Raw genomic sequence first — 144,179 nt, 5'->3', positions numbered from 1 at the left:
TTTATCTTTCTTTCTTCAGCTTATCTTAAGTGTTTTTCCATTGTTTTACTCTTAGTTTTAGTATAACATTATAATACCATGCATATTTTTACTTTATTTATTTAAAGAAGAAACCAATCGAACGTATGGTTGACATTTGAGTCTTAATACTATAGAAAGCAATAAAAGTTTTTCAGTTAGAGTGTTTTCAGCTTGTTCATTTTCATATAAAAATATGGCATGCAGTTGCTTCAAACTGGTAAAAACATTCAATGTAAATTGTGATAATTGTAATAAATAATCGCAATTACAGTTTAATTATGATTTTTGTTATACTGTAATTGTGCAGCCCTAAGCACAACTGTTTTCATCTGTGATAGTAAAAAAAATGTTTCTTCAGTACTCATCATTTGAATGATTTCTGAAGGCTCATGTGACACTGAAGACTGGATAATGATAAAAATTCAGCTTTGCATCAAAGGAATAAGTTACATTTTGCAATACATAAAATCAGATTTTTTTTATTTTTTTTTACTTAAGCCTCTTATATATATATAAAAAAAAATATTTTATTTAACATCCATTTTATCAGTCAGTCAGTAATGTTGTTCTATGAGGAAATCATCTCTCCAACCTTCTCGTCTTCAGCTAAGACATAAATAAAATGCATTACGCCAAGGCCTGGATTACAGTATTGAGAGCTTTGGTTAAAATTAATAGGAGTTTGATTTGCCAATTCAGTCTTTGAGGGAATAATGGGAAATTAATGTTTAATCCTATTAAGATAAGGATGTGTTCTTGGACGTGTCTCTATCTGCATCTCCACAGTGACCATCCACCATAAATTGAATTCTTTCTATGACTGCAGAAGTGTCTGGCATCCCTCAAGTCATTACCAAACCCATGACCAGCTCAAAACATACAATATTGTTATGATAGGGTGCTTATCTGATTTCCAAATGGAAATCATGTGTGAACTAAATCACTTTGAATAACAGCTCAGATGGTATTAAAAGGATTCTGCCTGACAGCGATAAGTAAATGCAGAAATATGTTTAGATGACAAATCTGCCCTCTGTGATATCATCCACATTACATTAAAACAGCTTCTATGATGCTGAAAAGGGAATTTATCACAGATCAAGGCAGGACATGTTCACATAACTTTGTAAGTCCCATGTGGCTGAACTGAGAGAAGTTGTTTTGTCAGTCCCTCGGCTTCAGAAGGTGAAAAACTGTCAACAACAATGAACTAAACTCTAAAGAGTCGTAAACAGGTTCAATTTCATTCAAATGACCTGCTGTCATGTTCAGAGCTATGTGCAATGACAGCAATCAATGAACAGCAAACCATCATCATTCCATAGAGGCTTCTATCTCTTCTCACACCACTTCCCGCCTTCATTGTTCAACCTTCAGCCTAATCCATCAAGCTTGTGGCTTGTATACCCTCTCTCTATTGCAATACGGTCCATAAAACTCATCAACAGTTATTACCATCTCACAAAAGCCTGGATGAAGATCCAACACTGTAATTAAATAGTGAACTGGGAAATTTATTAGCCCCTTTAGACACAGTAGCTTTCATACATAATGAAGCATATCCCAAAACCTAAGTGAAGGACTCTCTGGAATGCTGAGAATGAAATAATGAAGGATAACAATGTGCTGCAACTGTGGAATAATAGTGTGATTAATTGAAGTAGATATAATGTGTTTTCATAGATGAATCTAGGCAAGTACTTGAAAGTTATCTTGTTTATATTGAAATTATTGCACATATGCATGTAATGTGTTTAGAAATGAATAAAGAAGTATGGTGGTAAGTCTTGATTATGGAATGGACAAGCACCTTTAAAACAGTCAGCACACATTGTCTGTGTTGTTTTCTGTCTTCTGTAGTGTAAATGAAGTCCCCTTATTTACATATTACACAACTCATGTTAGACAACTGCAGTGGATGAATGCAAAGCCTGAATAATGAACCCTTTTAGCACCTTGTCTAAAAACATCCAAAGATCTAAAAAAAAAAAAAAAGTTTCAGAAATGGCTTGTTCTAAGTTCTTTGCATTTGTGAGCCATCATTGAGTGGCTGTCAGATGAGAATGCTGAATTGCTGTTGTGCAGTCGGTGAAAGCGATCACTCTGATTGGTTGTTCACTAAAGTGAGCCGCTGCATGAGAAGAAAAACGAACATGCTGAAAACAAGCAAACAATGAAGTAAAAAAACATGTTCTAAAAATGTTTTGCTAATGTTTTCATTATGAAAACATTATTTCTGAATGTTCTCAGAATGTTCAAAATCTCAGAATGTTCAAAAAAAAAAAAACTAACTTCAAAGGAATGTTTCATTTTAAACTTTTTTTTTTATGCTAACATTTTCGATAACATGGCTATCTGGGATAAAGAAAGTGAAGACCAACTGATCATCGTGATTCATATTCAAAATGTTAAGCATGTGCTGTATTCCACAGAGTCCTTGTTTTGTTTCCCTTTTTGAATGACAAACATATACTACTTCAGTTATTTCCTCTCACGTAGGTGCAGAAAGTCCTGCTTTAGTCTTTGCGGTGTGTTAATGTCAGGGCCATCCTTGGGGGGGTGCAACTGGTACAGGGCCGCACCGTGACCCCCCCCCCAAACAGACTGAGAGGGCCATGCTCCATACCTTGCATCAGGCCCTGCATCAGCTGAGGAAGGCTCTGGTTAAAGTGCAACTAGATTTAGGCCATTTTTTTGATGTTGCTAGTTTTTTGACGTTGGTTTGGTGTGTCCTGGGTTTTAGCTCCATTGGAAGTCTACCAAACCTTGTATTGTTTCTGGATGTGGGTAGCACCTGCAACTCTGCATATTTCCTGAAGCATTGCAGCTTTACAAACCCTGCTGCTAAAGTTTATTTATTTTTATTTTTACGATGTGCCCTGATCATTTCCATCTGGCCCTGATATTTGGGCCAAATGTTGGACATTTTGCATTTTTTAAATGCAATCAGTGCGAAGTCTTATCCAATCTTGTAACTTGCGTCATGCGTTTAAACTTATTAACTTACATGGACTGTAAATCAACAGGAATTACATCAGTAATGCTAAACCACAAGTCCATCCACTTAGAAAAGTAGTCCCACGATAAAATGTGATTTAAACAACAATTTCAAATAATAATCATTTTACCACTTTATTTTAGTGCTTGAAACCCTTTGGAATGTTGACCTGGTGGTAAGTGCCTTACTGTACTTACAATGAGTCAAAATATTTTCTGTGGTATTTGACAGCATGTCACAGATACGGTCAAAAGGGCTTATCTTGTATTGAACCAGGAACATTCCTTGATCGTTTTCACACACTGCACTAGCTCTCCTCTTATTTCAACACTTCCTATGGCTCACAGTGAAGGTCAGACTTCTTGAACTATCTCACCTGTCACACTTTGTCACCAGCTGAATTTGAGCGAAGCAAGGGAAGGAACTAATCTCACTCTATGGAATACATTTACAACTAGAACAACTCCGCTAAATGCCACTGGGGCCAAAATCCACCGCGGCTTGGCGTGACTTATTGAAACGTAGTCCAGCATGAAATACCACCCACCATGCATTTCCCCTCTGTGCGGTCCATGTTCACAGCTTCTGTATTTCTGGCCTCCAATGGCTTTCTGAACTCATTTAGACCAAAACAAAATGGAGAAGAATGGGCACTTAAATAGGTGCCAAGATGTGTGTTTCATATGCATACTTGATTATCTTATTGCTTAGACTTCTCATCTCTGAGCTTTTCCACAGGATTTTACACACCCATTGCACAATGTGTATGATGCTCAACAATTTTTAAAAGTAAGAAATATCATAAAAATTCCCTTCTGAAAAAGAAGTGTGCTTAATTGTACTGAATGTGCATTTGTATTGTACCTCAAATCTTAAAAGTATATTTCACAAAAAAAAAAAAAAAAAAAAAACATGTACTTGCATACAATGTAATATTAATGAAATAAAAGGCCATGTAAGTAAAATTAAAGAAAACACTTTCATACACACTGTTTCTTAACACACACAAGTACACATTTTTTTAAAAAGTGCACTTTGTCAAATTAAAAGTTTTACTTTAAAGTGCATTTTTAATCATTGTTTTAAAAATCTTTTATAGTGCTTTTAAAGAAGTATGCTTATTTTGATGTGTTGACTAACATACTAAAGCACATGTACTTGATCATAACTGTAAAAAAGTGTTTTTCAAAATTACATTTAATTTAAAGTTAATATATTTTAACTACTAAATTGCATTTGACTACTTCATTTGCATCTTCAATTACAAATTTACTTTCACTGCATTTTCAATTACAAATGACAGTAGTGTACTGTATATTTTAGTTTACCATAAATGCTTGTCAATACATTTGTCAGTACAATTTAACCATATTTCAAACTCAATAGAATTACGAAATTACATATAAGGATACTTAAGTCCTACTTAAGTTGATCTAAAATGCACTTTATACTTCAGCTAATTTGAATTGAATATAAATTTTAACCATAATACATATTAGTTTACATGCAATCAACCTAATGCAATTAGATAACAAGTACTCTTTTAAAATATGCAAAATATTTATTTTTCCAAGATTTGCAGTTAGCAAACTTTTCATACTGTTCTGAGTGAACAAAAATCATCCTGTTCAAAAGTTTACTGACCATACCCATAGTATTGGAATCAGTGACTGTTAAAAAAACAAAACACTTTTTATGATCAAATTTTTTCAAATCAAACATGCAGATTCTGAAAGGGAAATGCAGTCGGTATCTGAAACAGGGGTGATGTATGGTGAGTTAATGTCAGGATGCAGACGGATCTCTGTGTCAGGTTGAAGAATCCATCAGAGCACATGCAGCTCCAGCTTTTCAGGCCTTGCTGTGTGGGAGAAAGTGGCAGAACACAGTTGACCTCCCCAGTGGTAGTCCCCTCTTTTGTTTACCTACAACATCCCACCCTCTATGTACCCACAAGCCTACAGTGCTGAGCTGACCCTCTACCACCACTTGACCAATTAAACCAATTTGTGTCAGAGAACCGGGGTGATCTGTCAACATCCAGAATCAAAGTGTTGTGTGAGAATGCCAGCAAGAAGAAAGTGCCCTGGAGCGTGTGAATGCCTTGGGATCATGCTGATGAATGTTTGAGAGTTTGGACCAACTAAAGTGGATACAGTGGCTTCAGAGCAACAGTCCATATGGAACATTCCCATATTCTACAACACACTGTGAGAATCGTGTGACTCAGGGCTGGATTGGTAATCGGGCATACTGGGCATTTTCCTGGTGGGCCAACGCACTTAAGGGGCTGACAGAAGGTTTTGTTATTTATTGATTTATTTTTTGCCAAGGACCATCTCGCAGGGACAGCGAGCAGCCAGTGGCCCATTGGTTTGCCTCCTGTATTGAAAGTGTAAACATCAAATCACAGTGTGCTATAGACAGAGCAATTAAGTATTTTGCTTTACCTTTATAAAGATCGCTTCACCCCCTACTTCTTCCTTGTCGGTTTTTCCCACATTTTCACAGCAGCTTTATCAAGAACAGAAAAATTACATTGACAACACTTAGCTAAGTTAGCCTTTTACCCTGCTTTCTACCTTTTATAGTTAAAAAATCTATAAATATTTAGGTTTATGCAAAATAAAAAGTATTTACAGACTGACAAATACAAAATTGGAATTATTTTATGCCATTTTTATGTATTTTCACATTTTAAAGTCAATAAATGTTATCGTGTCTTCCTTTTACACTACACTCAATTAACAATATTAAAATAATATTTGCTGTTAAAAACAGCATTTTATTATTCTGATTGCAGTTACGGTAATGTGATTTTTACTGTAAAATATTTACAGTATTTACAGTAAATTACTGTGATTAAACTTACAGTCAGCATACCGTGGAATATATTACAGCAACTTACTGCCAATTGCTGCCAGCAAGTTACTGTAAATTTCACAGTAATCATTTTACATTGTAGGCTACATACATACACTACCAGTCAAAATTTTTTGAACAGTAAGAAAGATCCAATAGAAACACCCAAAGATCAGCATTTATCTGAAATAAAAAGCTTTTGTAAAATTATACAATTATACCATTCAAAAGCTTGGAGTCAGTATACTCAGTCAGAGGGGGTTGTTGAAATGAATACGTTTATTTAGCAAGGATGCTTTAAATGGATCAAAAGTAATTATAAAGACATTTATTATGTTACAAAAAATTATATTTCAGATAAATGCTGTTCTTCTGAACCTTCTATTTATCAAAGACACCTGAAAAATTCTACTCTGTTTTCAACATAATAATAATAATAATAATAATAATAAAAAATGTTTTTTGAGCAGCAAATCAGAATTTTTGAATGATTTCTGAAGGATCTTGTGATCTTGTGATATATATATATATATATATATATATATATATATATATATATATATATATATATATATATATATATCTCGAAGTGGTGGTGAGCCGCCTGGACCAAAAAATGCCAGGGCTGATTTTTTTGTTCCAGTCCAGCCCTGGTGTGACTGATTTTGGAGTCATTTCACAGAACATATTTCTGACTTGCAATGAAATAATAACAAACTCTTCTTTAATTAACTCAAACAATTCCAGAAGAATGTCTGCTTTTCATTATTTCTTCTCCTTTCTTTTCAGAATGGACTTAATGAGTTAGTGTTTAGGGAGCGGAAGTATCCAAGCCAAAAAACACAATTACAGGATTGATCCCGTCATCTTCTTTGGGACGTTCCCTATTTGTTGTCATCACTTACATAAAATCTCTGCATTCTACCTTAAGCATTGACATATCAATCCCATCAGTCCCACTGTGAACTGCTGGCTTGATCCGTGAGGCCAATTTCGGAGGCCTTTATTGTGCAGCCAGTTGTTTGCCGAAAGCATCCATAAAAAGCGATGCGTAATCCCTAGTTGTTTTTATCTTAAGGGAAACAATCGTTTACAGGAGTACAGCAGTGGTTTGTCTTTGTGATGAATCACTCAGGCGCTGTGTAAATGCTGGGCTTTAAAATGTCCCCTGCTGACTGATGAGAGAGCCCACAACTGTATTTTAAAAGGCTGGGACTGATGCACAGCCACTAATGGAGGGAATACTTAGTCATCTCAGCGGAAGAGAAGAGCAAATGGAATTGTGTAGAAGTGTGGAGGTGTTGCTCAGGTTGGTGCCGTGTGAGGGGGGTATCAGTGCTGCCAGGTGATAAAGAGAGTGTAGCAAAGTCATTTTTCACTGAGAGCTGTGGCTTAAAATGAAGAAACAAACTAGATTACAGTGAAAAATGAATGGGCTGAGCTCAATCTTTATCGAAAGAGTGGAATTCAACTTTGACCTGAATCCTTCAGATGATTCCAAATTGAAAATAAGACTAAATGTTTTTGGATCGTGTTCTTTGAAATTAATGGATTCCAAAAATCTGGAATATTTTCCAAGTGGAGTTCAAGAGTTGTAACTTTACATTTCTTTTACAGATGCTGTTAAATGTTGTTTTTATATAAAAAAGGAAGTCCTGTCTATAAATTCTGTTTGAATGAGCAAAGTTAGAAACCTTAAAATACTGATAAACGCACACCTGTGATTGTACAGTCAGATGCTATGACTTATTCAAGAATTGCTTATATAAGAGAACACTTTCATGACTAGGTTTCTTAGTGCACTTTCTAATAATGTCAAATCAAAATATATCCATTACAGTTTTCTTCTAGTTATGTATTTGTTTTCCAATCATGAAGGGCTGCTGTAGATGTTTCTGAAATATAATTCAATCCTAAAAACTTTGACTTGAAACCTAATTGAGTCCTAATAGCAAACGTTTCCATCTTCAGAGCATTTTTTTTATTGTTTAAAAACTGAAACACAACTCAGTTAAGACACTAACACCCTCATGAATACTACAAATCTGATCACATCATGTCTTCAAAAGAACACAATGAAATAAAACACTAAATATATCATGTTTAAGGCACACAGACAGAAAGCTCCATTCAGAAAAAGGATGCAGCGAACTGCTGCTCTCGACAGTCCAGCAGTTCTGTTCCTGTTTAACTGGCTGAATTACACTGTATTGCTCTGTTCATATTGCTGTTCAACTAAATCCACTGATGTTGCTAGCTAAATGATGGTGGCTAATGCTGGTTGTCTTATGAGGAACAGATTGCAGGGCAGCTCTAATGTAAAACATACTCTTTTGATGTCAGTCCTCTCTCTATAGTCATTTGATTGTGCACAGGATTTGTCTGTTCATAAAAAGTGTTCATCCACAAACAAAGCCAGTCCATCTCAGTGTATCAGAAACACCTGTTCCATTTGATGCTGCTGAATGAAAGCTCTCTGCTCTCATGAGTTCAGGTGCAGCTCTGACTGACGTGAAGATCAACCCAACACAAAAACAGCTGGATAAGAGTTCACTTGCTGTTTTTTATGGAAGGAAGTATGATATCAATGTCATGTTGCATGCATTAGGGTGGACCAGCGAGTGTTGAAATACATATTGTCTGTAACTGTTTTTGCAATACAGAAACTTCTCATCATCACCCTTTACCACTCCTATTTAATTTTACAAATTCAAAATTGCAAACAAATTTATAAAACTTGAATTAAAAATGGCAAATAAAACTGAAAACAAATAATGAAAGACATAAAATATATGATTACCATGGGTTGATGGGTTTCATGTCCAAAAATATATTGCATATACTGTACATAAACATATATAATTATATGGGCAAGATTTAACTAAATTTCTCTAATATCTAATAGATTTCACATATGTTTTTACATCATATGGCAATATATATATAATATTTGGAAAATTATTACATGTACACATATTACATTTGCTTATGGGATGCCTTTAGTAGCTTGCTTACGGAAATATTTTATTTAAAAGAATATACTTTACAGCGCAAACTGAATACATGTTAATTGAGCCTTTGGCGAATGTACTGATAAGCATTTATGGTAAACAAGCAATTTTGGTAAACTGATATATTCTTTAATGTCATTTATAATACCACTTGCTATACTGTAATCTGCAACCCATTTGTAGTGAGAATTATAACCTTGTGAGAGCAGAATGTTTCTTTTCGCTTTCAGCGAGGCAGTCATGCCGCATACATATGTTACCCTTTGCTCGAGGCATTACGGTTACAGTCTGCTGTGATCCCCCAAGATTCAGTTCTCTACTTTATTCCATTAATTTATCTCTGATGGCGAGCCACCCACATGACAGATATTGTTTGCAGAAAGCCTTTCTCCTTCATTTCTGCAATCCTTCCATAGTCCTGTAGAATTGGGCTAATTATTGTCATTCCAGCTTATATGTGATTTTAATTCCAGAGCACATTTGCCCCCCAAAACAGCATAGATTTATCATTTCTTTTAAATTTATTGTGATGTCACTGACGTTTAACCTCCGTGGAATAAGTTAGCTGTTAAACGTTAGGTTTGCTAAATTCTCATTTTGGATATTAATGCTCTAAATTTAAGTGTGAGTAGCTGTTTGGTAGACGATTTCGAGGGTCGTCTGTTTTCAAACTTGGTTGGGAAACTAAATTTAGGCAGAGAGTTGGAACGGGTCTGTTACCTTTTAGGTGTGACCAAAGAAAACAGACCTCATCCTAATTTGTAGAAAATATTACCCCAGGTTACAAATAAGCCTCATGCATTATTTCAATGTCTTTGATTAATGATATGCAAGTACACGTCCAGAAGCCTTCTATGAGCCATTTAGAAACAAATGCACCAATGAAAGCCTTCACTGACTTGACCAGAGTTTCTTTTTCTAAGCAATGTGACTTACACACTGCAATCAGTCTTTCAGTTGAAAGTAAACTGCAAGTTCCGAAGGAAAAATAGTTGCTACATCAAAGTAAGCTCAGTCTAAATTAGAAAGGCATCTGCAGGCTGATGGCTTAAAAATGTTAGGAAAACATCTGCAAGGGGAACTGAACCAAACTTGCATTTTCATTTTTTAAATGAACTGGCGGTCCAACAATTTAGCTTTAAGCCCAGATCCGAAAGTGATTAGAGAATATAATGATGGTGATGGTTTTAAATTGATTATTTGAAAGTAGGCTGTGAGCCAAATTGTGACTCTTTAAGTGCAGTAATTCTTTGATGAAGCGCGCTGTTGTTTTGGCCAGGAGCATGTCAGCAGCACACATATCTTTTCTCATCTCTCATCTTACACTCTGAAATAAATTAGCGGTTCAGGCACGCAGGTGCATGAGATTGGCAATTGCAGTGTGAGTGTGGTGACATCCTGGCCTTCTGTCGCAGGTGTGATCCACATCGACTTTTACTGTAATCTACATCTGAGGGAGCAAACATCACAGAGCTCCAGTTGCATTGCCTTCACCTCAGGTAAGACTGCAAACCCCCATGTTGACACTAAATCACAATGGTTTTCTGTTGGGATGCTGGGTTTCCATCTTGAAGTTGGCAAAAAAAAAAAAAAAATTAATAATAATAATTATATATATATATATATATATATATATATATATATATATATATATATATATATATATATATACACATACACACATTTAAAATAAAAATTAAAAATTAAAATAAATAAGAAAAAAATTATTATAATAATTAACATTTATATTGACAAAACAAGTAGTTTTATCATTGCAACTCAGTGCTAATTGAAGGGAGTAAATTTAGCCGTGCATGTTATGGGTTAAGTATCTTGTAATTTCCTAAATGAATAATCATACCATACATGCTATATGATTATCCATAGATACCCTTGTGAAAAAGAAGTGCACTTAATTGTATTGAATGCACACTTAAAGTGTACTTAAACAACTGTACCTGCATTTAATATAATATTAAATAAAAGGACACTTCAATGTAAATACAGCACAATTTCATGACTATGTTTTTAAAAAAATTAATTTTTTTACATTTTTAATTTTTAAATTTTAATTTAAAAAATTGCAGTTTGTAGTAATGTAAATTTAAATCATTATGTTTTGATGTGTTGCCAAACAAGCTAAAACTCATGTAAAGTACTTGATTATAATTGTAAATGGTATGTTATTCAGTGCTACATTTAAATTACTTTAAGTGTGCTAAATTGCAACTTCATCATGAAATTACAAATATATTTAAATAATTCACATACACGTTTCAATAGAAATTACATTAAAATACATTTTAGTTTGCTAGTAATCACATTCGGCAATACACTTTGTTCCCTTTATAAACAGTAGTAATTCTACAAACAATAGAATTTCTACTTATATGGGTCAAAAAGCACTCTGAATTTCAGCTAATTGCATTTAATGCAAATTTACATTTTTTAATTTCATTTTCATAAAATTAAAGTGTATTATTTCCATAAGAAGTATAATAATAATTATATATATATATTTTTTTTTTTTTTAAAGCATGGTAGTTCTTTTTCAAAAGATTTTAATAAGTAGTAATTAAATATCTTTATAAGACTATTTCAAAGATATTGGAAACATATCTAAACATCACATCATGTTAAGCTGTCAGACGTAAACAGCATGCTTTTCAAAGCACTGTAAACAAAAGGATTCCATATGCAGAGTATTTACAGCCAGTTTTATGATTGGTTGCACTCTAAATGGAATTGACAAACCGAGGGTATGATTACAGTGTCAGTACCTGCTGTGCAGAGCATTTGACTTGTTTACATCTTGCAGGAGCGAGGCCTCAAAAATGTTGGCTGCGCTTCAGGAGCAGATTTCAATAAGGACTCAATGTTATCAGCGAGCTCAGTTGATTCAAACTTAATTCAAAGGGCCACACACTAGATTCAGAATGTTTTGCAAATCAAAGCCACTTCCAGATAAGACTGGATAATAACAACCTAGACGTTTTTTTTTTTTTTTTTTTTTTTCTAAATACAATGAGGGACATGTACGACCTTCGATTGCTAGGAGAATTATGTAAGATTAGTCTTCATACATCTTAACATGTTCAAGCTAGAGAGATGTGGAGATTGTGACAATGCTGTTTGAAGGCCTTTTTGTACATTTTTGGCCCAGTAGACTTTTGATAATTTGATCTCTATTAAAACACACATTTCATTAGTTTTACTAGTTTTATTTCATTTGTACACTAACAATGTCCAACAATTTATACAGATGCATCACAAGATAACTCTATTACCCCCCCCACCCCCTCTTAACCTTAATGAGCAAATTATAAATGCCAACTGCACCACATATCAAATCACTCTTCTTTTTGTGATGAAATTGACAGTGGACAGTGGAGGAAATCAGATTTTAACCAGTTTTGGAATAAAATGGCAGATTATTTTGTCTTGTTAATTGTGAACGTGACAGCTCCCACATCCCACATACAGTATGCACAAATAATATTTTCAAACCACATAATTTGACAATATTACAGCTTGACAAGTAATAGGACACAACAACACTACAATAATATGTCTTTCTTTTATATTTTATTCAGACATCACGTCTTATATTTCATATATCTCAAGCTCTTTACTGTTGTCTACCTAGTAAACAAATACACTAACTTAAAAAAAAAAAAAAAAAAAAAAACACTAGAAATGGTCACTTCTGTAAAAAAAATTGCAATTAATTTGTTTTCCAAAAATGATGAGTCTGCGACATGGTTAAAAAAATAAAATATATTGCATTTGAACGCATAAAAACATTTGAGGTCTTTACTTATTTATTTTTGCAATAACAATAACAAAACAAAACAAACAACAACAACAAAAAAAACTAAACACTATAAAAATATCTATATGAAAGTGTAAATAAGAAAAGAGGGTAAATTGGTGTGGATCGTATTAAATTACAAACCTAATTAGTTGTTTTGACTATGGGCTCAAACTAGATTAAAACATATATATATTTTATGTCCTCAGTTAATGTTTCAGAAGATTTCCAAAAGTGTTAGTGGACCATCACATAATTAAAACGGTAAGAGTCATACCTCCATTTTTTGAAAGAGCCTGCCACAAGAAATCCTATTCTTCTGAAGCGGAGATGGAAGAGAGAAGGACATCTCACTTCACATGAGATGGGCTAATCTAACTGCTGCAGTTCTGACACCAAAAACAAATCCCGTTTCCATTCACCACTCTCATTGTCCTCAACTCATCTTTCCCCTCCCTTGTTTGTGGTTGAGAGCCTCATAAAGTTACCTGTATTTACAAAGACTTCATCACTGTAACATCTAGATTTTGGTAAACTAATTAAGTAATAAATGCCTTGATCTGCTTATGACATTACTGGGAAATTGAGAAGGTTTGGAAACGAGTCACACTGTGCTTGTAAAGGCCTCTATATTGTCAACATAAAGCCCTGCCTGATCTAAGCGCTCCTAACAGTGTTTGACAATCCAGAGCACTAGTGAAAGAGTCACGGCCAGAACCCAAATGGTCAGTAATTGTAAATGTCAGGCATAATTTAAAGTGAATAAATAGCTGTACCTTTGTGCCGGGAATCAACAATGCAGAATCCATGGAAAACACGCTCCTTCTTCCCAACGGGAGGCTTTTGTCTGGCAGCGCAGTGCGACTGAACAAACCCTGTTGTGACAGCGCCTAATTGGAGAAACATGTTACACTTAATGAACAATAGCATAATAAGTGGTTTGTGATTCATGAAATAGTTTATCGCCACAACATCTGTTTCATCCAGGATGCAAACATGAAATATTATCTCTGTTTCCCGTGAGATAAATAAAGCAACCATGTCTCAACGCTTTTTTAAATTTCAAAAAGAGTATGTTCTTGCAATTTACAAAGTTAAGGGTGTTATGATTCCAAGAAATTGCACAGATGCAAAGTAATGGAGATAAAAAAAGAAAGAGCTTCAAATTTATCATGAACAATGTGAATACAATAGCTCTCTCTTATGAATGCAGAATAATTTTGGTGTCCAATTTTTATTTTTTCAAGCAATTTTTTTTTTTTTTTTTTTTTTTTTTACATAAGTTTGATAAACTGTTATCATAAAATTACACACACACACACACACACACACACACACACACACACACACACACACACACACACACACACACATAGTAGTATTTAAAAAAAAAAATATTATTTTAATTATAATGTTTTTCTTCCTTTTACAGGTTATACAGGTTTTATAAAAAAATATTATCATTTATTTTGTTTATTTAATTTTAATGATTTTATATGTTCTTCAAAATTACAAAATTACAACAATAATGGTTTTAAACTATATTATATAAACCAAGAAGAAGAAGAAGAAGAAGAAGAAGAAGAAGAAGAAGAAGAAGAAGAAGCAGCAGAAAAAGCATATTTTGTGATCACTGTCTTGACCAAATATGAAAACATGATTTGAAATCAGTCCAACAGTAAGATTAGGGTTTCAAAATTCCAGAGGAATTTCTATGTTTAAGGCTGGACCAGATTTCATGGTGGAAGGCGGAAAGGATTGGTCATGTCTGAAGAGCATGGAAACATTCTGCACATGCAGGGGGAGGCAAGACAAGCTAATGAGAGGAATTAAATTAAAACAAAAACAACTGCATTCCTTAAGATTTGTGGATTTGGAAGCCTCAGAGCAGACATTAGAGCAGCCTCTTCAGCGGATGGCAGCCTGTAGGGCCCTGTGAACCTAAATGTCGAGAACTCTTAAGTCAAAACAGTCACAGCTCTGTGTTTTTTTACAAGTGAGTTATGGCCTGCGTAAAGCTGATTCCCTCTGCTCTTCTCAGGCTGGTTAATAGTTCTGCTCTTGTGGGCTCTCCTCTCAACATGCAGCTTCCAGGCAGCTCTGTGGTGTCTTTGTCTGCTGTCCGCGGGGAGCCTTGTCCACCCCGTCCCCCTGGTGTCCAGATGTTGCCCGGTCAGCTGGCCCTCGGTGCAGCAGCCTGACCTACTCCAGCACAATTTACCTCACTGAAATCCCACTCAACATACTGGAGCATTTTCTGAAACAAACATCTGTTCCAATTCAAATTACTTTAAATAATAGTGCATTTCAAGATCATGTCAGAACTGTCTATACTGATTAAAATTGAAGCTTGCATTTTCATTATACAATATAATATAAAATACAATATGAAACAGCTATAAATTTTAGGACTCATTTAAACTGTGTGAGGAAAAATAATGTTAAAAATTATGAACAAAAATTGATAACATAAAAAAATAATAAATACATTAAAATTAAAACATTTGTATTTTATTGTTATTGTAATTAAATTAAATTCAAATTTAAATTTAAATTTATGCATTTAGCAGACGCTTTTATCCAAAGCGACTTACAGTGCATTTAGGCTATCAATTTTTACCTATTATGTAATAAATCCTAAATCAATAATTAAATTATTATCTGGAAAATATGATTGTTTATAATAAAATAATAATTACAAATTCTAATTTAATAATTATATTCTTTTTTTTTTTCATTTTTAGCTTTTAAATTACTTTTATAAATGTTGTTTAATGAAATTTGATGATTATTACACTTATAGAAAATTGAAAAAAAATGTCTTAAAACTAAAAACTATCTTGTTGGAAAACCCCTTGGTGTAAGCTAACAAAGTCAGTTTGTTTTAATCATAATAAAAATACTTTTTTTTTCATCCTCTAAATGTTTGTCCTTTGTAGGGTTGGGTGGACATAAAACCTGACAACTTAAATCTTACCACATGAAGCCACATGAATTTTTATAATTACAGTGTAAATGTTTAAGCATTTTGAACAGAGACTGGAGAAAGTAGTAAAAAAAAAAAAAGTGCAGGACAAGCATGCTGCAACAAAGATTAATCACCAACCAAAAAATTTATAAACTTAAACTATATAACTATATAAGTTAAGATAAGATAATTAATATCATGCTCATTAGATGGATAGATGGTAAAATGCATCAAACAGTCAAGAGCTACGGATCACTGCAGTCGCACCTCCAAGTGTCACATTCAGGGTCAGCGGGGAAGTTTTGAGAGATCAGACAGCAAAAGGGCACTCCATCACCAGCCTCTAGTCCATACCATAAAAGTCAAAGAGGAAAGATGATGATTGTTAGAGGCCTGTAAATCTTCTATAGGGTTCAGTTAACTGCTTTTGATCTGTGGCAGCACTGTATGAAATATATCTCCAATATGAGATCAGAGAGTGGGAGCTTTGGACAGGGGGGCCAATTGTAAAGACTGAACTGCAGAAGCATCGGTGGTGCCAACGAAATGTCATAATCAAGAGTATCTCGCCCGGAGACGAGATCGAGCTGCGGTAGCCGGGCTCGGTTATTGTGTGATGAGCAGCCTCTTCAAATCACTCATCCTTTATCTGAAATCAATTTTCATTGTGGAGATGGAGGCTGCACTCACGACAGACATCACAGACCCAGCTGTTGCTCTCTGTACTTATTAGCCTCACTCTGAAGACAACCGTAGTATTAATCTGCAAACTCAGGACAAATGTAATTATGCCTTCATTCAATAGCTGTTACGGTTAAAAACCCTTGCCATGATGTATTGTTGTGGGATGTACAGATTAGGGTTTCATAATTAGTTCATGTCGACATGCATATCGTAAAGCAGCAGTGATGTAATGGACCCAAGATAATTCTCCAAACCGTGGAAAAGGATGCCTGCTCTGGAGCATGGAAATGAAGACGTCTGTTCTTCATCTCTGTGGCAAATGTTTGGAAATGAGTAAGTGTGCTTGAGTGGTTTTCAGTTGTCCCACTTCAGACGCAATCAATCACAGAATCATATGGTAAATCTTTAAGACATGAAAAGGGGTGGGAATAAATAAATAAGAACAATAACATCTGCCTAAACCAAGGAGGTCTCAATACAGCTATTTGGAACCATTATCTCTTACATTGTCCTGCAGCAGATACACTACCTGTAAGATTTTTTTATGCTAAAATACATTCTCTTAATACAGTTAATTGTTCATTGACTGTAATACAAGTATGGTATTCATGAGTTTACTCACCCCAAATGTGTATTGTTCTTGCTCAACCAATAGTAAGAGTTTGGGGCGTGGCTACTAGCGAGCTGAGCCAGAGGGTGTTTAGAGTCTCCTAACGTGTTACATGGGAAAACAAATTCAGATTTGGTTACAAAAGTGCTAACCTTAACTGAAGACTTGTCAAAATACGCAGAGAAAGAAAATGGTATAAAACAAGGGTAAACATTGGCAGTGTTTTTACAAGACGGAGAAATTGATGGAACGTTTGGGTTTCAATCGAGATGCCAAACTTGCTGAGTTTTTTCTCGACAGATAAGTTAAACTGAAGTTTTTGCCACACATGTTAACTTTTGTAAGATATTGCAAGATAAGAACAAATCACAAGTGTGTGATGTGTGTAAAGATCACAAAGGTTGTTTAAAAATACGCTTTATTTTTGTAATTCAGCTAGATGACACCATATAGTTCTGCAGAAACTGCATACTTTATATTTAATAGAGACTTTATTGAACTCTTAACCCTAACGCACTTTTGCATTCCTGGGTCTGTTTGGAATTAACATTTTTCGAACTTAAACCATATTGTATCTGATCTATTACGTCTCATTGTGAAGTGAATACACAAAAACAGCTCATTTTATTATAACTGTATTATTATCAAGTTATTACTACATTTACCCATTTTGAATTCTTTGAAATGTAAAATTTTACATGAACTAAAGAATGCCAGGAAATCTATCTTAAAGCTTTTCAAAACATTTTTAAAAAATATATAACTAATTAATATATAACTTTTTTAATACATATATATATATATACTGTATTACCGCCTCTGAAATCAATGGATCTAAATAAATTCCTTTGAACTGAAATGAAATTACATCTATCAAAAACAAAACAAAACAAAACAAAAAAACAATACAATTGTGCAGTGTTTTAAAGAAAATACATTAATTTTACTCGTAAAAACTTTCACTTTCATATTAATCAATTTTTCATGCTGCAAATGATCATCAATAGGCATTTTTATGTTTATCAACAAAATTCAGTCACAAATGTGTGAGAAAGAGGCTAAATATATTGTACAAACATATTTTTTGAGACAAATCTCTCTCTCTCTCTATATTATGGCTTAAATTAAAGTTTTACACCTTACAAATGAATGAACAAATAATTAAATGATAATAAAAAACATATAAATCATGTATTTTTCAATTTATATACAGCTAAATATATATTTATATATTAGATTTAACTATTTAGTCCAAATGCAAGGCTTTTAAGCAGCCATCAATTGAGAGAGATGCTTTTTTGCATCCTGAATGATGTAGTTACTGCATCTACCAGCAGAGGCTAACTGGGACATGAAAACCAGCCAAACAAGACACACAATGCTGAGTTTGACACAAGTGATCATTTTATTTCATCTGGATTAAAAATTTTTGTGGTGCAAGAGAAAAAAAAACACGCCATCAGAGTGATTAATATGCTTCCCAAAGAGGCAATATTAATTGTGCAGAATGTCACGGGGTAATATTTAATACCTTGAGATTTGTATGAAATAGAGATGGAAAGAAAAGATTCTTTCCTTGGCTGTTAGTGGAAAAACCTCATTGTGGAGCATTTGTGATGATAATTTCCCCTGCGCAGCCGACAGATCATTTGTTAAGCAGACAAGAACAGAGAAGCATGTTTAATCCCCCGACCTGTTTCCTTCTTGGAGTGACATTGACTTTTCCCTGGGTTCCAGTGAGATTGACGAGCCAGTCCAGTCTCAGTACTACAGAGACCCCCTCCTCAATGCATGTCTCAGCCATCATCCATTCTGGCACACACAGCGCACATCTCCTCCAGCTCATGCCGTGTGCGTGATAAAACACTGTTAGGCCAGTGCTCCGGCCCTGAGGCCCTGCGGCCCTGCTTCCAGTCAATCACACCACCAACCGACACATTTGGGGGCTTTAATTTTTAAAAACAAAACAACAACTTTTTCTTAATCAGTATTTTGTCTTCTGTAACAATTAAAATATCTTATTTGTTTAAGAAACAATAGACATTCCAGCTAACAAAAAAACATGTTCATTTAGCTTTTTTTTTTTTTTGATTGGTTAGGTTAATGTTAGAGAAAACATTGCATTAAATATAATAATATAAAATATATTATATTGCTCATTAACTAATGTCAGAAAAAGGAACTCAAGATACAGTATCTTCAAGATATATTCTCTGAATAAGTAAGAACAAGTTATATCCTTGCATTTTACTAAAAATCAAACTCAAAAAATAAATGCTTTTTTCAGCACAAGACACAAGCATCTATTGTAACAGAAACAGAGGTTGTGGCTTTGATCCACTTTTATATTTTTCTTCTTGAATCCTACTGTCTTTGAGGACAGAAAAACAAGTAAATGGTAAACACATGACATGCCAACTTCATCACTGACCCAAGACCCTTTCCAGGATGTGACCTATGTGGACGACGTTCACTCAGCCCTGAGACTGCCAAAAGAAAGGCTGCTTATGGCTTTGCAAGGTGCTGTTCTGCTTTGTGCTACAGCTGCAAACAGCTGGAGGCTTTTTTTCAAGAAAACTCAGCTGCCTTGTTTGTCATTCTCGTCATCTGATCCGTTGCACATGAGAGGAAGTTTAGAGGTTGTTTGACTTCAAAGTCTTGCCACCTACTTTGTCTCAGAGGAGCTCCCCTAATCCTCTACTTGTAGCCACACTGTTGAGGACAGTGGACTCTTTTGCAATTTGTTTTTGAAATTTATGACAAAGGCTACACAAAACCTTCTAAAATTTCCCCACTTTGAACTGTAACTTACCATAGCATGAGATTATTATGACCTCCTCACACAACCCCGCTGGAATGAAGCCAGCCATGAAATCAGACTGTAATCATTAGAGTTGAACTCTACGACATATAGCGTGCAGTCCGAACCGCTCGGAGACCTTACTGGAAATCTGTTTCTTTTTCTTCCAAAGAAACATTTTTGAATGAATGTTGATGTAAAAATTAAAATGCATTATAATATTTGAAGGTTTGTTTGTTATATGTTTTGAAATGCACTATACTGTCTAAAGGTGTAACAATAAATAGATAGACATTATGATGTATTATAATTATAATTATTCAAGAGATCATACAGTGCATTAAGGTGAACTGCAAGGCATAAGCAGTAAAGCAGTCAGACGAGCATTTGTGGTTTAAAAAGTATAGAAATGTATATTTTATTTTATTTTTTAAGTAAATGACCCATCGTTTCACTAGATAAGACTCTTATTCCTCGGCTGGAGTCGTGTAGAGCTCTTAGAAGCTGCATCAAAACTGCAATTTGGACCTTCAACCGATTGGCCACCATTTAAGTCCATTATATGAAGAAAAATCCTTTGGTACTGAAGACAGAATGACAAGAACATCTTGGATGAGTAAATTATCAGAATATTTTTATTCTGGAAGTAAACTTATACTTTAAACTTTTTTTCCAGGAAAAAAAAAATAATTGGTGATTTTCGTTAACTATACTCAAAAATACCAAATATATTTTATTCAATTAAAAATACGCTGAATTGAACAAGTGATTATCATCATCATCATCATAGTAGATTATTTTGCAATGTCATTAACCCTCATAATAAATGCAATTACATTAATTTGAACTTTTCACTCATGGAAAAAACAAAAACAAAAAAAAACCCCATTTGAACTAAATAATAAAAAATGCCATTTCTACTAGAGATGTCCACTGGATCTCAAATCCGTGCTGTTTGGCTAACAGTCCTCATAAGGAATCCCAGCTCTGTATCTGAGGAGCACATAAAAGCGCCCATCTCACATGACTAATGTAGTTCATCTACCCCTTCAGACCATATTATCACACACAACACTCCTGTGGCCTTGTTATACTTATGTGGGAAAGATACAGTGAGTCAAAGGCATTGACTCTGTGCTTATACCTGCATGCCTGCTTTACATTTCATTTCATTGTCCTCAGCCCACACGAGTCCTTCTGGAGCAGAGCGGCAGTAGATCACCTGCTGAACAAATTGAGCAGCATCCCACATACTGAATTCATTGCCTCTGAACCAAGGAGCAAGTGCCTGCTCTCCCCCGCTCTTCCTGTGAACATCAGGCACATCTGCAGCAGCACATCTGCTCCTCCTGAAGCTCTCTGTAGAGCCGAGCCGGCGTCATTCATCCTGTTGGGAACAGACACGTTTGACTGCCTTGGAATTCTAAAGATAGGTCGCATTAAAATCGCACAATAAATTACATGCCTAACTATATCTGTAAGGGTATGAAATGTTTTAACGATAGAGGGCTGTAACTTGGCCTTCTCAGACGATCCATAATGTTCTGAGAACAGAAGCCTGAAAACTAGCGGAGCTGCTAACCATATGTGCAGTGCTAAAACTAAAACTTTCCTTAGGAAGCCTTCACTTTGCCAGAAAGCATTGTCACTTTTCCCAAACACTCCTCTTCATTGTTAGATTTACTGTGGGGATATTTTATTCGTATTTTGGAGAAATATGATCCTAAAATTTCACTTTCAGATACCATAGCCTATCCCAAACAATGCCTGCTTTGTTCGAGCAGGCCTCCGTTCCAACAAATACGCAAATGAGTGGAAGACTATGATGTTAACGGAAAAGAAAAGAAAAAGCTGAGCTTTTTTTTTTTTATTGCTCACTGAAACTACAGGAGTCTTAGACTTACCACTGACGGATGGCAAAAATTACATCGTCTAATTAAATCCTTTCTATGTGGCTGTCAATGGGTACAGTGTGTGCCAAATATCTTGGTGATTTGCAGGTTATTTTAGTTTGTTTGGAATGGAGCAGTTGTAAGACAGAAACCTTACAGAGCAGTTAAAACCCACTAATTAGATAGTGCCTGACTGTTAATAATCATTTGATGACCAGAAAAAGATTTATTAAAGAAATAAATAGAGAGAGAACGTATGAGGAAAAAATTAAAACTACTGTATGTAATGGATATGGATCAATGACAAATAAGGATGTGTAAAAATGAGGAAAGTAGAAACCTTACAAAATCTATTTTAAAATGCATGTGGCGAGTTATTAATTCAACCTTATAAATGTATTCATGTTGGTTTTATATATAACCATTCAAAAGTTTAGGGTCTGTAAGATTTTTTTTTTTTTTTTTCATGTTCAAGTCTCTTATGCTACGGCATTTATTTGATTAAAGGTTTTATTTAAATTACATTTTAAAATGCAGTTTATTCCTGCGATCAAAGCTGAATTTTCAGCATCATTACTCCAGTCTTCAGTGTCACATGATCCTTCAGAAATCATACTAATAGCCTATTTACTATTATCATCAATGCTGAAAAATTAAAAACAGTTGTGCTGCTTAATATTTTGGTTTTTCAGGATTCTTTGATGAATAAAAATTTCAAACAAAAAGCATTGATTTGAAATAGAGAATTATTTATTTATTTATTTTTTTGTGGTATAGTGTAAACATTTGTACTATAGATGTTTGTTTCAGCTGAAAGGAAGAAAGAAAGAAAAAGGTAATTGTGACATTTTATCTCATAATTCAGATTTTTTTTCCTTACAATTCTGAGTTTATATCTTGCAATTCATACTCACAATTCTGTTTATCTCACAGTTCTTAGTTTATATCTCAGATTTGCGAGAGATAAACAGAATTGTGAGATATAAATGCAGAATTGCAATATAATCTTGCTTTTTCAAAAAAAAAAAAAAAAAAAAAAAAAAACCCATTATCTTTTTATTTTTTATTCTGTAGCAAAAACGTGCTTCCAAATTACTGTCACTCTCAAATGGTAGTGTATATATTTTTTTTGTAACACCGGTTTACATTTTATAAACTTTTTTTTTTTTTTTTTTGTATGTGTGAAACCAACATCAATATAAAGATTACATTTTTAAGAACTTGACACATTTTAAATTAGACACCCCCCATTCATCATCTGAGGCATCCTTATTTATCATTGACCCTATAATAGTTGTTTGTCCAAGGTGGGTGGTGCATCAGCAGGTGTTCATTTACGGTCCATGCACCACAGAGATGACCTTAATAAATCTATTAGCCACCCTCTGTATAGTGCATGTGTCCAGAGCAGCGTCTAAAGAGCAGCCATGTGGGGCTCTCTGAGGCCTAAACATAATGGTGTCTTATCTGAGCCAAGCAGAATCTGTGACCCAGATCAGACGCCTCTGAGCGTTCTCCTTCACACCTGCTGAGAGCCCAAAACATAGTGCTGAAACTCACACTTTTAAGGTGTTGATGAAGAGCTCGCACAAATTAATGTATTTATTCTGATAACAATTACAAAAAGAAAAACGTTAGCATGTTTTTTGTTTTTATCTAGTAAGTCATTAAAATATTATTTAAAATTCATAATTCATACAGACAATGATTGAAAACACCTTTTAATGAAGTAAAAAAAAAAAAAAACATGAATTAAAAATAATTTGGAAATTTTATTTTACAGAGATTACATTTTAAAAGCCCAAATTAATTAAAAATAAATAAATGTACTCTATCTATCTATCTATCTATCTATCTATCTATCTATCTATCTATCTATCTATCTATCTATCTATCTATCTATCTATCTATCTATCTATCTATCTATCTATCTATTTCGCACTGTACCTTTAAACAATTGGTTTAAAAATAATTATAAATTTACACCACTTTGAAATTTTACGATCTTTTTTTATTACAATTTGTTTTTACTGTTTGTTCAGTTAATTAAATAACATATTTTTCAATAGGTTAATAGACAGTTTTTCTCACTTTATTGACTCTATAATGTATGTCTTTTCAGAAAGATTGTGTGCGTGTGTTTGTGTGTGTGCGCAAAAGAAACACCAAAGCCAGACACTTTCTTCTTATAGCATTCATTCTTTAGAAAATATTCTGAGAATGTTTATTATAAAAATATAAATGTTTCCACTACAAATCATTTTACATTAGTAGACACGGCCATCTACACACTCACACACATACACATACACATACACACAAACCCATCAATCTAAAGAAGGGGAACAGGACGCAAAACAGTATTGCTCTTCAAAACATCATCTTCAACAAAGAAAAATATAAAAACACTGATAGAGTCGAAACATGTCATAACTTACTGAATGCTATGAAAAAAAAAAAAAACTGCACTGTGTATGGTGGTTTGTTGTTAAAAAATAAATAATAAGTCATTATAATAGTTTTTATGTAAAACAAATATAATACAAAATATCATACAAATGAGTTCTGTAAAGTTTGCACAGATATTTTGTTCATTCTTTTATACATACGTACAGAGATCTGTACAAAGGGATGGCCGGGTAAATGATAATACCTCTAGAGTCACCACTGCTATCACCACAGGTCCGGTTCACATACTGTATGTACTAACAGCAGGGAGAAAGCAACATTTACAGGCAGAATCAAAGGGATGTAGAGGAAAAATAGACTGTTCCTTCATAAGGTAGTGCAGTACATGGTCAGACTGTCATGTGCACCATTAGAGCTCTTTTTGATTTCATGATCAGGATGAAAATATTTGGATATTGACTTAATAAAGCCCAGTATTCAGTCTGACAACCTTGCATTTTGAAGACTGAGGGCTGTGAATCCTGATGATTCTTGATCAGAACGCAGCTGTCCTTTCAGAATAACCCTCCACATGGAACTTCTGGAAGATTTTACAGTCCAAATCTCTGTGTGATCTACATTTCAGGAAATTACAGAGCACACTACCGTACTCTTACTATTCAGTAAATATACTGCGCACTGTATGCAAATGTGCTGTATGCATGGAATATCTAGAAGAGCTACTACCTCCAAAAAGTGCAGTATTCAACAGAACTGCACAGAATACTGTATCGCACAATGCAACCTGCTTGATTTGATCTACCATTTCCAGCACAGTTGATTACCAGAAGTAGTTGTGATATTTGAGTGTTTTTTTTCTCCTCTCACAAACCAGTTCAGCACAAACTCTCTTTCATTGGTCTTGTCAACAGCACTGATTGCATGAAAAATCAGAACTTTTCTTGACAGGGGACTGCCTGATTGAGTCGACCAATGAAATCGGCTGTGGGGCGGGATTTGTGCTTTCTTGACTGATTATTTGATTGGTTGCCAAATGTTAAACTCAATGTGAAAAGACATTCACAATGTATTTTCCTTCCAAAATCTGATTTCCAGGATATTCAACAAGAAAAAAAGAAAAAAAAAAAAGTTGCGTGGGACTTTAATCAATTGGGAACTGTTTTTGATTGTGAAATGTAGGTGTTGCCAGAATGTAATCAGGTGATTGGAGAGGATCTGTGGGGACAAACAAAAAAAGACAAGCCAGTTCTGAGGTGGAGCGAGTCATACCTCAAGATTTCAACATGATTTCAGGTTGATTTTTCACATAATTGGATTAAAAATGCAAAGGAACTGGATTTAATTTCAAGATGATAATTAGATGTTGCTGAATTAACCCAGATGAGGTCATGTGACAACAATTATTTGAATTGTTGCAAAATCTTTTGTTTCACATACTATACATCATATCTGAGACTTCTGAGATCAAAATCCTGCTGGTTTAGAGTGCTGCATGGATGACAGATATTTGCAGGCCAAAACCCAGAAACAAGTTCGCATTTTAGCACTCCCAGTTCCATCATGTTTAAATGGTCTTTTGGTTAAATGTCTGAAATAAGGCCTGGATAGAACACAAGCTTAATATATTTTCACATATTGTCGGAGACATTAAACATCATCATGCTAAGCAGATAAACTCCTCTAGAGACTAATCCGCTTTTACAGCCTTGTGTTTATAACGGCGCTCTCGCAAATTATTTTTACTCAAACTTTCATGGAAAATGTTTATTAAAGACTGAAAGAGTGACATTGAAGCAATGCGACTGTGGCTTTTTACTTCTGGCGATTGTAGACGAAAATCGCCTATTTTCTGCAGTAATCCAAGAACCAATGGGAAAGTTGGCTTTTTGTTGAGGGAACAAGGGTGATACTAACTTCTGGGTTGGCCTACAAAACACATCAGCATGCTATTCTGTCTGGTTTATGCATTATGATTTACTGACTGTTACTGATTCTAGTAAACATTTGTTTCCTTATAGTGTATTATTTTTTTTATTTTTTTTGATAATGAATTCATATATCATCCGAACATAGTGGTACAAACAAACATGTGTCTTGGGCTACATTAACAAATAAACCTTTAAAATGACATGTTTACCCAGTGTCTTCTCTACTCCATCCTTGATTCTCAAGAATGGCTCTCTGCACTCGCAGATTAATGGTTTATTACCAAACGTGTCAGATCCTAACAAGCATTACCAGATTGCTCTAAGAGTAACCAGCTGCATTTCTCCTGCAGTTCTTCAGAAGATTTAAAGGGGGATTTTCTTCAAGTTTCCAAAACCACCAAAACACTAGTTGCGCAAGCTATTGCCTCTCTGAAGTGCTACCTTCCAAAAGGAAGACGGATGCTTTTGCAAAGTTTTTCCTGAAGGCTTTTTAATGCTCCCCTGTGATTCCACATGTGAAGAGCTCTTCGTTAAATCCATTCGGATCGGACCGGCCTCTGTCCTCTCGAAGAAGCCATGCAGCGTGACAGCAGACTCCTGAACATGAGGCCCGCGCTTATCCGGCTCTCTCTAAGGCAACATGTCAATCGCTGGGAGACACGCTCATCGCCTTTGCACCTTGTGCCTGGGAAGATGTGATCTTTCTCCAGGAAGGTTGTTCTGCTTCGCACATGTGTTCAAGAATTGTAGTTCCACTTCATTTTTTCATTTCATAATGTATATATTTCCTGTCTGTTAAAGCCAAAGCAGCATCAATCTCGTATAAGTGTCTTTCATTTCCGTCACTTGTTTTTAATTTTACACAGGAACTGGACCGTTCTTTGAGTGTGTTTCAAGTGTTGTTAGGCTGCTCACGATCTTCTTTTGAGGTCCAACGATCGTCACACCGACTTTCTTGAAGTCCCTGCGTGTCAGAGAGGAGAGAGAGACAGTGAGGACGGGTAATACAGCGCTCATGGTTTGACATACAGTGACATTAATGACAAGCCCGCAGCGGACCGCTTGTGTCAGTCATGTAGGACGAAGTATTCCAGGAGGACACCATGCTGCCATGTGCATACAATAAGCTGAGGAGCTGGTCTCGTGACAGACGTTGTGTTATAACTTAAAAACTGGGATGATTTACAGCTTCCTGTGATGAGAAATTGGAGTAGCTGCTTCATTTTCTGAGCTGGTTATTTCTACTGTAATTTGAAAGGAACAGCACTGTCAGGGTTACCCCAAGGGGGAAAGAACGACATTTTTCATTTAATGAGATCCATGCAACAGCTGACAGAAGCTTGCATTATTTACAATCGTGAATAGACTCACCAGACTTACCATATGGATAAGTTCATCCCGTGTGCACATATCCGCCTTGGTCTCATAGGAAAAATGTGACTCTACATGCATTTTTGCACAGCGCAAAATGTGTCGCTGGTAATGTCGCTGTAGTTCACTGGTGAAATGAACAGCAGTGGTGCTAAAAAAAGCTGTTTACTTTCACTGCGACAAGGTTATGAGGGAGTAATGGGTAAAAATTTGTTCTGTTCAAATAGTTATTGCATGGCTTCAGAAGACTTAGAATATACATTATCGATCACATTCGGTGTTGGTTAATGCTTAATGCATGAGATTAATGCTCATCAAGCCTGCATTTATTTGATCAAAAATACAGTAAAATCAGTAATATTGTGAAATATTATTACCACTTAAAATTACTGTTTTCTATTTGAATATATTGTAAAATGTAATTTATTCCTGTGATTTATAATAATAATCTATTTTATTTGTCCAATTATCAGTTTATAGTATTTGTGCCAGGCCAGTGGAAATGTTAGCAGGACAGGCAAAAGTTAAAACAGATTTTTAATTTTGTACCAACTGTCCAGAAACAAATGTCTGTTGTATATCTATACTTAAGCTTGAGTTTATGGGTTTGACTCTTAGTTAATGGGCAAAAATGGACAGAATGGCCATTACTGGTTTAAATGCACTGGAAAATGTAGGCTACTGTAGTGGTCTTTTCTCAGGTTGAATTTTATGTCCACAATTACATTTAATTAGGCTTAAGAAAAAAATTATTCCTGTATGTGGTATTTAAGTCACTAAAATATTATTTGGTGACATGCTCGACTTGTTAACCTCATTAAAGCCTCATCTGTATGAAATATAATTCAACTCACATTTCAACTGGAGACTGCAGCAATTTGTACAGCGTATTTCAGGTTTTACAAAAACTTATATTAAGTCCCATTTATTCCTTGAGTTCAAGAGCTTTTGCAAAACAGCAACAACAAAAACATTTTTCTTAGTACTGTCGGATCAAGGGATGCAAAAGCTGTGCAGTAAAAATAATTACAGCGTATTAGTGCAAGCAAATTTAAGTTACAATCTAGGTTAGGCTATGCACACCTCAGGCACGAGTTCTGTTAGCAACACTTCTAGAAGGTCCAGCAGTGATTAAGTCCAGAAGTGGACATGAGTGCAATCAAGAGCTCGAGGGAGCAGCCAGCAATAGAAAAGCTACGATCAAAACCCACCATAAAGTCTATACGCTTTAAAGTGTTGTAATTCCCATGGACGGCTCCCACTCAGGGCACGTGGCTGCTGGTCTGACTTCAGTCAGACAGATTCTATGGGCAGAATACAGCTTTAGATCAACTGACAGGCTGTTTATGATCAACACACTAATGCACTGACTTCAGCTGAACAAATGCTCAAATGTCAATCAAGACAGGCCTGCGACATTTCTGTGTGACAAAAGTCATTCGATCTACTACACAGTCAAATTCAAGCTTCAATAAAGCGGGTAAACAAACTCAGAGGCATGTTTTCTGTAATGCTAATTAAAATGCTAGGATACATTGTGATTGCAAACAGCTGACATTAAGAAGTAACTGCTATACCATTATAACAGCCTTAAGACATCTTGTTGCAGGAAACAGACATGCAAACTAGTTTGGTCATATTTGGTCAAGTTCATTTTTGTAAACTTAAGAATACTTCCAGTGTTTTTCCAAAATATACTTTATGTTGTAAATATAATAAAATCAATGTACTAGTAGTATACTTGTAATTGTACTATTTCAATACATATTGGGCTAATTTGGATAAAATTTTTAGCTTATAGTTTATACCTATAAATCTAACAGTAGTAGACAATGAGTATACAACTAGTTTACTTCTAAGTTCTTCCTTTCTTTTGTAAGTATTCTGTAATCTATATTACAAGTAAACCTATAGGTATACTGTTAGTTTACTACCTACTGTATATACTGTATGTCTAGTTCACTTAAAAAGTCCACTTTGAAGTATTCACTCAGTAAACCAGTTTGATAGTTTTTATACTTAAAGTATACTTGTAAATTTTCTTTCAGTGGACTAAATATCATACTTATAGTTTAAAAATCATATCATAATTAATAGGCCACTCTATCAAAACACAACTACAAGCGAAGCAAACTTAAAATACTAAATTATAAAGATTAGTCACAAGTATAGGCCTAATATACTTTGACTCTTATGTTTACTTCTCAGTATAAACCAATTATACTTAAGTATAAATTTGTTAAGAATATTTGATAAGTACATAAAAGTAGACATAGCATACACTCTTTATTTAATTTTAGTTTATTTATTTCAAGTATTCTAGTAGCACACTTGAAAAAAAAAATCCTTTGTTGTAAGGAATCCCTCAGTGGAGCTTTGTTTTAAATGACGATTTACAACTATGTACTATGAAAAAAATGTCATTTCAGTTCTATTAACTTAGATTTTTCAAACAAAATATGTTGTTTTGCAGAAATAACTCAAAAAGACACAAGAAGGTATAACCACTGAACGCTGCCTGCTGTATCAATTCAGATTTGTCTACAATCTAATGCGACTCATGCTAAATAAGGTAAAGCCTTTGATGATAGATTAAAGAGCCTAATGTTCTGCACAGTTTACCATGAAATTGCATTAAGAGGCCAAATATCTGGTAAACTTACTATAGCCTCATCAACAACAAGAAACAGAGGCACACAACCAAGGTAAAGCGATAAGTGACTGAATAATCAATAATGACCTCTCTCTTGCGATTCTTCATCTTCCAGGTAGACCCATTAAACTGCAATAGCTTACATGGCTTATTTAAGTTTGAACAGTTTTATGAAGCAATTTTCAGGGTGCAGACTTCGATCTTTATGACTACAGATTTGTCTATGCCTCTCAAATTGGTGCAGTACTGCTGAAAAGACCAATACAAATGCCCATGCTGGTGTAAAGCTGGTCTGTGTCGACTTTTTGTGGTTTTTATGCTTGTTAGTGTTGGTAAGTACTGATTAGTGGTGGTTTATGTTGTTGACTGCAGGTTTGATGCTGATATACTTTATACTGTCTAGGACTGATTTGGTGCTGGTTTTAGCCCAGTTAGTAGTGGTTTATTGTGGTATGGTTTCGATTTGGCTGGTTAGTAATGGGTTGATGTTGGCTTATAGTTGATGGGAGCTGTTTACCATCAAAACTTATTGAAGCTGATTGATCTTGCATGCTATCACTGGTGAATCTGGCTGGTGAATTTGCTGGTTAAGCTAGTGAAGTAGCAGAGGGTTAGTACAGTTGTTAAGCAGCATCCAGAACCCAACATACAGTATAACGAGATCTTGGTCTTGTCAGCAGTTAGAGCTCAAAATCAACATATTTGTTCTTAAAAATCACAAATATTTTAATTTAATTCTGTGGTGAGTCAAAGAGTGGTGGTGTCCACTCACTACAGAAGGCCAAACACTGGGAGACGAATTGCATGTTAAATAACCCAATCTGGGTCATGGATGAGGGCCGCTATTTGCATGTGATTATTTACACTGACATCTGAACGAAATATAACCACAAGCAGCCTTAATTACAGACTGCTGAGTGTTTAGATGTTTAGTCCTGAGGGTAACATGCAGCACAGTACTGCCACTGTTCCCAGACTGGCCCTTTTGATCACTGAGGAGTTATGAATGTCAAATTATTTACATTGTCAAATACCTCGTAATTTGAATCAAAAAGCGGACTCAGGAGATGCTAACCAGGCAAGGCAAGGTTCCTAATCAGCATCTACAAAGCATTTCCCATAAATGCAAATCCACACTGAGGAGCAGAATAGGGTCTTTATTATTACATTTTGTTTGACTTTGGGGAATGTGCCCAACTCAACCCTTTAGATTGCTTCCAAGACTGAGGATTATGGGAGGACAGTACTTTTATTTTTGGCAAGAGTTTTTTTTTCCTCTTCCATTTATTGGATTACAGCAGAAGAAAACATTACTAAACCACTGTCACTGGAGATTAATAACAAATGTAATGGCCACCTTTAAAGGATTAACCAAAGCTGGGCTTCATTTACTGGAAACTGATCTGTAAATAAATTTGTCATCGTCTTCTGCATCAGTTTTAAACAGTTTTATGCCAACAATCTTAAATTATATTGCTTGTTTTGCCTTGAACTTAAAAGTACAGAATGCTACCCTTCAAGCACAGGGATCAACACCTATAATAGAAGAATGACCCAAAAAGGGGCAACCCCTTATTTTTAGACTCTCAAACCAAATAAAGTGCTTTTAACAATATCAAAACTGAAGAAAAAAAATATATATATTTTTTTATGTCTGACTGTTTTGGAAAACTGAAGATGTATTCAGTATAAACAAAAGTATATTTCACACACATACACTAAACACCAAGGCTGCACATATTGGATCAGCAATACAGCAAACATAATATTGTATACTATTTTAAAAATATAATATTGTGAAATATTATTACAATTTAAAAAAATTTCTTTCTAATATATTTGAAGGATGCATTAAATTGATCAAAGTGCCAGTACATTTTTTATAATATAACAAAAAAAAACGTTTTGTTTCAAATAAATGCCATTCTTTTGAATTTTATTTTATTCTTAATAATATGAAGAATAATTATTAATAACTGAGCTCCAAACCATCATATTAGAATGATTTCTGACACTACAAGACTGTAGTAATGACTTTTATATTTTATTTTAAAATATATATATATAAACTTATATAAATTATATTTTAAAATATATTAATATAGGAAACAGTTATTTTTAATTGTAATGATATATTCACAATGCTAGTATTTAACTGTATTCTTAATCAAATAAATGCAGCATTAGCCGGAGTAAGAAACTTTATTCAAGAAAAAAGAAAAAAAAAGAAAAAAAAGTAACAATTCCAAACCTTTGGAACGGTAGTGTAGATTTTAGATTTATAATACAAAAAAAGTGTAAGGCTCTTACTCTGCTGAAGTTTTGGCCAGTGTATCACAGGAGCTGTAGCTGACCCCACTGAATGCATCTTTACAGGGCAACGTCCTGGCGCTTTCCAGCCAATCACCCATTGTGTGAAAGGAAGTGATGTCAGTGCTGGTCCTGTCCAGAAGCAGATTCACCGGTCTGGGAAGAGATAAAAAACACATGTAGTGCTCTTAGATGTTTTGTGAATATTAAAGTATTTGTTTGTGCAGCCCAACATAAATGACAAACTTCACACTTATGAAGCACAAATAACTTTCATTTGCAGTATTCCATTGTTGAACCAATACACAACATCTTTTCATGAGAACACCCCGTAACTGTTCCTCTAGCTTGCTCACACTGAAAAAATACAACACTGAAGCTGAGGTCATCTGCAATTCCCATCACGTTTGACAAATGTAATTTATGGCAAAAACAAGCTTATAAAAGTGCAAGCAGAGGCTAAACACAAAGGCCTTCAAGCCTGATATGCAAGGTCTCCATACGGAAATACCTGCAGAGAAGTGGGACTGATTCTGTCCATCTGTGTTATGGCTAGCATTCCCCAGGAAGAAAGCAATAGATTTAGGAATGTTTATTCGAATAGAGAGACATCTCTGTTTCTGATGGCGTCCCATTGTTCACATTCCAATGCTGGTTTTTTATTGTTTAGTGGGTAAAAGGCTAGCTCATTAACCAAAGCCTTTATAAACCTACACAGAAATACAACCTATAAAAGTGAAGTGTAATTAGCTACTCTATTAAATGAACAAACTTTTAAAATGTTACTGGCAAATACAGTATGGAAATGTGTAATCCATTTATGGGCAGATATAGACATTTAATTACATAATCACATTTGTGACAACATTATGAAAGCAATTCCAGATCGCATTGTGAAGTGTTGAACGTTTTAATGAAGCATCTAAAATTAATTAAAAAAAATTAAATACCTAAATAAATTAAATTAATTAATTCAAAATAACTTAAATAATGCATTCCTTGCATACAAAATTTAATTCACACTTGTGAAAATATAGCCAATGTAAAATTCATCCGAATACTTCATAAATTATATAAAATTATATTGTGGCAAGATATTTTGTGAGATATTTATGAAGCTATTGATATTCAAAGGTCTTCATTTCAGGCTTCTGCAGTTTGTGACATACAATTTATGGGCATGCTAGATAAAATAATTATGTTATACATATAAGTGATCATGTCAAAGCATAAATCCTCAATTCAGGTCCAATAGCCGCTGATTAGAACCAGGGGAACGTACGGAAATGAGATTACAGTCCCTTTGGGGACTGCTATTTATATTCATGTAAATAAACAAATTAAGATAGCAGGAAGTCCACTCAGACCCACATGTTCCCAGTGTTCCGTTACTGTGTGATGAAAATAAAAGAATAATGTACGCTGAGTTGACTGGAAAAGAATGCTGAATGGATTCAAGTTACTTGGCAAAGAGGATCAGTAAGTGCTGACACAGCTCATTGAATAGAGCTGTCTGCAAGTACTGCACTGATGCACTCAGGATCTTTAGAAATCCTTTCACAATGTAAGATAGAGGGGTTGAAGTTTATTTTTAACAATGTCTCTGACCGTTTTAGTCTGACCTTCACAGTTTGAGCAGCACATTTATGTGCCTGTTGTTTTGTGTACCTTTCTAAATGTGATGCAGCTTTGTAAAAATACTTATTTAAGGATGGGACAGGGAAGACAACACTGGTCAAACCTGCAGCTTGTAACTATGTGCAGCAGTGCTATATGTAATTTTACATGCAAAGAGCCCGTTCACATTTAGCCTTAAAGGTACAGCAGCCACCAAACCAAACCAAACCTAAACTAAACTAAACTAAACTAAACTAAACTAAACTAAACTAAACTAAACTAAACTAAATTATTTTTTATTTATCTATATTTATCTCTCTCTCTCTCTCTCACACACACACACACTCACTCACACACACACACACACACACACACACACACACACACACACACACATATATATATAAAATCAGAATCTTCAGTGCTGACTGGAATTTATAGCCAATTATGTCCACAAAATGTGGGAAAAGTTGGTTTGGTGTTTTTTATTTTGCATTTATTTTTTTATCGCACATTTATGCTATAATCGTCACCCACACAAACCGCAGAACCTAATAATTATCTGTAGGTCTATTATTTAGTATTCTTTCATTAACAAGGAATTGACACGTTTTTGTTTAATGCTGAAACAAATATGACTCATAACTAAATACATTAACCGACTGACAGGACTACTGTGTGTGTAATGTACTAATATGATCAATAATTTGTATTTGTAATTATAATGGTCAGCATGGGGAAGAAAAGCAGAGAGGAAAACCGAGAGATGTCCAGTCCTCTTTTGTTTGTTGTGATTTGTAGCTCCATTGTTACTAAAGCTTACAAAGTGAAAAAGAAAGAGTTGATATGGAGAAAAATCTATGTTGCTGGGTATAGAAGTGTTAGCTTATACTCTGGTGTATACAGTACATGCAGCATTTGACTGCATCAGCTGCTGGCATCAGAGATCTGAGGCGTCAGTCGACAGGAGCACAACAGGCCAGAGGGAGAGGAAGAAGAGAGGTAAAGACTCTGCCTCTCTGCTGGTTCCCTCTCTTTTCTTTTGCTTTCCTCTCTCCCCTCTGGTGCAGTGACCTCTAAATAACCGAGGCTGCTTAGTATCATGTTTTTAAAGTTCTCTAGGGATGGGAAAGGAGGGAGGATGTTCCTCACGGAGAAACATCTGGGTAGCTTCGTCATGGACAAGAATGCATCTCTTGCTGTGAGGAGGCTTTGGGATCGCACACCTACTCTTGTCCTGAGAGTGCCGACATTTTACTTCCAAGCATCTGCACGCCATCTCTCTGGGTCTGGCCTTTAGGCCTAGGGTCCATCCATGAGAATGGCTGGAGTGCTGTGCCATTAGCATGCAGGGCATGTAGATAAATGAGGTGCAGGGGCTTGGATGCAGCCTGTGGCTGCAGACCAGCGGCAGCGGAACCTCAGAGAATGTCTCGCCTGGAGAGCCATAAATCACCTGGGACCAGTGCTGGTCCCCTGATCGGCCATGTTAAAAGCCAATCAGGAAAATTACATGCTAACTCCCTGGGACCCATTTTCACTTTCTTAAGAAACCATTAGTCACTGTTACATACTTCATAATATTAGAGCTACTTGTTATACCACTGCATTGTGCAACCCCTTACCGGTGAACCCTCTAGTGAATTGAGTCTTAAGGCTGGGACACACCAAGCCAAATTCAAAGAACTAGCAGTGACGAAAGCCGACGGTGTTGTCACCTCGTGTCGGCAGTGTCGGACCAAAAAGCTGTGCTCGAAAACACACCGCACTGACTACTGCCAACGGCAAACTAACATGTGCGTTCTGCGCATGCGTGAGAGGAACTAGCTGTCGATATCAGCAGCTATTAATAGTATATATTTGTCATTCAAAAGGAGAAACTGAAACAAAGATATACGAGATAAATGCAGATGTAGTAATGTAAACAAAGCTGCGCTTGCTTAACATTTTGAATATCAGTAATGTTGATAACTTTAATTATTTTAAGCGGCTCATGTTGTTATGAAAACATTCGCATATTAGAATGATTGGGAAAGATCATGTAACATTTAAACAGCCTTCTGTCTGTACCGCCTTCATTTACATGCTTCTTTTAATCACTTTCGATTTAATTATCGGCATTGACGCATTCGCTAAACTGAACATCCAATCAGAGTCCTCACCCTCGCCAATGGCCCCAACGTCCCCGACACCGATTCAACATGTTGAATCGGGCAAACTGCCGCTGACGAGAGCCAATGAGTGGACCACACCAAACAAACTAGCCCGACCGCCGATCGCCATCGGCTTGGTGTGTCCCGGCCTTTATTGCAACAGATGTAAATACAGTAGGATAAAGGATAAAATTATTTTGAGATTGCTAGACACCCTGAGGTACTACCACATACTTCCTGGGGATCGCAGACTCCCAGAAGAACACCCTGTTCTAAAATCTAAGTTGGAAAGATGAATGAGCAGTCTGGGAACATCAGGATGCATAAAAGCCTTATAATACAAATAAAAAATATGGTAAATGTATGGTGTATGGCCAAGTATGGTGACCCATACTCAGAATTTGTGCTCTGCATTTCATCCATCCAAGTGCACACACACACCATGAACACACTACCGGAGCAGTGGGCTGCCAATGCTGCAGCGCCTGCGGAGCATTTAGGGGTTCGGTGCCTTGCTCAAGGGTCTCACCCCAGTCATGGTATTGAGGGTGGAGAGAGCACTGGACATTCACTCACCCCACCTACAATCCCTGTCGGACCTGAGACTCCAACCCACAAACTATGGATTACAAGCCCGACTCTCTAACCATTAGGCCACAGTCACCAATCAAATTCATCACAAAGGTGTTCAGTGGGGTTCAAGTCTGGACCTTGTGCAGGATAGTCCAGTTCTTACACACCAGAAAGTGTTGAACCATTTCGAAATAGACCTCACACAAGGGTACTGCCATGCTGAAACAGGAAAAATGACCTTTCCCAAACTGTTACCACAAAGTACACACATCTAGAATGTAATGCGTAAGATTTCATTGGGATCAAGGGGTCTTGCCAAATTTGTTAACCAGAAGCGGTGTTAACTTTTGACCACGTTGTGTATAATACTTTGAATAACATTAGTGCTACATCCTGGATACTGAAGAAACAGGACATCAGCAAATGTTTTTCACAAACACCGCCTGTCTGAGGACTGTTTCTGCAACCTGGCTCCAAAAATAAACTGATCTTGTCTAGAAAAATAATCTGCAGAAAAATATTTTGGTCTCATGTACATAACTGTGTGTAAACAGCTGTAGGAGCGTGCAATGAATCTAGACCAGAGGGTAAGATACAAATTAGAGTTCAGAAGGAAGAGAGAGTATTTCCTCTCATTAGGGAGCATGAGAAGATGATCTGAACATGACATGAAGCAGAGTAAGAGCAGAAGGCAATTTGGGATCAGAACAGTATCTAGGGCTCATTCCAGAGCCAGTCCTCCTGGGTGACGTACCTGGAAGCAGTGCTTGCCGTGATTTTAAGACTGCTGGGGTTGCGGATGAGCTTGTCCAGGATGCTAACAATCTGCTCAAATTTTGGCCGGTTGTTTCTGTCCTTCTGCCAGCAGTCTAGCATCAGCTGATAAAGCGTGGCAGGGCATTCCATGGGTGGGGGAAGACGATAGCCCTCATCCACCGCTTTTATTACCTGAGGCACACAAGAAAATATGGTCAAGCTGAAGTTCTGTCTGAAGGTGCAGTCACATTAGCAAAGATTCATTGTCCTTTTTCAAATGCTGTAACGATGTATGAAGCACAACTCACACAGAGATCACTTTCGAACCAAGCAGTTTTCCTCATGAACTTGCTGCAAAATATGAAAATATTTCACCCTCACTTATTGATTCCTATTGAAATGACCAGATTTCGCCTGTGAAAACTGGCAAACAATGGTAAATGTGACCACACCTTAACATCTCATTTTGTGTTTCAGAAAATAAATTATATAATAAAAGATATGAGTGAGCAAATTCTGTCAAAATTTCAATTTTTGGGTGAACTATTCCTTTGAAGAAGAGGCACTGCAATTTGCCGGATTTTCTTCAATTTCCTGTCCTTTGAGCTCCTTAGGACATATTTCTTTCTCGTCTGCCAACTGTCACCATCCAGTAGGATAAAACAAAAATAAAGCACTTCCGTCCATGCAACAACACAAAATCAAGTGCCTCATAAGTGCTCCAGAACTATTACTCCCTTTTACTTTTCATCACTCAATAATCAGTGCTGCCATAAACCAATTCAAATAAACTCCCAGGGCCTTATTTGCTTAGGGTGAAGTTACTGAACTGCAGCAACGAGGACACTGCTCAGGGTCAGTGCTAAAGAACAACTAACAATATCAACAAAACAAGATTTCATAACAAACCACTACACATTTACCACAATTCCACACATGGCTCTTGTTCTTATCTTTATGTAAGACCTACTGAATAATAGTTTCTCTTGGCCTGTGAATTTTCACTGTTGTGTACTCATTGTGTTCAGTTTTGTGAAAAAAGGACAATTTACTCACTTACATGTTATTCCGTTCACACAGAATGTGTTTTTTGATTCCACAGTGCTACTTTTCTATTTTCTATATTGTTTTGTTTTTGTGTTTTTTTCTTGTGTCTTTTGAATTTTGTAGCGTATGGCATATGGTTTTTAGTTCTGATAGTTCTTATTTATTTTAAATATTTTTTTAAAACAACTTGTAAAAAACAAGACCTTCCATTTTTTTCCCCATTCCACTGCCCGGCCTCACATTTTTCAAAGCAAAAACGCATTCTGTGTGAACAGCCCCTTAAGGGTCGTTCACACAGAACATGTTTGTGCGTTCCACTGTGCTGTTTTCCCATTGTTTTATATTTAAAAATGCTTATAAAAGTTTCATAAACCGTGATTTTTTTTTTCATTCTACTGACTTGCATCTGGCATTTTTGAATGCAAAAATGTGTTCTGGGTCAGTGTATTTATTTTTTTTTCTGTGGAATACAAAAGGCACATTTTTAAAGAGTCTTCAAATCAAATCGCACATATGTAACACTGATCTATTTTGGCAGGGAAGACGCTGGATTGTTCTGACAGCCGCCCTACTCACATCCTGATTGGACATCTCCCAATAAGGCCTTTCTCCATAAGACATGACCTCCCATAACACAATCCCATAGCTCCATACGTCACTGGCCGAGGTGAACTTGCGATAGGCGATGGCCTCTGGAGCGGTCCATCGGATGGGAATCTTGCCACCCTGTAAACACACAAAATTCATCTGTCAAGGAGACATTTTGACATCTGTGACAATGTCCAAACACATATTTTTACTATTAGTTGAATAACAAACATGTACTCTAACATCCACATGCCAAATCATGTAATCTGCATGCATTGGCGTTTAAAACAGGCCATATGCACGGTGTCAGAGCAGATGAAGGTGGGATTTCTGAGAGCGCCATGCATCTAAAGAAATAAATTCAAAGTTGGAAACAAGCTCTGAGGTGCAAAGCAGCATTGAAACAAGCAGCATGTCAAGCAAGTCCAGCTGTGTTTTTGTTTACAATATTTGATGAGCTCTATACTCTTTAAAATAAAGCTTCTTTATTGGTATTGATGGTTCTATGAAGAACATTTCTTTCCATTACTCAAAAGGTTCTTTGTAGTGGAGAGAGGTATTTAAGATTTTTAAAATGTACTTCAAACTATAAAAAAAAAAAAAAAAATTAAAATGGTTCTCTTAAAAACTGACTTTGGGGAACCAAGAATGAAATCACTTCTGGTAGATCTTCTAGTGTACTGTATGTGAATAAACTGAAAATCTGTTCATCATATAAAGTGATGTGTCTGTTGGTTTAAACTGCTCTATTCATACAGTATGGATTACTTTTATGATGTCTTTACAATCGTTTTGAAGCATCAATATACTGGTTACATGTTCTTTCAACGGAGGAACAGAAATTTCTTAGGTTTCATTAAAAATATTAATTCAAAGAATCAGTTGGTTTTTTAACTATAAAGGCAGGAATTCCTAAAACCACCATATTGAGTGTTACAATTTTTTATTTTTTATTTTACTATGAGTTGTCCAGTTCCTCCTCTTATTCTGTCTTTGCTCTTGGTTTGTGGTACACCACCACCTTCATCGATCCTGTCCTCATTCCTAGGTCCTCTCTCTCTCTGAGGATCTGTGTTGTATTTACCCAGCTCGGCTGCTGGGGTAACTCTACCCTCAACCTTCATGAAGGAGGCAGACTGAGAGAGAACAAGGTTGAGCCAAAGCCAACCGCCAACCTAGCCAAGTCACACAATTCCTACCCCACATTCTCCAAACACAAGGCCTTTAAAAAATAAACCCACTTGTGCGCGGGCCTCCCCATTGAGCGCGTACAAATAGGCCCTGCAAGATCACTGCTAATGAATGTAAAATGTAACACAATGTATCCTTTAGGTTTAATAGAAGGGGAAGGCGACAGCTACCAGCATTCTTGTGGGTTCGAGGTTCTCGTAGCCGCACAATGATGCGGTGGGGGGTCTAGCTGTAATGGTGAAAACATACATTTACGTTGGCTGTCAGAGACAAGGAAAACCCAACAAATTTGGGTTTATCTTACTAATAACATGTTGGACTTCCCCTCCCCAGCATATGCCACAAATCAGTGTAACACTTATGTTAGGTGACACTTGTATTGGTAATTTAAGCAGCAATATCTCTTAAAGCCTCACATGCTGTGGATTTATGCCTGACTCTAAGTGTATTTACGCATTAGTTATCTCTTCTGATAATGGATGCTGCTCTTAAGAATGAGAGTGGAGAATATGGTTATTAATCCCAGGGAAGGAAGATCAGACATGCCGGCTGAGAGGAGACAGTGAGCTGCATTGGTCAACCATGGTCCATGTGGAATTTGTTCTGTAGGTTTCTGCAGAATTGGGAAGCTGATCATTCACAAGTTTTACACATAGCATGTCACTTCTGTGAAAAAGAGTCTAGTCCTCTCAGCTCTGTTTAATTAACACATTTTACCATGTTTAAAATCATTCAACAGAATCAGCACAGATTGTGTCTGGGTCTAATCATGGCTAAGAGGAAACCTTCGGTTTGAGGCTTGCGAATAAAGCACTAAAACATGTTCTAAGTGAAGACAGTTTCTCCATCCAAAAATGTAAACCTTGTAACAACTTTGTTTGCTATTTGAACACAGAAAATGTCTGTCTGTCTATCTATCCATCACTGTTCAAATGTTTGTGGCAAGCAGTGTTGGGTATAACGCGTTACTAAGTAACACGTTACTGTAATTAAATTACTTATCCACTGAAAAAAGTAAAGTAAGGGATGACTGTTCATTTTTAGGTAATCTAATTACAGTTACTTATAACGTATTTGCATTGCATACTGTAAATAATTTCAGCAGTTCTAAAATCATTATTGAATTTGAAATCTAAATTTATTGTCTGTCTGAATGCAGCGTCTTTAACCCTCTGCGTGGTGGTGCGTTCACCTGCAATTTTTCCTGATAAGAGAGAAAAGAACCTAAAATATTTAGATACAGATAAGACTTGAATCAATCGGATCTATAAAGGGTCTACTTTCATTTGTATACATTGACAATAAGAAAAAAATACACTGTGCTTTTGTAAAATAAACAAAACAAACAGGGTGCGCTTTCTGCTCTCCGTGGACTTCTTTCTGAAAAGCGTCACAAAAACGAATTGAAACTTAGCAAATAGTTGACATACAGATGTGAGAAATATGTCTACAGAAAACTTGAATTGTCTACTTTTAAATGAACGAATATTCTCTGATTATGCAATCCGTATGAAGTGGTACAGTCTTTTCCGTCATTATCTGCAGCCATACTTGCCCGCAATCACCATCACCCAGATTTAAAAAAATAAAAAATATATTTATCTAGTAGATTAGTAGATTTATCTACTTTTCATAGTTTTTGGAATAAGACTTGAGGAATAAGTGGGAATTTAACTCAGAAGAACAGTGTGATCTGACACTGCTTTATTCAGCGGAGGATATATCATTTCTGTAATTTATTCTTACTTGCATTAGTTAACGTGTTCTTTTTATACATAAACTTATATGCATTTTACTAGTTGGGCAAAATTAGTATTAGTGACTGCTAATGTTGTATACAGTACATCTACAGTATGTCAGTATATATGAAATATGGTACTCATTTTTTTTTTTTTTTAAAGTTTAATGCTTGCAGCTTGATACATGTACCCCTGGTTTCACAGACAAGACTAAAATACATTTCTGAGCTGTTTTAACTGAAAGAAGCTTGCACTGACATACCTTCAAATATGTCAGTTCCACAGTTTTACACCAGGAATGTTTTATTCTGGCACATTTATAAAAGTTACTTAACACTTTACATTTCTTAAAATTTTTTGTTATTCAGGTATTTTGCAGAGTAATTCCCTTTGTTAACCAAAGAAGGTTTTATTTATTTTTAATTTTTTATTATAACGCTTAAGTATTACAGTTGTTTTTACGCTAAAAGGCTAAACTATTACATGTTTAACTCAAACTGAAGGAATTGAGAGTTTCAATTCTATACATCAAGGTTTATGGGGATTTTATGAAGTAATTATCGATTTGAATAATTAAGTTACTTATTGAGTAATTAAATTACTTTTCAGACAGAGTAATTATAAAAGTAATTTAAATACAGTATTGATGTTGCAGTTAGTAATTAGCAATTAATTACTTTTTTAAAGTAACTTACCCAACACTGGTGGTCAGTATTATTTTATTTTATTTATTTATTTATTTTATAAATAAATACTTCATAATTTATAAATAATTTGTTGATGACAGTAAAGACACTTACAATGTTACAAAAGATTTCTGTCTAAAATAAATGCTGTTCTTTTATCAAATAATCCTGAAAAATTTCCAACAAAAATACGGTTCCACTTTATATATGAGTCTTTAACTACTATGCACTTATGTTAAGCAAATAAATAAAATAAATAATTATATAATGTGTAATAAAATACCTATTTGTCATACTGGTTTTTGTGTCTGGTTTAGTTTTTTTTTTTTTTTTTTTTTTTTTTGTCCTTTATTTTGTATTTTCTAGTCTTGGTTCCTGCCTTGTCATGTGACCCTGCCATGTGGTCCTTTTGTTCATGTTACTTGTTCTCATTAGGTGTGTTCGACTTGAAGCAGCGCTGCACAGACCGATCGCTGTATGACATCAAAGTACTGTAAGAGCAGATGCTCCTTATGCTTTCAATCACTCTCGCGATACTTTGATGTCACACACTGATCAGTCTGCGCAGTGCTGCTTCAAGTCAAACACACCTATTGGTTGCTGTTGTGTGTGTCACATTGTCATTGGTTGGATTGTATCTTGTGACCCCTCTGTTTGATAGATATAGCCCTTGTGTTTCACTGTCCTTTGTCTAGCTTTGTTCATGTAACCACTGTTGGTGAGTTTGTTTTTATGGTCACAGTCCCTTCATGTTTCTTGTCACATCAAGGCTGTTTGGATTACCAATTACCAAAGTTTTGAATGGCAGTGTATATGTATACATCCCTCTATCCTCTTAACTTCAAATCAGCTTGAAATCACTGAGACAAATAAATTCATTAGACATATCCTTTGAAATAGTTGACAAGGCAACTGAAACTTATTCAAACGAACAAATGTCAAGTTGAAGTATTATGGTATATGACATCAGATAAAGCATATAAATCCGTTTTATGTCAGCGGGTAATAATTGTTATTGTTTTTGCAATCTAATTTGACTGCTGAGCTGATAAAAAAAATATGTGATTAGTTTACAAATAATCTATGTTTTCAAATGAGGTATAATAATAATATGTAAAACTCTCTGCCGTATGACGAAGTCAGCATGGACTTTTAAAACTGTCACTTGTGTCGGTGTTGACTTACTCTTGTGGTGTAGGCGGCTTCCGGGTCATCCTCCAGCACTCTGGACAAGCCGAAGTCTGACACTTTGCACACCAGGTTGCTGTTGACCAGGATGTTCCGAGCAGCCAAATCTCTGTGCACGTAACCCATATCCGACAGATACTTCATACCAGATGCGATGCCACGTAGCATGCCCACCAGCTGAATCACTGTGAACTGGGCATCGTGTTTCTGACGGAGACGGGAAGAAGGGAAAAGTAAAATAGGGTGTTTTATATCTACTTTATAAACATAAATCATGCTATGGGTTATAAAACACAATGGAACATTGTTGCCTCATATCTCAAAACACTGCCTGACATTTCTGAACATTTCTGAACTCAAAACCACTCATAAAATTGTATTGTTGAGAGAAGCAGATCTTTAACTTAATAAATAGGAGGTTTGACTGGTTTGACTGTCTTTTCTGGTTCAATCAATGGTGTGCGGCAACTTGTTGAAGAATAAAAATAGGATGCACACAAGCTGACTGCATATCTGAACTGAAGTCCACCGGCAGGCTGGCACTGTTTACACTGGTGTGTGTGAATAGGCCTATTATATGAAGAATGATATGCTTAGGACTTGGAGATAAACACCAGAGGAGGAAGTGCTTCAGCAGGAGAGAGAGAGACTGGCCGGATGAGTGAGATAGCATTGATTCGTCAGAGAGCTCTGGAGAAATGCATTTCTATACCAAAAACAGTCAAACTGCAGTCTTATAGCAATAGTTCTCCCAAAAATGCTTTTCCTCATTTTCATGTACAGTCATTCCAAATTCGGTTTGATTTTATGTCTTCCGTAAAACATAAAAGGCAGAATTTTGAAGACTGTACTGATAATTTTTTACTAAGCAGATAAAATAAATGCAAACCATGTTTTATTTTATTATCACTGTTTTACTAATACAGATTTTTATATTTTTAATTAATATTTAGATTTTGTGAATATTTCAATTTTATTTTTATAATTTTAGTAAAACTTTTAGTAACTTTATTTAGTGTTTTTATTTTATTTATTTTGATAATAAGTCTACATAGTTTTTTTTATAAGTTTTAGTTTAGTCTTATTTTAGTAATTCAGCCTCAGCTATACATAAACGAGAAATGTTGCCTTGGCAACTGTGAAATAAAAGGTTTTTTTTTTTTTGTTTTTTTGTTTTTTTACGGCAGATCGCAGACTTATAAGTGCAATACCTCCACCTATCTCTCAAATGGACCATTGGTACTCCCAATTGAGATTGTAGATAGAATGTCAATGGTCCATTTGAGAGATAGGTGGCGGTAATGCACTTATAAGTCTGCGATCTGCTGTAAAGCAAGAAGATGAAGAAGATGCCTCACACGGTTGAAAAAGAAGAGGCTCAGGACAGTTCAGACATTGCGTTGAAAATCAGAGGTAAAAAACGCTATAAATACTGTTCAGTTTCTTGCACCGATTGTTTTGTGTCTTTACACATCAATGTATCGTCACGAGCCGCAGGGTTTAATTTGGTTTTGTTTGTGTATGTTTTATGACTTTCAAAGCCGTGATTCCCATCCACTTACATTACATGACTGACAGACTGGTTCGATTTAAAAATCGCCATTTGTTTTCTACTGAAGAAACAAAGCCACCTAGGTCTTGGATGCCCTGGGGGTAAGCAGATAAACATAACATTTTCATTTTTGGGTGAACTATCCCTTTAATGTTTATTTTATTTATAGTAAGGATTTTTTCAGTGGTTTTAGTTTTAGTTAAAGTTCATAACCTTGATATAACATGGTGCTTTCAAGCATCTGAAAGGAAGTCAAAGCATCATAAAATATCATAAATGTTGTCTATAGGGTTTATTTCAAAGCTTCTGAAGTTACTATGAACAATAAAACTATATAACTATAGATGAGAAACATAGATATATTAGAAAATTTAAGTTGCTATTAATTGCTTATATGCAAGTTGTGGACAAATAGTTGAAGTCTGATTTTTTTTTTTTTTTTTTTTTTTTAATGAATCATTTGATCCATCAATCATTTGATTGATTTGTTTCAGAAATGTGGTGTGAATGATTTATTCACATATTCTGTTCTCTCATAAACTTTCATGAACTCACCAAGAAAAGCTAAGGCAGACGTGAAAATGCTTCAGTGAATCACACCGTTCATACTTATTATTTCAAAAGACTTAAAATATACTGCATGGGTCATATGAACAACTTTCATGATCCTTGTTTATCCTCATACTTGACTGCTCCATTTCCCATTCAATCCAATTGCATGGAGAAAATTTATTGTATTGGTTGTATGATCAATTTTCATTTTACTTGTTTATCCTCATTTATCCTCATACTTGACTGCTCCATTTCCCATTCAATCCAATTGCATGGAGTTATTATTGTTTGAACTGTTCCTCTAGTTGTCCAGTATGAGTTTCGCTCTGTCTACCTCTCATTCCGTGTCTCTGTCCACCTTATTTTCCCTTTCTCTGTATGCAAGTGTTTATGTACTGCATACAAACAAAGTTGGGATGAAAATAAACCCTGGACCACCTGGAAGAGAAAGGAGCTCAGAGAGGTTCAAAGGCTTGCTAATAATAGTGACATGAGCAGTGGCGAGGAAATGCGTTGGAGGGAGGATGACAGATCTCTTTGATAGAGTGCAGGCCAGGCTGCAGTGCGCAGGAAATTGCTGCAGAACACTGCAACTTTTCTCTCATTTCTGGGAGTGGGATCCTGTGCAGACACACGTATAGGTTCCGCTAACTCCACGCCCTGTTTGCTCAGGTTGTTTTAATCATCTGCCTTTGCATACTCATTTCAGTAGAGCTGCTAGTGTACACTTTTTTGTCGGCCTTGATTCTTGAATATTTTTTTTTTTTTACATGTTCTGACAGGAATTACAACTATAAAACTTTGAATGGGCATAAAAGAATAATAATAATAATAATAATAATAATAATAATAATAAAATCAGGAAAGTATGTGTACTTAAATTATTGTCAATAAAAAGACTTTGTAAGTCAGTGATTAAAAATACACAATATGTATTTAAAGTTTATTATAAAATATTCTTAATATACACTACCAGTGAAAATTTTGGGGCCAGTAAGATTTTTTTTAAAGAAATTAATATTTAATTTTTTTTTTATAGCAATAATGCATTAAATTGATCAAGAATGACAGTAAAGACATTTATAATGTAACAAAGGACTTCTATTTCAAATAAATGGTGTTCTTTTGAAACCACAATATTATTAATTATCACAACTGTTTCAACACTGATAATTATCAGAAATGTTTCTGGAGTAGTAAATCAGCATTTTAGAATGATTTCGAAGGATCATGTGACACTGAAGACTGGAGTAATGATGCTGAAATTTCATCTTTGCCTCACAGGAATAAATTACATTTTACAATATACTAAAATAGAAAACAGTTATTTTAACTTGTAATAATATTTCACAATTTGAATGTTAATACTGTATTTGTGATCAAATAAATGCATCCTTGGTGAGCAGAAGAGAATTATGATAAATAATTGTTAATACTGTATTTGTGATCAAATAAATGCATCCTTGGTGAGCAGAAGAGAATTATGAATTGTATTTATTTTTTTTAAAGTAGTGCATACAAATACTGTATATAAGCTTCACAGAAAATGGGGGTGCATCCTTGGTGAGCAGAAGAGAATTATGATAAATAATATATCAGTCCTTAGTTTCCATGGTAACAGTTAGTTCTCCTTTACAAATTCCACTATTTTTTTATTTAGTTGAAAACACAACAAATTGTGGCTTCTATATCACGCCAAAGCTTATTGTAATTCTGTCTTAAAAGGTTTGCACATTCTGGCTAGAAATGAATTTCTCAATTGAGAAAAAAATGTGATTTTTACTCCCATAACCCAAATGTTGCACACTATAATAATACACTTTATATTTATCATTCATTGTAGTACCCAGGTCTAAACCACCCAACACTATGAAACTCTACACTGGACCCCTTTGTGCAACTCATTAATTCACTGCTGAACAAAACAAAAAATATTTTTATGAGTGCAAATGTCCATCCAGTGCATCAAAGTCTGGTGTGTTCATTTTGTTTTCCAAATAGCAGATTGTCTGGCAAGTGCTGCTGGTGGTAAACTGTTGAAAAATGACACAAGGCTGATAAATTCATATGTCAGGTGTATTAGAGCCAAGGCAGGACGGCCGCAGCCAAAGGTTAAGCTGACCCATTTAATGAGCTCATTAGCGCATTTATCAGCACTCTTCAGATGGGCCGTCCCACGGCCTGTTGTTTGCTTGTTTATTTTCGCAGTGCAAGCAATGGGCAAAGAGGAAATCATCTGAAGGACAGAGCATGCCCAGTCTGTTTAACTGGCACAGTCAGGCTGGCGGGCGGCGCGCCAGTCTCCCCAGTGCCGCTAGGGTCTGCACACGAGCGAATCCGCTCTCTCTATGAGCGTTTCTTCTGAAAACAAGCCTGGTCTGTTCTGCGTGAGAGAATGAGGCCATTGTGGATATAAGCTCAAGTGAAATTCTGACACTACAAAGCGTTTGAAACACAGGTAGTGTCAGTGTCTATTTAAAGAGGCCTCGGCTGCGAATACGAATGGGATGAATTTGGGCGACGTTGCGAACACAAAGGCACCGTCAAAAAAAAAAAAAAAAAAAAAAATCTAATCTCTCCACAGCAAATAGAGACATAGGTGAACCAGCAGAGAGCAATTTGTGTCTGTTTGTATAAATGAGAATGAAATGTTCGGAGAGCTTGGGAGAATGTCAGGCATGCTGTGATAAGCAGGTACTGTGAGAGGAAGCAGGAGAAGCTAAGATGCAGATGGGTTTTTAAATGATCTTAAGATGAGCCCTCTGTGCCTTTCCTCTGATCATACATAATGGAGTCTCATTAAATGCGCTCAGTGTGTCACACTCACTCGCAGGAAGCCGTCCAGAGAGCCGTTCTCCATGTACTCGGTCACTATCATCACAGGTTTACCTAAGGAGAGAGAAAATTCAGACGTCTCAGTCTAATCCAGAAAAGATGTGCCAAAATTGAGCTGTGCTTTGCTGCAATGGTGTCATTTCTGCTGGAAGGTTGTATTACCCAATTTGCAAACTAATGAGCTTATGTTGGACAAAAGAAAACATCTTCAAAGACAGAGTTTTCAAGAGAAAAATATAATACATTCAAAGGCATGGATAAGTTTGACCCTTGAGTTTAGATATATATGCTCAGCATGATGACTTCCAAAGTTATTTCAATGACAACATCAAATACGTCAAGAGGAGATTTATGAGTGAACGGGTCATGAAACCTGTCAAGGTTTTTTTTTTTGCATTATTTTCATGACAATTAAGCACATTTAAAAGTTTGGGGTGAGTAAGATTTTGAAATGTTTTTGAAAGATGAGTCTCTTATGCTCACGAAGACTGCATAAAAAGCACAATAATGTGAAATAGTATTATACTGTATATTATTTATATTAATAATTTAAAATAACTATTTTAATATATTTTAAAAACATAATTTATTCTGATTCAGTGTCACATGATCCTTTAGAAACATTTCTTGCAACAGAAATCTTTTAAAACATGATTAATGTCTTTGATGTCACTTTTTGATAAATTTAATTACCATTTTGCTGAAAAGTAAAATAAAATAAACTGACTGACCTCAATAAATCAAAAAATGGTAAATAAATAAATAAATAAAATACTGAAACAATATAAAATAATACAAATAATATTAAAATATACTAAAAAAATAAATTATAAATAATGAAATAATAAAATTATAAATAAAATGCTGGTAAAATATAATGACAATATATTGGTAAAATAATGACATTTAAATTACTTAAAGTGTAATAAATGGTAAATTAAGGTAAAATATGTGTATATTCTTTTAATTTTTTTGTCTTGCTTTACTTGCAACACAGTTGGTAATATTGATGTGCTGCCTTTAATTTGTGCTGATAATAAAATATATGTTGAGTTACAATTTTTTTTTTTACAAAAAAAAATAAATAAAAATACAGTAATGAAAATTGAACGAGAGTCATATTGTGAATTATGAGAATTGCTACACATTCACACACACACACACACACACACACACACACACACACACACACACACACACACACACACACACACACACATACATACATACATACATATATATGCTTAATTGCCATGAAAATGTCATGAGGCGTGTCTATTTCAAACCAAATATAATTTAAAACACAATTTGTTTCTGGGCTGAAATGTGACCTGAGTTCCTGACAGGTTTCATGAGATTCACTCTCACAGTGCTTGGTGGTGCCACATGTGGGTGTTTATAAAAGGCTCCGGGGTAAGCAGCTGAATTTTTTTTATAGAGCTTGAGAGGGTGAATAGATCAGGTTGATGGCTACACACCAGGTTTTCAACACATCACAGACATTCTCTGAAGCCCATAACAAGAGTAGGGCAATTGGAGCAGAGGTGCACCTCTTCACATGACACCTCTGACACAGCAATCATAACCATGACTTACTGTGACTTCACCTAAATAAGAGTTTCCTGCAGGATGAAAAGAGTCTCGGCCTGAACTTGGACGGACAACAAGGTCAACTGTCACTGTCTGACAGCTTTATTTTCTCCGTCCTGCCGCTCGTAAATCACCTGTTTTATCATCTGCACTTTATCTGCACCTTATTTCAAAGCTTGCATGTAAAACGACTTTATATCAGTAATAACCTGATGACCAGCCCGTGTTGTCATAATATGTATGTGCAGTAGTCATAATTTAGTATATTTTTCCCTCCCAGCATCCCAACAGCAGACAGCACACTGTGATGAATGAGATTTATGAAACATGCAATTAAAATGAGTGAAGAGCAACACTGCACAACACATGAATATGTTGTAACAACAGTCTTGCTCACATCAAGCCGTTTATTCCAAAGAGTGGTATTAACACTGAAAAAAAAAGTTTTTTTTAAAACTTTATAAAGTTTTTTTTTGGGAAGCAAAACTGCATAAAACAATGAGACTAAACTATAAAAAATATTAGAGTGTTTAGAGAGAAACTGCATTTGGTTTTTATTATAAAATTTGAAAAATATTAGATTTTTTATTTTTTATTTTAAGAATTTTTTTGTTTTTTCTTATTTTAATGGATAAATCCTTCAATTTGTTTTGGATTTATTCTTAAAAATTTATTTTAAATAAATGTATCTTGTTTTATGATATCCAAATATTTACTGGACATTTTTTTTTTTTTTTTTTTGGTGCAGTACTTATAATGTTTCACTGTGCAGAGTTAAATCATTACCCAAACTGTAATGGACTGGTCTTTAGATTTCAGTTGAGTTGTTTTATGGTTTCTGATAGCCAAAAAAAAAAAAAGAAAAAAAAAAAACTCCCTTCTCCTTAAACCGCACATCTCTCCTCTAAACTTTTGATCCTGAAATCCCGCTCATAATCAGAATCCTGGCCCCTTCGTCTCTGTGAAGCAGCAATCGCAGCTTCACAAATATTTTGCCTAATGCAGGGCCAAAAGCAGCAGGTTAAATGGGGTGTGAAAGTCTCTGGATTATTAAGAATTAACAGGGCAGAGTTAATAAATCACATCACGTCAGAGGCTACAGGTGAAACATGCCAACCTCCCCTGGCCCCACGGCCCAAACTCTGCATCGCAGACTTACTTTCGATCACACGCAAAGTGCACCACCTCTGTAAAGACACACACACACACACACACACACACACACACACACACACACACACACACACACACACACACACACACACACACACACACACACACACACACACACACACACACACACACACACACACACACACACACACACACACACACACACACACACATTACACAGGGTCGTTCTTCCCCAGCAACAGCCACAAATGACATTCATTTACAATGAAGTTTTACCATTATTTACAGTCAAGAACTCTGAAGCGTGAGCACAGTAAGATGTACTCAGCCAACATAATCCTCATTTTATGAGGAATTATGGACATGAAAGGAAACTGTTACATTCCTTTCCGAATTCTACTTAAAGCAGAATGAACAAAACTTGGCCAGGAACAGTTCTAAGTAAAAATGTGAGGATTTTTTAAAGCCTCAATGAATCACAAAATTCAAGTAAAAAGACTAAATTTTAAATTCTTATTTATATTTTGTGTATTTTTTAAGGTTTCAATGAACCTTTAAAAAAATCATAATTATTCCAAACTGTTGGCCAATACTATATGTATTGCAAAGTGCATTTGTGCACAATTTATATTTAGCTGTTAAATTGCTTGAACATGCAAACAAAAATCCTGAAAAGACTGATTTTTGTGAGCACGTGCAAGTGATTGAACATTTAAATATCAAATACATTGGGTCCACTTGGTAATGCGCATACGCCTTACACACCCATCTGTGCTCACTATCAATGAAGTGTACAATTTTGAAGGCTGTGCACGAGAAGAAGCAAAACATGCAAAATGAAATATACCCCGGCCTTAATACTAGCAGCCTGTTTGAAGTCAGATAAGGTAAAGTGTGAACATTTTTTTATTTTTTTATTTTCGCCTATATCATTAGGAAAACAGCCCTACAGAGCCCTTGAGAAGGATTGTGGAATGGATTAGAGATTTTCACTTTGATCATGCTACACAATAGAAACTGATCTAGGGAGATTTACAAGCATGCGTGATTTACAGCCCTGTGTGAATTGTCTCTCACGCTGGACATTGGCCCAATGCTACAAGAGAGAGGTCAATAAAACAGTGGCTTTCTGTGCAGAAGATCTGCCAACTTCATGACATCCACTAATATTCCATAACTGGAAACAGCTAATGTTTTATACGAGATACTCCCAAAAGGACGAGCTCTGAACTAACAAATCTAAACATGATAAATGAATCTACTGAACGGATTCAACTCACCATACAGCACATGAGAATTATCGTATGCTTTTCATACACATGCAGCAAAAAAAAAAACTAAATCACTCATCTTTCTCCTTTTAACATATGGTATCAGAAGTAAATTTTAAACAGGTGTGTGTACTGAATGTGGAGTGTAACTTACTACGTGTGACCACACCCTCCAACCTGATGATGTTGGGGTGGTCAAACTGGCCCATGATGCTCGCTTCACTGAGGAAGTCCCGTCTTTGTTTCTCTGTGTATCCAGCTTTGAGCGTCTTGATGGCCACACAGATCTCCTTCTTAGAAGGCAACTTCAATCGGCCGCTGCACACCTCTCCAAACTCCCCTGATGAGAGACGGTTATTTCAGAGAAAATGAAGACTAACATGAGAAGCACTGATTTCTGTTCTTATTAAACTCCATGTTAATAACCTCTCCTCACTGGAGTTGTCAGATTTAAGAACTACATCTACAGTAAGCTTCATCTGTCTAAGAAACAAGACATAGTCATCCGTGGGAAGATGGGACAAAACATTCAATAGGAATTAACCATTTTTGGTAAAAGGTGCTTATCAAATGGCAAAATGTATTAGATATCATTCTTTATGTGGTTTGAAATGCAATTTGACATTGCATCACATGTAAAACTGTTTTCAACAATGACAATATATTGAGCCCAAATCAGCATTTTATAATTAAATCTGAAGTATCATGTGACTCTGAAGACTGGAGTAATGGTGCTTTGTGTCAGAGGAATATATAACACTTATTTATTATTAACAGTTATTTAAAATTATAAAAAGGTCAATCGCAGCATCATGGTGAATAGATCCCACTTAAATTGATTTCTAGGGCACGTACGCAGGTGTAAGGCAAACTTCTAAGTGCTCAGCAGGAGATCAGATCTCCACAATGGATGATGCTGACAGAGACTTGGATGGACATTTGGGTAAAGATGATGTCACCACCTAGACATCCAAGCCAGGGCCGTGTCCTGTTTGCGTAATTCGACGTGCAATTACTTTATTTCCCATGCAAGTTTAGAGAGATGGGTGAAATCCAGGCTTGATGTCTGGAAAAAGTTAGCTGGAATAATTGCAAGCTGTCTAAACAGCCGCCATGCTGGACTTGGCCAGCGTTCAGATGATGTTGACCATCTTAAATATCAACCTGGCTTAATCCTCAGCAGCGATCACTCTGATAAGCTATGCAGACAAATCTACCGAAGTCTACCGAATCCACGCTAATAGATCATTTTCCAAGCTATATAAAGAAACAACAACCCCTTTCTGCATCTCTTGCCAAGGTGTACGAAAGCTGTGAAATGCAGATTTACAATAGAAGTGACATCTGAAGCAGGGAATGTGCTTATTTGTAATGTGTGAGCCCTGATGGTTGTATGCCGACTTTACGGTGGTACATCAAAAGTGAGCGGTTTCTTTATTTGCTGGGCACTGCTGCATTGTCTACAGAGCCATGAATCACAAGGCATTATCGTGATATGTGCTTTTTAAGACATCAGGGATGCGGAGTGAGAGAGAGAGAGCTGTGGGGGGTGAAATATAATATCCCAGCCGGAGGCGTGCTCTGCTTACCCATGCTCCTCTGCTCCGGCAGCAGGCAGTCTATTAAAGGCATTGAGGCAGTGAGGATGAGCACTTCCCCATCTCAAAGCCACACAACTCCAGCTGCGGTGCTAAATGATTCTCATTTACACCACCTGCCATGTTTGTTACAAGTATATTTTGGTCCCGGACAGGTAACTTTGTTTCATTGCACCAAAGAGTGAGGGATGATGCTGCATACCTGCCCCAACCACTTTGTCGATGGCGATACAGGACGCTTCCAGTTCCTTGGCGAATTCGTGTACGGCTTGACTCGGGTCTTCGTAGGTGTGTGGGTCCACGTAGGTCTTGATGCCAGGCAGTCTCACTGAAAATCAAACAAAATAAACAAGACTGAACAAAATACCAATGCTTCATTGTGGGTTTAATGCAAATTTTGCATATATACTCAAATATTTAAGTGTTTTGAGAGTATGGGGAAACCGACTCGATTATGTAATTTGTGGTGCTTCATGGGTGCGATTTGCTCACTGCGACTCTCTGATTGGTGGATTTTTTTTTTTATAGCATCATGGGTAATATGCTTAACAGCAGCATCCCTGCAACTACAATTGATATAATGTGAACGGATTGCTTCAGTAAAAGCTTTAAAGGTTATCATTAGGTTATTGTTAGAAATTATGGTTATCGTTAAAAATCAAGTTCCCTATGGAGAATATGAAAGGCATTTTTATTTCTGGAACCCGACTGTTTCACTCTTTATATGGTTTCACTGTTTACATTCTGTAGTTTCCTTGAAACTGAACTGAAATTATTTATAAAACTTCAAATGTGTTTGTTTGTTTATTGATTTGATTGCAGAAGTGTAATGTTTTGGGTTGGCAAGTTAGAAAAAAACTCTAATTAGAATCTGTGAGGAATATTTATACAGCGCTGTCTTTCAAAAAGTGTCTTGCACTGTAAAAATACTGATGCTTAATCATTTGCTGTGCGACGAAATACTATATTTCGTTGCAGAGGTTGTTGATTTGAATCTTAAGTATAGGAAGCTAAGGCTGTCAAGAAATGCAATTTGCTGGGTTTGAAGATGGATAGGTTTATTATGGAAGACCTAATCAGTTAGCTAAGCTATAGTCCTACAGGGCACCTCATGCAGGTTAATCTAAGAGAAATTGTGTGGGCCTCCATTAAATTTCCTTCCTGATACCTCTGCCAGTGTGAAAAATGGTCGCATATGGACAATTGGCTTGCTGTTTCTGGGGAGCAAAGGGATATTATAAAAACCTCCACCGTTACTGGGTTCTTGTGGGCTGTGTGACATTTAAAAATAAATACTACAGCGAAACTCTGTTTTGATTTGAACTATTTGTAAGGAATGAGTATTAAACACTTGGAAAGAACCTGAAAACTTGCAAGACTGAAGAATTATTGAGGTATAAATATACTCACAGTGGCCGTTGCCAAAGGGCAGCCTCTTCTCATCTGGATGTTTGGACTTGCTATATCTACAAAACCTGTCAATTAAAGTGATGAAAAGCGTTAATTATTCTTAATGGCTTTAACTGGAACATTTTGCTTTTCTAAACGATGTACAAAGTGACTAAAACCTGAACAGACAAAAGTCAGAGCCAGGAACAACTTGACTGTTTTGCTTTGCTATGAGGCATGACAGTATTCTGGGGTTTTATAATAAGCCATAGATTCATGAACTTTTTCAGTGGTGCCGTCTGCCAAAATCAGCCCCTCTGCATGACATGACACTCGACTCTCACGGTGCCCGTTACATTCGGCAGGAAAAATAACACGGCTTCTGCCAAGTGAATCGTCTACGACTATATACAGGCAGCAGACATGAAGGGGCACACATTTTCATACTTCATATCTGAAGGGTGGGAGATCAAGGGTCCTGGGGAGAGACTTGAGACAGCAAAGTGACAGCTTCAGGATGGGCACACTTAAAGCCCTGTGTGGCTGTGCTTTGACTGACAGACAGACCTGCTAATCACAATGTAGAGCAGTACAGTGAGGAGGATGATGGCCACGGCGGAGGAGACAGCGATCAGCACTACCTGACTGTTCTCACTGGAGATGGAAAAGGCTGTGGAAAGAGAGAAAGAGAGATTTTAAATACACATTGGACTGATTATACAGCTTTTCAATGGCTGTCCATGCTGTTCAAGCATGTTAATTAACACAAATGTAAAAAAAAAATTTATTATTAAAATAATCACATTATCTGTCACTAAACCTACAGTAAACCCCCCATCCTAAATTCATAACTCAATACTTCATACAGATACAAACAGTAAGAAGTATAAAAGACACTCTATATCCCGTTGTGAAAAAGAAGTGTGCTTTATTGTATTGAGTGTGCATTTGTAGTTTGCTTCAAAATTTAAAAGTATATTTAAAATAAAAGTACTTTCAGATAATATAATATTAATGAAATAAAAATCTGTATTAAAGAGAGTACACCTTCATAAATGTTTATAACACACTTAAGTACACTTTTAAAAAGTGCACTTGTAAACATGTAAATTTAAACATTTTATTTTAAATTACATTTTAAATCAATATTTTTTTTAACTCTTTTTAAAATGTTTAAATTTACATGTGTACAAGTGCACTTTTTAAAAGTGTACTTAAGTGTGTTATAAACATTTATGAAGGTGTACTCTCTTTAATACAGATTTTTTTTAAATGCTTTTAAGTACACTTCTTTTGATGTGTGGACTAACACATGTAATTTCAACTGTAGTGTGTTTAATATTACACTCTTAAAAATAAAGGTGCTTCATGATGCCATAGAAGAATCTTAAAAAATACCTTTTTAAAAAATACCTTTTTGTCTAAATGGTTCCATGAAGAACCTTTAACATCTGAAGAACCTTTCTGTTTGATAAAAGGTTCTTTGTGGCAAAAGAAGGTTCTTCAGATTACAAAAAGGTAAGAAAGAGACGTTTTTTTAAAGAACCTTTGACTGAATGGGTCTTTGTGGAACCAAAAATGGTTCTTCTATGGCATCGTTTGAAGAACCTTTTGAAGCACCTTTATTTTTAAGTGTGTACATTTAAAGTTAATATATTTAACACATACTAAATTGCAACTTCTTCATTACAAATGTGTAATTACAAATACATTTTAATATATGACATGTAAGTTTCAACAGAATAACAGTAGATTTTAGTTTACCAAGAATGCTTGTCAGTACTTTAACCATATTTAAGATAAAGAAATAATTATGAAATAAAGATGAACAGTATAAACAAGCACTCTGAAGTTCACCTAATTTAAAGTATTATACTTTTTCAATCATGCAATTAAGTTTTCAAAAACATTACATTCAGATTGTACTTATATATTCCTTTGAAGTACAACATTTCTGTAATAAGTTTTTATATGTTCTTTCTTTCTTTTTTTAATATGCTAAAGTGTATGAAATTCCTTTTAATCTTTTTATATTTCACCTGCCAAGAGTTTAACAGGGTCACACAGACTTTTTTTTTTAACAGTGAATTTAATTTTCAAGTAATTGTGCTCACATTTTCTGTCACAACGATTATATGTCAACTCATAAACAGTAAAGTATTTGATTTTTTTAGATAATTTCCAACATTATAAGTATTTCCCATTTGTGGCTGAAACATTTTTGATGTGAAAAATGCATTTTTTTTTTTTTTTTGGTACTCCTTCAACACGTCTGTTTTTGTTCAGTAGATGGAGCTGACAGTAAGTTTGAAACAATGTTTTATTCTCAATCCATTCTTAATCAAATATGAATGCTAGCTTTTAAATATTTATCATAAATATGTGACATGACAGCACAGTTGTTGTTTTTTTTTTTCTATCAGATGTTGTTGACACATATTGAGTGATGGCAAAGAAAAACACATTTTGTGAGAAAAAAAGAAGCAGCAGGAGGTTGCATGCCAATGTAAATGATTAGCTCTGATGCTGAAAAGATTCATCCAAAATAATTCCTAGGAAATGTGTATATTTTTAGATCTGTAGCTTTGCATCCCAGTACTCAATAATAAAGTCATCAGATTATTTTACACAATTTATACACTATCCTACATACTGTATTTATCTCTATTCATAAAACATTTTCTTTCATTATGGGATATCTGGTGACTGAGAAACATAATTCTATATTCAGACCTTTTCTGCATAATTAATGATCTCAGTAGCACTTCGGTGTAGATTTCACACCAGCTATACATACAGAGGCACCTATAGATCGCTGATCGTGCTCAGAAACCTGTGGAGAGCCACTCACAGTATCATTTCATTACATGAGTGTGCATTGATTTCCTATAAATGTTTCATTAGATAAAAAGGCCTTCAGCAATGCTGTGCCACAATATAGGGGTTAACAAAATGCTCAGTCTAAGTGCTTAATAGTGCTGCAGACAACATCTGCCATCATGGGACAAAAGATGCAGCATGTATCGTGTATTGGATCAGAAACCAAGGGAATTGCGAGCGTTTGTCTGTATTGTTCACTTGTGACAGCAAGGGAATGTGACTGTAAATAGAGAACAGAATGACAAGAAGTATGCAAATGCTTACAGTCTGGACTGGTCTCAAACTCAAACTTGCGACTGCTACTGCCGTATCCGGCCGCGGTTCGCGCTCTGATCTGCAGCAGGTAGGTGGTGTCGGGTTTTAGCCCATTCAGAGTAACATTTGTGCCCTTTGACCTCAGGATGGTGTAGCTGGTCTCTTGTTCCTGCTGTAGGAAACAAAGCAAGAGGAAAATAGAGATATGTTAGTTTAAGCTTAACATAAACATCCGAGCATCTTTGGCCTCCAAAGTAAACGGCAGATTAATGAATCAGATTAAAGGGATACTCCATCCCAAAATGAAAATTTTGTCATTATTCACTTACCCCCATGTCGATCCAAACCCGTAAAAGCTTCGTTCATCTTCGGAACACAATTTAAGATATTTTGGATGAAAACCGGGAGGCTTGAGACTGTCTCATAGACTGCCAAATAAATAACACTGTCAAGGTCCAGGAAAGTATGAAAAGCATCGTCAGAATACTCCATCTGCCATCAGTGATTCAACCGTAACGTTATGAAGTGACAAGAATACTTTTTGTACACGAAGAAAACAAAAATAACGACTTTATTCAACAATTCCTTTCCTATGTGTCTCTCCAAATCAACGTAGCACCATTTTGACAAATCTGAGCAATACCCAAGTGGCGTACACTCTTCTGTGTCAGCCTCGCTGCGCCGAAGAGCGTACTCCGCTTGCGTTCAGCTCAGAATTGCCAAAATGACACTACGATGATTTGGAGAGGAATTGTTGAATAAAGTCGTTATTTTTGTTTTCTTCGTGTACAAAAAGCATTCTCGTCGCTTCATAACATTACGGTTGAATCACTGATGGCAGATGGAACATTCTGATGATGCTTTTCATACTTTCCTGGACCTTGACACTTTTATTTACTTGGCAGTCTATGAGACAGTCACAAGCCTCCCGGTTTTCATCCAAAATATCTTAAATTGTGTTCCGAAGACAAATTAAGCTTTTACAGGTGTGGAACGACATGGGGGTAAGTGATTAATGACAAAATTTTTAATTCAAGTAACCCTTTAATGGTGACTCAAATGCACCATTTATTTTTTGGTTATTATAATGCAATACTGTATTTCATAGAAATATGGAAGAACAAGGATAGAACAAGTCAACATGAAGAGCTTTTCACAACATATTTTATTTCATAATCTCAAGTATACTTCTGCTCAAATGGCTGGGGTCATAAGATGTTTTAATGTTTTAAAAATACATCTCAGAGACTGTATTTTTTTAAATAGTGTAAAAACAATAATATTATGAAATACTTTACAGTGTAAAATATTTAACCATTTTTTAGTTTTAATATGCATTTAGTTCATATTTTACTATTTTAATTTATTTTATTTCTAGTTCTATTTTATTTATTTTAAGTTCATTCTTTATGAATTAAAAGTAGTAATTTCTTTTCAACAGTAGTGCATTTCTGAGTAGAACAGGATATTCAATAAGAAAATATAGGCCGGACTTGATTTTATCCAAATGGATTTGAATAGCTTATGAAAAGTGAGATGCATTATTACCACCGACATAAAAATATCTTCCCGGGACTGTTACTAATATGGACTGAGTTGCCTTAAAGGGACTTCAGAGCAACCTAAGGCCACTTACGCAGAGCCTTGTCTTAAACAGGAATAGTAAGCATTTGAAGTAAATCATATCTCATTAGAGACATACTGTACAGAGACATCCGTCTGTCTGACATGTGCCTTTCGAGCGGACAGGAGAGGGACATCCTGCCGGATGGGTAAATGCATGCTCATCAGGAGCATCTAAGGCTGCTTGGGACAGTGCCAGCTCATGTTAATATACTGCCACCTTCTTTTCACATTTTTATGGCTTTCCAAAAATTTCTGTGGTATGCTGATCCTCTCTACAAGCAAAAAACCCTAACTGATTTATGGGGCGTCTTTGCTTTCAAACCATTGTTTCCAGATGTTTCTCTTACTGGAAAAAGAGGCAGGAGTGAAATGAGAAAGAGCGGAGGTTTCTGTTGTTTATTGTAGGAGTCTTGAAACAAGGGAAAACATCCAACAAACAGAAAGAACGCTCATTTGACGTACTATCCAACACATTCATTCATGTAACTCATTAGTCTTCAGCCATGGCTAGGTGTTATGGCAAACCTTCAAAAGTTAATTTGCATTATGCTCCATCGTTGACCTCTAAGAATAGCTTACTTGTCCACATTGTAGATATTGAATTTCCCCACGCTTAAGTAATTAATGGCAAATGAGATTTGAGAGCATCTTTTCGAGTAACAGATTAAAGCTCTATTGGGTTTCATGTCTAGACTACACGTTAATAGGATTTTTGTTGCACGCTGGTATGGACCATAATTGTCAGATGCCACTAGATGAGAGAAGCAGTGTACAGTTACAGTCACTGGATTTCTTTGAATATCCTTTGCTTATCCACTAATCAGAAACAAATAAAACAGCAATGATAGCACAGCCACATTTAGAACAATGCTGCACTGATTTGATGCCAAGTTCACAAGCAGCAAGGCTTTCAAAATGTTAAAACACTGATTTTGTTTGAAAAACCATATTAAGTAGTGTAAAGCAGATTACATTTCAAAAGTTTATTTTTTGTGTTTATTTATTGGAAAAAGTAATAATACTTTTTTTTTCAGCAAGCACACATTCAATTAATAAAAAATGACAGTAAAGACTTTTACATTGATATAAAAGATTACATGTTGTTCTTTTGAACTTCCAATTTATCAAATAATGTATTCAGTTTTTCACAAAATGATTAAGCAGCCCAAATGTTTTCAACTATGATAATTAGAAGAAATTTTGATCACAATACAAGCATATAAACAGTAATACCTTCCGAAAATTCAGTTTTGCCATTGAAGGAATACATTACATTTTGAAAAATAATAAAATAGAAAACAGCTATTTAAAATTATAATATTTATAATCAATAATATTTCACAACAGTTTTTGCAATGTTTTTAATCAAATATATTTAAAATCTAAAAAATTATATACATATATATATATATATAATTTTTTTAATCAATAATATTATACATGTATATATATATATATATATATATATATATATATATATATATATATATAATATATATATATACATGTATATGTATATTATATATATATATATATTATATATATATATATATATATACATGTATATATATCTATATATATATATATATATATATTATATATATGTTTTTAATCAAATATATTTAAAATCTAAAACATAATACATAATATAGAAAAATATAATAAATATACAACACTATATTATAATTATAAGGTTTTTTTTTTTTTTTTTTTTCTCTCCTAAGTGCACCCAAATGTTGAGTATATGACCTCACATGTATATAACATTTTTAAAGCAAAAGAAATATGGAATATACAAGCAAAAAATAAAAGCAACAAACATGCACAGGCAATATGCATCTTTACTGCTTAAATATACATTTCACCACATAAGTAATAATATTTGACATTGACCAGACTTATACAATCAAAACCAGACCGCTTGTTTAGACTGAACATGTTACTTACAGCATTCAAAATAAATGAAAAGCCATATTTTATCAGCATTGCATGTCAATTTCCTTTGAAAATGAGCCAGTATGTGCTGTGATGATGGCAAAACATGGGTTCCTGTTAGATCATAGATGGTCTTGTTGGACTTACATCTGTTAATGCGGCTTAGCTTTGGAAGTTTTGTGATAATGTTCAAGCTGTATTACAGAAACATTCTAACTCTGAATCCTGTCTGTATAGTAACCAAGGTCATTTCATTGAGTAAATAGAACTTTTTAAAATCTTGAGCCAAGAATTAAGATAGGAAGTTTCTGCAGTACAGCCCTAGAAGCCTAAATTGGAAGCACTATTTTGGAAACAGGGTGATATGGCTCATCTCACAGCACTTTTCGAATGAAAAACTAATCCAAAACAACTTTTTTCGGGGTGCCCGAAGAGCCTGTAAGTGTCACCAGCGAGCATCTGTTTGTAAAAAGTGATTTCATCTGTAGATCTGCATATCTAGCAGTTTTATAAATGCGGTAGGACGTCGACTGACAAAACCCATCATGGAAAGAAACGTACATATGACTCCAGTGGAAAGCCAGTGACTAATGCAAACATCACATTTGATCTGGATCCGACGACAATCATTTCTACTCCTTTTCCGAACACAGCACAGAAACCATTTTAAACCTCTAGACTTTGAATGCAAAACCACAAATGGAGCGCATCAGGTTTTATGGCTTGAGGAGGCCTCAGATATAAATTCGCTCTGCCACGGAAGACGAAACCAATACCTTGTGTCGTATTGTATGCGTCTCTGTTCGAGTCATAAATCTTTTCCCAGGTTGTCACCGTTCACTGCGCACGACATCATGTGATCAGCTGGAAATCATATTCAGGTTTTTCAAAATTTTTGCTGCAAAAAAAAAAATTATTCTTACCATGTGTCCTAGGTCCACATCAGCCACCTCCCAGCTCCGGGGTTTGACAAGGCGTGCAATTGTTACTTTTCGACAAGTGCGCTATTGGTGGAATTTAATATGCTTGTCATGTATACTTTGACAGTCTAAATATTGCAATCTGGGCTTACAGCCTCTCTCCGCTAAAGAAGAAATTCTGTAAATATGAAATGGCTTTTCCAAAGCATTCGTTCCATTCAAGCTGGAGGAGAAATAAACATTCTGAAATACGCTCCGAGATCAATACGATAAACAGATGAAATAATCACAAATGTATACCTTTTCCACTTGCATGAAGAACATTAAAAAGCTCTACCCATCAATAACGCCAATTTTAGAGAGTTGCCGAAAAGACGAGAGCGATCGGCAATGCTGTAATGTCAGGGAAACATGAGCCAGAGTGCTCAAGTATTTAGAGATGCTTGGATTGTAAGGTTCTTTCCTCTCTCATAGCATTGTTAATTTGATATATACACATAAAGAGGAGAGTATATCCCCCCTGGCGTATAATCAAAAAGAGATTTACTTTAAGTGAAGCAACATGGACCTCTTGGACCTCCGGACTGGATGACGCTTTCTCACAGGAGCTGCATCACTCAGGTTACCGTGCTTCTCGATGCCTTTTTGGGAATCCATTAAGCGCAGTTTGTTTGATTGTGTGCTATACAACATTATGCAGCGTAAACATCATGGAGTTTTTGAACTCAGCCTGTTGATGCCACATTTTCTTTGAAAAGTCACTTAGCAGATCTGGCTCTATTTTAAGAGGTATATATATTAAGTCTGCGGCCAGTGTGTCAGTGAATCCGGTAAGAAGTTTTGGGGCACTCTTTCCTTCTCAGTGTGTGTGTTTTGTGAGGGGTGAAGGTGCCTTGTTATCCTCTGCCAACCTAAACCAAGGGTCTTACCGAGGGTGTCCCTGGCTTTTCCACATGGCAGCACCGCTTGTGTAGGATTTGGTGACTCCAGCTATGCCTGATGAAGCAGTGCCTCACAAGGTTGTGTAATTAACAGGAATCAATGAAGAGACAGACTAGATTTCATTGTGAACAGGGAACACTGTGCCACCCAGGGTCAAATGAGACATGGAGGATTTCAGGAGCCCTGAGTGTACCTGTGCCAGATGGTGAAAATAGCCCGCAATGAGCTGCCTTTTGCTTGCAAATAAGGGGATTATGGCAGAGTGAAAGCATTTCTACTGGCGGAGATTTGGGCCTCACTGATCTCACAGAAAGATGCATCACAAAGGTCCTCTGTAGGAAGCACAGGATCCAACAAATCTAACCAACACTCTATCATTGCCAGCAGATGGAAAAGAGCTATCAGCACATTTAGACTGAATTTAAATGTTGAACACATTCTGAGTGTAACTCGGCTCAAGAGAGTTAAGCCGCTATCCTCAAAAGGTCAACTCATAAAGTTTGCCCATTTAAGAACAATTCAGATGAAACATGCAGGCTTAACTTTTTACTGTGATTCTATGGATAACTTATTAGCTCATTCTGCAGAAGCTTAGGTTATATAACAGTTGTTGTTTTTTGTTCAGCGCTAATCTTTATATCCGGTAAATCTGAGGCACAGTCAATGGTGGTATTAAACCCTGTTTGGAAATAAATCCCCAGTTAACTCCAAGAGCCCTGTCAAAGTTATTTAATGCTTACTGTAAGATAACTCATTACAGCTAGGCGATATTTTAAATACTCATAATATAGTACTGTTTATAAGTTTGTGGTCAGCAAGATTTTTTTAAATGCTTTTATTTTTATTTTAAATCTGATGACGTAGCTGTAATATGATTTGTTAAACAGACAGAGTTCGGCTAATGTATGTTTCTGTCGATGGATGCACATTCTGGCTTCCCAAAACATTACAAGAAAAAAAAAACTAAACAAAACATGGACAAACCAGTCACTCTTTGTAAACTTTGTTCAATGCAAGGGCAGCATGCTCGACCAGTCATTCTCTTTCAAGCCCATCTTGGTGAGTATCCTAGCAGACATACTGTAGTTGGTTGAACATACAGTATCAGTGTAATGGATCCGTGCATTGTCTTAAAGTGACAGCCGGCTATATACCTGCTGTCTGTGTTTTTAATATTAATCAAACAACAAAAGACAAGGAAATCACTCACTGCTCTTGAGTGAATAGCTTTTGTAACTTTAATAAGGATTAATCTTCAATTTATATAATCAAATATGCAATGCTATTTTGCATTTGATTACTTTATAAAAAAATTTGTACCTACAAATTAATGTTAGACCTACCTAAAACACCTGAAAAGCTATCTTTCTATCTATCTATCCTTTCACTCAGCCCTAGTATCACGCAGCCCTAGTATTCGGAGAGTAAAAAGTACAGGATCAGATGAGCCGCTGGTCTAAAACACTTGCATGAGCTTTCAATTTTGAACTTAAGACCTCTTTGTCATGATGAAGATGAACCATGTCTTGGAGACAACCGAAACCTATCCTGTCTACAGTTTCAATATGTGCGTCTCTGTGTGGTCATACAGTCAAACCATTTACCCACTAAAGCTACGGAATGTTTTTGCTGCGGAAAGAATTCTGGACGGTTGCCACTGGAGACTGTTCTAGGGCTTTCTTTCACACCCTCAGATCCCCTGCCAGTTCGGGAGAGGAGACTCCCACAATGTCAGGGCCCAGTTAAGTTCCAAACCCAGAGTCGCACTTTCTTCAGAGCGAGGGAGACGTTACCCACTTCACCTAGAGCAGAAGACATCACAGGATCTGACAGCATGAAAGAGCCCTCTGAAAACTGACCCTAAAAGAGCAGCGCTGATGTGGCACAACAATACTGACCCTCAATCAAGACCCAATCCCTATACGGCTCATTAATCATACGACATCTGTAGGAAAGCAGCCGAGGGGCCGCCCGGACTGAGTCGTGACTGGAGAGGAGAGATTATGTTAAGGGTTTTTTTTAGATGGGCGAGCATGGGCTTGCAGTTCAAAAGGGCTATAATGGACAGGTGGTGTTTAGATCAGTGCCTCCAGTGTTGCAAGACCAAAGCCGAGATCATCTGGGACTTTCACAGATTGTTAAGAAGGCTTAAAATGAACTGACCTGGTCAGTGAGTACTAAGCAATGTTTCCTCTAAACTGTCTGTGTACTTCCTGCACAGACGGACAGAAATCTGTGCAGAAAGCAGACTCTGAAATGACAGAGAGCTCTCCAGACAAAACTAAATGAACAGACACAATTTAAACTGAAGTCCATCTGCTTGTCCATTGATTTTAAATATGGAACTGAAGCTATGAGAAACTGTGTGTGTAAATATGCAGCACTGATTAATTGGAAGTGTGTTATTTTTTTTCCCATTATTTATCTTGCTTTCTGTTTGTTACTTTCCCCCCGTGATCTCGAAAAAAGATCCACATGTATATTAATGTATTTAAATTTGTCTGCTGTTTAAACAATCAAGTTTGAGGACTGTACAATTTAAGTGCACAGAAGAAAAAAAAAAAAAAAACATTTTCAAAGGAGCAAAAAAAGCAGAATATTGGAGTGCGTTTTACAAGAAAATGCTGTTTCAGCTTTTCTTCTTCAAAATCTCATGATTAATTTAGTATGTCACTTGCTGTTTCTTTGTAATTGTAAAATTTGCTAACAAATTCAGAGGGAAATTGTTTCTGCACCATTTTTTTTCCTTTTTTTTTCTTTTAGTGTCCAGTATTTTATTTTATTTTTTTTTTTTTATTTTATTTTATTTTATTTTATTTTATTTTATTTTATTTTAATGACAATTAAAAAAAATCATAATTATGTTGTTATTGTTGTTGCTGTCATTATTACTATATAATATATTATATAATTTGGGCTACCAAAATAGTCTACACTTTAAACCTACGCTTTAGAGAGTTTTTTTTTATTTTATTTTTTTACATTTTTATATATTTGTAAGTAATTATATGATATGTTTATACTGAATATATAATGCACTATATTACAGTATATAAAATATACTGTTTTCTTTGTAAATAAAATAATAAAATAAAATAAAATAAAATAAAATAAAATAAAATAAAATAAAATAAAATAAAATAAAATAAAATAAAATAAAAAACACGTGAACACTGGGGAGATTCTGTTTAGTTGGCTGAAGGGCCTTTCCAAAAGAAACAGGTTGCACTCAACAAAGCAAAAATTAAGGTAACATTGGTTAAAAACTTCATTTCAGGCAAACATTTCTTAGCAGAGCAGACAGACTCTATTTCACCTCGAACAATCAAATTAAGCCACATCAACTAATGACTTAAAAATGCTCCCAGGTATATGAATGTGCACTCTGGACCAAGATTGCTAATGATGCCAAATATAAGGGCAAAGTGATGAATTTATGTTTTAATTTTAATTGTTTGTATGAGTGAATGGAATCAAAATTAAACTGCTCCCACCTTCTCATAGTATTTGACCTCATAGTCCAAAATGATTCCATTGGGTCTCTCTGGCTCCATCCATGAGAGTGAGATGCTGTTTCTGGATGTTCGGTCCTTCCTGATGACAGTCACTGCAGATGGAGCTGCGCGGAGAGAGAGAGAGACACACAAAACGGAAAAAAGTGGATTAGCTGTTTCCACTAAACCTGTGATGGTATTACAAGCACATAGAGCCTAAGGTCATGGGAAGTTCAGCTGACATTTTTATTCAACAATTTGCATCCTGTGAACTGGTTCCTGTTGACCTAATCGAGTTTGCTCTTCACTGGGGGCAAGTTTCAAAGTTGGGAAAGCTGGGACTGAAAGACAAATTGATGCAATCAGGCAATTGCTGGTTCCTGCAAACAGTGGCCACTTTCATGTCAAGTCAATACCTCTAAGTTTAAAGCTTGGCTCATTAATTCAGGGTTTTGTGATGCCAAGGACCCCCAATTATGAATTAATCCATTCACGAGTAACCCAGTTTCTAAATAATGAAAGCAGGTACTGTGAAAATACTGCGAAATATTATTCCAATTCAAAATGACTGTTTTCTATTTGAATATATTTTAAATTGTAATTTATTCATGTGATCATAGCTGAATTTTCATCATTACTCCAGTCTTCAGTGTCAAATGATCCTTCAGAAATCATTCTAATATGCTGATTTGCCGCTCAGGAAACATTTCTTATTATTATCAATGTTGAGCTCCACTGTGCCATTCATGCCTTGCACTGTTTTGCACATCTCTAAGTATGCTACAGGCATCCAGTGCAAAGTCTACGGTCGCCGTGATTTTGCCAAGTAAGACACTTTCCTGAATCAACATTATTGTCCAAAAATATAGACCTAACCCAATCCCTACCCCTAAACCTAACCCTACCCATAATTTATTCCTAAAATCAGAGAGAAATGATATAGGTGAATGACAAGGGTGCATCTAACCCTGATTGTAAGCCTAAAAACTGACATTTCTTGAAAACGTATCCCTCCATTCTGATTGGTTGATTGGAATGTTGCTCCAGGATCAACAAGGATGTTGATCCGGGAACATGTTGTACTTGGTGAAATCACGTTCACCCTCCGCTCTAGCACTTCACATGGTCACAATCTGCGATGGTAATTCAAGTCAGAGCCGGTCCCCCTCTCCTCCAGCCTGGTGCTTGTGTTCTTTTTCAAGTTTACAGCTCTGTAATTGCGAGGCAGCAATGAGGCCACGGAGGCATCTGACTTGCCTGTGTTTTAATTTTATTAGACCACAGGAAAAAACATGTTGTTCTTTCAAATGTTCATACTTTCCTTGATTGTGATTATACAGTCTTGAAATGCTTCTTTACCCCTGGAACTCTTTCTTTTTTTTTTTCTTTCGTCTATTTCTCTTTGTTAATGAATCCAGATGGGCTCAGTCTGTTTCAGTTTTCAGCTGCACAAGCCCCATCCCTACGGCACTCTGATAAGGGAAGGAATTATTGAAGTTTTATAGAGGCCGCAGTTTATGGAAGGTATGATTTATAATGTCTGGACAGCAGGCTCATTTGACATTGTGTATCATTCTCAGTGTTCACAGTGTGAACAGATCAACGTTTCCTTTAAATCAAAAGAAAAGCACTGGTTCCTACAAACCTGAAAGAAAGTGACAGCAAAGTGAGAGAATATGATTATGTTTCTAAAACCAAGTGAGTAGCCTTCTTAGGGAGCATTTTATGGCATCATAGGTACACTCTTGAGATGTGTCTGAATAGTTTTTGATTTTACATTGTTTTAGATTTTGATTTTATTTTGTTTTGATTTCAGTCTTATTAAAATTTTTGTTGTGTTTTTTGTCATACAGTATGTCGATTTTACCTTAAAAAAATGTTATTTTTTAAGAGAAGGCAGAGTATGGAATGACACGTCGGGTAGGACTCATTTACAACATTAGTACCAGCAAATGTGTGTTGCCTTACTATTTAATAAAAGGTATGTAATATTGTTTATTGTCTAAAAATGTCAACGTTTTCTTTCTTTAGTTTTCAGGTTTTACCTGAAATTAGACTTTAATTGTAATGACTATAATGTAACCATATTCCTTATGTTGAATAAAGGATATGAACTATTTAAATTATTGTATTATATTGTATGTTCTTTAATGAAAATATAATTTCTTCTTTCTATTGCTTCCAAGTTTCAATAAATAGACTTGAAATGTATTTTTTTTTGAATTTTGAATATGTTGATTTTATATGTATTTTTTGTGGATTATGATTATGATATAAAAATTTTTTCTTTTTTCTTTGGTTTCCAGATTTAACACATACATTTCATTTGAATGCATAACACACTCGTACCTGTGTTATGCATTCACAATCATGCTGTTTTTTTTTTTTTTTTTTTTTTTTTTAAATGAACAGAATAAAACCTAATCTTAAATTGCAGCAATTCACACTATTTTTTACTGTGCAACATAAACTGTAACTGTGAAAGCCGGCCACTGACGTCACTGCCATTGTATGATTGGCTGAGGAGCCTCGCGTGATCCAATTTTGCTGTTACACTTTTTCCAATGCTAAGTAGACTAATACAGACCCTCTCATCCCCCAATAATAAGACGATCTTTGGTACAACCAATGACTTTGGTGATTTTGGATACAGCCTCAATGTGAAGGCTCCAAAAGGACGTCATCATGATTACTCTACTGTCTAAGATACTATACCTTCTTTTTGACCAACTTCTAACACAGCATTGTAAGTATCCTTCACAGAGAAGCAAATTAGCGACAATATGTGACAAGCTTTGGCAAGCAATATGGCTAATTTTTAATAAAATATTTCCAAGAATTTTGAAAGTTTTATTCAGTACTGTGTATGCTTATGGATTTCAGTTTTGAGTTGTTAGCTTAGCAACATGCTAATGCCAAACTCTACTGAAAACAATTGTCATTCAAGTCTCCTATGCGTTTCCTGTGAGAACAGCTAATTGTGTGGCAACAGATCTTTCCACAGGATGTTCACTAGGTTTTTGAATGGTGTATATTTCTTGGCTTTCTCCTGAACAGATCACCTCTGTTTTAAAGCCAAAAGAAATCATCAGTTCCCACAAACCTTCCAGAAGAAGAACCACACGATTATATGTAGGAAATTGCAAGAATATTCAGTTACGAAAATTGCAGAAGGGAGGGAGCTTGCTGTTCTGCTACATTCAGCTTAGGGGTGTGAAATATCACCATGATTTTTGATCATGGATGATTAAAATGTCTGCTTTTGAAGAAATATTGTAGTATCGTGCTACAGCATTCATTCATTCAGTTGCAATTCTAGCATCTCCATCTCAATATAACGACACGTACATTCACATCGACTGTTAACCCAGCGGTAGAGTTATACTTGTGGGACACTTCACAATCACAAAAGTGCATTATTTGCATGTTTTTTAAAGCCTTACTGGTTAAACATTTCATTTGCGTGCTGTTCTGACATGCACTTTTTCTGAGCGTATATACATAAAGCCTGTCAAACAGCGCCTGATTACTGGACTAAGTTATCTTTCGCGTCTGATTTCGCTTATTACTGTCAAAAACACACAAGGTTTTCATATCAACACAGTTGATTTTGTCTAAAGTGAACATAAACAGTAAACAGAAAAACGTGTGTGTGCTTATATATTAGATGTGTGCAGGTCTTAAAGTGACAGCAGACCAATATCACTAAACATGCTGCCGCTTGTCATTAAAGGGATAGTTCACCCAAAAATTACAACTCTGTCATTATTTACTCACTCACATGTTGTCCCAAACCTGTATTAATTTCTTTCTTGTGCTGAACACAAAAGAAAATATTTTGAAGAATGTGGGTAAGCAAACAGTTGCTGGTCCCACTGAAAGTCACTGGGGACCAGCAACTCTTTGGTTACCCACATCCTTCAAAATAACTTTTATATTCAACAGAAGAAAGAAACTAATTCAGGTTTAAAACAACTTGAGAGTGAGTAAATAATGACCATTTGAAATTTTGGATGAACTATCCCTTAAATTTTAATAAAACAACCAAACACAAAGAGAAAAATCACTCACTGTTCTTGACTGAAGAACTTTAATACAGTTGCTTTAATAAGAATCAGTGTATAATTTATATAGTGAAGTGTACGTATATAATCCTTTATTTTTAGATTTGTTCATTCAGTTGATTGAATGTTACTGCTAAATACACCTTCTGTACCTGAAAAATAAAGCACTGTTTGTTTTATTTGCATATTATGTGTATTTGTAATGTGTATCTTTGTTCTTGCTTTATAATAACAAAGATAAAATAATAACAACGATTTTTATCTACGCCCACTTTTGGCCTAAATGCATATTGTTTTTAATTTTAGATATTGTTACCTTTAAGGTTTTGTTTTTAAAATAGGGAAATTAGTTTGGTTTTACTGCTCAGAAAACTTGCAAAATACTAAAACCAAATTGACGAAGAATAATGATAAAATCGAGAATCATGATTTGTTTTTTTTTTGAAAAAAAAAAAAAAAAAAAAAAAATTGTGATATGTTATTTTTGCCATATCCAGCTTGAACCCACAACCTCAGAAGAGGATTGAAATCAGAGTGCTGTGTTTACAGGTGTGGCTCACGATTATTGTCCAGCACTTTCAAGTATGCAGATGTAAGTATTTGTAAATAATCCTAGTTAAGTGCTATCAAGATAATGACATTCTGCAGAACATGGTTTTAAAATGTCCTCCACATGGCTCAGCGGATGTGGGACAGAAGCATGGCATTAATGTGGGTTCAGATCCTCCTTTTCTTTCTCCCTGGCCTTTTCCACTAAAACCTCCACACGCCAAACAGAAGAGGCATACCGCAACAACATATTTCAAGAATGCATGAATGAGTCATGGAAAACCTTCTGTAACGCCATGATCAAGCTAAACACTTCCATGAAGATCAGGGTCTAGAATTAACACTTGCCAAGTGCCAAACACAAGTCAGAATTGCCTTCGGCTGTTGACCGGTAACGTTATGAGAAACTGCAACATTTCATGGTTTAAATCGAATTGTAAGAATGATATCTGACCCTCGCTGATGTAATGTGAGTGATTCTAAAGATACATATACCAACCATTTTCATGTTTTCTAATGCCATACAATAAACTTAAATATATATATATATATATATATATATATATATATAATATATATATTATATATATATATATATATATATATATATATATATATATATTTGTGATACTACTTGATACTGCAACTAAACTAAACTAAAATAAACTAAAATAAAATAAAATAAATAAATAAATAAATAAAAAGTATTATTATGAATGTTGAAAACAGTTGCCTAATATTTTTGTGGAACATGTGATTATTTATTTATTTTTAGAGTTCTTTGATATATAAAAAGTTAAAATAAACTGCATTTATTTAAAATTGAAATCATTGTTACATTATAAATGTCTTAACTGCACTTTTAAATTATATTTTCCCCTAACTTGGTAATTATTATATATATATATTTTTTTTTTTCCAATTCACTCATCATTGCCAGGTGTGCGAAAAAAGTAAATTTTGCACACCCCGACACAGCAGTATTCGGCTTTGTTGCCATTGCTGAAAATCTCTGCCCTGCCCCGGCACGATTGCCAGGTTGGGTGAATCAGCCCGTTAAAAAGGCAGAATCATCAGGTCTAAAAACAAAAACATTTTACAGCTCTGATGAGGCTGAGAACCAAGCAGAGAGCACCGTTCTTACATGGAGGGCAGCTTGCGTGTGCTGTCTCTCTTAGGCTGCGGAGCACATGCTGGCTCTGTTTAGATGGATTGGGCTGTGCTGACAACCCTCTGAGCCCCTCGTAAATGTGCTCTCTGCAGGCCTGACTCACTAGATTGGACGTTCACACATCCATCTCCTTGCTCTGGCTGTGTTTTATAGGACAGTAAAGGAAGCTGGATTATTTGTCTAAGAGCAAAAGTAGAGAAGAACAGAGAGAGGGGTCACAATCTTCCTGGTTTTGGTTTCTGAAACAGCCTGAACTGAAAAACTCAATCGAAAAGACAGAAAATGAGGGTGTAGTGCTGTCTCTGTGTGAGGAAATTAATACCATTGCAGTGCAATAAACTGGAGCACTTAAGCCAAAGTATGCTTCTTTGTACTGGGTCCTTTGAAAGCAAGAAAGTATTGAGAGTGGGAGTGTCTATGTCTAAAGAGATTAATACATTGTTAGAGGCAAATAAGGCCAAAGGAATCAACAGGCAATAACTAAAAACAAATGACCTTAATATTTTGAAATAAAAACATAAAAAAGAATGTATTCCAGGATTGTTAATTTTTTTCTCCGAGACATCAGTGAAGGACAAGAGGAGAGAAGCCTTAAATCCACATTTACTGCCCATCATTCTGAGGGGCCATAAATCTGTCACCTCAAGGTATCCTTGTGTGACAAAAACACCTTTAATAGAGTGGAGCTGTGACCTAGCAACACTAAAAAACCTTAAACCCACAACAAACTCTGGTGCTTACGGCCAGGGTCATTCTAACAATGCAATAGATTTTTATAACCACATCTGTCTTAATATATTGGAAAATATTAAACTCAGAAATTTGAGTGGATGTTGTCCTTTTATTCAGGTGATTCTGAAAATAATAATATGATAATATAAAAACAAATTGTATTTTAAAAAATACATTATTTATGAATGACAAGACTAAGTGAGCAATACAGAGTAGTATTTAAGAGGTTTTGAAAGATGTTTTGAAAGAAGACCTGTGCTCACCAAAGCTGCATTAAAATACATTAAAAACTGTAACATTGTGGAATATTACAATTCAAAATAACTGTTTCCTATTTTAATATATTTTAAAATCTAATTTATTCCTGTGATGCAAAGCTGAATTTTCAGCATCATAACTCCAGTCTTCAGTGTCACATGAGCCTTCAGAAATCAATCTAATTCGCTGATTTGATGCTCAACAAACTTATTATTATTATTACTATTATCAATGTTGCAAATAGTTGTGCTGCTTTACATTTTTGTGGAAACTGTAGAAACTTTTTTCAGTATTATTTTACAGAATTGATTTGAAACTGAAATCTTTTCTAACTTTTTAAATGTCTTTACTGTTTCTTTTGATCAATTTTTAATTTTGTTTTTATTTTTTACAATTGTTTTTATTTTTTAATTTAATTTAATTTAATGAATGTCTGGACTAGTATTATATATATATATATATATATATATATATATATATATATATATATATATATATATATATATTGAAAACATGAATGTTCAGTTGACTTAAATGTAGAGTTGCCAGTAGCACTGTATCACTCTAAAACAAGATGCCTTTCTTCACAGATAAATCAGCATTTGTTCTACAACAGAAGATGAAAGATCTGCTGAGTGAAAATGCAGTCCTCTGACAATGACAGTAAAGGTTTTATGAGATCTTAAGCAAAGTCAACTGCTCCCTGTGGTAAAAGGGTGCAAAACTATCAATCCCTAGCCTTTGAACCTCTAGTAGTCCAAGTAGTCTTTGCGTACTATTTCATGAGACCAGAACCCAAAGCCTGTAATCTGTGGACCAAAGCCTACTCTAAATCATCTGACAGGACCTGTACCTATCACTCCACACCCAGCACTGGACTGACAGAGGCCTGAGCCCCACAGGGCTAGAGAACAAAAACATGAGTCTTCACAAAGGAAGCCCACATGGAATGAGAGGCAGATGGCCTGCTGTTCAGCATCCCTCTGCTTTAGTAACCTGAGGAGTCGTGACCTTCAGTCAGCCATACTAGAGGCAAGCACCTGCAGAAGGATATGTTCACAGACAGCTGTGATAGTGCGGGATGAGCAATAGGCTTGTGGAGGCATTAAACCATTCTTTTCTTCCTTCCAAATGGAATGTTGAGCTTTGTTGCACATCGCTGAGAGAAAATTTAATTGTCTTTGTGAATACGTCTCTACTGATCTCAGGGGACCATTAAAGATTTTTTTTTTTTTTTAATACATGGCTTTGAATGAAGTGCAGTTTTTGGAAATATTGTGTTAACGTCCCATTAGAAGACCCTGTAGAATTAAATGGCTAGTTCACACATTATTCTGAGCCTCTATGATCTTCTTTCTTCCATGGAGCGCAAAAGGTGAATTTTGAGGAAAATCCTGGCTGATCTATTACATAACAAATGAGGACCAGGGCTATCAAATCACAAAATTACAAAAAGAGCACAATAAAATGATCAAACATGTGAAAGATATGAATGCTATATTCTGGTATGTGTTATATACAACCCAGGCACATTGTAGAAATGATCCCGTGGCAACATTTATGTAAAATGATATTATGCTGATTTTTGTTCATTTTTAATCACTTTCAAAGTGTGTTCAGTTAAAACCGATGAACATGAATCTGGCAACATTTTAATACATTGTTTGTATGTATTGCAACAGTTACAGTAAATGTTAAATGGAAATTAAATGTTCGGTGAGTGGCGCTAAAAAGTTAATAATCTATCACGTTTGAAAATAACAGTATCTACATTAAACTCAAAACCTAACCAAAAGTGTTAACAAAAGCAAAAGTAACATAAAATAATGCATCTGCTAAAGCGACCATGCCATTTTAGCTCACTAAGTCTCTGAACAGTTTTTTTCATGGCTCCTATTTCACTTGACTCATACCTGAGCACTCCGTATTGTAAGTGCAATGCTGTACCAGGTGTGCTACTGAGCAAGTTTACTACATTAGAAAAGCCATACATATGGAGCAGGTTATGTGATGTAATCATAATTTGTGTAAAAACTTATTGCCGTTTTACTGCCATTTTTTGGACTATTGCAAAATTGTAGGTAAAGGAACATTTTTCCTATTAGCCTAGTTTAGCGATATACAGTAAATGGTGACAAAAGTATTGTGGAAATGACACTTTGAAGCCATTTGACATGAAACATTTTTTTTTTTCTTTCTTTCCTTTCCTCACACAAAAGCACTGTATGGCTTCAAAAGACTTGGAGTATATCACTTGAATCATATGGCCCTCCTTTATAATGCATTTAGGATGATTTTCGTGAATTTTGGAGATTGACAATTCCAGTCCCAGTGAGGAAATTATACAATTTTTTCATCATTTTTGGAAGGGTTGGTGAACTATTCCTTTTAACAGTAGGACATTCTGGGATGAGAGACTCACCTGCTTGGTTGGTAGTGATGGTGACTGCAGCATACTGGCGGATCGTGGGGGCCTGGGGGGACACTCTGTTTTGGGCCTCAATCTCAAAGGTGTAGTTTGTGTGAGCCAGGAGGTCCACTACGGTTACTGTTGTGTTAGTGAGGCCGGTGGCACAGGGCAGGAAGCGCACAGCCCCTAGGCAGGGTTCACACTGCCTGGGACCCGGCCAACATCGCTTACAGACCACGTTAAATGTCACGTCCTTCCTGCCTCCGCTGTCAGCCGGCCAGGTCCAGTCTAGAATCACTGACGTCTCATTAATGGCAGAGATCACATTGCGTGGGGCAGATGGAGGTCCTGAGGAAAGAAGATACGTCATATAATATTTACTCATAATTTTTAAATCAAACTATAAAAATATAGTACAACAGGATGAAAATCAATTTGAGCTGTATTAAAATGCATATTCAACACTGACACTGTGAATCAATATTGACCCAGGAAAGCTATCTCAACCGTTTCTTCTACACTCTTAAAAATAAAAGTTCTTTATTGAAATTGATAGTTCCATGATGAACCTTTAACATCCACAAAACTACTAAAGGTTCTTTATAGTGGACCTCAGTTCTTTAGATTATTAAAACATGATGAAAAACAGTTAAGAACTAATGAAGAGACAGCATGCAGACAGCAATGAGATTAAATGGACAATTTTTTTCTCAAATCAAAATTCAATGGTCGCAATATGAACACATTAAATTCTTCCAAAATATAATTATTTTTATTCATTGGTTTATTCATTTACATTTATTAATTCTCCAAAATCTGCGACCAACTGTCTCATTTGTGTCTTTCCCCCCCCCACATGATTTTTCCTAAGAGATGACAGGAGAAACATCTGGGACAAAGTTTATACTTAAATGAAACACAACTGAGAACTCCATTAAATCTCATGAGCTATAAAAGAGCAATAAAATGTCCCTGTGGGGAAGTATGTTTACTTTAAAAAGTGTGGGTTTAATCGTTAAAGTCATCAGTTATGGATGGATAAGGAATTTAGGCAGGCATGTCCCTCCCCTTGTTAAAATGCTGGCCAAGCCTCTAGAATTGCTCCAGAGTTCAGAAGTGTCCTTACTGGATTGTTATATTAACTTTAAAAGATTGTCCCGATAAAAAAACGGGATATGAAGTGTGGCCAGCGGCCTCTGTTGATTGGAATAGCAGGCCTGCACAGCAAGCTGTTATTTGAATAAGTGACAGACTTCTGCGTATATATGAACAAGAGTGAAATCTCAGATTAAAGTAAAGAGATGGACACCAGTTCAAAGCCACACTGTAAATAATTTTGGAATTTTTTGTGAATTTAATATCTGACCTCTGGGTATTATTACATAAAAACGAAATTCCTGCCTTAACGATGGTGGTGAGTGAAGAAATCAGGAGTGCAATGTTGAGTTAGTTTGATCTGAAGTGAATTCACACACTGAAGGCCCAGAGTTTAGAGAAGGTTTCCTGCCTCTTGAACTTGAGAACCATTTTGACAGACATTTTGTCTGAGAAGGAAAGTGGGGGAGAGATAGGATTTGATCCTACATTAAGAAATAGAACATTACACAAAGGAATCTCCTCCACAAATTTGCTCCGGAACATTCCAGAACACTCCCTGTTGCTTTCCCTTGATTCTGACATGATAATAAATCAGACATTTCGCTTCAAGGTCAAATACAGGATTCACCACAGTGGCCTTTTCAAAAGCACTTATAGAAAGAAGAGCAACTTTCCTTGAGGAATAATTCACTCAAAATGTAATTTTATAATCACATTCACCAGCTCTTGCGGAGGGGTAGACAGAAAGACTTTCACTGAAAGTCTTAACATCACTCTGGTGCTCACATGTCACATGTCTTCAGAAGGCATAAAATATAGCATGCAACTGTTTTTTTTTTTAATACAAAGCTAGGATATTTCTTCCAGCATTTATGTTGTACTGACACTGTAAAAACTTAATAGTTTAGAAAATGTAACTTGATGCAGTAAGACTTTTGAGCTGTCTCAACAATAGCTTTTTAGTTATTTTCAGTAAAGATACTTTGTTTAGCCAACATAAATGTAGCTGTTCATGCAATGCTAATTGTCTTATTTTGGTAATAGAAAAATGTTGTCACAGCAACTGAAACGACAATTGCTGTTGTTGAGGTAAAAAATGTTTATTTTAATGTTTATTTACAAATGACAAACTGGCGAATGTTATAGAAACCTTAATGGATAACTTAGTCCAATATGTAGACAAAAATTGTCTTTGTTTGTAAAACATCTGTCAAGACTAAGATATCCAAAATATTGATTAAAATGGTTGAACATACTCTGTGCCTCAAAACCTGACACACAGACCTCAAGAACGGTGGCAATCAACAAATGTTAAAAAGATGAGCTCTTTACATCACAGCACAACAAACAACTAACAATAATGACAAAACAACAACAAAATTTTTTTTTAAAGGAAATCAGCAAACAGCAAAACAATAATCCTATAACAGTAACTGCATAATTTATTCATGCTGCAATACATGCTGGGAACTCACAAAGCCTTAAAATTTCAGCAATATAAAATTCTTTGTGTTTGACTAATTGGGACAACATTTGGGGTAATTTTGTTGGTTTGACAAGGGTTTTTATGTAGTTTCAAGAAAATAGCATTTTCAGTAAACACAATTAAGCTGAATTTTTTTTTTTTTTTTTTTCAACACCAACACCACCAACAAAACAAATCATGTAGCTGTAGTAATATTACCAAAACTTAAACTAAAATTAAAATGAAAACTGAAAATATAAAAATAAAAGCTAATTCAATTAAGAAGTGTCACTAAATGAAATTAATCGTGATTATTTCATTGTTATTGTTAAACTGTAGTTCCTCAAGGATGTTCTGTTGAGTTTATTTGATATTATTTATTAAAACAAGAAATGTTACACACACACACACACACACACGCACATATATATACTGTATATATTAGTTGAAAAACAAAAAATGTCCAACTGCTATGTACTTGAATGGGGAAATCTCATAAACTGCTCACCAAACTCACATTTTTGCAATTCAGAAGTAAAATCTCACATGAACGCAGTCATAGAACGCAGCTGTGGCCTAACGGTGAGAGATTTGGACTTGTAACCAGAAGGTCGCAGGTTCGAGTCTCGGTGCTGGCAGGAGTTGTAGGTGGGAGGGAGTGAATGAACAGCGCTCTCTTCCACCCTCAATACCCATGGCTGAAGTGCCCTTGAGCAAGGCACTGAACCCCCAGTTTCTCCCCGGGCCCTGGATCTATAGCTGCCCACTGCTCCGGGTGTGTGTTCACGGTGTGTTCACTTCTCACTGCTGTGTGTGTACACTTGGATGGGTTAAATGCAGAGCACCAATTTCGAGTATGGGTCACCATACTTGACAAATGTCACGACTTTCACTTAATAATAATAATAATAATAATAATAATAATAATAATAAAGCATGTACATGCAGCTATATTACCAAAAGTAAACTAAAAGTAAAACTAAACTAAAATAATAACAAATAAATAAAAATAATAGCTAAACAAACAAAAAAAAACAAATAAATAAATGAAAACTGAAGTGGAATTTTTTTTTATTAACATCTCATTTTGTATTTCATGGTTGAAATAAAATACTAGCTTGAAATTACATAAGGGTGAGAATTTTTTATATTTGGCAGAACAATCTTTCTTATTACTTTAAAGCATAGTGGATTTCCTATTTTTACAACACATCCTTGATCTTTCCTTTATATAAAAAATAAGGATCATAAAAAGGAGGTTGTCTGTGTCAGCACAGATAAAAAATGCATTAATGTAGGATGGAGGAAAAAGTCGTTATATGTCACTAGGTAACTTCTTTGCCAGAGCAAGGCATCCTTTGATCCTGACCTAGTATAGAAATCACAGTGAGCAGGTAATGTTAGCAGACTGGCTGGCCTGTTAGCGGGAGGAAGTGAGGTGTGCCAGGGTAAGCCTTCCATTACACAGACACTTCAGTCTGACAAGCAGCCTACAGCCTTCATTATTACCACAAACCTGACCAGTCACCACCAAAACAAGGAATTCTCTCTTTGACATATGGGAGATGTTTACATCAGGCATTGATAAGTGGCACAATTATATAACATATCCGCAGTTGACATTTTCCTCACGTAAAGGATTTACACTGCAGAACATCGCCTTTATGAGGTCATAAAAAAAGAGACAGGCAGAAATAAACAAGTCCATTTATACATACTAAAAACAGGCATAAATATGTATGCCTTTAAAACATTCACCGGTGATTAAATGCCGACCTTCGCTGACACAACATAGAACGCAACATAAACTGTAAATTTTACAAAGCAATAATTCACGGAACAACCGCCTGTATAATGCAGCCATGACCTGAATTATATTCACATGCAAAAAAACATCTCTGAAGAACTCCGAATGACCTTCCTCAATTATTGCAGATGATATCGTGCGTCGTCTTCCTTTAATTGCAGTTCCGCTCTCAGAGCTGCACTTAAAGCCTATCTGTTCCACTGCCTGCATCCGAGCAGATTCTATCAAGATAAATGTACAAACTCGAGGTCTATGACAGTATGAAGTGGAGAAATTAAAGTCGTACACTCTGTTCAAGCATTTTTCCACTCACTGTACCCATCAAAGTCTTAAACTAACATTGGCAATGAATGCTTAAGTGGAAATAAAGACTCAGTATTGCTTCCGACAGCCGAAATAAAAAGCGACTTGCATGAGCGTGGCGTGATCTGACATGGTGACTACTTCGGATGTCACGTAAGATACACCCTATTAAACTTGGCTGCGGAATTCAATAAGGCTCTTGGTGGTTTTATGTGATATGAATCAGTACTGATAGCAATGCGGTGATTTATGGATAATGTGTTTTGGAATGCTTGGCAGTCGCTGCATGCATCTGTCTACCATCTGCGTGCTTCTCCAAAAAAGAGAATGGGTTAGCTTGCTCTGCTGTGCAAACCCGAGGAGGCCCGTCGGTTGAAACGGTTAAAAATAAGCAAACACGGGCTATTCTCGGTGGGATAGCTTGAAGGCCGCTGAGGGGGTATTGGAAGCTTTGTCAGAATGAGCCAACACAAATTCATCAATCCTTGAACAAACACCACCCTTAAAAAAGCTCCGGCGCTTCTGAGAGCTGTGCGGCGAACAGGAACGCCGTGTTTCAAGTAACATAAAAAACCCTATTGCAGCATGCACTGTTATTTTAGTATAATTAAGATAGTGTTATATTTGTGTTCAACATTTTGAATTTGTTTTTATGTACGTATTTTCTGTTTTCATTGTAATTTTCATTAAAGTTTTATGTTATTGTCATTTATTTCATTTTTTTTTTTTTTTGTAATTGTCTTTGTAGTGTATTATTATTATTATTATTAATATTATATTTAGTACATCATGTTAAACAAAACGAAACTGAGAAATTATGTGTTGGCAATCAGCGGAAATAAAATACGAATATTAAATAGATTAAATAACTCAAATATATGAAAAATTGTCTTTGGATGATTCAGAACACAAGTCCTTAATTTCATATTTTTCATATTTTAGTATCATGTAATGCCATCAATATCATGTATTTTATATTTTAGCCTTTAAAAGCTACAATAAAGTTTTTTTTCTTCTTCAAAACACATCTGTCGAAACGTCTACTTGTCCAGCCTTTCCTAAACAAATCTATGTATTGAAACTTTACTTGCACATTCATGACCCGAAATGAAGAAAAGTCACAAAATTTCAAGAAGAAATCAATATTGCAACCAGAGTTTCAAGCAGTTAAAAAATCAAGCGTGGGTCAAACTGACACAATAGGAGGCTTAAAGGTAAAGTCAAACCTATAGAATCTGGAGAAAATGTACTTATGTAGGTTAGCAGCACGTACGAGAGCAGGCCATCGAGACGGGGTCCTCTTCCGCACGGAAGTAGTTTTTCTCACAGTCGCAGTGCACGGCTCCCTCCTGGTGCGTGTAGCTGTGCGGAGGACACTTGGAGCACTCAACGTTCCCAGAAGAAGCCTTATAGAAGCCGGGCCGGCAGGCTGTGGAGACAAAAACAGGAGGGAAGACAAATTAGGATGCTGGGAGTCTCTAGCCAACAGGGCCATTCATTACCCCATTACTATGCTGCCACTTTTAATGGAGCGTATCATTTCACATGACCATATGCATCGGTGGACACAATGGAAAGTCATTTAATCATCTACATGGACTTAAACAAACTAATAGCTGTACCAACAGCGCTGAGACGTGGGTACGGCCGGCCACACGCACATGTGAGTGGATGTCATGACCTCATAGGAAAGAAATATTGTTTCAAAATGACAACGAGATTAAATGGAGAGCAAAGGTAGACTGCTTTTCAGTAATCTCACAAGTGTCACCTAGAAAGTTTCAGAAGAGATTTCAAGAATGTCTATAACTGTCAAGATATCAAACTCCGAAGTCTCAATATGAATTCAAACATTTCTCATCAAATTTCAAATTTTAATATATTTTAAAATGTCATTTATTTCTGTAATGCAAAGCTGAATTTTCAGCTTCATTACTACAGTCTTCAGTGTCACATGATCCTTTAGAACTAATATGCTGATTTGCTGCTCAAGAAACATTTATTATTATTAAAAACAGTTCCTTATTTTTTTATTTTCTTATTTATTTTTTTTTTTTTTTTTTGGAAACTGTGCTACATTTTATTTATTTCAGGATTTTTTATGTATGTAAGGAATAACTGATGACGGGCCGTTGAATTATTAGAAAAATAATGCACACCCGAGGTGGTAATGCGCCCACGACACAAAGCGGAATGGCCGTTACACTTTGGGTGTGCATTATTTTTCTAATAATTCAACAGCCCGGAGTCAATTATTCCGCTTATACTACAGTTACCACACCTCAAGACATCGATCAGATGATATATTTGAAGGGATTCGTCTGGTTTTTGTACTTAAATCGCTATTGGTAGGTTTAGGTTTACTTTTTTCTTCATGGTTATTTCAAATTATATTTTTAAAGTTATTAGATTTTCTTAATTTTTTTTTAAAAAATCTTAAAAATGGCAAAAAAGCATATGACCACAAAGAGCAGTCCTTGAGGGATTTTTGGAGAAACATCAGAAACAAAGTTTATGTTTGCCTGAAACATAATCAAGTCTTTTGAGCTATGAAAGCGCAACCTACAACAAGAGCAATAATTTCTCCTCTGGGAAAGGAAAATTTGGGAGGCTTAAGTCAGAGCTATGTGATAAACTATGTTTAAAAATACTTTTAAAGTCTCCTTTAATGTCAAATTCAGCAGCGGTTGCATGAATTATGCAAATACATATCTCCTAAAATGGAAAAAAATATCTCTGCTATTAAAAGTGTACTCGTCAGCTCATCCATCCCTATTCATGAGAATCCTATTCCATTACCCATAATGAAGAGGGAAAATCATGAAGAGGTGGCTAATTACTGTGGCTCACATGCATCTGTATTCCACTTTCCTCTTGTTGCAGGTTCAATACTTAACACAGTTGGTGAACCACAGCTTCAAGTCAGCACCATCCTCCTAGAATCAACTGAATTCTGCTTCACAGCAAGAAAACCGAAGGGGCTTTATTATAATCGAAGCAGCGAGGTCAGGTTTTTCTTCTCTGGGAATACGGCAGAAGACCTTACGGTTTAATAAATGTTTTTTTTGGAGGGGGGGTCGGATCCTTCCAACATATCAGTGATGCTTATTACCTATCTCACAGTCTACATGACATTCTCACCACTACAGTGCACCTACATGCCTTTTGCTTCTCCTGAGAGGTTTCTTATGCAGAGTGTGAGCAGACGTCGGCATGGAGAGTAGCTGTGATGCATGAGAATGCAGGTTTACATTAACCTGTTTCTCCTCTGAGGCTCTCTATTAGGGACTGCACAAAATAAACCTGATGAAAAAATTTCAAGTGCTCTTAATAGTGTTTGTTACAGGAAATCTAATCTGACACACTGTTACCCCCATAAATCAGAGTCCCAAATGTGATAAACACACATATATGTCGCAAGAACATGTCTAAGAACATATTATAGCACAGAGGTCGCCTTTTCACTGCTTAGGAAAGACACACTTAAGTTCTTTGTTACAGTATATATTCTCGTATTTTGTATGCTTCTCCTGAAATTCCTTGTGAGGATTTCTCAGTGTTGTTACAGGGATAGTTAAAAATGAAAAATTTGTCATTGTTTTTTCACCTTCAAGTCATTCCAAACCTGTATGAGTTTCTTTTTCCTGCTGAACACAAAAGAAGATATTTTTAAGAATGTTAGTAACTAAGGAGTTGCTGGTAGCCATCGACTTCCATGGTATTTTTTTTCTTCTTCTCCATAGAATATAATCAATGGCTACATCAATTGTTTGGTTATAGACATTATTCACAAACAGAAGAAAGAAACTCTTACAGATTTAGAACGACACGAGGATGAGTAAATGATGACAAAAAAAGCTAAATGAAGTCTAAAACTAAAATGATTAAAAATATTTCAATTACCATTTTCAGTAATTGAGATACAGCTGAAGTAAAATAAAACATTAATTGGTAAAAAAAGAAAAGAAAACAAATTAATAAAAAACTAAAAATTTAAAATAAAGAAAAAACGTAGCAAACTTAAACGGAAGTTAAAAAACGTTGCCTCAGAAACTAACTGAAATAAACAAATGCAAGTTTAAGTACTAAAATTACTAAAAATAAAACTGAAAAAAGCCAAATGGAAATATATAAAAAATAAAATGAAAATGACAAAAGCACGGCAAATCTAAGCAGAGTGCGAGACACTGTTGAGGTCTCACCTGCTAGATTACCATTTTTGTTTTCTAAAAATTCTCTATTTGCTAGATCTCATTCGTATGTAGCCAGACAGAGAACAAAAACAGATTTCCTTCCAATCATCCTTGATTTCACAATGTCCTTGATACGCAATGACCCTTACTTATAAATAGAAATAAATTACACAGGCCAAAAATAAACAAAGGAGATGCAAGACAAAGGGTGGCGTGGGTCAGTGAAGCAGGTTATGATGGAGAGAAAGGTGCCCCAGTTTCCGTCACATGAGCGCTTGTACTTGACAGCTCTTTAATAGAAGCCTGGGAAGCCAATGGCTCTCGACGGCATCAGCCTCTCATCTCTCCAAACCCTCTTACTGCAGTGAAAGGCTATGAATGGCATTACCCAAAGCTGTGCCTGCTCTTCCTCCACGTAATCTGAATGTACTCAGTGCGGGATGATGTATAAGTTTGTGTGTCTAACACGACGTGCTGAGGTGGAAGCGCTTTGTGTGTGTGAGCGGGACAGAGCTGGGGGGATGTTATTGATTACACGTGTGCTGTGAGGAGACGTTGGGGCTCACTCCCGGGCTAACAGGCACGGAAAGGGAGTGAGTGCGCTACAGAGGGGCGCCGAGGTGATTTCTCATCCAGGCCTCCCAGCACATGCTCCATACGCACTCGCTCTTAACAAGAACACACACGTGCTCCCTCAGGACCCACCCTTAATAAGGATATGAGAGATGATCTTATTACTTTGTCGATCTTTTCTTCGCTATCTTGACGAGGTTTGATATTGAGGAGGTCGAGTAAAAACAAAGAGCTGTGAAAGAAATCTTCCCATAGGAATGAAAAATCAATCGTTTCTAGACAGCGATGAGATGAAGAGCAAACGGAGCAAAAGGTAAGAAGAAATCTCAACAATGTCTCAAACTGCGCTCAGACCTGCCAAGACACCAAAATGTGCACTTGACAATCATTTGAATTTAGAAATTGAAAATATTCATCATAGAGGTGTCACTGATCCAAACAGTTCAAAAACAAAACAAAACAAAACAAAACAAAACAGTGAAATTAACCTTCCCATTATATATATATATATATAGTAAATAAATAAATAAATAAATAATAAAAAAGTAAATATAAGTAAATAAATAAATGATAAAAGCCATATATAGTATATATATATATATATATATATATATATATATATATATATATATGTATATATATATATATATATATATATATATGTATATATATATATATATATATGTATATGTATAGCCATATATACTTTTATCATTTATTTATTTTATTGTTTTAAGCATAATTAATTTGTTAATTATGAGTTAATTAACAAATTAAAAAGAAATAAGAATACACATACACACACAGATATTTTATATATATATATATATATATATATATATATATATATATATATATATATGAAGCAATAATATACTGAGTAATAATAATATCTTTTTGCAGTGTGCCGACAACTTGTATTGAATATGTTTATATTTAATTATTTTAATTTTAAGAAGAAACATCTGAGACAAAGATGATGCTTAAAAGTGTAATAAAATTGGTATCTCCTGAAATCTCCTGAAAAATAAAAGAACCTCTGAGAAATAAAAATATATATATATATTTCCTCTGGACTATAGAACAGAAAGCTGAAAAGAGTCTTGTGTCATCTGTAACTGCTGATATGATATGAGAGCAGAGCTCCCTGTGACTAAACAGGATCCTATCAATCAATAGAAGCAGAATGTGATGACATGACGGTAAGTGCTGGCTAGATTCACTTACGGTACGGTCTTTATACAGTAGCTGGCAGAGAGGGAGAGGATACAAGGAACAAATGCATTCATTCAGCACCTCCTGTTCAAACTAATTTCCTGTGAAACTGTATCTGACTCGCTGGCTCTCAAAAGAAAAGCCCACCGTAGATGCCCTTCCTCTGGGGAGACGAGAGCAAAGTCCACAAAGGTCAGACTCTCATTCCCATTATCAATGGCAAAATGTCTGATATAAGAGTCTAAAATTAACACTGTCTGACATCATTAAAAAGGGAAAGCATTTAAAACATGCCTAGTAAAAATACCTTCTTTACATCTTAAATAATAATAATCATAATCATAATATAACAAAGTTAATATTAATAAGAATTTTTAAAACTACTGTATGCATAACTATACCAACAAATAACAACAACAATAATAATGATGATGATGGTGATTATTATTAAACTTGCAAAGTTTTTCCCCCCAATTTATTTATTTAATTTTTTAAGGATTTAAATTATATATATTTAAATCAAATTATATAAGGATTTAAATCAAATTATATATATATATATATATATATATATATATATATATATATATATATATATATATATATATATATATATATATATATTTTTTTTTTTTTTTTTTTTTTTTTTTTTTTGAGTAATTGTCATTTTTATTTTATTTATTTATTTACTTTTATAAAAGACGTGTATTCAATTACATGGTGTGTTCAAGACCTGGGGAAAAAGAAAAAAGAAAGAAAGAAAAAATTAAATATATAAAAAACAATGAATAATAATAATAAAAAAATAGTTTATAATTTCTGATAAATGCAGACACATTCTGCATGGAACATTCTTGAAGCATTTTATATTTCAATAGTAATAAATGTATTTACTATACATTATATTTAAATATGAAACTTTATTTATTACATGGAATTCTGAATCAGTTATTTATGCAACAGTATTCATAACAGTCATGTATAATTAAAGTGCAAGCCAGCTCTGTTTGTCACAGATCTGAAGATGTTTTGTTCCTTTATACTGGGAAAGCAGAGACTGGCTCTCTTCTACAAGAGTTTTATGCATCAAGTTTAAAATGAAGGTTATTACAAGATGTTAAGCTGAGAACCACTAAGCGAGCATCATGGGAAAAACCCCAAACCCAATTAAAGTGCATGCATGGGTTTCATTTCCACTGCTAATTCAATCACTGCCAACACTGACACCTCCAGAGCTCTCCACTCAAATGACCTCTGACCTTGATCAATGGCTGCCTGGCACTGCTGCACAGCCGGAAACTTGACAAAGCCTCTCGAAACATATTCACATTGCATGACAAATCTAGTTTGTGGTCCGAGAGTTTCAAGCCACAACGGACAAAATAAAGTTTCAATGTTTATACATCTTCTAAACATGCTAACAAGCTACATGTGATCATGTGTTGAGGATAAACAAACAGAGGAATACACAAAGAAATTTCTCAGCACAAATGCTCAATTAAACACACATTCATAAATCACAGATTCGCATATGTGTCCGAATTTTGTTGGCATAAGAAGGCTCTCCTCACTCAGTGGTCCATTTGTAACCGCGGGCACTTAGGAGAGCTCAGCTGTAGCACTCAGAGAGGCCCGAAACATGATCAGCGCTCCTCTGTTTGTCCTGGAACCTCTACAATGGCGCTCTCAGAGGAGAATGAGGCCACCTCTCCTCGAATCAATACACACTGCCTTGTAAACAACACCAATGACACCACCAAACAGCCCATTTATGGAGCCTTTTTATATGGAAGGCCTCAAGAACACAAATGTGGCCAAGGACATTAATGTCACATCATCGTCTGCATTATAGTTGTTCAGCTTTTGCATTCAGTGGTGGTTTAAGACTGATTTTGTTTTATGACCCAGATTTTAAATCTTAAATCATTTTAAATCATTTTACTTTAAATACTTTTTTTTAATTCCCATTTTTCACTGTGATTATCATAATTGCAATTAAGTACATTATAAAGCTATACATTACTTTTTTTAATTGCTTAAAGGCAGTGTCATATACACTTTAGTATTTATTTAATACAATGGGTTTTTTTCCCCATTAAAGTAACATGAAAATAAGATGGATCATGAAAAAGTCCCATTACAAAATAAAATAAAATAAAATAAAATAAAATAAAATAAAATAAAATAAAATAAAATAAAATAAAATAAAATAAAATAAAATCCTAAATTAGGTTAAATAATCTTTACAGTTTCTTTAAGACCTAGCATTCTTACTGTTAAATAAATCTGTAACTATTAAAAACCATTAACTATTGATACGGATTCAAATTATATATATATATACCAAACCCTAACATGCCCAGAACGTTCTGGGAACCAAAACTCTTCACTATAAAGACTATACAGTTCACAAAGCGGATAAATGTGTTGTGGACTGGGAGCCAGGCTCTCCATCAGCTCTCTCCGAGTGAATGGAAAGGTCAGTGAAGGTTTCGCTCCACTTCGATGGTGCCAGCGGTAAACAGAGCGAGTCGTCGAGAGTGTTGACTAAACAAAGGATTTCCTGGTTCCACAGACCAGCTCCCACCCCTTCCATTCCACAAGGTCAGAGGGACTCTCACCCTCCTCCTCACTCTCCCACCCCAGGTTTGGGTAAAATTAGATTTGATCAGGCATCCTGCGGGACAACCATTCGATGCCCCCGCTGCACTGGAGATGGATATTAGCATCTTAATGTGCGCCGTGCTTCTGGGACTGTTTACAGTTCCAAACATGTGTTTCCGCCCCGTTTTTGCAGCGTAGCTATAATGCCTTCAGTGTGCCTGCACCTTCCCGATCCACTCATCAGCGGGCTTTCTCATTTAAATCAGCTCCAGATCAGACCGCTTAATTAGGCCGCACACAACGCACAGTGCTAATTTCCCAAAGTGAAGCTCCAATGTGAGGAGCCTCTTTTAGACCCTTTAGAAACGAATGAGCCTCCACTTCAGAAACATTACCTTGTAGTTACCAGCACAAACACCAGCAGAGGTCTGAGAAAGCTGATATGAATTAGCGTCATCGAAAGCACCAGCTCGGCAGCTCCCTCATGCATCCGCTGGCAAGCTAACAGAGTGAATTTGTAATTTGTTTTTGGGGGTTCGTTTTGATTAGTTCTGGCTGAGATGAATGCACTGCATCAAGGGTGACAATAAACATTTTGCTCTGACATTACTGCGTCTTAGTGATACTCGCTAGTTTCTTGATGTTGGGTTCCAAACTCATTGACGCAGCTTGATATGTTACAAATGCACGGCGAAGCTAATGAATAGCTTTGCAGGCGCTCTGTTAGGAATGAGAAACAGCAACGCCGACGCCATTTTAATATAATTATTACACAGTGAATGACCACACTGGGCAATACATTTGCCTTTATAGATCCTTATAAATTAATTACAGATTTCTGTGTTTGATTCCTCTTTGTAAATCTGTCAGAGAGAATCATTATATTGTGGCTGCGCTAAAAGCGCGCTAATTATGATTCAGTAATGACTCAGAGGAGAGCAGGTCAGTCATTGTGAGGAACATATAACTGGCATATTTCATAATTAGAGAGCCAGCAAATGAAGGATTGCAAAGCGTCTCGTCTGTGAAGCTGGATAGAGATGCAGCTCCACCTCATTAAAATCAGCATTTCATTCCCATTCAATGGCATAATCCTGTCGCTGCGGATGACAACATTGTGGCTCCCCGCTCTATTAGCGGAGAGATAGCTGCATATTTTCCTCAAGTGTCTCACTCTCTTCATCTTTTGACGTCTTTGTTAGGCAACGGTTCCTATTTACGCAGAATCATGGCAGCTGGTAGCCCTGCCGCAGGATGGACACACAGGCGCACGATAACACACATGCTTATCTGCATTAAAGTGCTGCCCTTCAGGCCTTCAATGTGAGGCTGAGAGCACCTCCCAAACTGAATCCGAATACAGCCATCAAAGGCTAATTATAATACAGTATATGCCAAGTGGGAGAATCTCTGGCTTTACTACTTGTGAAAAGTGTGTTACATGTACAGTACTTATTTATTTACTCTTTACCATAAGGTCTAATTTGTTAATATTAGTAAATTTTAATTATAATAAATTTGTTAATATAAAAAAAAAAAATAATTGCATGAGCATATTTTTATTGCTAATTTAGATGGGAAAAGAAAAAAATGTTCACAGAATGTCCAGAATGCAAGTCTTATTACATTGAGGAATATAAAAGCTTTGATTTTTTTTTTTTTTTTTTTTTTGCGATATTTCATAGATATAATGATGTTATAATGACTATTATTTTAAAAATAATATTTTTAAATGACTATTATTTTAAACTTGTATTTTTATTATAATGATAATATAATAAAAATAATAGTAGTAGTAGTAGTAGTAGTCATTTTTATTACTTTATAATAAGGTTTCACTTGTAAACAATTTGATATTATTTGTTAACATACTGCAACAGAGAACATAAAGAATATCCACATATTCATATATTTAATAATCATATGTATTCTGCATGTGCTGTGTTTGCAATATGTAAAAATTAAAAATTGAAAACATAGAAAAAGGACAATTTTGTTGTTTTGAAACTAAAACTTTTTTTCCTTTTTTTCTTTCTTTTTTTTTTTACAGATCTATGCACACTGGGTTGCTAAATTATTATTATTATTATTATTATTATTAATAATAATAATAATATTATTATTATCATTATATACAAAAATAATTTAAAATGTTACCATTTTTATGTTCTACTTAAAATAATAGCAAACCTTTACATTTATGAAATAACACAAAGTATGTTTCCCCTGAAAATTAGCACTATAAATAAATAAATAAATATATAAATAAATATTCGGGACTGTTTTGGTGCACTGCTTCAGCAGTATGTTATAGAGATGCTATAGAAGCAGAGATTTATTGAACTCTTGGTGATGGAGATCTTTTGAACGAACAGTTGTTTCCAAGACTTAACTCTATGTCAGTGCTCTTGTCAGTGGTTAAGGTCAGTGTGTGCTGTGTGTGAAGGAAAGCTTAGCTCTGTGTTCACAGCTGGACGCATGTGTACAGACTATAAACTAATGCAGGGAACAGCTGGCATCCCCATGACAACTGCGCATGGCCACATGCATGAGTATACTGGGACCGCTAAACAATTCATGGACTGAAACAGAGCTTCACAAACATAAACACATCCACAGTGAACACAGGCATACAGAAACACACTATTAAAATAAGAATAGTTTTAGTGGTGTGAACCTTTCTCCCTGCAGAATTCTATCACTCTTCCTCAATGCCTGATCAAAAATGTTTATTTGATATCTTTTTCTACCTAATCTCTAATCTTATGCTTAGCTAGATTTTAAAGATTTTAGCTTGCTATAATTGAAACCATAAAGAAAGGGATATGTTTAATTGTTGTCATTTTAAGCTTAAATAATATAATGTGATGTGATTTAGAATAAATTAACATTTCCATGATCAAGACCAAATGCATGGTTAAAGTGTTTTTGTTAATCATTTTGTTTATCTTTTCTAATCAGACACAATACAGAACACCCATAAAAAGTCAGATATTCTTATAATGAACTTATGAAGTCGATATAATGGCAGATAAATGTTTAATTCTGGTTATTACGTTAATATTATAGTGATTAATAATAAATTGATTTACTTAAACATGTATTTTATAGCTGTTGCCTATGGTGGCACAATGCTGCCACAGACATATAATTATTTCCACTCAATTATGTCGTAATAACTGATAATGTAGTTTAAAAAATACATATTTTCTCGTAATAATATAGCAGGAAAAAAATATATATTGTTTTAAAGACATAACACTTTGTTATTATGAGAAAATTTCTTTTTAACAAGAAAAATGTTTTAAAGACAACATATATCGTTTTCACAACATATATTGTTATTATGAAAAAAATATATATATTTAATTTTAAAGTCATAACATCCCATTATTACAGCATAGTTGTGTGAAAAAAAAATATTGCCACTGTAGTTGCATTATCTGCATTATGTCTCTTACTCATGGCTACTATTTTTTGCACGTTGATATCTTCTATCATATTGCTGTTTCTGCTGTTTTATAAAAAAGAAAGCCACAAGACACTACTGCTTTAATAATATGCTAATATAGCAAACAAATATATAAATGTATGCAACACTGTTCCTGCATCCTTTTCGCTAGATGTGACTGGGTCAGTCAGTAATTTTAGGACATAATTTCGCCAAAATCCCCTGACACGTCTCAATAAGCCACCATGATGCCTGTAGCAAATTGAGTGCAGGAGACGAAGAAAGAGGGAAGAAAAAGAGAGAAAGTAGCTTTGAAACAACTAAGCTTATTAGCATAATTTGCAAAGCCTCTCAGAATGCGAGTCCTCCTGTCGGAGCCATCCCTCTTCCTTGGTGCCATTATACTGAATGTACTGCTCTGCTACAGAAGCCAGCACAATGGGAGCCCAGCATCGGCCACCACCTAATCCCCTATTGTGGCAGGTTTATGGCCGCCTCTTTTTCGGGGGCCCCTCAGGACCCTTCATTCCTCTGGAGCTGCTGGACCACACGGAATCGGCTGCCACTGATAAATCTCCACCGCAGACAAAGAGATCGCAGGTCAGCCAAGGGTTCAGGGATTGTGCTGGCCACTGTTAATGTATGCTGACTGTCAGCCGCAGGCATAACTGATAACAGAGGTATTATTTTCACAGAAGAGCAGTGCCCAACACCAGCCATAAAACCTCCTATTCTAATCCAAATGACCTCCCTCTGGCTATTGTGGCGAGGACGCGCTTCTGCGCAGAGCTCAAGTGCGATAACCGTGGCCAACACAGCCGCAGAGAGAGGAGGGATACGTCCACCGAAGAATTACTGTCTATCTCTCCATTGTGTCCCTGTGTGGGAGGACTAGCTGCCAACAGCAGACAACAAGGAGGTGTTCCATATGCCCACCTCCGAAACCCTGACAGAACATAAAAATTCAGGTGGCAGATCTGCTCAGCGTAGGTCCTTTCTTCCCCATCGTGTTTCCCCATCTCTGGTGATAAAAAATTCCTAGAAATCTAATGGAGCGAAGAAATTATTCAAATGCTTATGCTACTACTCCACCCACGTCATCAATGAATACATGCATATGGGATGCTTTTTGAGGATGGGTGGTGAGGCAACCATGGCCTAATGGTTAGAGAGTTGGATCTGTAACTCAAAGATTGCAGGTTCGAGTATCGGTACCAGCAGGGATTGTAGGTGGGGGGAGTGAATGATCAGCGTTCTCTTCCACCTTCAGTATCATGACTGAGGTGAGACCCTACAGCAAGGCACTGAACCCCCACCACAGCAAAGATGGCTGCCCACTGCTCTGGGTGTGTGTTCACAGTGTGTGTTTGTTCAATACTCACTTCAATATGGGACACCATACTTGGCTACACGTCACATCAGTTTCACTTTAACTTTCTGGCTCTGTTGCAAAACTTCTATCAGACTCTGATTATGAATGACAAAATTATCTTATATAATTCATACACTACATGTTTGAGTACATAGTGTATAAGTGCATAGTATTTAGCAGCTAATGATTTACTCTCTATACGGGCAGAAACTAGCGCTCTGTATGAAGGACGCAACTTACGACTTGTTCCGATAGAGTTGGATGTTAGCATGTTGCTAAACTAACAATGCAAGACTAGAACTTACAACTCATTCCAATATAGTTTGATATTAGACTATTGCTAAGCTAACAATGCAAGACTACAACTTACAACTCATTCCAAAAGAATTTGATGTTAGCATGTTGCTAAGCTAACAATGCAAATGAATGGGAAAATGAATGGTGAAGAATGCTTCCAGAACCAACGCCGCTGAAAAAGTGTGTGGGTACAAGTGCACTCGAGTTTGATGTTAACATGTTGCTAAGCTAACAATGTAAGACTACAATAAGCTTAAAAAATACAAAGCATGAACAAATGTGAAAGAAATACTGACATTTAAATTAAACATTTCTCCCACTTCCTTGACCATATTTGATATACTTTTCGACAGAACATGTCACAATGCATTTATAGGACTGCCTTCTTTAAAAAGGATCCCAGAGATGATACCTTAGAATTTGGTTAAAATTAGGTATCTTCGGAGGCATTGTAATTAATATAATTGCCATAATTACCTTTTAAAACTTTGCAACGGGGACTATTCCTACGACACCCTAAAATGGTGCCTATGCAGGCAGTTCACTGGGTTTTGGAGCAGAGTGTTGAGTGTGTTTCTTGCATGTGTGTGTGTGCTAGGTAATGGAGGAGAAAGCACTCTAAACACAAGCCTGCGCGAATGACCAGCATGTGTGAGGAATAAGTGTCCTCCTTTCAAGAGTGCTGAAATAGGTCATCTCCAACACTTCATAAAAACAACACTGTGCTCCAAGTGAGGACAGCCCACTTCCTCTTTCACCAGCTCCTGACCAAGAATATACTGTATCTTATTCCATGCACAAGAAACAAAACAGCAGGATTCTCAGCCCTAAGATCATTATTAAAGGCATACTTCACTCAAAAATTACAATTCTTTCATCATTTACACACCCTCATGTTTCAAATTGGGATGAATTTCTGTGAAACACAAAAAGAGATTGTTTGAGGAATATCCTAGCTGTTATTTTACACACTGAACGTCAACAGGATGATTCGAACGACATACAGTTTGGAACGACATGAGACCGAGTAAACGATGACAGAATTTTCTTTTCTTTTTTTTGGGTGAAGTATTCCTTTGAAAGCTTAAAATGTGTAAATGTGATTTCACAAATCCTTCATACATCATAGCCTTGATTAATACCCATTCTTACAAAGAGTGACATTACACAGCTGAAGTCTTGCTTGGCCAGTTTGTTTTCAGTAACTTTATCAAGGGAACTAAAGTAATGCTCAGCAAGAGGATTTAACCGCTGCACTAGAATCTGTTGAATTTCTAGAAAGTCATTGCCAAACCACAGCTTTCCATTGTAACCATATGGCCAGTCCCCGTAGTCACCTTCCCTCTTACTTCACACCTGCTGTTCCAGCGCAAACATGATGCTTTTCAAACAGCAGATGAGTGATTACTCATTTACTGGAGATCATTATCAAGATCCCATTTAGTTTCCAAATGACCTGGGAACCCTGCTATCCCACACCCAATGTTCTGACCAAATCATTAATAAAACTATAGTTGCATTTCCTGAAGGAAATACCAGTGCTTGCTAGACAGAAAAGGGAAAGTTTAGGGTAACTTTAGGTTTAAGGCGTTGGTTCAGAGCGAATGAAATGCTGCATCAGAGTTGCTTGTCACAGTAAGACAATCAGTCCACAAGCTTTACAGTGATACAGATTCTGGCAATGAAGATTTGTCACTTGCTCATAATGAAGCTGTAAGCATGAAGGCCCCTTAGGAGGCTTTGGCTGCATGAATATAAAATATCCAGAGGAAAGATCAGGTTCTTCAGCAATCAGCAGCTCCTGCAATGGTCAGGAATGGGTCTGATGCCCACATCGCTATGGGCAGCTAACAGAGCGAGGATGCTATTTAGATTCCTCTGGCAGGTGCCCCGTTCCAGCCCGGGCAGAAGGGCCCACAAATCAATCTTGTGTGTCGAGCCACTCCGCAGGGTGTCCGTACATTTGTTAAGGCTTGCCTGCCAGCCAGTCCCCATTCGTCTCTCTGAGGGGGCCACTCTAGGGGAAAGGCTGTCTCACGAGGCCGCGCCATGCAGGCTGGGTACAGGGAGCTGCGCTGCCATAAATCAGTGCGCCCCTGCACGGAGCTGCGCAGCAAGGCTGTCAGGGTCAGAGGAGACACGCCACCACAGGTGATCCACAGACACTGTGGCAGGACTGAACCGAAACATCTAGAGTCTCTTCTTACGTACCCTCAGACAGCTGTTTAGAACATCCCTCTCTCTCTTCATAAATACCTACGCTCACACTGACAAGTGCTCACGCTACGCTCTTCTGTTTGTTAACAGTGTGTTACATAAAATACCCTCCTGCGGCTCCATTCCTGAGCCATGGATATTTTCTGATGATACAGCAAAGCGCCAGACTTTATGAGTCTAGAACAAACCTTTTCTGAAAAGCACAAGTGTTGCAAACAACCTTAGGCTTTGTCAGAGATTAAATGTGAATGCAGTGGGTTGCTTGATGCCTGCGCTTTGACAGTGAGAAAAGGGGGGAAAAACGCAAGGGTTTTGAAATGAGCCCAATGCCAAGGGAACGTCTCTGAGACTAGCAAGCTCCTCTGGGTCCTCCTTAGATATCTTGAACGCACCAAGAAAGGGAATGCTTGAGGAGGGCTGACATTTTACACAAAACCCCCTCTTTATATGAGGAGAGGGGCAATTATCAGACTGTTTGCACCAGTCAGGGGGCAATTGCCTGAGAGAAAGGTCAGAAGCAGTGTTCTGCTCCAGGTCCTCTTCCACAGGATTGATTGCTCACCTGAGTTGATCGCTGGTACTGATACTCTTGGTCTCAGGTGATTTTGTCTCCTTGGACTCACAGAGATTTCCTGACACAGTTCTCTGACAGACCTTTGTTTCCACCAACTGAGGTCTTTACATAATTTAAGTGAATATATAGCTATATATTAAGATAGCATGGCATATTCTTTGACAGACATTTCATGTTATGTTCCTGTCATTTTGACTCATAAAGAATTTTATTTTTCCTGAAAATGCTAGTTAATGCTATCACATTGAACTAAAACGTACTGATTTGCTTCCCAAAACTTTTTTTTTTTAATGCATTTTTTTTCTAACCTTGTCATAGTGAATTATCGCAAAAGTGATTGATTTGAAGTGATTGATTGTGGGCCTCATTGATTCTTGAGTAAACATGCCAAATTCATCTACAAATAATGAGGCCTAGGACCAATCAGCCTACCAAAAACCTGTCATCATTGAAACAAACAAAACAAAAAACAAGCTGACAAAGAGATTAGGATTTGGTTATAATATAGCACTTCTACTGCTACTATACATATTTATTTAGAACAAGTGTTGAAACAGAAGCAAGGAAGCCCACTGTAGACAAAACTTGAGACTTTAGTGCCAAATCTGCTCTTTATATTTTTAATATAAAGGAGGACATATGGCCATGTCTTCTATCACAAAACCCAGTGTTCAGCTTGTTTCTGCTCACTCTTCAATCTAAGCACTGTGCAGTGCAGAGAGAATACCTCACACCTCAAGACACAAGTTACATTCCACGCTAAATTACTGTTATAGACTCACACATCTCCCAGATTCAATCTCACAACCTGCGTAGACTCAAACTTTCTCGTTCCTTCTCTCTATCTGTCTCCTCAGAGTTCCTGCTACTCAAAGAAACGCTCATACGGCAGAACACAACTTCAGATAAAGAATCATTTTGCGGGAAGTTTTGAGGCGTCTGCATAAATTTGGATTGAGTGGGAAACAATGGCTTAATCTTCACTGTTACAATACATCATGGCTCTTTCCTTAACATCTTATACATTCACTAAAAGTAGAACAAATATATTGACAATTTTTAATTCTTCTCAGTGCACCAACTGTGCACTGAAACGCATTCATGAAGACTATGTTTCTATATTTACCTGGTATTGAACAGTCTGCCAGGAAACGATATTGTTGTTACAATTTATTCTATTAATTGTAATGCTTTTGTGGAAGAAATAAAAACCAGATTTGCCAAAGGTTTTCAGGTTAATAATAACATGACATGTTTAAAAGATATTCAGTGTAAAATATAATGTACTGTATGTAGTCTACACACATAATTGTTTTTTGTATGTCAGACTTACAAATTTTTTTTTTTTTAATCCATCCAGGTGTATTATTGTGGTATATATTTTGTTATATAATGCATGCACATTTTACACATGCTACATGTATGTGTCTGAATACACGTGTCTACATAATTATATAATTGTAATGCATTTACACTACAAAAGTTTTAAAATACTTATACTTAAAATTTACACTTTGAAAGGTTTTTTTTTTTAATTATTATTAAATTCATTCATTAAATAGATCAAAAAGACAGTTTAAAATACATTTATAATGTTACAAATTTCAAATAAATGCCTCAAACTTTCTGTTCGTCAAAGTATCTTGGGAAAAAAAAATACTGTATAGGAGTTTCCACACTTCACTAAGCAGTACAACAATTTTCAAATATCATAAAAGTAAAACAAACAAACAAACAAACAAAAACCTGAAATAAATAATTAAATAAATAAATAATAGACAGTGTTATTTTGCATTGCAATAATATTTCACTACTGTATATTACTGTTTTGGCTGTATTTTGATCAAATATATGCAGCCTTGGTAAAAATAAATAAATAAAATAATAATAATAATAATAATAATAATAATAATAATAATAATAATAATAATAATAATAAATCTTAGTTTTGACAACATGTAATTATATAATTGCCATATATACAGTAGTTGTATGTGTAAGTATCTTACCGTATACAAATTTTTGCTTAAAAAAAAAAATAAAAAAAAAAATAAAAAAACTGTAGTATTCAGCATCATTCCACAAATACTGAGAGTTTGTATGAAGCCCGAAGCATTCCTTTATCTCATCTGACAACCAGCATCTGGTGGGAGAACGTGGGGTTTGTAAAGTCGAGAAGCGAGGGAGATTTTATAGATGGAGTCCTATCAAGGGAGCAGCCTTGGTCTTGGCCTTTAGCAACTCACTATTAGTTACACTGATAGATCTCTTAAGACATCAGAGGGGAGATTAGAACACACTTTAGAGTGAAAAACAATCCCTTCAGCGGGCCCCTCTACCACAGCCTGATCGATGCACACTCAAACAGGCCTTGTCAGGGCTGGGCCACTTTGATTGGCTGGTGCTGAGGAACAGACAGCAGACAAGCTGACAGCGACCCTCTCCATAAGCCTCCCATCGATCTCGAGAAGGCCCTGCTGCCACACACACAGAGATGCTGTCTGTCTCCCGCTGCCGACCGGACACTGCAGAGAGCACACAGCATGTCACCGTGCCGTGACACATACATGCCAACACATGCTCACTTACACACATGCACACACGCTGTCTTTCCCACATGTGGGAAGAAAGCGAACCAGTGAAATGTGGCACAAATGGGCATTTTGTTAAGGCTCATTTGTTAAGAAATTGTTAAGAATTCCTTCTATTTTCACACACTTGATGATTGTAGACGAAGCTATTTTTCAACAAAAGCATATCTAAGCTGCATGGATATTGTGGAAGCCTGTTTTCACCACGGAATAATAATAATAATAATAATAATAATAATAATAATAATGTGTTTGTGACTTTTATGTCACAATTCTGAATAAAAAAAAAGAATTGCGGGTCTCAAACTCAGAAATGCGAGATACAAAGTCATAATTCTGAGATAAAAAGTTACAACTTAATAAAAAATCTGTGGCAGAAACAAAAAAAAAGTATGAGGTGTGAACTCAAGATTTATTGGAATTGCAAGATTTATTGCTACATCTCACAATTGTAAGAAAACAAAGATATGAACTAATAGATATAGATACTGTATAGAATTGTGATTTAAATTCGAAATTGCAAGAAAAAAAAAGAATCACAAGTTTATATATCACATTTCTGACTCTTTTTCCTCAGAATTGTAAGAACAATCCGAATTCGGAGATATAAACTCTGAACTAAGAGAAAAAAAATTAAGAATTGTGACATAACAAGTTGTAATTTACCGCCCCCCCTTTTTTTCTTCCAGAAATGGGCTTCCATAGGTTTTAAATCAATAATAGAGAATAATATTTAAATTAAACATGTATATGGTGTAGTTACAGATACATTATGTATTGAAGAGTATTTACACAGTGCCTTTCAAAACGAAATTACTACTCTTTTAACTCATTTTACTGAATTATAAACATTTATCTAAGCGCTGAAACACCTGAGTGAAATATTCTATTTGCATAAGTACTCATTTGAAGAAGCTGAGAAACTAAGGGACACAATTGCCTTATAATTGGTCCCTACACCAGTGAAGCATTAAAATAATAGCCACATTTTGAATCATAATGAGGGACAGCCGAGAAAATTAACCCTAAAGCGTAATCCAAAGAAGATTTTTGCATTATATTAGCTTATTACAACAAGTGATTGGGTGTCCCAGTGGAGTAGTGAAGTCTAGTGCTGGGCTATACAATGGGGGTATATCATGTGATGGTAAAAATTGGTCAGATGGTAGAGATTTTGCTGTACCTTTTATACCACAGTAAATATACATAAACGTAAGAGTGGATAAGACCGCTTAATGCTATTTACATGTGAAAGTGGAGAAGAAAAATGGAGTTATGTAGAAATACAGAGTGGGGTGCATCCTAAACAAGTCATGAGGATGAGGTGAATCCACCTCAGTTTGAACCAATTAAAAAAAGTTATACATATCCAACAAAATCTCACAGAAATGTATAACTGATTTATTTTTGACAAACTGGTAGTTAATTTGTATGAATTTGTACAATTGTATTCAAAGGGTTTCATACAATCTGCTTATGCCCAGTGACAGTTAGGTTTTTTATTTCATTTATTATTTTATTAATATATATGAAATTGCCACTTTGTAAAATAGTTACATTTTCCTGTGAGATCTCAAGTCCCTAGTATATTCATTAAAGTTGGCATGAAAAAGAAATCACAATCATATTTTCTTCCCTGCTATGACATAGTGTATATCCAAATGATATGGATTTTCGAATAAGACGAGAAAAAAAAGAAAGAAGGGCGGGACTTAATTGTCTGCTGCATGAAGAAGATGGGGGAGGGGAAGTTAATGTACTTGATTAAAGGACACACCAATAAAATTTTTTACATGGATCAATAATTTACAATAAACACTGCAACATTCCATGGGGGGAAAAAATGTAAATTTTGATTTCATGGTGACATTCTGCACTATCGCCATATGTGGTTAATACATACAACTGCAAGTTATTTGCAGAGAAAAAAAAATACATTATGTTTTATTTTTAAGAAAAATAAAAATAAAATAAACTTCTGTAGTCTACCTTAAATATTTTGGCTAATTTAATGCCTCCATCTACCAATAAATGTGTAATGTTTTCCACATTTTAACAATCCATTCTGCAGATTTTCCCCCTGCAGTTTCCATCTGGACCAGCATATCACTCATTCCAGAGGTGTTATGCGGGGTGGAATTGTTGATATAGTGATGAACCTGCAACATTTCTGTTCTTTCACAATAAAACACGGGTGCTAGAGTTGACATGCTGCTGATGAGGGGGTTTGTTAGGGGGCTAAAGACTCAAACAATATGATTACAGTGGGGCTTCCAGAGGACGAATGTGATGGGAAAATCATAGGATTGGAGGAATGTCCCCCTACTGGGCGCACACATGGTATTTCACTCTGTTCCACCTCTTCTAGCTTACCACCGTGACTCGGACAATGAGGCCTGCAAAGCCCATGACCACTCTTGCTGGTGCAGGATTGCAAAAACTGTGTCAGAGAGCCAGTGGGCCCCATAACTCCGCCTGGAGAGCCTTTATGCCATGCAGCTATTTGGCGTCCACACATTCCCTTCAACAGGACAAAGCAAAATAGGCTCAATCCAGATGGTTTTTTGGCCAACCCAAGTTTATATTTATTTTTTATATTGCATGTAAATGGCTTTCACGGCGTCATAAATAGAGCCTGATGCAGATTCACTGACCCAACGGCTGGACTGGCGTGAGAGTGGGCAATGATGATAAATAGCATCTATTTATTGGCATGGATCTCACTTGGCAAAAATACTGGCTTTGGATGAACTTCCCTCTGCTCAGTTAATGCATTTCAAGACCTCCTCTGGCATTGATTTATCCTAAATACAGCAGCAATCATAATTAGCCCAATTAAAGTGATGAGTAATAACCATGCCGATTCTTCATACACCTGGAGACAATTTTCTGATGCTCTACACTATGGTGCATTAATTACCATTGATCCACAGCATGCAATTTCCATTTGCACATTGTTCTATAAATCTCAGCTGTAGTTTACACTGAGCAAACAATTATGCAAGATTAGTATTCTTTTAGTGATGGTAGCGCAGAGAAAAAAGTACTTGTGATGCCAGTATGGGAATCTATGGAAAGCGCATCATATGTGTCATACTAAACATACTAAAGTTTGCATAAAGATATTAAAACATATGATGCTGGATGTTTTATGTATGATACTGTGATTAACACCTAACGTTCAACAATCATATGAAGCGTGATCAGATATCCCTACTAGACACAAATTTGCATAATAACTACATGCAAATGACACTTAACCAGCAGTCATATCTATTTAAATGTAAATCAATGTATTCATAGGTCTGTCCTCATTAAACATGACAGGCTGTTAACACTGACTTCAATACCCAGATGAAAGAAATATGGCAAATGTGATCTCATTAATATCTCAGCTGTTTCTCTAAGACAGCAGTGAAATTAAAAGCACAGCAAATGGACAATGGCTAAAGTCACATGTCTCATCTTAAGTGTCCCATGATCCTTCAGATATCATTCTAATGTATTGATTTACTGCTCAAGAGATATTTCATAAATACTGAAAACATTTGAAACTGTCAAGGTTTTTTTTTTTTCCTCAGGATTTTTTGATACAAATTCAAAAGGACAGCATTTACTGGAAATAGAAATCTTTTGTAATATTACATTACACTTTTGATCAATTTAATGTATCCTTGCTGAATGAAAGTTTTCATTTTTTGAAAAAAAAACAAAACAAAAATCTTACTGACCCAAACCATTAATGAAACTGAACTCCATTAAGTCTCCTGAAAAGGAAAGTTTGAGCAATATCATTTTCTTCTGGGTAGGTCTGCAATCACAAAATAATATTACTTTCTAAACTGTTACTGTGCAGGGGTGAAAAAAACAACTTAGTGTCTGAAAATTGTTAATAGTGCTCTGTTTCAGACACACACAACCTCATAATCTGTTTTCCATTTCTTATTAGAGTCGTTGTGCTCCGCTGTTGTGGTTTCCAGTCATCCATCTGACAGTACTGTTAAGTCTTAATGCATGGCGAGTGTCAAACACCGATATAATGTGCAATTAAACATGACTATTACTCGTTTCATAGACATGACTCTCCATAATACGAGTCGGTTTCAGCTGTGTAAACGCTGTGAGTCTTTCTTAATGGGAAATGAAGAGGTTCTGATGTCATGGTTTTACTGCTGTTCTCTGGGAGTGAGTCTTTTCTTTGGCATCGTAATCTTTGAGGAGCACAATAAATGAGCACAGTCTTTATGCTTTAATTGTGTAACACTGTCTCAGTCAGTGGCCTTTGGCAATGGGGCTGACATTCCACTGGCAAGCCCAGAGAATCAAGAGAAGTTAAAGATGGATAACAAATGCATCTCATCAGTTCAACAGATTCCAGCTGTGATTAAAGATCCACCCTGTCAGTCAAGAAAATTTTGAAGTAACAACGAGCCAGAATGATTCCTTTTGTGTGATATTGCTTTTATAAATAAGATAATATTGAGCGAGGTCATCTGGGTACTTTCTGTTTACTCTTTTGTGTACTGTGAATTCAGACACTTTTTTGTCACATACTGTTTTTCGTCTACTATATAGTAGGGAAGTACTGTATGTGATTTCATGTGAGGCCAGTCACTTGTTTTGTTGCTGAATGCATCTGCGTTTTGAGCGAATCTGTAAAAACAAAGAATTAGTGATTCACTTTTAAAGACATTCCTGAATGAATCAGCATTTTGAATATATAGGTTGAGTCTCTATGGCTACGTTCACACTGTCAGTTTTTGGGATTGACAACTGCATTTACTTATAGATGTGAGTCTCGAAATGTCCCGTTCACACAGCAACTTACAGTATCTTCTCGAATACTGTCTGTATGAACGTGCAATGAGAGTCAAGCCCATATCAAAGATGAAGGTCTTATCACTTTCTTGCATAACAAGAGTCCAACTGAGCCACAAGTTTATCCGTCAAATCTTCATTAACCGACAGCAGCTTTTATATTTGTGTGGAGAGCGGAGCATTTGAGTCATGCGCAGAACACAAAACTGATGGGAGCAGCTCTGATGGAGACTGGATCTAAACCTTTCAGATGATACACAGCTCATTTCTCTGTCACTAGTTACTGAAACCACACAGAAAACACAAAACACACGGTAGACACACATTTGTGCAGCAGAGCGGCTCTCTCTCGCACTGTATGACCTGACAGACAACTAGTTGTCCAGTCCGGTTCCATTCACACAAAGCGGGTTGTGAGTCCTGAAAATTCACGGCTGTGAGTTTGGTTACAGAATGCAGCTGTCATGCCTGAAAATAACCGTACTGTGTGTGAACGGAACCGTATTAAGGACTCAAATCTGCTGCTGTGTGAATGCGGCCAATGCTTTTAATTTCAGTGAATAATTCAGTGACTCACTTTAAAGACAGTCACTTTAATTCCGGAATGAATCATCATTTCTGAATGAATGTACTGAATAAATGATTTGTTCATAAAAACAGTCATTGTTTTGTTTCTGAATGAATCTGCATTCAACTTGGTTGAGTGAATGATTCAAATGACTCAGTCACCTGTTTAGTTCCTGAATGAATCAGCATTTCTGATTGAATCTACTGAATAAATAATGCAAAGTCACATGTTTCATTACTGAATGAATCTGTGGTCGTGAATAAATTGGTCGAGTGAATGATTAAAATGACTCACTCATGAAGTCTCTTGTTTTGCTTCTGAGTGAATCAAAATAAAAAAATAAAAATTGGTTGAGTTCAGTTCATTTCATTTCAGTTCAGTTGCTTTGATTCAAATGACTCACTGATAAAGACAGCAGCTCGTCGCCACAATTAGTCATTTTAAATAACAGACAGATCTTTCCCGTCGAAAGTGGGTGTTTTTTTTTTGTTTTTGTTTTTTTGGTCAAAATAAGTTGCATTGTGGATGGGACTTTACACTTAAGATGACTAAAACTACCAAAATGGAATCCAAAAAGTAGATAATCAACCAACTACTGAACCTCTATGGGTTTCATTCCAGTTGACAAATACCTCGACTGTGAAATCTTAGCATCTTAGGAGATTAAAAGGAAAAACGAGGCTAGAAATGTCTGCCGGTCAGTTTTCCATGATGAGTTTATTAATCTTAGTGGACTGCTCTCTATGGCATTTGGAGTCTCTCTCCACGGTCCCTAGCACTGGCCATATGTGTTTAAAGACACGGCTCACAGACAGTGGCTTCCTGAAAGGTCATTGCACATCTCAAAGGCATCCCACAACCTTTAAAGGTCTTCTCTTTTGTCCCCTCTTTAAGTGGCAGATGCATCAAAGAACGTTCTGCTCCGTTTGGAGCTTTTCGGAACAGATAGATTACAAGTTCAGATGTGCTGGATAAATTAAAGTGCAAAATGATGCCTCAGGGCTGTACTTTACAGCTTTACCACCTGATAGCATCTCCACTGAACATCCTAAATGAAAAAATAAAAGATCTCTCTGTTGAGTCTTGGCTCAGATTCACGCTCCTGGTTTTCATCATTCTAAGCCAGAGAGCGCAACGTTTTTTTCCGGGTAGCTATTGTAGCCTCCATGCACTGCTGCTCTGGAATATCCACTGTTATGCTTGGCATTCAAGGTGGAGAGCAGACTCAAAGGTTGGAGAGTGGTACAAGTGCACTGGAGCTTGAAATGCTTTAATAAGCTGAGGGTGCAGAAATTGTGGTCTCCCTGAAATGATGCATGGACTCACCAGGCTGATCCACACCACTGTGTAAAAGGAAGTGTGTGTTTGTGTGTGTGTGTGTTTATCGCTCTGATGTCAGCCTCTATACTTCTCCAGCTGGTGGGGGCGACACACAAAAGTTCCTGTTTGAACTTTGATCTGGTTTCCTCCTGTATTTCTCATCTTTTCCGTGTTTATCCTGAAACGTATGCTCTTATGGCTGGTGGAGGGCGCTTTGGACAGCTTCACGTCATCAGACAGTCTTGTGTCCTTGTGTGTTAGAGGCAACTGTAATCAGCATACTGTAGATTCAACTGTACGTTTCAAAGACTAAAATTCAGAAAAGCTGTTCGTTTTATCTTTTAATTATTTTATTTTTTTGAAGAATCCTTATATTAGACAGCACAATTGTTTTTAACACTGATAATAATAATAATAATAATCAGAAATGTTTCTTGAGCAGCAAATCAGCAAATTAGAATGATTTCTGAAGGAGCATGTGACACTGAAGACTGGATGCTGAAAATTCAGCTTTGCATTTTAAAATATATTAAAATAGAAAACAGCCTTATTACTGATCCCATAAGAAATTTTTTATAATTGATTTAGCAAAAAATGGTATTCTCCCAATAAGTACTTGAAAAAGCAGCTTTACTGAGGGAGTATTTTGAGAAACTCTGGTAGTTAAATGCCTGCCTTCTTCACACAGGAGAGGGGTGGAGCACAACATGCCCACTTCATCACATGGACACCTGAAGATATCCCAGGAGGCCGCAGTGTAGCAACCAGCATAACTAGGAGGAGACATGCCCCCCTTTTTTGGGGGGGGGGAGATAATCACTATATTTTAAAAGTTTCATTTTGATATGCAATCATTGCAAAAATTGCAAAAATTAAAACCACTTCATCCATAAATGTATCATTTCTGCAAAAACTCCATGCAAGAAATCCATGTAGGCCTGCTGGGTGAATATCACATAATTTATATTCATGTGCAAAGCAGATGAGTTTTATACAGTGTCCCTCTGTTTTTCATCCTTGCCAGGATGCCTGAGAAAAAAAAAAAAAAAAAAAGCATGTGACCCATGGGACATTGGCACACAACATTCTGCATGTGCTCATTTGCAAAAGCAACAAACAAACATGTGCAGGACAATGCAGGCGTAGTATTAAGCACTTTTAGTACCTAAAGCATAAACAATGCATATAAAGTGATTACGGTGCAGGATAATTGCCAGAAACAATTGCGGTGAAAGAATCAGTCTGGGTAAGGATATAAAGAGTGTAATAGTACTGTAAATGTCTGCGGTGTAAATGGAAGTGCACTTTAAAGGCTAATGAGAGACAAAGGTTATGCTGTCATGTGGATTACATCTGCCCACTTCTCTCTGGTTAACTATAACAATCTGACTGAATCGAAAACGCTGCTGAGGCGCCACACAAATGAATCCCCGGCAGACATACTGAGGTCTTATTGCTGAGCGCTGTGATTAAGATGAAGCACTCAAACACAAACAAAGCAAACCCACATCTAACTTCAAAGAGCGTGGTCAAGGTCTGCTATGGGAGCTCAGGCGACATGAATGACCAACCGGACACAAGGTCTGATTTAGAAATACCAGCGTGGCTTTGCATTTTTTTTTAAATAAACCCTGTCTCTGGAAGAGGATGCATCAGAGGATGTGACAGTGTAAGAATTCAGAAAATGGTCTGCTTATATTTGCCCTTAATGGATAGCCTATCTATCATCTATCACATTTTTTATCTGATTTTCTAGGAAAAATATATAGACTGTAAAACGAAGCAAATGAGATAACAGTGATTTTAATATTATTATGTAAGAAGCTATTTCCTAATTAATTTTATTTTTCTTACCACATTGTTAAAATATTTTTATATTTATATTTTGATAAATATTAGTATATAAATAATTTAATTATTTACCAAATTTTAGTTTAGTTTAATTAAGTATTATTACCTTGCAGCTTTGCTTTTCAAAGTAAATGTGTTTTATTTAGGATTTACCATTAAACAGTTTGGGTTTGATACAATTTTTTTTTACTTTTTTTTTTTTATGTTTGTTAAAGATTTGTTTACAAATCAAAATATAATGTAATATAATTATTAGATTTTAAAATAACTGTTTTCAGTTTTAATAGTAATTTATTCCTGTGATGCAAAGCTGAATTTTTAGCATCATTACTCAAATTTTCAGAAATCATTCTAATATGATGATTTGGTGCTTAATAAATAAATAAATAAATAAATAAATAAATACATACATTTTTTAATTTATTAATTAATAATAATAGTAGTTAAGGTAAAAAAATCTATAATATAATATATAATATAACACTGTAGTCTATCATATTTAAAGGATTAATATTTTTACAGGAAAACAAGACAAAAATACAAAGAAACATATCAGAGCTTTTCTAAAACACGAGAGCAATAAAGGAGTAAGGATCTCATTAATAACAGTGCTGTCAAAATTCAAGTATGATTTCAGAAAAACAGACATGCAGCACTCAGAGAGGCATCCATTGTGCCTGCTCTTGTGAATGGTGTGCTTCCCCCAGTGTGCAGAAAGAGAGAGAGAAAGAGAGAGAGAGAAGGGTAGGGGGGCGGCTCAGACTGAAGCAGGCCTGGAACAGTGCTTGTCAGAAAGGCCTTGTCCTGCTGTCAGGCCAGCACCACGCTCATCGATCACAGTCACACCCCCTTCCAGCCCGTGTCCCATCCACCATCGGGGGTCCATGCCGCATAAACAGCCCTATCCACCGCTCACATCTGCCGCCTGGGGCCTGCATTCCAGGGCCTGCGGATACCATCTTTGAAGTGAAAAAGCACTGGGTTCGCTTTAGAAAGAGTCCTCTATCCCTTCGGACTGCCTCTTACTCTGGCGCTTTGGAAGGTGAGGCCATAAAAGAACAGTTGGAAAAGTAAACAAGCTTTGACGCCCTGCAAAGACTCATGCACATGGAGCGGTGGAACAGCCCTGGCACTGTAGCGCTCGTCTTGTGCATTGTGATCTGCGGCTTTCTTCACTTTAATTAATTCTCGGGTCAGGACTTCAGAATGGTGTCTTTAATACAAACGCAGTGTCTGTAAACCCACACAGGTTATTTAGACGGCTGCTTTCCCACAAGATCCCTGATGTTTTGTGGAAACAGTATTATTGCTACAGGGGTTTCTGAGATTTAATTAGTTTTTGTTATAAAAAGTGGAATGATGGGATTTTCAAAAGTCAAATATCTCCTTGGGTGTTTACTCGGATGCATCAGAAAAAAAATGCAGCTGGAAGACTACACAAATAACTGGCCTCTGAATTGATTTATTTGCAGGATTAATTGACTTTTAGCACTATAACAACATCCTTTTGGTTTCAGAATTGGATTGTATGGACAACACTACTGACCTGGAAAAATAAACAGCGTTTCGAACATGTTTCACTAGTGTCTGCTGTCAGCAGAACTGCTCTTTTTCATGTCTTGACCATTTGGACTAGTAACCTCTCATGGTTATTATGTTGCAAGCACATCCTGAAGTAATCTCACATCATTTGGGCGTGGAAAATGTCAAGACTAAGACTCTATGGTAGAAAATGCTTTGGGGTCATATATTCATTGGAAAAACAGCTAGAAAAATACTCAGGGAGCGAGTGTCCCCTTGCTTGAAATTGATAGAGAAACCAAATGCAATGAGTCAGAGGTACAATAATAGCTTCCATCTGGGACCTGACCTTAGTTTATGAAGGATAATTCCAGCATGAAAGGCCCGCTCTATAATTCCAGCATGAAATGACAGCGCTCTAAAGAACAAAGCTTCGGTCGTGTGTACAAGAAGCCGTTCTGTCCTGCGAAGGTGTTAAACAATTACCAGACCAGATGAAATCACAAATAACCAAGGACGAGGTTTAGTATTTATGTTATTTTAAAGGACAAAACTCAGAGTTACTGTTCTATGCTTCGTTCAGAGTAATAATAAGCAAAAACACATCCCTCATCAATCAGCTCAACAGACATACTTCTGAGACTGCGATTTATTTTTTTCTTTTTCCAGCTATGCTTATTTACTGGGTCTGACACTCTGTAATTATGAATTATAGCACAAACCACTGCCCTCCTGTTTCAAAAGAAGACAATGTCAAGGGCACAATCCCATGAGCTGTGCCTGAAGAAAATACCTGTTACACAATGCATACTAGTACTGCACGATATGGTGAGTTAACTTTTTGAATATTGGAAAGTACTTTTAAAGCATTTTATTTTTATTTGGTTATATTTAATTAATTCCTAAAGGAATTATTCAGTCAGAGATATTTTAATATCGTCCCAGGAGCGTATGTAGTTGGTAAGTTCAATTAATTGTGAATTGTGAATCAGTTCAAGCTGTCTATTTTAATAAACTTTTTTTTTTTTTTCCCAACAATTCAAAAAGCAGGCCTTTTTTTCACTTCTTGCATTAAACATTTAAAAAAAAAAAATTGGCATCAATGGAAGTTTGGATGAAAGGATGATTCCTCCAAAAATACTACTACTACTACTACTACTACTAATTTCAGAGCAAACACTTAAATATTGAGATATATAAAAGACAAAAGGTTGAAAATACTCAAGATTTGTAGCAGATCTATCCTTCCTTTATTTAGCCAGATAATCCCATTGAGACTCCACGTCTCTTCTTCCAAAACAAATACAATACAATACAAACAATACATAAATAAATAAATGTAAATGTACATACTGTATACTAAAGGGGGAAACTGTGCTATTATGTGTACATGTGTTCTCAGAAATTCCAGTCCTCAAACCCTCTCTTTTTCTCTCTCTCCAATCCCTACATAAATGTGATGTAACTAAACACATGTGACCTGGTCAATATGAGACTGATTTCTGGGGCTTTATTATGTCACAGCCCCAGTGATTATGTATGGTTTGCAGTGTATCTTCTGATGCCCAAGCAAATCCAGGTCCTGTCTGAAGCCCCATTTTATCCACACATTAATGGCCCCAACAAAGCACTGGACAGCATAATCAAAAGCAGAGAGCAAAAAAGCGGCACATTAAGATCACTATTTCTCATTGCAAGTAGGAGAGATTTGGTCAGTGTGACCTACTGGAGCTGTTATTTCGGGAGCATTTATGTGGATGGCAAAGTGGTGACTGGAGATCTCAAAAGTACTTAAGTAAATCGATAATTATAGGAGTCCTTCTACAATATCAGTCATACTGAGTACTATGGATGAGACTGGAAATTCAGAGAAAGTTTAAAGATTGAAGAGTAAAAACGTTGCATGAGATCGAAAAACATTCTTTGATCCAGCAGCCAGGACAATCAGCGGTGAGAATCCAGAGGTGGAAAAAACAACACTCTGGCCTCCCTGTACTACCGTTACCCATGATCACTGCTTACGATTAGCGTGTGCTAATTGTGCAACGAAATGAGAAATCTGCACAGATGAAGCTCTATTAAAGTCGCATCATCTGCTTGAGCGAGAGAGCACGACCCTTGAAGGAGGCCTCACTGCTGCATTAAGCTTTTTCAGGAGTGTTTTTAATTGTCCATCGAGGTGAGCACAAACTATCCGAACTGACTGAGCGCTCTTTAGGGACTTTCAGTCTTAGCAATCAGTGCATAAAATTAACGAGCTGTCCTGCTGCTGTGATTTGAAACAAAGCCGGGCAAGCAAACGCGCTCCCCATCTGAGCCTCATGCTTTGGGTATTGCAAAACTCAGCCTCATTATCACCACCAGAACACACAAGCAACAGAACTGCAGCGAGAACCGAAAAAAAAAAAATCCTGTTCAGAATGGAGCAAACAGTCTATAAAATTCATCTCCTTCAAAGCACCGCCGCTACGGCCATCAAAAGCAGATCTTTTGTAACAAATCCACTGTCTTCAACTGCATTTCAGGATGTTTTTGTCAGATTTCAATTGTCTGCTATGAGCAAAGTGAGGTATATGCAATCAAAAAATAAAAAAAAATCTATCTATCTATCTATCTATCTATCTATCTATCTATCTATCTATCTATCTATCTATCTATCTATCTATCTATCTATCTATCGATTGATGGCTACTTATGGTTAGTGTTTTATCTATCTTCAGCAAAAATGTGTAAAATTAATCAAAAGTGACATCAAATATATCAAATAAATGCTGTTCTTTTTATGTTTTAATTCTGAATAATGAAAAAAGTACCCATTTAAACAAAAATATGAATCTCATAACTGTTTTCTACATTGATAATAATAATAATTATTATTATTATTATTTTATCAGCCCTCAAATCTGCCTGAAAACCAAGAATAGAATCTGTCAGGTCGTATTGAATCCAGCTTTTGGCTCAGAGGTTTCCATCCAGCTTTAAGGCCTTGTTAAAATAACCCATTGCACTTTCTGCCGCCACATTAATAAGATCTGATAACTAATCAGGGATAGTGAGCACAGGGATTGTATATCTTGGTAAATCCAGCCGGAATGTAAACCACTGGCACTCTCAAAGGAGCCCCGTGGCAGCTGCGAACATGGGAAGCTTCGCAAAACAGACAGACATCCGGCTCAAATACTCCTTTTATTTGCTGTTTTAAGATCAAATTATGGTTAGAAGAATTTCACACAGATTTTAGATGGTTGACTCGCTCTGTTTCATTATCATAATTGGATGGAATTTCCAGTCCTGGACCAATTTAACTAAACAGTGCGGTGCAGAAGCCATACAGCAAAACTCAGTGAAAAATGTGCGAAAAACAACACAGAGGTTATGATTCGGTACAATATTTCCACACTCGTAGTGCTGACACTATTACAGTAGAGTCTTTCTGTTAGCGATAATGAACATGTGAAAATCCACTTAAGAATCACCTCTAGGTCTGCGGCTCTACTGACGCCGATAATTAAAGTAACCTTCATTTAGTCTGTGGGAAATATATCACTTCTCGCCACAAGTTCACACATATTAACACACAATATCACACTCATTCACACACAAGCGCACACCCACACGTGCACTAGAGAATTAGTGCATTAGAGAAACGGTTCATTTGCATTTAGAAAGCAAATCTTTTTAAAAATAACACATGCTCATTAAGGTTCTCACTTTCTTTTAGGGCTAGCCAACATATAGCTGTAAAAACTGTCTTATTTTAAGAGTTCTCATTCATGTTCATGACTCTCAATATTTATGTGTTTACTAGAAATAACTGTTAGGGTATGTTTTTTATTTCTATTTAGAGCAAACATAGAAAAAAATAATGAAATAAAATCTAGTTCAAATATTCTAACCATGTTCTCTGTACCGTATTCATGGAATGAACACATCAGAGAATGATTTTCATTCATACAAGCCAAAATAGCAATGCATAATAATAAACTGAAATGTTTAATCACAAATAAAGGAAAAATTGGGTACTTCCAGGACTATTTTTGCCTATTGGTGGAAGTTGCCCCATTTTGTGCCTGACACACCTTGCATATATTGCTGCATTATTAAATGATGATGGAAATGATGCGTTGAATCAGAATTTTGAACTAATTCACTTGAAAGTGGGATCTGGATCTGAATCTGAATCTGCTCTATGCAAAACTAAATGGCGTGCTGTTTAGAAAACTTAATTGACATATAAAGTTAATGAAAAAAAAATCACAATATTCTCAATAATGATTTTATATTACCACCACTATTAATTTCACTATGAATACATATCGTGAATTAAAAATAAGCTATGCTTATTTAAATGAATAAATAATATTATATAATTCATTAAATTGCACATACACTTAATTAAATTGTCCTTGTGATTTAATAATATCACCAAATCGCAATTCAGTTTTTATTTTGATTAATCATGCAGCCCTAATGCTGCTGCTGCTGCTTCTTTTTTGTTTTAAATGCAAAACCTCAAAACCACCCCAGTCTCATTCTGAATCCTTGTTTATCTCAGATGAACTGTGTGCTGCTAGATCAGATATTGTAACCAAACGCTGGTCGAATGAAACTTCTCAATCCAAACATTTACAAAGGCATTACCTAGGAACCGCATGCAGCAGTTGAAACTCAAAAAGACAAAAGGTCATTCATTATTTAAGAGGGGCTCCCTCAGTGAAGTGTCAAAACCCGCTACATGACTAATCCACACTTGAAGTGTTGAAATGGAGGTCTGCACACCTCAAAATATCTCTGTCAGAGTCACACTCGGGCTCCCTGCCGTAATCAATCCGTTAGCACAGCGGGCCTGCTGAGAGATTTGTGACTTAGACCCTTCCCCTGCACATGAGTGTGCGACGCAGCAGCTGTCACGCTCTGGTAATATAAGCCCTTATTAGTGTCCATTAGCCTGCACTGAAACTAATAAGAGATTGTCAAATACATCCAAACACACACACAACTCTTCAGAAAACAGAACGAATCACACTCTTGATGCAAAGCTCATTGACATGATCACTTCCATTACAGGGTGATCAGGAACAGCAGAGATTAATTGATGAGACACTAAAATAAAGCTAAAATCTACTCATTAAGTGAACAAAAATTATGATGAGATTCATTCATTCATTCATTCACTCAGAGTCAATCACATAATTTCACATACTCACTGATTATTATTATTTTATTATTCATTAGCATTTGATTGTATTTTTCAGTTTTCATTTTATTTTATAGGTTAATTTTGAGCAGTTTTACATGCTTTTGATATTTTTTCTATTATTATTGTAATATTACTATGTATGCTTAATTTATTTTATTTCCGTTTTAGTTACTTTGCATTTTGTTTATATATATATAATTTTTCAGTAATTTTGTTATATGCTTTTGATATTTCTATTTTTATTTTAATATTACTATTTATTTTTAATGTTTAATTCAGTTATAGTTTTAGTTGTTTTGCATTAGCTATTTTCAGTTTTCATTAAAATTCTTAAGTAAATAAAAAAATCAGTTTTAGCTTTTGTTTAGTTCTAGTTTTTATTTATTTTCACTTAGTAGTTAGCTATTTCACATCTTTAAATTTTTACATCCACTATTTATATTTTTATTTTATTTCATCTTTATTGAAATGTTTTTAAATGTTTTTAATTGGTTTAGTTAATGATAATAACCCTGGCTCAATCATTCTTTCAATCACTCTTTCAAAATCATTCAATCATTACTCATTACATCACTTCATTCATCCACTCACTCAGTTCATTCACTCACTAGTTCATTCACTCATTTGTGTACTTATCAAAGCCCTCGGATTGCCCTGTCATTATCATTTACATCCCAGAGACATGCTGAATCACTTGATAGGCATCTGGTTCTACACGCCACAAATGGGTGTTTGGATTGATACATTTTAAGGAGCAGTCACCTTCAGAGACATCAGTTTTACACGACTCCTGCCAAACCACAGGCTAGAAAACTAGCCAGCAAAAATGCATGACCATGCACAACTATCTGAAATGTATGGTCAGGCCTCAGCCATCAGCATTTGTATTCAGTTTCACCGTATGTTTGGCTGATACCACATTTCATTCCACTGATGGGGTAAAACAAGCAACGCCAAAATCACATGTGTTTCATATAAATCACATTTGATGCATGAGGAATTAGGAGAGAAATATTGTCTGCTTAAGCATATTCATGAGGAACTTTAAAAAGAGATCCAATTCTGAAAACAGAATCTTTTGAAAAGTAAGATTCTGTGCAATAGTTTTAACATTGATATGTATTATATTATCACTTTATATATACATTTGCTTTTAATTTTTGCCATTTAGATTAACATATAATATTTTGCTATACAAAGAAGAATGGTTACACTTTTGCCTCAATAAACTCCTATTTTATGTGATTTATAAGTTCTAGTACTAATATTTATAAGTACTAATAAGTAATAATAAACAGACAATATGCTAGTAATCTACATGATAGTTAATAGTAAGTACTATTTGTCCAGTTTTAAATGAAAAAATAAAATAAAATAAATAATAATAATATATATTTGATTTATTTCAGTAATACTACTAATATAGTATATTTATCTTAGAACTGGCTATACGTACTATAGTTAACCCGATGCCCTCAAATCCACAAAATATCTAATGTAGTGGCTCATTTTAACAGTTAAGTACTGTATTAGAAATCACAATATTGCTCCTAAAAAGCTGACAGTGTTTATTCTAACATTTATGGTAATATAGCCTTGTTTAGAAATTAGCACTCAGTTGAATTCAGTTCAGTGAAGTTTTCTGGGAGCTTTCCTTTTAACACTTCAATAATAATTAAATATAAAAAATTAACGATAATAAAACGAAGTAAACGAAAGAATCAGATTCAGACTGAAGATAAACCTTTTTTACTTTTTACAAATTTGAATGATGTTATTTTGTCTGCATTTTAATTAGTTGTTTAACAAATTTAAAATGTAAGAATTACAATCATAGTGTGATAAGATGAAAGTGATGAAAGTTCTTTGATCTTCAAACTTTAAGCACAAGGTCAGAAGTCACGAACCCTTAACGATTTAACCACTATCTTTCAATTACATGGCCAATAACAATACTAGAACAACAGGTCAAGTTCAGCCCATAATTTTTATGGTTAATTAAATCTAAGGAATAACAGCATATGCTACTTTTTTTATTTTTAAGGGCAGCGAAAACTGTAGTGTGGTCTTGTTTTCCTCATCACTTTGCCGATAGCAAGCAAGTTTCAGATGCATCTTGATGTAACCACCCTCATGACCCATTTTGCAGCTGTTCCACATATAGTGTTCCATAACAGACACATAAATACACACACAAACACAGACGTCTAACTGAACACAAGCCGGCAATCAGGGATACTATCACATCAAGATGAGTACAGCTGGACAGAAAGCATGGCAAGATTCTAAAACATCTCTGGGTAGTGCTGGAGTAGAGGATAGGCACAGAACATTTTATGAAGAGCAGAAGTGATTTCTCCAGGGAGATGGCTTAACTCAAATAATACCATGGGCAGGACTGAAGCGCTCAAACCAGCTGCCAGGCAATCTATCATCAGCTCCTCCAACCACAGCAAGACCTACACATATACACATCAGACAAAATGTTCTTAGGGCACTTTCACACTAAAGCCTTTTGTGCTTTTGGGGGAGAAAACAGATTTCCAAACTTGGTGTCCACACCCAAGTCTATTCGAAAAGATGGTCTGGAGTGAATACATGACGTACAGTAGAGCTCGCAATTGTTACAAAACACAAAACCGCCTAACTTGTAGAACTAAACAACATTCCCATTCCTGAGCATGCTCCTGACTTTTTCTCATGACTTCTCCCCTCTGAACACATTTTGTTTGAGAGCAGCTCTGCTTTCTTTCAATTAATTTGCAACAGACAAATGCTGTGTGCAGCACAGGGTGTGTGCATTTAAAGTTTAGATGGCAAATTCAAAATGACAAATACTCAACCGTAAAACTACTGCACTCACATCAATGGTGCAAAAGTACCGTGGTTCTTACCCAAATAGTGTAAAGAGACTTGCAGGAACTGCGGGACAAGCTACTGTACTTAATGAGCCATTCCTGACATATTCTTGAATTCAAAAATGAAATACAAATGAATACAAAATGGAGTCAAACACAGGGGCCATTTTTTTAAAATATAACTTTTAAAGTTAACTTTGAACCAACTAATCAAGGTCTTCCAGGTAGGCGTATTTGGACAAGTTGGGACGTAAGCTCTGCAGGATTTTGGCCCTCCAGGAGCATGTTTGGACACCCTTGCTTCAGAGATACAACAACCTGTCACTAGGACAATAAACTTAATAGGACAACTTTGTGACTTATCTACTCCTAAAGTTGCATATTAGTACCTAAAGGCAATGGTTCTCAATTCCAGTCCTTGCGACGACCCCCGCTCTGCAAGTCTCTCTTGTTTAACACACCTGATTCAGATCCTCAGCTCACTAGAAGAGAGCTCCATGCATGAACTGTGTTCTGATTGACAGAGTCCCTACACAGTGTTCATTAATTGATCCATACTGCCTGAGCATAGGAAATATATTGAAGTTTACTTCACTTCGGAACATTCATTCAACAGATTTCTGCTATGCTACTGCAGTGTCTTCACACTAAGATTAAACTTACCAAAGAAGTGTGAAGTGTGACATAATATACCTCTGTAAATAAATACAATTGAAATTCACGTCTTGCGCACTTTAATGCCCTTTAAATGGAACATATACGCTCCCTTCAAACTGGAATCATGGTGGAATATCCTGTAAAGTCCTTTTCGCAGGGCACTATACAGTAAAATAGAAGTGATAAGAGATACATACAAAATGTACAGAGCTGGGGTTCACGAGGACTGGAATTGAGAACCACTGCCTTAAGGTATGCACTTAAAAGAATTCAGAGTAACACCTACTATGAACCTTTCAGGGGTAAATAGTTACCCCTAAGGTAGGGTACTGACACAGGGACAAGACCCCTAACGCTATGATATTTCCACAGATGGTCTTTAGACTCTAAAAATGTCCACATATTGCAGCAAACGTCTCATATGCTTCACATCAAATACAAACACACTTATCCCTCTTCAATGACTAACGTACATCTATTTGTTCGTCTGATGAGGTGATGCAGAGAAGTGTTTCACAAGCTTAACTGCTTCAAGCTGCCCTTTAAGGGGGTCTGCGCCACAGATCTTCTCTGTCTTCGCTTACACAGGACTCGCATATTCATTTATCCAGAGCACGGCTGACAGATCATAGGTGTTCGTATCTGGGAAAAATCCATTTGCTCTCTGAGCGCGGGACAGATACTCAACTCACCATGGAGTTTAAAAACATTTCCATCGTGAGCCAAATGCTTCGCCATTACAGACAATGAGCAGCATAAACAAATGAATGGTATTCCAGGGACACACTCAGTTGTCCCATTTAGAGCCGCTGTCTACAGAGCTGGTGCTAGTACATTACACTGATGAAAGGAAGAAAATGGGCCGTGAAATGAAAAAGGCACTGTATGGAGAAAAGTGTGCATGTGAGAGAAAATTTCTACCTTGGCAAGCGACTCCCCGTTCCTCGTATCCTATGTTGCACAAGCATTTCCCAATAGGCACCAGCCACTCTCCCTCGGTACTGCAGTACATTTTTGGCGGATCCTCCTCTCTGGAATTGTTGACGCAGGAGCCCCTAACCTCCACAAGTGACTGAGAGTCTGTGGGTACTGTGTCAGGAAACATAGCCAGGTTTCTTACCGTGAAAGGGCATTTTTTAAAGTACACCCGCACCGAAACTAGGGCCACGCAGGCTCCCACATCCTGGAAAGCCAGGTGAAAGCCCTTCTTAGTCATGGGTCCCACCTCACGGACCTCTGTGTTTAACTTCAAGATACGGTCGCCCAGGTCCATCTGAGTAAAACTCTCATCAGCGGCGATGGTGTCTATTTTGGAGAACTGGTGTTCGCGAAACTTACTTCCCTGGTCTTCATCAGTCTCCAGGTAGTGTAAATTGAACGTCTCTTTGCAGGTGAGGACCATGGGAATACTGTTGCAGTCTCTCAGGGTAAACTTGAGCTCCACATAGATCTTCTGTGCAGAATTACGAGGAATCCAGTTGGTCCTCAACCAGTTGTTCTGGCTGTATTCCATCACGTTGCACACCTGGAAGGTCCGGATGGGTGTGTAGTGCTCATCCACACCGCTAATTTCCTCCCACTGCAAAAAGAGAAAGAAGTTAATCAAATTTATTCTAAGGGTAGCGAACGACTACTGTACTCCTACATTTCAACAGAACCGAGACGAATGTAAAACACCTGAGCGTCGAGGTTATTTATTTCTCAAACACAGTTGGAATAATGAATTGTTTCGAATTTATATCTCCCCTGTTTGGATAATTAATGTGGGACATAATTAATGAGGCCCTCCACTCGGAGTACTCTCCTTTGTAAAGCAAGCCTGACAAATCATTTTGTTTTGTCACTAAGGGTGTCTGAAGTCACAACGCGGCCAGAAGTCTTGAGGTTTAACATACACAAAGCAAAATAAATGATGAACTGAGAGGCAGTGTTTTCTATTACAATAATGGAGTACTATATGGCTCTCCGTCAAGTTTATAAAAGCCCTTGGCTGAGTGAGACAAGGCCTCTGGAGTGGCTGCGAGCTGTTCATTACCCAGCAGAACAAGTGTGCCCTCAAACTGAAGAATTGCCTATTTGTGTTTCAACCGCGAGGGTGCTTAATGAAACACCCCAAAAGGAGCTTTTTTTCAGCACATTGTTAAGATCTGAAGGATTTAATATATTGTTTTGCATCTTATTGTTTACGCCTTTATTTTGCAAGTAAAGCAAACTGATTGAACTCACTGACAGCTGGAATTCCATCCACATATTTAAATTAACACTTTGGGATAATGCATAATTAATGATACATTTAATGAATTTATTTATTTAATGATTTTTATAAGACAACGTGCATAAACTACAATGGAAAAATATCATCAAAAAAGTCATGCGCCTTTGCCTCAAGTCATGTGACTTAATATTTCACCATATTTAACATTTTTAAAAAGGGCGGGGCTTGAGCAGGATTTCACTGGAAGATCATGATGTCATTTTAATTAAAAATTGCATGGTCAGTTCTTTTTAAAATGAACTGCAACGTATGCATGGATGGATATTTTATGATAATTTCAATAACATGAATTTAGACAGTAGAAGTGAATTTTCTTTTATGACAATTTTTCAACTTAATTTGTTTTAACTAGACCTCTTTTTCAGCTCACTCACCAATGGTTAAGCCATAGGTAGGCCAGTCCAAATTTTTTTCTTCTTCTTCACATTTTAAGCTGATTAAGAAAAAATCATTGGAATTCTGCAGAATGGATTGAAACATGATAAAATATGTGCAATACACATTTACTACTAGCTAAAATCATAATCAAGTATTTAAAGCAATAAGCAGTAAAGTACCACTCTGTGTAAATCTGCAAACTTTGGCGATAAAGCTGGATCTGAATAAGATGTTATAATTACAGAACAATAGAATCTGCTTCTGATAATAGTGTTTATGAACTTGCAAAATTAACAAATATGATGCAAATTGAAATAAATCAATGGAAATTTCAGCTGGTCATTTGTCTCAGCTGCATTTTGCTAGTTATTTACAGAGCCAACTTGCGTTCACCAGCATAGCTGATGCTTCAAATGAAGTCCAGGTGCCTGGGCTGTGCCGCATTATCAAACTGGATAGAGAATGACCGTACTCAACCACGGCTGCCAAAATAAATGAAAAGTCATATACGATGTGTAAATCACACACACTTGAGAATAGTGTATTACATGGACTATCTGCTGCCATGAATGACATCATCACAGCACAAGCCAGTCTCCTTTAAATAACTTTACTTTACCACCCGGTTATAGAGAGGAAAAAACTGTAAAAGCCCTGTCTGGATATCTCTTTTACGGACAGCAGCTTTTAAAGGCCGCATTGATTTTTTAAAGAGTGCCAGGCTACGATGGGACACCAATCTGTATTTCCTTCTCCACAGCAGGAGACATCAGTCCTGCGCTTTGCAACTTAACACTGGACGGGCAGACTGAAGATGACTTTAGGTTTTTCCGAATATCACTTTACAATAGTAATCCCCCTCCAGCAAGGAAAGCAGCAGAGAAATGAGGAAATCAGCAGTTGGTACATTTGGCAGGGCTGCGGCCCAACTCCCCCTGTGTGCACACAGGCCAACTGGTACTTTAAACTAATAGATTCCCTGGCAATTGTGGACAAAGTGGAGCAAAGCTTATGTTCCAGACAGATATGTAATAAAATTATAATCCTCCTCTCGCTCGTATTACAATGGAATTGCATTAGTTAGTGAAGACTGACATATACCGCTGGCTTTTGCTGGCATCACATGCACATTTCCTGAATAGGTGCACGCGGTTTCTCTATCAAATCTCACTCTCTTCATTATGATGGACAAAATTAGAGTGGATTCTATTCGCGATGGCTCCATTAGAGTCTGAACGCCAGGATGCCGGAGAGGGCACTGAGGAAAAGACGTACTTATGTGTACAAAGGAGATCTAGCAGATGAAATGAGTATCTGGAGGAGGTGGCTGCTCGCTGTCAAATACACATGTGTACTAATTGACACAAACAAAGCTCTGACTGAGCTCAGACAACAACTGTGCTCGATACCACTGCAAATACACTCTGTTCCAAGCTTGAGTGGAATAAAAGTGTAAGTGATACAGTTTAGCTGAAAATAAGCTAATGCTATTTTTTTTAGCAATTTTTTCTAAATTAATTCGACATTGATTTAACCTATTCAGTAACAGTGTTGGGGAGCAAGTAACTAAAATAGCATCCCAAATTACCAAAATTAAACAGTAATGTAGCAGTAGCAGTAATGCATGACAAAATACTAGATCACAGAGTTTTGTCAAAGTATATTGCAAAATGATTTAATACTCAAACACACTGTCAAAAAATTTTCTCTCGTAAAGAGTTGGGAAGTGTGATGCATTTTTATTAAAATCACTTCATGTAAACAAATTGATCCGAAAAAAAACAACAACATACATCCCTGATCCCTTGTGAAAAAAAAAAGGATACTTCAGCATACTTTAAAAAACTGAATATAATGGGTTCAAACACTTAACTGCATGCTATTTGCAGTTAAATGCAAACATATTATAGTTTAAATTTATATAAAATGAAATTAGCTAAATTTTAGAATGCTTTGTGACCAACTTATGTAGGACTTCATTACATCTTTGTAATGAATCAGTCTTTGAATTGTGGTTAAAAAAGTTTTCTGCTGAATGCACTGACAATTGATATTTATTGTGTGTGTGTGTGTGTGTGTATATATATATATATATATATATATATATATATATATATATATATATATATATATATATATATATATATATATATATATGATACTGTCATTACTATTTATGTAATGCGTTTAAATATATTTGTAATTACACATTTATCATGATTAAGTTACATTTAATATATATTAACTTTAAATGTAGCAAATTGTACTTAATCATTATAAATGTGTAATTACAAATATATTAAAATACATTACATAAATAGAAATGACAGTATCATATATATATATATATATATATATATATATATATATATATATATATATATATATATATATATATATATATATATATATTGGATATGCCATATATATATATATACACCATATATTATATACCATAAATATTTGTCAGTGCATTCAGCAGAAAACTTTTTTTTTTTCAGGAGAAAACATTTAAAATATATTAACTTTAAATGTAATACTGAATAACAAAATACAATATGTGATGTAATGTAAAATTTCAATAAAAAATACAAACTAAACTTTTATTTCATTATTGCCTGCAGTTTTGTAAAGTATACTTTAAAGAATTGAAGTACACTATAAATGTACAGTCAATACAGTTTTTATTTTATTTTACAAGTGATTGCAAAGAAAGAAAGAAAGAAAGAAAGAAAGAAAGAAAGAAAGAAAGAAAGAAAGCTTCAAAATATATCATCTGACCTATTTAAAAAATATATAGTGCCACCCTATATAGAGTCAGTGTGGATAGCTACTTGTCGGTTGGTTGTTGTGTTGCTAACTACTTAAGTGTAGCTTACTAAATTGCTTTAATTTATATGTAGCTTGTATTTTGAGAAGCTACAGTTTCAAATCAGCTTACCAACACTGTTCAAGAAGCATGAACTCATCCATATTATATTACAAAGAAATACACCTCCCAAAACTAAATTGAAGACACAAATCACACCAAAAAGACAACTGAAAAAGGCTTATGTTTATATGTGAGGCCCGTGAGCCCACCCCATTCCCACAATACAGCAGGAAACACTAGAAATGACAAGTGCTTCACCATCTAAGATTTCCTGCACTAGGTCACAGCGACAACTGTACCCTATCAGTCAATACCTTTTCATCACAGCTTTTACCACAGAGGAACCATAACACATTGTGTGCTGGCCGCTCACCCCGCTGAGGCCACATGACGTGCTAATCCACCTTTATAGAGGGGGTTTTCTTTGCACTTTATACAGCTGGAGACCTTTCACAGTTTCCTTTCAGGGGGAAAAAACTAAATGAGTTTCAGCATCATGTTGGTAATATTGTCTTTCGCTGCAGGCGTTGGCGGGGTGTGACTTCAGAAATGCATAATAAAAATGTTTTAATAATAAAAATGTGTTTGCTGCCTGTTTAGTCTCAGTCGATTATGCTACGATGCTACAGATCTTATGGCTTCTACTCCGGATTTTTAGAGACCAAAATAAGATGAGGAATTAGGTTATTAAGGAATGTTGATGAAGTTTGAGTCAAAACAATCTGTTATATTAGATTTATTGCTTTGAGCTTTCATTTTTTAAACTCCTTTTTGCACAGCTGACTTATTCAGTCGTTATGAATAATCTATTGTCTTGCATTCATCAAATTACAAATAAAAATAGAAAGGAAAAAAATGTAGTATCTAATTTGTTGAATTATCCTATGTGTGTTTGTGTGTGTGTGTGTGTGTGTGTGTGTGTGTGTGTGTGTGTGTGTGTGTGTGTGTGTGTGTGTGTGCATACTCACACACAACTATATACCATTTGTTTAAAATATATAGTGTGAGAAAAAGTGGAATATTATGTAAAATTAAATAACTGGATTTAATTTTGTCACTGTACCGAAGGCAACAAAATTGGTTTAATATTATCTGAAAAATATTAACTTTATAATAAAGCGTCTCCTTTAAAGTGTCTCTTACATGTGGTTAGAGGTATAAACCAGAAAAGAAACATTTTAAATGAATAAAAATTTTGAAGTTTTATACATAATTTTTTTTTTTTTTTTTTTTTGTAGCACTTTCGACAATACATTTTCACAGTTAACTTTCATAATACATATGATAAATCCAGTTAACTTGATATAAGACTACTCATACCTTAATATATCATTTTAGTCACACCAAACAATCCTAAATGAAAATTTTAAACTGTACAGTATGTAGATATGTTTATATACATTTCTGGCCTGTTATCCAGTACAGCCACCCATACTCCCAGTGCGTCAGATCAATCCTGTTATTCATTCAAAAATCTTAAATGGAATTAAAAACAATGCCGATGCCAAGCCAAGGCAGTGCTCAAGAGCAATTTGCACTTCTCTTTCTGTTGCTGAGGTAAAACAGCTTTGGAGAAACGAGGCATTCAGACCCCAAACTACAACCACCAATCAAGCTCTTATCGGCGTCTCCACAGACGCCACAGCAAAGATGCTTTTTACAAATTCAAGGAACAATTGCGTAGAGTCTTCAGAGCAGTGCAACAGATCGTAGCGGTTCATGTGGGTAGTTGTGGTGCGGACAGAGTAATCCGACTGCCTTGGGTAATGAATCCCAGGCTGAGGCCTGATGCAATTTGGAGAGGCCGTAATAAACAGCGCTGCGTGTTTAAAGAGCTGTCTGCGCAGGGCCAGTTTACATTTACTGGCCTTATCTGAGCAGGCGGCTGCACATGGAGCGTCCGATGGGCTTTAGCTCTTAATTTGCTTTAACCGGGCCAATTTGTGCTTACACTGGCAGAAGGCGGGCGACCCATCCGTCAGTGTCAGCACGCTGTGGCGGTACATTACTTGAAATCATTTTTAAGGGCATAGCTTTCAGGGCAGCATGCTTATCGCTCCAAACTAGGGAGAAGTCCTGAGTAATTCGAGTTAATTCACCTTGAGAACCTGATCTTCGCTGTAATCGTTCAGCACATATCTGCGAGGGATTTCCTTTTTCACTCTAAATCACATTTATGGCTATTGTAAAGATTAATGATGCTTTCTCAGTTGAACTTAGGAACATTTAGAAATTAATCTAGCAAATTAGTGCAATTGCTCAATTTTCCATAAATGCACTGTACATTAAAAAGCACTTAATATAAAATGCAAATGACCTTTTTGTTTTTTACTTCATCTTTTTCTTTACTTTTCTTTTTCTTCTCCCTTGCTTCTAAGAAAGGAAAGCTTTTTATGTTTTACTGTGCCAACAGTGAAAAAGAATGAGGGGAAACAAGGTTTGGCAGCTATATGGAACAAATTACTAGACTACCTTTAGCAACTGCCAGCAAGTCATTTTAACACATAATAAAGTTTAAGGAACGGTTTGGTCCGAGTAACCCTTGAGACCAATACCTGTACAGCTCAACAAATAAACATGGTTATTATCGGAAGTTGCAACCTTGAGGTTTTGACAACAAAAATAAAGTACCTTGACTTGATCTACGCAGACAAGAAAAACATGCCTTTGTGCTTTCATTATTTATATTATGTGTTCTCTGTATTATTTTATACATACATATATATATATATATATATATAAATGGTCAAAAGATTGGCATAATTAAGATTTTTTTTGTTTGTTTTTGAAAGAAGTGTCTTATGCTTACCAAGGGTGCGTTTATTTGATCAAATGTTATTTCAATTTAAAACACCTTTTTCTACTTCAATATATTTGAAATAGTAATTTATTCCTGTGATCAAAGCTGAATTTTCAGCATCATTACTCCAGTCTTCAGTGTCACACGATCCTTCAGAAATCATTCTGATATGTGAATCATTCTAATATGCTAATATATGCTAATATTCAATATTTGACACTAATTTATTATCAGTTATTTCTTGTGTTCAATTATTAATAATGGTTCTTCTTATTATTATAAATGTTGCGTTTTTGTTGCTTGATATTTTTTGTGGAAACTGTGATACATTTCTTTTCAGGTTTATTTTTAAAAACTGTGTTCAGCACTGAAAATTATGAGAAACAAAATATAATTCAGTAAATCAGCATATTTAAATGATTTCTGAAAGGATAATGTGACACTGAAGACTGGAGTAATGATACTGGAAATTCAGCTTTGTATCACAGGAATAAATTATATGTTAAAATATGTTCAAACATGAAAGAGTTACTTTAAATTGCAATAAAAACTTTTTACTATATTTTTAATCAAATAAATGCAGCCTTGCTAAGCATAATAGACCATTTTCAAAAACACTAAAAAAGCTTAATCATTTTAGACTTTGCCGGTAAAACAAAAAAAATAATAATTTCACCGGTATAAGGTAGTATTTAAAAAATTAAAATGCAATTATAATTTTATTGTCAAACCCCTAATTATTTAGTAAAATTATCCAAACAAAATCACTTGAAATTAGCATTTTAGTTTTTGAAACTTAACTCAAAATAATAAACGCCCCAAAAACTACACACAGCATTTTGGTTCCCCAACAACATCCTCACAGCACAAAATCTCTGTTCTCTTCTTTTCCACTAAGAAATATGGATTAGGTCTGCAGCACTCACCCCATGGGATGGGGATGATATCCAGCCCAGCTCCCCTTGGCTTGCTTTGGAGTCCAACAGGTTAACTGGAAAAGGAGAGAGAAGGGGAGAGGAACAAATAAGCAGTTAGCCCTTTTTAGATCGGGTTTCACCCCCCGCCACACATCCACTCGGACCGGGATATGGCTCTCAGTGTGCAGCGTCCCGATCAACACAGTATTTACTCAGCTGCACTGCTTTATGCCACAATCCAATTAAACAAACAATGGAGTCAATGGATTCATCCTTCAAACGAGTATTTTTTCAGTTAGCCGTACAAGCTTTAACTGGCCGGAGAAAAGTTACCCTCGTTACCCCGTGCATGACAGGATCGTTAACGTCTGACCCATCGTTGATCCTTTGTGTTTCAGAGTATTATTTCACTGATAGGCATCTCTAACAAGGCGAACAAATCACAAATGGTTTCTTTTATCTGACAAGCACCATCCGAAAGGATTCAATATTTTAAAGTGATGTGTTGATAAGAGATTATAGCTACAACATGATTGTTTTTTTAAACATTTAACCCCCTTTTAAGGTGACGTTGTTGCTGCATAATTACACAAATAAGTACTGTGCAATATTAAATACGAGTAGGTTGAGATTAGGGTTAGGGATTGGTTCAGGGTTAGTTACTAATTATTGCATAAGTTATTGTTTTGATTAAAAGTTCATATTTTTTGTTCATGTTTTAAACGTAACTATGTCACCTCAAAACAAATCTTAGCAAAATGCTACATTTTCTCACTAACATGGTATAATAACTTTAATTAATTAAATAATAATAATAATAATAATAACATTTATTTATTTCTGTAATGTTTAAAATATAATGTTTTTCACAATACATTTAGTTCCAAAACACTTTTACAGTTAACTTTGTCCTAAAAAAATATTTAGCAATTTTTCTTAAATAATTTTTATAGAATATTTATGCAAAAATAACTACATAATATACATATGATAAATCAAATTAATGTGATATAAGACATAACATTTGACTTTAGTCATGCTGATCAAATCCTAAATAAATAGATGGAATAAATAAATACCAATATATTTATGAATAATAGAAATTGAAAATAAATATATTCATAGGACATAATCTTTATTTTGCTTATTAATGTTTTTCTAATTTATGCAATATAAATATTGGAAAATTATCAGTTGTTATTGTTTTCTTTAACTCATACACTGTTTAATCTGTATCTGTCTTTGTATTCAATATTTATTTATATTTGTGCATAAATTTAGATTTTTAGTCAACACAATATTAAATCCTTGTCCAATCCAGTCAATTAAATTTAAGGAAACAACAACAACAAAAGATAATGAAAGCTAAAACAATGAGAGACGTCAGAAAGGAAAGGAAATAGTGCATTATTAAAAATGGCTGGCTGGCTGCATGGCGTGCTGCAGCTGAGAAGGTCGTGACAAGCTCTTGACATCTCAGTGTCTCCTTCTCTCAGAACAACGACTCCTGTTTGATTGAGCAAGGCTTCTACAGGCACAAAGAGAGAGAACAAAAGCCTCCGTCAGCGTACAGTAAACGCATAATCCCAGCTGACATGTGGGCCACTCAGCATGGCGTCTATGGCCCCTACTCATTCTCCCTACAGCGACGGCCAGAAAACACCCAGCCAAACCACAAATGGACATATGGGACATGGATGACATAAACCTTTCTTTTCTAAAAGTGCCTACAAACATATACTTTAATGCCAGCATTTATTTTCTTATCACAAAGCGTGACATGATGTCCGAGTCAGAGGCAGTACACCTTCTAAACGTAAGAAATGTGTTCCTATACCAGTCAGAAATTTGGACACACTTAGCCTACTCATTTGTCAATATTTATTTTTATTAACTCATTTATTACTTTCCACATTATAGAGCAATAGTGAAGTCATCAAAATGATAAAATAACACAATCTTTAAATATGGAAATTTGGTGGTGACCAAAAACATAACATAAACATCAGACAACTTTAACATATTAGTGACCAAAATAATTTAAATATCTCCTATTTGAGATATTTCTCTGGAACACTCTGGAAATTCACTCAGCCAAATTCATGAGATGCATAATATATATATATTTTTTTATTACTCTTTTTATTGTTTACATTTATTATTTGTTTACTTTATTAATGATTATTTTAATATTATTATAAATTATTATTACTGTATTATGTATAAAATAAAATAAAATAAAATTGGTAGAGACCAAAATATTACAAGGAAGCAGGCTTTTATGAAATGTTAATGAAAATAATGTGAAGCCTGAGCCTAAATAATCTTTTTTATATTAGTTTTATTTTCAGTATTTAATTTGTTCACTTTTTTTACTTGTTATGAATAGTTTATTGTTTTTCATTCATCAAATTACAAATAAAAATCTAAAATTTAAACAATTAGATTAATGATTTTATTTGTAAACATCAAATTGACTAAATTATATATATATGTAAAAAAAAAAGTTTTGTATTTTAGTTTTGTACAGAATACAGAATGTCATATGACGGGACAATTTATTTTATAAATATTTATTACATTTGTAAATTAAATTAAATTAAATTAAATTAAATTAAATTAAATTAAATTAAATTAAATTAAATTAAATTAAATTTTAATTTAGTAAAGAAAGTCATACACAGAAAATTTATATTTGCCTGTGTATCTACCAAACTAATTTCAAACACTGAATTGTTTTTTTTTTTTCTTCAATAGATTCAGTCAGATACATCCATAATTTCTGCTAGTCCACATATCAGGGGCTGTGAGGAGAGTCTGTTACAGACCCCATTATCAAATTTCAGCAGAAAACGGCAGTGCACCTGAGCGCTAGCCAAACAGCTGGCTGTTCTCATACTGTAGATGATCCCTATTAACTATAATAAAGCTATCTGCTTATGTCAGATAATGGCAGCGCACATCCAGCACCTTTGGTTCCAATTTAAATTTCTCAATGAGCCGAGCCCGCATCTCAAATTGAGCCGACCAAGGAAATTTGAGACCATAAAATTAGAAAGCAACATGGGTGAGGCGAATTTCTGCAGCTGTAAGAGAAGGAAATCACAGCCAACGTCATTCCCACCCTCTCCACCAAAAGTGGAGCATCAAGCAACGCATCTAACACAAAACAGAGGGCTGATTATGTACAGCTGATCCAACGGCCATCTCATCCAACCACCCAGACCAGAAAAAAATAGGTAAATCAATAGAGGAGCGAGACAATAATCTAGGATTCCAACCACAGGCTGCCAAGGGGTTTCTGTCTCTAATGTATCATCCCGGCACTACTAGCTATTGTTTTCCTTTCATCTGCACATGGCACATTGATCGCACACATTAACAGTGCTGAAAAAGAGACAATGGTAATGTTTCATTCATAAACTATCTAAGAACAGCTCAATGTGAAATGTACTGGTTAAGTGACTAATGAAAAATTACTTTTTTAGTTGAAGCATCTTTTAGTGTGGGGCAACTGTAAAAACATTTACATTTTCCTTCACAACTCACAAACTACTACAAATCTACCCGCTATATTTTGCTATAATAAACATGTACAACAGAAATAGTACCACAAATATATTTACATTGAGATCATAATATTGAATTTAACAAAGAAGAAAGAAGTCTGTGTTAAAAATACACCATAATTTTTACCCATCAGATAAAATAGATATACACTTAAATTCAAATCCATCATAATTTCACTTTTATATCATACTATGGATAGCTGTCATTAAAAACTATGAGTATAGATATACATTTAAATTCAAAGGTATCAACATTTTACTTTTATATCATATTATGTGTAGTTGACAGTAAATGCAATAGGTATAGATACACATTTAAATTTAAAGGCATTATAATTTCGCTTTAATTTCATATTACGCATAGCTGACATGAAATATTTAGGTAAGTTGAAATGTCCTGTTGTGAAAAATCATTTTAAAATATTTAAAGCAACATGTTAAGCGATTTTCCATAAAAAAATTAAATAATAAAAAATAATAATAATAATAATAAAAAAAAACTGGCACTATTTATGACCTTGTATTTACTACAAAAATGAATTAGTCACAATGCAGTAAAATTTAAAATTAACTGAAAACAAACTCAAGATAATAAAATAAATTAAAATAAAATATATATTTTTTTTTAATATGCTGAAATTTTCTTTATTTAAAATTGTCTTTAAACATGTTTTGCGGCAACAACCCACATGCTGAATAAGTATCATCACTCCAATATCTTCTTTATAAAAAAATGTAGTGTGTTACAAAACGCCGTTTTACAACTCCTTTCTCACATAAGTTTTAAGATTTCACTGTATTTGAAGCAATAAGGACAAAGCTCTCGCAGAAAATAGCCACTAACCTTGAACTTAGCTGTGATCACGGCTGTCGATTACGATCTGAATGAGCTTTGCATGGGTATAAGAGAACCATATGGCCCGTAAATGGCACAGTGCCTTCTCTTCTCGCCGTCCTCTTCACCTCTCAGATAGTTAATTAAATCTGTTATTAAATTAAGATGAGAGTCAGGTGTCTGAACACCTCACAACCGGCGGGTCCTCGGACTGATGCCTGGCTTTATTAAAATCTGACTGTGGGTGTATATGACACATGGCGGATTATTTTCAAAGGATTTTCAAGTGAGAACAAGAGGCCGCGATATGTGTGTCCAAAATATCCACTGCTGCTCCAATGATCCCTTTTCTCACCCACACTAAATCCTCCTCTGCAGCTGGTCTACCTTCACCAAGGGTCGCCATGAACCCCAAAACCTTTCTGAGAGGTCAGTACTTGTAAGGGAGGTTATTGCAATGATTTATGGCTTCCTTACAAGTCAAACCACATTTTGGGTTTTAGATTCAAGAGCCGTCTGGTTTTGCCGCTCCTACTTTACTAATTCCCCGACTCAACTATCTGAAAACCCCAAAATAAACACATTCAAATGGAGAAACAATAACAAATCGTAGGTCTTGCAGCTTGATCGAAGCTTCCGCCCATACTGGCACGATGGCAATGAAGTATTAACCTCTACGCCATGAATAATTCAGTCGAGTCTCAGGGTGTCTGCCTCAGCCCCTCCGAATGCTTACAGCTTTTCTGTCCACCATCTCCATCCAAAATCCACCCATCAGCTGGACCACACATGTTACTGTTATACTGATGATACGGTATGCATTGGATGTGTTTGTACATGTAAGCAAATTTCCAAATGTCTAAAAAAGTAGCATCACTCGCAAAACATTAGTCGTCCCGTCTGGAAACTACAGTGCACCATGACATCACACCACACCATGTCGTGCTGCCATCACATAGTCTGTGCGAGCGAATCGCTGTGGCTTGCAAAATGCGCCATCTTGGCCACAAGTTAGAAAATGGAAACCTTAGTAACGTAGTTGTGTTGTATGATTTGTTTACATCTATATTAATGCTTTTGGCAGAAGCTTTATTCTGGAGTTAATGGGCTTTGGGGAGATTTCCTGAGTTATTTCAGGGAGACTTTTGTTGTTTTAGTTGAAATCGGCGTGTAAGAACTCGTGAGCATACGGAAGACAGAATAGATGATATGCATTACACTGGACTGCTCCCAAAAGTTTACCCACCACAAACGTAGGACTCACATAGACCAAGCTAAATGACAGAAAGATTAATTTGATTTTTTAAACAAAAGTATGTTTCCCTAGGCAGAGTGCCAGATCCAAAAAATAAAAAAATAAAAAATAATATATATATTCCCTGTTTTTAAAAATGCTATGTGTTGTTTATTTAAATAATAATAATAATAATAATAATAATAATAAATTACACTGGCATTAAGCCTGCTGCTACTAATTGAGAAAATTACTATTAGTTATTAAATAAACTAGGAAACACTTTGTTGTGAGAGGAAAAAAAAAGAGCAAAATGTGAGTGCATCTATGGTGTGTGCATCTACAGTATAAGTAGACTTCAAGTTACTTTGTTGTTTTCAAACACAGCCTACAGGAAAAAAATGCAGTAAAAATAGTCAAGAATATTTTTAGACTATAACTGTGCTGCTTGGATATTCAGAAAATACCTACCTTAATTACAGAGTTCAATTGGTCAGTAAGTAGTATAATAATAATATTATTTAATATAACAATAATAATAATAATAATAATAATAATAATATTGTTGTTGTTGTTGTTGTTGTTGTATATGGGTGTAGTTTATAGATGTTGTAGGCTAGTTAATTGGCCTAGAGTTTTCAGTACTTAAATTTTGCCCCAACTTTGTAATCGCCACCAGCTGTAGCTTTTAACATTTATTTTAATGCTTAATTTTGCTCAGTTAAATTAAATAGACGCTTCGGGCTTTATCCTCTCAAAGACACATGCAGGTTGTAACACACTCGCTGACCGACACGAATGAGGTCGCAATGAAGTGCGCTCGACAAGGAGTTGGCTATTAAATTTCATTCCATGCGATAAAGACTTTGCTTTATATAGATTTTATTATTATTATTATTATTATTATTCCTATTTTACGACCTAATGTTAAGGGTTAACGTGCACAGCCCGTGTAGAAGCCTAAATCGGCCTATTTCAGCCCGAGCAGAAGAACACGTCTAATCAGAAAAGTCATTTGTGTCAGGTCAAGAAACAGTTCTATGGGATAGGCTAAATTCAAATAATAAATATAAACACACACACACACACACACACACAAAGAAGGGGGGAAAAAAGACTTTTCAAACTCCACTATAGTTCATTTCTTGAACAAAAGGGGGAAATGGAGTCTACCTTCGCATCGATAGCTTAGGTATATAACTTTTGAAAATTGCCTCTGAAAGGATTTTATGAGTCTCATAACATTTTTTTTTTTCAATTAATTAATGCTCGTTGTGTACATGTATTATTCTAAGAAAGGGGGTTAATAAGAACATGAAATTTATAGTTGAACACCTTTATTTAATCAAATCATAATTCAATCGAGGCAGACTGCGTCAACAGACTACACGAATTTCGGGAGGTGAGCCGCGATTGCCTTGAGGTCTTCGAACTGGCCTCTGACGCTTAACACGTTCAATATTAGTTATTAAAAAAATAAACCTACCATTTTTATTAATTAAGATCATATTAGTAGATTATAAATACCACACTTTGTACTGATTAGGCGACTGCAATCTGGAAAAAAAAAACAAAAAAAAAAAAAAACGCACTTTGCTCCAAATGAGATCAATAGCTGCGGCTCTATACTGACACTCTCTGGTGAAAAACATGTCCCATTACATACTTTTTTTTTCAGCAAAAGGTAATTCACAGCCCATAAATCACAATAAGAGAGAAAAGCCGCTCTGTTCCACAGAACAGACAGCTAAAACACCACGAAACATCAGACGCATCGCCCACCTCTGAGTTGACAGCATATGAGCACATCTCCTCTTTCTACAAAGATCATTCTACACTCTGATACAAAAATACATATTCTAAACCCAATAATAGCAAATTGGCCTGAATATGTGTTTCATATCGAACAAAAAGTCCCAAAAATAAACGAATCTTTACATCTTCTGTATCTCCTCACTGAATAAGATTAACAAAAGTCTCTATTTCTTTTTTCTTTCTTTCTTTCTTTCTTTTTTTTTTTTTTCTTTTTTTCTCAAACTAGACCAAATATAGTCAAGAGCATCGAAGTTTTGGAAATGCTAACAAACAGGCCTGTACATCGAATATGTGACAACAATACTGATGGAAACTTTTCTAATTAGTATAATGATGGACTATACAAAAAGGTTTAATGTCTCACGTCTAATTTTTCCCCCGAGCGACTATGAAAAAAAATAAAATAAATTATAGCTCTGAACGGAACAAACAAAGCTAATCACTGTGAACAAATCAGGGATACGCATGAGATACATAAAAACGGGGTGCACACTTATTTAAACCATATAATAAAAAGAAATAAACATAGGCCCTATCCGTTATTTTGGCCTAGGCTACAGTGTCCCGCTGCTTCTTAAAGAGTTTCACAAATACAGTGTCCTAGAAATAACAACTATATTGTTAAAAAATAAGGAGATTGCATGTATACCTAACTTTGCTGGCTTCATAATGTTGACAGGCTTAATATTTTAAGTTATTGACTTTAAAGACTATTTCGATTGAAGCCTGCTCACTTGATCACTTTATTTGAAATCTCATTAGTTTGTAGGCCTTTACTGGCTTTATACAGGTTATCCAATAGGCCATATATCTGATTGAAAATAATAATAATAAAAAGAAGAAGATGTCAGCACATGTGCTACCATGTTTAAGTAAGACTGATCTTGATGAACAGCACTAGATAACTGAAACAACTTCGGGCACCAATAAACTCTAATAGGCATAACCTATTATTTTGGAGTAATATTCATAAAATCTGTATGCAGCCTATAACAGTTAATATAAACACTTCAAAATATGATTTACGTTAACATCAGCGTGTTTCGTTTAAGTAAAAAATAACTAAAAATAGCCTAAATAAATAAAAGAGGAAGAAGAAGAGAAGAAGAAGAAGAGGAAGAGGCTATTTGAATATGTGACAGACACCCGATGGCAGGTAAATATCTGCTGACCCAAATGGCGCATTTGAAGTAAAGTCCTATCCAGTAAGTTTAAGTATTTCACGTAGCCTAATAAAACAAATGCGCAGTGCAACTGAATAAACTCGGCGCAAAAACTTACATGCCTTATAGCTTGACTATATACAAAATAGCGACAAAATAATTGAAGCAATTTAATAAATCAAAAGCGCACAGAGTCTTCACATATAGCCTATTTTAAGATTATGCGTTATGCTCAGTTGATTTTCGGACTGGATTTTGCGCTCCGTCGTTGCGCGTTCGTGATCGATCGATCGTTTCAAAACATGCTTTTATCATGTAGCTCAAGCGACCCTAATAAAACAACAATAAACAGTAGCCTACTAAAAGTTTAATCTGCAGCGATACCTTTGCATCCATTTCTCGCGCAAGCAATGCAATGCGTCTCGCGCAGAATTGCGGTATTATTGATTCATTTGGAGCAGCTGCTTTGACATAAAGTGAACGAGCAAGCGTTTAAGCAATATGATCGAATTTGCCGCAGCTTATTGGATGAGCTTCGGAGGTAAAGCAGGTAACTATTCACTTCGATTTAATTTTGCCCTGTCAAAGCTGAGCAGAAATAAAACCCTAGCTGTCTGGTCCAGCGCAAGTCAGATGACAATAATGTAAAGACAGACTCGCAGAGAGGAGGTATAACATGCCTCTTACTCCAGACGTTATCTTACCTTCATTGGATGGATGAATAATGAATTCTGCGATGGAAATTTGGAGCGATGGAAACGTGAAGAGAAAATTAAAAAGTATTAAGATTATGCAATCCATGATAGCAGTTGACGGGGCAAAACAAGGTACATAACTCCATGAAGCATGCCACTCATGTGAGGGCTTCTGTTCCGACACAAGTTACCATTCTCGGCTCAGAGGCTGATGTCAAGTTTGACACCGGAGACGAGGAGGAGTCTCTCTCTCTCTCTCTCTCTCTCTCTCTCTCTCTCTCTCTCTCTCTCTCTCTCTCTGTCTCTCTCTCTCTCTTCTCACCGGGAGCTTCCCTTATTCAATGGGTCCTACACACCAGACAGCGCCGTTTATTAGACCAGCGGGTTCAACAGAGGTCATGTCATCTCGCAGAAATTGAAGGGAAGACAAAAACACAAGAGGCAGCTCATCAAATTCCTGTTACTATATGTCACACCGTGGAATTTATGCACTTCCTTTGCCTAAAAAACAGCACTAAGCTCTACACATTTGTCACCAAACCCTGAGCTACAACACATGGCTTTCTTTGGGCAAATAAATGTTATGGTCAAACTTACAATGTTCAGCTGAAGTAATACTAATAACATTTATTGAAGCTATTTTATTAAGATAACTGCAAATACACTGTATTACACAGAAAAAAAAAAAAAAAAAAACTACACCCTAAAACTGAAAATACAAGTTTATTTGATGTCTTACATTTTTAGACACGAAGTTACAATATAAAAACAACAACAACAAAAAAAAGGTTATCAAAAAAGAAAGAAAGAAAGACAGTAAAGACATGTAAAATATTACCTGTTGAATTATAATTCAACTAAATATAATATAAAATATGTGACCCTGGACCACAAAACCAGCCTTAAGTGTCAATTTTTCAAAATAGAGATATATAAATCATCTGAAAGCTGAATAAATAAGCTTTCCATTGAGGTGTGGTTTAGGATTGGATAGTATTTGGCCGAGATACAACTATTTGAATATCTGGAATCTGAGGGTGAAAAAAAAAAAAAAAAAAAAAAAAAATCTAAATAGTGAGAAAATTGCTTTTAAAGTTGTCCAAATTAAGTTTTTAGCAATGTATATTACTAATCAAAACTTAAGTTTTTATATATTTATGGTAGAAAATGTACTAAATATCTTCATGGAACATGATCTTTACTTAATATCTTAATGATTTTTGGCAATAAAAAAAAATAGATAATTTTGACCCACAATGTATTTTTGGCTATGTCTACAAATATACCCCAGCGTCTTAAGACTGGTTTGTGGTCCAGGGTCACATATTATTTGTTGAATTCCTGGATTCTTTATATTTTCTTGTTTAAGTCACAAAACCAAACTGTCACTGGAATGAGCAAATAGGTCTCAGACATTAACTGCATTAATATTCATACAGAAACACTATGTAGGCTGCATGTTGTCATATTAGGCCTTTAAAACCAAAGCAGCTGTTGGGTGGAGAGCCGGCCTGTAGGGGCTGATCGAGCCGGGACACACAACATTCATAAACCAACTGGAACAACTTTCAAGAGACACTTAGAAAGGAAGTAAACATCTCTTGAACTTCGATAAAAAACACTCAAGGAGATGAATAAAGTGGATTGGGGTGATTTTTAATTTAATGAACCTGTAAAATGGAGCAACAATTGCTGCAATATGTTTCTTAACATTAGAGGTCAAACTAAATCTTTAAAAAAAAAAAAAAAAAGTACAAAAAAATTAGTATTTAAAAAAATAAATAAATAACTTTAATTGTATTATAAATAAACACAAATAAATTAATAACATTTATTTATATTCATTAAAAAAACTACTGTATATATATATATATATATATATATATATATATATATATATATATATATATATATATATATATATGAAACTATATTTATATTCATAAAAACTTTATTTGTATTCATAAAGACAAACTGACATAAACATCATGATCAATAATTGCTTAATGTCTGATTGAATGTTTTTACAAGCATATAAGCAAACATTTATATTAAATGTTTTTCCACATCTGAAACAGCCGTAGAAATATTTAATCCCTGTCTGCACTCTATACACATTATATATACACATTTATTTTTCAGAACAGTTTAATACTTTAAAAGGAATAAAATCAGATCAGAAAACTGACTATTACAGGAACTGTGATTCCTATTGCTGACAATTATATTACTTTTTTCTATTGTTAACTTTTATTTCATTATTTTTCCCCACCGGTCCCTTTTCCACACTGGATCTGATATTAGCTGTCAGACTTATGTTAACTGTTTTATAGTATAGGCATCTTTTGTTCCTTAGCTGTGCTTTTGAATCTTTTTTGGAAAACTCTCTGACACTGCAATCAAGTCTGAGTATTGATTTAGTGTTCCAAAGTGACTTAAAGACTTTGAAAGGAAGCACAGCATTCTCCACTTTTACAAAAACAGAGAGAACAGATGTTGAAATATATATGTCCCTGCAGCTAAAGAAAAAAATACAAATACGTACAGATCATGTTGAACAGCGGCATGGGAAGCCCATTCTTGTCAGCTGAGGACACACTTTTCATTTTGTTGTTGGGCTCTAGTCAGTCATTTCATTCAGTGTTTTTCCCTAAAAGCTTTGTCAAATTACTTGCCAGGATAAAACCCCATGATTTAAAACCATTTTCTCAGTGACTTTCTGTCTTGAGCTCAAAGTTTCAACTCAAACTCAACATCAAACCTGAGCAAAACTCAGGCAGCCTTAATGGATATATTTCCACAGCAGAATCCTTTGTCAATTCAGTCAGATCTGCTCCAAAGTGTTACAATCACGAATCAAATCTCAGCATGTTTAACAAGTAAACATGTCTGGAGCATGATTTAGTAAAGAAACGCAAAACAAAGAGACAAATCAACCGAAGTAGCAATTAAAAACAGGGAAACAACATCTGGGTTTCCCAGAAGCATTGAGGTTTTGTCTGAGGTCATGTGTAGCCCTTATTATAGCGTGTGAAAGTTAAACGCGATACTTTTTTGCTGATATCAGCACAGCCAAGAGAACTTCCAAAGCCCACTTCACAAGATAATGCTGCCTCTAATTTTCTCAATCAAATTAATTCATACAAATGCAATGTCAAAACAAGTAGTTCATTTCATATTATTGGTTTAAATGCCATCTATTGTATACAGTAATGTTCTATTACCACTGCTAACAATAAAGCAGCCCAGTACATCTCTGAGTTGTTGAGTTTTATGGATTTTTCTCAGTGAAGCCTTTCTTTTGTCTTACACTTTAATGGACTTTGCTGTTTTTGTCAAAAAGCCATGCTGTGTTCTGGGTGCCAGTTTTGGATACCATCCCTCCACCATCTGCTCCTGGATCATGCCAATCAGAGTTTGGAATGGCACCTCTGTCTTGCCAGCCAACATAACAGTTGCATTGCAATTGGTCTGCTGTAGATTTTCCCTCAGGCCACACCTATCTCTCATTTCACAGAGGATGAGTTTCCCTATTATTTGGTCAGTTTGCTATTGCATATCACGAATCATCTGTGCCGCATTCTTGTTAGATGCACTGCTGCATTTAATGAGTAGGATAATAAATCTAAAATGCAAATGCGTGGCTAGTATATACTACCTCCACATATGTGTTTATAATGTCGCTATATACGTGTGAGAAATGACGAATATTTATTCCATTTGTGTTGAAATTGATTTATTATTCACGCAATATGATACCTAGAGTAGTAATGCTTTGTTTAGCATTCTTTCCACAAACACTATTGGCAAGTCGCAGCAAGCTATCACTACAGCCTGCAAATAGCTGAGAACACATTATTCATCAACACTGAACTGCAGGGATTTGGGTCATTTCATTGCTTCAGATGAGTGCACAAATAGTTCAAAAAGTACACGTGAAATGGGTCATCACTTATGGAAGTGTAGCTTCTTCAGCTTTACAATAGGACACTTGAGTTTAAGGCAGGGCACTAAAGGTAAAAAAAAAAAGCAACAACTTGTTTTTTCATGCACTGGTCAATTTTGGGTTGTTTGGCTCTTCATAACATGTTGTTTTAGACAAGTGGAAAGAAAACATCTAAAAAATACTTTTAAAGGAATAGCTCACCCAAAAATTAAAATTTGCTGAGAACCCTCAGGCCATCCATGATGTAGATAAGTTTGTTTCTTCACTGTAATAGAATTGAATTTGTTTCTTACAAACAAACAGCTTTTCGCTTCACAAGACAGTAACTGATGGACTGGAGTGGTGTGAAATACTTGTGTATTATTGTGATGTTTTTATCAGCTGTTTGGACTCTCATTCTGATGGCACCCATTCACTGCAGAGGATCCATTGGTGAGCAAGTGATGTAATGCTACATTTCTCCAAATCTTGGATGGCCTGAAGGTGAGTAGATTTTCAGCCAATTTTCATTTCTGGGAAAATATTCCTTTATATTTTATTGCATTTTAACCACTTGTGTCTGTTGATTTTAATTACAATAAAGGCAGTTTTGTCTATTTATTTATTTATTTATTTATTTATTTATTTATTTACTTACTGTGCCAAAATCTCCAAAACCACCAAACTTTACAGTTTTATTCCTATCTATATTCTGAAGGCTTGTTCATAGATAATTATCTTGATTTTATACAACATTTATTTCCCCCCAAAACACTGGGAATAATTTAATTAATTAATACATTTTCTGGTTGTTGACATTTATTTATTTATTTGTTTATTTATTATTATTGTTATTTTTTATGGAGTGACAAAATAAGGAATCTAAAATTTCCTTTGTAAAAACATTTCACCCTAATATGACAACAAATTGAAACAAGATCTTTGAACCTGTTTGGTATGCAAATGAGTGCATATTTAATTAGGTAAACCCCCATTTGCATATTTAAACATAACATTTTAGGAAAGTTTTAATACAAGTTTATAATTCTTAATACAATCAAGCAACTGGATAGTTATAATGATATCTGTCATTTACAAAATTTCCCTATTTGCCTAGGGTATTGTGCTGTAAATGACCTTTTGCTTAATAATAAATAAAGATATATTTTACCAAAAATGAAAGTTATGTCATCATTTACTCAACCTCATGTCATTCCAAACCTGGATGACTTACTTTCTTCAGAAGTTTTGAAGAATGCTGGTAACCAAAGTTTTGCTGACCACTGACTTCCATTGTACAGTAAACAAACAAACAAACAAATTATCTTCAGTAACTGACCAATAATATATATATATATATATATATATATATATATATATATATATATATATATATATATATATATATATATAAAAAAAAAAAAAAAAAAAAAAATTTTTTGTTTTTAGTTTTTTTTTTTATTTTTGTGTATTTAAAAATAATACGTCTTAGGAAATCCACTGACAAATTAGCCATTGAGGACTAATGCAAGCACAACACTGGGAATTATAATGCTGCATTGTGTTGGAAAAATGGCCAAAAATAAAACATGCTGCAGATTAATCACAGTGGGGTATATGATATAGCACAGGCCTCATGTGTGCAAGCGATGTATATGAGCACTTTGTCTAATAGCACATTATTGGTCTTGGACTTATTAGGGCTCTGTTCATTGAGCACATCTGTGTTGACTACACTGTATAGTGGGAATGGGTGCTCTACCACAGACCTACTGTTACTGTACTGGATGGAGACAAGCTTGAATCACACACACCACCCACATGATCTGCCTCTGCTCAAAGTCAGAGAATTTGCTCTTGTGAGTTCATTAATCACAGCCTTTAATTGCAGCTGAATGAATCGCAGCCATGCAGCTGCAACGGCATAAAACAGATATGGGAAAATCGGATACAATTCAGTCTTCACAGATGACGGGCTTCAGTTCTACTCTATAGCATCACCATGATTACTCTTCTGACAACTGTGCTTATTAGCTACAATCGGCAGGGTCTGCCAAGCAAATTTTGTGTGGGTGCCAATTCACATGAAAAGTCAGTACTCATTGACACCGTAATATGTATTTTC

General features: G+C 35.5%; 1 protein-coding gene across 2 annotated transcripts; it reads right to left on the bottom strand.

Moving 5' to 3' along the window:
* Positions 1 to 23,836: 23,836 nt before the first annotated feature.
* LOC109095656 (ephrin type-A receptor 3-like) lies at positions 23,837 to 138,381 on the bottom strand. 2 transcript variants are annotated; one of them, XM_042763274.1, is made up of 18 exons: positions 138,139 to 138,381; positions 128,828 to 128,892; positions 120,498 to 121,155; positions 82,970 to 83,125; positions 77,036 to 77,371; positions 67,840 to 67,964; positions 58,932 to 59,094; positions 56,355 to 56,457; positions 55,809 to 55,873; positions 54,601 to 54,726; positions 52,955 to 53,140; positions 48,798 to 48,859; positions 43,864 to 44,073; positions 39,051 to 39,200; positions 37,426 to 37,619; positions 32,329 to 32,484; positions 28,577 to 28,669; positions 23,837 to 26,958 (listed from the first exon to the last, which is right to left on the bottom strand). In XM_042763274.1, exons 1-17 carry the CDS (start codon positions 138,233 to 138,235, stop codon positions 28,594 to 28,596), a joined length of 2,928 nt encoding a protein of 975 aa, XP_042619208.1. In that variant the 5' UTR covers positions 138,236 to 138,381; the 3' UTR covers positions 23,837 to 26,958; positions 28,577 to 28,593. The 2 variants fall into 2 exon arrangements, with proteins under 2 accessions (XP_042619208.1, XP_042619207.1); XM_042763273.1 differs by lacking the exon at positions 28,577 to 28,669.
* Between the last annotated feature and the right edge of the window lie 5,798 nt (positions 138,382 to 144,179).

The sequence above is a fragment of the Cyprinus carpio genome, chromosome A9 (assembly GCF_018340385.1).
Source record: "Cyprinus carpio isolate SPL01 chromosome A9, ASM1834038v1, whole genome shotgun sequence".
Classification (NCBI taxonomy): Eukaryota; Metazoa; Chordata; class Actinopteri; order Cypriniformes; family Cyprinidae; genus Cyprinus; species Cyprinus carpio.
Note: the sequence above shows the minus strand (reverse complement) of the source record. Positions and strands in the feature narration are given on the sequence as shown.

Coding starts and splice junctions, on each gene's coding strand:
- LOC109095656 (XM_042763273.1), bottom strand. CDS start 138,235: ATGGATTGCATAATCTTAATACTTTTTAATTTTCTCTTCACGTTTCCA. Junction 121,156..128,827: donor TATCATCCCCATCCCATGGG/GTGAGTGCTGCA, acceptor CTCTTTTTGCAG/TGGGAGGAAATTAGCGGTGT. Junction 37,620..39,050: donor GGGAGATGTCCAATCAGGAT/GTGAGTAGGGCG, acceptor TGTGTGCCTCAG/GTAATAAAAGCGGTGGATGA.